Source organism: Spermophilus citellus, assembly GCF_964194105.1.
Source record: "Spermophilus citellus genome assembly, chromosome: 8".
Classification (NCBI taxonomy): domain Eukaryota; kingdom Metazoa; phylum Chordata; class Mammalia; order Rodentia; family Sciuridae; genus Spermophilus; species Spermophilus citellus.
The window spans coordinates 761,842-900,691 of NC_138189.1; the positions used below are offsets into that span (position 1 = coordinate 761,842).

Sequence of the window (138,850 nt, forward strand, 5' to 3'; positions counted from 1 at the left end):
CTTAGTGCCTGGCCATTGCTGAGGCTGGCTTTGAACTCATGATCCTCCTGTCTCAGCCCCAGCTCCCCGCCCCCTGAGCCACAGGGATTATAGATGTGCACCACCATGCGCAGCTCCGACCCTTTATTCTAAACCTGACTAAATATGCATTTTTTTGGTAAGACTATAGCTGACTTAGATCATGTCATCCATGCTGCCCACCTGTAACTTAGTTTATTTACATCATTTACATCTAATGTAATCATAAGTATTTTTTAGAGCTTAAGTGAATGTACTATTTTTGATTTTCTGCTTGCTTTCTCTGTTTTCTGTTTCCCTGGTCCCTATGGTAACCTAAACATTTTTTAGAATTTAATTTTGATTTATCATTTATTTATTTATTTTTTAATATTCATTTTTTAGTTTTTGGTAGACACAACATCTTTATTTTATTTTTATGTGGTGCTGAGGATCGAACCCAGCGCCCTGCGCATGCCAGGGGAGCGTGTTACTGCTTGAGCCACATCCCCAGCCCCGTTATCATTTATTTTTTAAAAGGTTCTTTTGTGGTGCTGGGGATTGAACCCAAGTTCTTGCCCCTGCTAGGTGCTCATCGTACAGCTGTTAAGTGTTACATCATAGAGTGAAACTCCTCACAGCACACACATCTGTGAGGGCATTTGTGTGCAGCTGGAGAGACACGTAGAAGCAGCACCTCCCGGGCTGCACCCACCAGCTCCTGTTCCTCTGAGATGTTCTTACACCTTGTTGTCTTAACCCTCAAACACGATTGAGAAAGATGAAGAGGAGAGTGTGCTGTATTATCCACATTTTACTATTTCTGTTCTATTTCCTTTGGGATTTTTTTCTCTCCCATCAGGAGTTTCTTGGTCCTTCTCTGAGGGCCTGCTGGTGAAGAATCTGGAAGGGAATCCTTGGTTTGCTGTCGCAGCATAGTGTCTCAACTTTCTTTCCGCTCTTGAAAGACACTGGACAGGGGGCTGTAGCTCCAGGTGCTTTCCTTCTGTCACCTGAGGACCTGCTGGGCTGCTCTGGGTCATGGTCTTCTGAGGGTCCAGCGTAACTTCCCTCCGACATACCTTTGGCTTTTGGTAGTTGGTGGCTGTGGTTGTTCCAGTCTGCTGAGGCTGCCATTCAAGACACCATGAACTTCACGGTCCCTCAAAGTCCTGGGGGTAGGAAGCTGAGACGGAGGTGCTGGTGTGCCCGGTGGGGTGAGGGCCCCTCCTGCCCACTGACCCACACGTGGGGAAAGTCTGCTGCTGGAGCTGTGTTGCTGCTGCCTTGGGGGCTCACCTCACCGTCTCACCCAAGCCCAGGCACCCAGAAAGGCTCCACCGGGGCTCCCTCCCGCAAGGGCCAGGGATTCAACAAAGGGACTTTGGGGTCAAAATTTCATTCCTGTCTCGTGTCTTTGGATTTTTTTGCCTTTCCCATTTGGCTTTGTTTGGTTCTTGAACATGTAAGTTGGAGTGGGCCACCAACCCCGGGGGGTCACCTGCCACTGGTTCCTCAGCGCTCCTTCATTTCCGGGGTTCCGCTTTGCTAAGGTTCACTGGCCCCTGAGGTCCTTTTTGCAATGGGTCTCTCCCTTGTTCCTTGGTGACCGTTGCCTTGTTGGGGTGTTGGGTTGGCTTTCCTGTTCCTTTGTCTTCCCCGTCCTCCATTCACTGAGTTCTTAGAATTTTTGCCACCATGTTTTCTCATTTACTCCTCTATACCTTCAGTCTCTTTGCTGAGATGTTCCTGTTTGTGAAGGCTTGTTGCAGCATTTTCCTGACATCTACTCTCAGCTCTACATCTTTTCTTTTTTTTTTTTTAGTTGTAGATGGACAGAATGCCTTTATTTTATTTGTTATTTATGTGTGGTGCTGAGGATTGAACCCAGTGCCTCATGCCTGTTAGGCAAGCGCTCCACCACTGAGCCCCAGCCCCAGCCCCACATCAGAGCATCTTGGTGTTGGGTCTTTTTACTGTCTGTCTTGTTCTGGTTCTTAGTGTGACATGGGTTGCTCAACTACATCCTGGATAGTTTAAGCATCCTGCTGTGGGTTTCTGGCCCTCAAAACTTTTGTGCCTCAGCTGGTGAGTCTAGAGAAGTGTGCTGCCCAGTCATGCCCAGGATGGAGCGGGCAGCTTCCTCTGAGTTGAACACAGAACTGACGGGCAGATGGTTCAGAAACTGCAGGTGAGTGGCATTTGGAGCCCTGCAGGATGGTCACAGCCTGTTGCTGGCCCCGAGGATGAAGGGGACTCTGTGGAGGTTGAAGCCATGATCTTGACTCATCTCAAGAAAAACCTGAGGAGCTCAATGTGTGCAGGTGCAAGCTGGTCCTGCTGAAGGGGTGCAGCAACGTTGGCCTCATAGGAAGCTAAGTCAGGTGGCTTTGTCTCCCAAGCACATGGGCTTGTGCTCAGCCTTGGTGTGGCTCTCCAGGAGCCCCCACCTACCCCCGCGACCGCAGGTGGCAGGGCCAGTGCTAGGGCAGGGAATTATTCCAGGGGACTGGCACCGTGCACTGAAGGGAAATCAGACACGTTCCCTCCCTGCGCACACCCCGACTTGGTGTTGGCAATGACCTCTGCCCTGTTCCCACCACCTGGTCCCTCTCCCTCCCCCTGCAGTGTCCAGGAGCAGCTCTACGGTCCTCAACATCCACAGAGACACTCCTTGGGGGACTGGAAGCCCAGCCAGTAGCTCCAGGGACTCTCCCTGGGAACGCTCCCTCCAGGCAATTGCAGGGACCTGGCCCAGGCTCTCCAGCCTTCAGCTCCTCATGGCCTCCTTGCTTGGTCAGTTGAGGGTGGCCTTTCCAGTGGCCTGGAGAACCCTGAGTGATGTGAACTCTAAGCAAGTTGTGCTGTCCATGTCACCGGTTAACATCCACCCTCCCCCACCCCTTAGCCTGGATCAACCTTCCAAGCCCAGTCTGTCCACCCCTGAAGCCCTCCCTGTGGTTGATGGTGATTGACCCCCACAGAGAGGGTGCTCTGACCACTCAAGGCTCATGACAACATTATTTGTTTATTTTTTTAGGGGAAGGGTATCGGGGATTGAACTCAGGGGCACTCAACCCCTAAGCCATATCCCCAGACCTTTATATTTTATATCTTACTTAGAGACAGGGTCTCACTGAGTTGCTTAGCACCTTGTTTTTGCTGAGACTGGCTTTGAACTTGTGGTCCTCCTGCCTCAGCCTCCTGAGCCTCTGGGATTATAGGCAGAAGCCTCTGCACCTAGCATGACAATGTCTTTAACAAATTTTCTTGCCAAAGAATAACCTAGACCCCTTCATGCATGGGGGTGGGTTTCCCCAAATGAAAGCAATGGCCTGAGATATGGCCTCACAATTAGGGTGTTTCCCCCCAACAAAGATCTCCCCAGTTGGAAACATTAAAGTGTTCACGCTGCATTCCCCAGGATTGGCCACAGGTCTAACAGTGACCAAGTGGTCAGCTCCCTCTAGTTACCCCAGGATCACACGATGGAATCTCTGGAATGTTCCATCTCCAGGTGTCCTGAGGACACAGACAGAGGGTCTCCAATGTCCACGAACATGGGATGACTTTGGACTTTTCAGACAGCCTTTCCTTGCCTTAGCAATCTGTTGGTTTTCAGCATATGAGGCTTTCACGTCCTCCCTTAGATTCCTTGCTAGATATTTAATTCCTTTAGATTCTATTATAAGGGAAATTGTTTTCTTGATTTCCTGATGGGTTTCTCAATGCTGGTATGGAGACACAGGACGTTTGTGTCTTGATCTGGACTCTTCACGAGCCCCAGGGGCTTCCCTGGGTTCCAGTGGACCCCACCAGCTGCCCATGGGGACAGTGTGGCTTCTTCCTTTCCCACTCGCTGTGCTGTTTCTTCTTGTCTGTGGCTGGGGAGGACTGGGTGTGTCAGCGCCTCTCGGGTCTCTGCTGCTGTCCCTCTGCCGTCCCTAGCTCTGAGAGGTGAGTGAGGCTGTCCCCTCCGGTGCTATTCCCAGGGACGGCCGTCAGCAGTGCTGCTTCCACCGTGTCTCAAAGGCCTTGCTGCAGTTTTCCTTTCCACCCATCCCCACTTTTCCCGGTGATTTCTTCTTTGACCCACTGGTGGTTTAAGGAAATTGCTTAATTCCACAATTTTGTGAAATTTTCATTTTCCTTTTTCCTTCTTTTATTGATTCCTAACTTTATCTTGTTTGTTAAGACCAGAGAAGATTCCTTGTAAAATATCTACCTTTTTTATTGCACCTTGAGCCCCAGGGCTCTCTACACTGAGCCGCACTCTGGGCCTCTTTGGTCTTCTGCCTGACACAGGGTCTTCTAAGTTGCCCAGGCTGGCCTTGAGCTTGCAGCCCTCCTGCCTCTGAGCTGCTGGGTCAGAGGTGTGCCCCTGTGCCTGGCTGGCGTCTGCCTGTCCTCTGCTGTCCTGCGCTGGGGCCTTGCATGTCCCTATTCTGTCCTGGAGGACATCCCCGGGCCCCTGACTGTGCTGCTGGTGGGTGTCTTCTGTGTCTGTCAGTCCTCTGTCTGACGCTCTGTCCTTTGAGAGTGGGGTATTGAATCTTCCGAGGGTCAGTCCTAGGTGCCTTGGTGTTCATCGTACCTTTCCCACAGGGAAGCTTCTCTCATATAGAGTGTCCCCTGCTCGGTGCGCACCTGCCTTCTCCTGTCCCCTCCGTCCCTCTCTGTCTTTGTGTCTGAACTGCCTCTCTGGTGGACAGCTTGCGGTGGGGACGTGTTCTTGCTCCTCCTGCTCCCCTCTGGCTTAGTTTACAGAGTGCAGACGGGGAGGGCCCCTCTCCCTCGCTGTGGCCCTCGCGGTGCCTCACGGCCATTCCATCCTCTGTATTGTTGCCTTCCCTCACGGTGTCCCCTCCTCCTTTCCCACTGTGCATCAGCACAGCCCCCCCTCAGCCTGTGGTTGCCGTGGGGATGCGCTACACCTCACATGCGATTGGAACTCACACCAGGTTAACTGCAGCAGCATGAGAACTGCTCCTACTTTCTGTAGTTCACTACAAATTGCATCATTTTACATTTTCCCCCATATCCAAGATTAATGGTTGCTCTTACACATCTCGTTTTAGACCCTGCAGACAATAAGAAAAGCAGACCAAGAATGGAGGAGCCTGAGCTTTTCTTACTACTCATGTATGTACCTTTGTTGAAATCTTTACTCCTTCACTGGCTGTGAGCCACTCTCCAGCACCCTCTAGTTTCCTCCTGAAAGACTCCCTTTGGCATAGTTCAAAGAGGTAGAGTTGGACTACTCCGATTTTCAGCTTTGAAATTTACGACAAAATTAGAAGAGTAATTAAAACAGCATGATACTGATATCAAGACAGGCATACAGACCAGGAGGAAAGAATAAAGGACTCAGAAATAAACCTTCATGGGCCAGGTGTGGTGGCCACACCTTCATCCCAGCTGTTCAGGAGGCTGAGGCAGGAGGATTGCAAGTTTGAGGCCAGTCTCAGCAACTTAGTGAGGCCCTGTCTCAAAAAATAAAATGTGCTGGGGATGTGGCCCAGTGGTAGAGTGCCCTGGGTTCAAAGCCCAGAACCACCAAAGAAGGAGGAGCAGCAGAAGGAGGAGGGGGATAAAGACCCTCGTGCATGGTCAGCAGATACTTGACAAGAGTGCCAAGGCCATTCAACAGAGAAAGGACAGTTTTCCACCAGTGCTGGGAGACTGGACGGCCTTGAAACAGAGAAAACGAGCCCCTATCTCCCACCACGCGTGACTCAGCATGAGCCACAGACCTGACTGACCAGCGAGACGGGGAGACGCAGGAAAAAAGGAGGAGGGGTCTTCATGCTGTTGGATTTGGCAACAAGTGCAGTATGGCCCCCAAGGCACAGGCAACCTCACAACAAAAATAGATCTTAATGTGATTTTCATCAAATCTAGAACTTTCTTCCAAGAAAGGGCACTATCAGGAAAGAGAAGCCGGGCACAGTGGCCCACGCCTGTGATCCCAGCGGCTCAGGAGGCAGGAGGACCGCAGTTCCAAGCCAGCCTCAGCAAAAGCAAGGTGATAAGCAATTGGTGAGATCCTGTCTGCAAATAAAATACAAAACAGGGCTGGGGGTGTGGCTCAGTGGTGGAGTGCCCCTGAGTTCAATCCCCAGACCTCCCCCCAAAACAAGAAAGTGAAAAGACAGGCTACAAAATAGGAAAAGAGGTTTGCAAATTATCTGAAAAAGGGTTAATATTCAGAATATATAAAGAGCTTCTCCAATCCACAGATTGGGCAGAGAACTCCGGTACACATTTCTTCACAGAAGACCTACAGGTGGCCAGCTTCTGCTGTGCTCCTCAGGGGCGGTTCCAGACACCAGGCCTCCTTCTTGATTCCTATTCTAAATTAAAGGGAAACTGTCACAATGCCTGGAGCCCTAGGTGTCCTGCAAATGTAGGAGGAGGGTGACCTCGAGTTCCTCCCAGCCAGAGCCTGCTTAGCTGGCATGGCCCTGGTTTCCAAATGGAACGGTGTGTCTGCAAAAGGAAAGGCAGCGGCATCGGTGTCATGAGCCTGAAGAGGCCCCGGGAGGAGTCAGGCCAGGGCTGCCACTGAACCCCTGCTGACGTCAGGTTATGGCCTCCAGGACACTAGCCAGTGGGCAGCAATGGAGTTTGGCCACTCCTGTTGCTGGCGGCCTCCCTCCTGGAGCCTTCACCAGCCAGATCTGGACTGTCTTTCCGCAGCCATGACTCTGGAAGGTTCCCATCAGGACTGACCATTAGCCACTCCCACAGACCTCTCATGACAACATGCCTGCCGCTGCTCCACAACTCAGACTCTCCCCTGTGCCCCGTGGACACTGCCACCCCACGAAGCCTGGGGGCTGCCTTTGGCCTGATGTGCTGGAGGCTGGCCCCAGAAGTCCTGCACACAAGTGGCACCATTTCTCGTGGACACCTGTGGAGGTGGCTACTACTTCTATGAGACCCTGAAGAGGCTGAAAAGGAAGAGCAGGTTGCTTCTCAGGAGGCTGTGCCCCTCCCCCGAGGAGGCTGTGCCCCAGGAGGTCCCAGGTGCCCCCTGAGTCCCTCAACGGAGGAGCCTGTGTGCAGGAGGATCCCAAGTGCGTGGGCTGCTCTAGCAGCTCACTGCTGCAACCTGAGGCTGCAGACTGGCCAGGGGTACAGGTGCCCCCTGTGCCCCTTCAGAAGTCCCCTGCTGGGGCTGGGGATGTGGCTCAAGCGGTAGCGCGCTTGCCTGGCATGCGTGCGGCCCGGGTTCGATCCTCAGCACCACATACCAACAAAGATGTTGTGTCTGCCAAGAACTAAAAAATAAATATTAAAATTCTCTCTCTCTCTCCCTCTCTCTCACTGTCTCTCACTCTCGCTTTAAAAAAAAAAAAAAGTCCCCTGCTGAAGACTGGTCTCGGGTGACCTTCTGGTGGGCTTGAGCTGTTCTTCTCATACACTTAAACAGAATGGAAGTGAGGTCACGGAAGATAAGTTCCTGTCCCACCAAAAGAAAAAGAGAAGAAAGAAGATGTGCAGACAGCAGCAGGAAAGAGGCCCTCGGCCTGGCCGTCTCTGTGTCCTCCATCAGCCCACCTTCTGCCTCCTAGGGTTCACCTCCTGGGGATCTTGTTGATGTGGAAGGGCACATGTGTAGCCTGGGTCTGCCTGTCCCCAGTACGCGTGCTCGAGGTTTGTGCATGATGTGACTTTCATTCATCACAGGGACAGACTGAGCTGGCCCGTCCCTCATTGGTGGGTGGTCACGTCTGCCCCTGTTGGCTGTCGTAAGTGGTGCTGCACGGCTCATGTAAAACCTGTCTGGACAGCTTTCAGCTCCCCGGCAAGTCCCTGCCGCAGGATGCACATGCACCACCGGCACAGCAGGAGTTTCCAACTCTGCTGCCCATCAGTCACACCCGTGTTTCCCGTGCCTTGGACAGTGGCCCCACTCATGCACAGAAAGGACACCTGGCTGTGCTGACTGGCCTGTGCTGACGTTGTCCCAGAGCACATCTTCATGGCCTGACTTCTTCAGAGAGACGTCTACTTAAGTCCTTTGTCCATTTCTTCCCTTTTCCTTGTGGGGGGACAGCACCCAGCGGTGCTCCACCACTGAGCTGCACCCCAGCCCTTTTTATCTTGAGACAGGGTCTTACTAAGTGGCGCAGGCTGGCCTTGACCTTGTGACCCTCCTGCCTCAGCCTCCCCGGGCTAGGATCACAGGTGTGGCCACTGCGCCTGGCTTGGCCGGGTCTGAGTGGGGCTGCGGGACTCCTTCTGTGTCCCTTTGCAGATGCTTGATTTGTAAGTGTCCCCCCATTCTTGCCTTTCACCCACTTGACCATGACCTCTGAGGCACAGGGTTTTTAATTTGGGTGAAGTCTGGTGTTTTCATTTTCATTTTGTTGCTTGTGCTTTTGGTGCTGAGGCCGACTTGCGCCTCGGTGCCTGAGGAGCGCCTTCGTGGCCGCCGTGTGGCGGGGCTTCAGGCTGCCCTCCTCTGCCTTCTCTACTCCTCTCGCGCGGCCACACTGCGCTTCTCCAGGTCCTGCCAGCGCCTCCCTCGCTCTCCCGTCCACCCCACGTGCTCCCGGCACCTCGGCAGGGCATGAATGGGGCGCTGCCTGCTGATGCCAGCTCTCGAGCTGGGGCTCCGCTGAAGCTCTGCCCCTGTGCGTGTGTCACCAGGATCCCAGCAGAGCCTGTGTGGGAGGCCCTGGCCCCTCGGCCCTGCTCTGCCTGTAGCATCACATGGCCCAACATACACAGAGCTGGCAGCCACCACAGGAGAGTGAACGGGGCCAACATGATGATCACAGAAGCAACAGCTGAAGCCGTCCCCAGTTTAATTGAAGGCCCCATGTGACCTGAGCAGGTCCCGTCCCACGGGCTCCTGGATGTCCTATTGCACACAAGGCCCCATTGCTCACAAGCAGAGAGCCCAGGGGCCCTGGAGAGTGTGGAGCACGTCCAGGTGAGGGTGAGGACTGAGAGGGCCATGCCACCTCAGAGGCCACGCCGCATGTGGACCAGGCAAGCTGCCAGCCTAGAAGCTGGGTGGCGGGGGCCCTGACAGGGCAGGCGAGAGACCCTCAGGAGGCCCTCCCACCTCTGCTGATTTCCTGGTCAGCAAACTCTGTGGCCAAAATGACAGTGGCCCCCGGGGGAGGAGAAGGCAGTGCCTGCTTTGCAGACCCTTCCCTCCCGGGTGAGGGGGAGGAGCCCTGGGATCTTGGGTCTCGGGTCTCCTGCCAGCCACAGCCTCTTCACACCTCACCCCCGTGTGCAAGCTGGAGCCCACCTCCTCTGCTGAGCTCCATTAAGGAAACCTCCGGGCTGCTGCTGCTGTCTGAGGCAGTCCTGTCCACTGTGCTCTTGGGAAGTCACGGGGAGAGCCGGCATCAGCTCCTGCACTGAACTGCACAAGCGCAGCCCCAGAAACAGCGTGGACTTCCCGTGTCCCCTGGATCCAGAGGGCGTCTGCAGCCTGTTCTGGCAACATGGAGGTGGCCTAGGTGGACCTAGGTGGAGGCCAGGCTGGCCTGTCCCCTTCGTGGAGCCCCACCAAGGGCACAGGGGCCCACGTCACAGGCCTAGATCTTCAGGTGGTCATTGAGCTGACAGGCCCCCGGGGTGTGTCCCAGCCTTCCACCTTGACGAACGCCTGTCCCAGGGGCTGCAAAGGCCAGGTGAGGTGGAGAATTCTGGAGCCCCTTGGCGTTGTGAGCAGAGCATGGCGGGCCAGAGAGCTCCCCCTCGCCCGGCCTGCATGGCTCCTTGCTGTTCAGGTGGACACTCCTGTCCAAGCAGCCCACGTGGGCCTCCTGTCTACAATGTGGAGCCCTGGCCGCTGGAGGACCCACACTCCACAGAGAAGGGGTCTGGAGGTGGTTTGGCCAACTCAACTCTTTCCGTAGTTTCTATAAAGGTCCTGAACTGTTGCTAGTGCCCTAGGAAAGGTTGAAATTCTCTGAACTTAAGTGAGTAAAATAAACAGCAAAAACCTGTCAGAGCCCAAAGGAGTTCAGCGTGAAGACATCACCACTGTTCAGGACGCAAGTCTTGAAATGTGGAAAATCCAGAATGAATACTCTTTCTTAGAAAGCAAAAGAGACACTCCACTGTGGGTGACAATGTGCTTCACTGTGACGGCAAGAGCACAAGGCGTCAGAACACCAACAGGTGAGAACCCTGGCCTTCACACACCTTGCCTTGCTGTCTCCTCTTCCATTGAAATCAGGCTTTAGAGAGGATGGCTATCTCCTCGGGGACATCCTGCCCATCCTGAGAACCAGGGGACATGCCACAGCATCACAGTTTGCTTTTTCTAACTGCATCAAAGAGCTGAGCATATGGAGAACCTTGGATCAACTAGAGGCATCAGAGTTTTCCTGGAGAGAAGGACCGTGGCTGCCTCTCTGTGGTAGAGGTCTGAGGAGGAATGTGTGCTGGGAGAAGCTGGCTGGACTTGGTACATGTGGACTGGAGTGCTGAGCATCCCCTCCACCCGGGGCAGGTCTGCAGGGAGTGTGGGGGTCATGTGCTAACACTGGGTGGGGGGGCCTGGGGGAAGCCCCCCACATGCGTGGCGTCGGCTGAGCACATGCCCTGGTCGTGAGTCTGGGACAGAACAGAGGGCAGACAGATGTCCTGAGTCACAGAAAACCAAGCGTGGAGAGCAACCAGTGATATGTGATGCAAGGCAGAAAGGAAACCCCAGCTCAGGAGGCCAGGCGATGAGGCCCTGAGGCCTGAGCATTTCACCAGCATTCAGAGTTAAGTTTGCTCAGGAGGGGAAGCTCCGATTCATCTTCCAGAATATCTACACTCATGGTCATGGTGAACTGAATTTCACTGACAGCACAACAGAGCTCAGACCCAGCTCAGCTGCAAATAAATCAATTCATCCCTCACTCAGTGTCCTTACCAAAGAAGAAGCCTGTCCTTTATTTGATAAAGATAAGTATCCATCACTTCTGTGTCAACAAGTCTTTATTCATGATGAGCAGCATAAAACAAAAAATTACAAGACACACACAAAAAGCAAGAAAATGGTCCATGGGAGAAGGAAAAAGGTGCTGACAGAAGTGATCTGGAGATGTTAGCCCGTGGCCCAAAGAGACCCAGCCAGGACTGGTGTGATAGAGAACGTGGCAGAAACGTGGGTGACATGCACAAGCAGGTGGGAAACTTAAGCAGCTGAGTGGGAACTTAAAAAAAATGCCAAATGGAAATTCTAAAAATGAAAATGTGATGTCAGGAATGGAGAATTAACTAGCTGAGCTTCACTCCAGAGGAGAGAGCTAGTAACCTTGACAGGAAACCAGAATCACCCAAACTGAGGCCCAATAAGGGAAAGGAGTTTTGAAAAAGAGATCTGGGACCCGTGGGATGTGGCCAAGTGGACTAGTGAGTGTGTGGCTTGACACAGAGAGGCCAGGGTCTGAAACTGTGTGTGCGGAGACGACGGTCTAGAACTTTCCAAACTTGATGAACAGGGAAGCTCCAGGAGCCCCGAGCGGGTAAGCACAAAGAAAACCTCCCCTTGGCACACCAGCCGCACTGCTGAGGGGCGAAGGTGGAAAAGTGAGGGACAAGGACACATTTCACCAGAAGACACAGCGGCCAGAGGTCCGCGAACTGCCCTGCAGGCAGAGTGAATGACAGGCCGAGCGGCTCTCCCATCCAGCCAAAGCGAAGGAGCAAGATGGGTGCTGCTGAGGGGCTCCTTCCAGCAGGCCAGCACCAATAGCGGGTGGAAGGGGGGGCCCTGAAGCTGGGAACGAGTAAGGTGAGGTGGGGGCCAGGAGAGAGGGAGACAGCCATCTGGACAGAGCCCTCTCTGAGACCATTGACTGCTGAAAGCAAAAATGGTGACATCATCTGGTTTCACAGAAGCCAAACAGAGCACACAGGAGCTCCCAGAGGGCGTGCTCAGTGTGCCTCCATTTGACCCCGCTCTGCTTTGAGAGGCAGCTGCTGTCAGCTGAACACAGCTGCGTGGATCACAGGTGTCTCCGGCCATCTCCTGAGCAACGCCTAGAGATCAGCAGAGGGTCTAGCTCCACAGTCACCAGAAGAGATGGGATGCAACAGCTAAGTCCTGCTTCTCCTGTCCTCGCGCCCCATTTGACTTCTCTTAGAAAGGCCTGCTGCTTCCCACTCTGAAGTTGTGCCCATCTTTGCAGAGGGACACTTCAGAGCCTTGATGTTTTGATGTCATTGTGGTGCATCTTAGAGTCTTCATTTCCAATGGCTGCTGCTGACCCAGGACCCATTTTTCCTCCCAAAGACACTGACCAGGTTGTCGCACGCAGCCCGACACCAGCTCCAGATCACAGCTGTTTTCGCTTGGATCTGGAGTGCCCCCGAAAGGCTTGCATGCGTCCAGAGATAGGCTCTTGGGAAGGGACTGGATCACAAGGGCGATGACCTTCAGAGTGGATTAATCCACGGATGCACCGTGATGTGGGGTGCTGGGGGGATGGAGACTGCAGAGGGTGGTGTGATATGGAGGAAGGGGCCACTGGGAGTGTGTGCTGGGAGGTATATCTTGTCCCCTGCCCCTTCCTCCCTTTCCATCTCTCTGTGCTTGGGGCCTGCCAGAGCTGAGCAGCTTTCCTCTGCCGTGACTCCCACCGGGATGTTTCTCCCTGGAGCCAGCCCACCCCACTGTGGACTGAACCTTCTGAGGCCGTGAGCACGAGAAAGCTCCCCTCTTCCAAACTGCTGTTTCAGGTATCTGTCCCTGAGGCAGGAAGCCGAGCACACAGAGCAGCGGCCAGGAGCCTCTTCCACCAGTTCCTCATGGCCTGCAAAGACTGAGGGCAAGGTCAGCCCAAGAGCTCTGTCCAAGGCTGGAGCCCACGTCCTAGGCTCCATGCAGGTGCTGCACAGCCAGTTTTGGGGGTGGGGTGTCGGGAGTTGGGGCCCTTCTTACTGCTCACCACGTTCCTGGAATCCCTGTGGTCTGGAGCCCCCTCCATCTGAGTGGGAAAAGAGAAAGGAGGGATGGTGGCCTGGCCGCAGGTCCTGCAGACAGGAGTCGGGTGAGTCCTGGCCTGCAGGACCCCCTCTGCTAGGCAGGAAGAGTGTACAGTGACCAGAGGCAGCTCCTGAAGGACCCAGCTCTGTCCCCCCAACACACTCGTCACTGAGACCTCACTAAGATGGTGGGGACTGGAATGGGACCCTGCTACACGGCGGAGAAGCCATCCTGTTCCTGCTCCGTGGCTCTGGCGAAGGCAGGAGGAACATGCACAGTTAGTTGGCAGGAAGAACCATGTTATTGAGTAAATAAGGCGAAAAATATGAGAAATTTTGCTACCAGACCCACCTTCTATTTTGGCCAAGCAATTAGGAACTGCCCTCCAGCTTTGCAGCACTGGCTTCTGGGGGCCCAGGCTACCCCAGGGAGCTCACTGACCACATCTGTTGTCCTGCAGCCTGTACTGCTCCCCAAAGGGAGGTGTGGACAGGCCTACTGACCCCAGTGTACTGCAGGCGCTCCACAGCCTCCTCTCCAGAAGGACGAGGCACTTGCTTAAGAAGTCCAGTTACCACGGGTCATACCTGAAGCAGCAGTGGTCACGGCTCTGTTAACAACTGGCAGGCCCACGTACTTTTCTAGTAGATCAAGTCGTCTGTTCTGTAGCTGTGACAAATGACCTTGCTGGCATCCCTGGTGATGGATGAAAGGACGTGCCAAATTAATAGAATTGGGATCACAAAGCAGGTGCTTTTATTGAAGAATAATTTTGTGATAACAATGTAATGTAGGAGCCTCCAGCATAAGATCGAATTATGTGCAGAGCAAACTGCAAACTCGGGCTTTCTGCAGCCTGTGTAGGGCTGGGCTGACCTGTTCATGAGTGACAGGCAGCCACAGCAGGGCCTCCCGGAGGCCACACAAGGAGGCCCCTCCAGCAGGAAGCAGTCCCCTAATGTCTGGGTGTAAGGTCTGGTTGTTTACATCCTACCGTGGGGAATTCTTACACAACAAAATTAAACCCTATTTTGACTTCTTGAAGACACACGACAGTGGGTTTGACTAACTTCTGTAGTACCCACAGTATAGAAGCTATTTTAGTGTAGAATGTCAGTATTTGTGCTCTTACGTAGGATGTTTGTTGGTTTGTTTGTTTTGGCTATCCACAGCCAAACAGGGATTCATTGCTCTTCCGAATATTTTAAAGCGAATCTATCTGAGTGCTGGTCATTCCTCCACCTGCAGATCTGCCCCCTCCCGTCCCAGTTCTGCTTGGGATCTGCCCTGTGGCCCACTCCCAGCAGATCAGTGGGAGGGCTGTGGAGTAGGTCTGTGCCTCACTGTGCTGGCCCACTGCCCCTTCCCACCCAGGCTGCTCACAACTTGGGCACACCCTGGCCTTGCCTCTGCAAACAGCTCTTCCTGCCGCAGAGTGGCCCTGGATTCCTGCCGCAGCCCTTCCCTGTGTGGGGAGGGTTTGCCCACCAGTGTCTGCAGGGGTGAGGCCCCCAAGCTGTGGCATGCAGCCAGCCTCTGAGGACCTCTCAGGACCACAGAGCAGTACCCAGGAGCCTGGTGGCCAGTCACACCTCCCACCTTCCCTTCACTGCACCCTCCGTCACTACCTGGGGAAGTGGCCAGAAGAGGAAGCGCTGTCACCCAGGACCCCTCACGCTCACCTTCAGTCTCCAAGCTCCTCCTGGGAGTCTCTGGGCCTGGGGAGGTGGAAGAGAGCGGAAGGAAGGAGCTGGGAGCCCAGGAGGGGCGACTGGCTCTGGCTCCGCCCAGCAATCCAGCACCTGAGTCTGGCTGAAAGGAAGGGTGGGCTGCAGGAAGACCTCACAGGCCCCGCCCGAGCGGAGCGGAGGGTCGGCTGGCGTCCTGGGCCTGACGCCCTCTCTGCCCACTGGCCCCCACTGGCCCTCCAGTCCAGCGCTGCAGGCAGGACCACAAGCGCAAGGAGGAAAGCCCCTCTCCCACTACCTGCACTGCTCTTCTTGGAAGTCACACTCCCGGGCCTGCTGTGACGGCTCAGTACCCAGTTGGTGGCTGGAAACACAACTCATGCCTTCCGCCAGAGTGGGGGGCTGAGGCCCAGGTGTCCCCAGGGTCTGATGCCTGTGCCATGGCCGCCTCAGGACTGAGGGCTCCAGGGCCATGACCACTCACTCTGGTCCCCCCATCCCCATCTCCCTGGGCCTCCTCCCTGCAGGTCCCAGGGCTGGGGGCCTCCAGGGCCGTGACCATTCACTCTGGCCCCACCTCTTCCCTGTGTCTCAGGTCCTTTTCTCTCAGAAGGACACCTGTCATCCAGGTTAGCTGCTGCCCGCAGTGTGGACACTTCACCTCAAGATTCACAACTTGATTACATATGCAGAGACCCTGGTAAGGTCTAACAAGATTGTGGTCACAGGCGGGCAGGGGACACCTTCTGCCCCTGTGGCGCACAGCAGGCAGGTGGCTTGATCTCGCTGTTGGTGATGTAGCTTGGAAGGCTCGTGCCTGTCCAGGCAGCTCTGCCAGGTGTATTTCCCCTGAGCTTTGACTACCTCTCCCCGTGGGACACACTGTCCCTTCGTGGCTGCCTGTGGCCACACCTGAGTTCACTGTCCTGGGTCTCCACACACTTACGGGCCTTTCTGTAGAAGGAATCTTAAAGAGCAGGTTCTCTGGTGCAAAATACGTAAATGTCTAACTCTTCACAGTTGCTGATACATAAGCCGGGAAGGCGGCCTGGGCCTGCGGTCCCAGCTGCTCCGGAGGCTGAGGTGGGGATCGCTTGACCTAGCAGTTCCAGGCCAGCCTGGGCAGTACAGGGACCCTGTCTCAAAAAAACAAACAAAAAACCCGAGGCAGGTGGTTTTCTTGCCTTCCTTCCTTCCTTCCTTTTTTTTTTTTTTTTTTTTTTGGTGAGAACAGGAGGAGACATTCAAGCTGGGTGTAATCCCAGTCAGTGGCTCAGGAGGCTGAGGCAGAGGGATCGCACTTTGAGGGCAGCCAGATCAGCTTTGGAGACTCTGTTACAAGACAAGACATAAAAGGGGCTGGGGTGTGGCTCAGTGGTAAAGCAGCCCTGCCTTCAACAGCCTGCACCCAGGTGGGTGCCCGGCACTGTCTGCTAGGAGGATTCCACTCCCAGCCATACCCCAGGACCCTAATCTCAGGACCCTGCACAAGAACCCTCTGCGGTGGGCCAACTCTGCCCGATGGCAGGCAGCCTGGCTGGTGCCACACAGGATGAATGAAGGACAGTGGGCAGCAGGGGGCACACCGGGGAGAGGAAGACTCCCACCTCACACAGGTGGATGCCATCTCCTGATGGGAACACTCAGGTGTCCTCGTCCCCCCGCCCCACTTCCCACCTCACAGCTCCCTGTGTTCTGCTGTGGTGCAAGGTACTGCATGGAACATTCCAGAAATAAGCAATGTATAAGTTTTAAGTGTGTGTGTGTGTGTGTGTGTGTGTGTGTGTGTGTGTGGTGCTGGGGATTGAACCCAGGGGTGCTCTCTCGTTTTTATTTTGAGACAGGGTCTCTCTAAGTTGCTGAGCCTGGCCTTGAACTTTCTTTCCTCTCGTCTCAGGAGTGTGTCATCAACCTGGCTTAAATATCTTCTGTGACGGTATGTTGTCACAGTTGTTCTTTTTATCATTAGTTGTTGCTAATCTCTCGCTGTGACTAATTTGCAGCCTGAGGCACCCCTGGGGGCCTGGGACCATATTCCCAAGGGTAAGGGGGATGACTGAACGCAAAGCTTAAGAGCAGACAAACCAACCTGTGCAGAGAAACAGCCACAGTGTCCCTGGGGAGAGACAGACTGGAAGGGTCACAGAAGACACCGAGGCAGGGTCCCAGACTGCCCCCTGGCTGATGTGGTATGGTGTGTCTACCAGAACCCATCATGGGAAGGTGTGTCTGCCACACCAGGTGATCGGCCCTTCCAGGCTGGTCTGCACTTACGTCACTCTGTGTGTTCTGAGATGGGCCACGGCACAATGGCACCCAGCTCACAGCATGGCTTTGAATATGGGAAGTAACAGACGGTGTGTCGCTCTGGGGGCTGAGAACTGGCTGAGGATGACTCTGGGACACAGGGGAGTGATGTGCCCCTGTTCCCTGGCTGCCCCCTGGCAGTTTCCACCAGTCAGGCCCTGGTCTGCTCCTGGGCTCTGCAGAAGGTATTCCATTTCTGCTGTTTCCTCCAGTTTTGGACACATTGCCACCGGGATGTCGCTACACTTGTCTCCTCTTGGGACATTCTGTTGTGACTTCGTGTGTTGGTGACTACCTGTGGCTGTAAGTGTCCTCCTAATTATCAGTTGGCTCCATGGCTGAGAGTCAGGAAAGCAGTAGATTAATTCTACCAACTTGACCCCGAATAGTAAGGGTCTCAGTGACCATGTGGAGACCTCAGGCCAGATGGCCGGGCTGTTGCCTTGCCATTGCATCTCCTCCCCACAGCTGGCCCTGGTACTGCTGCAGCCCTCCACCTCCAAGTGGCAACCCTCCTGCAGGCCACCTGTGTGCATGTGAGCACCAGGTTTCCTTAGCAGGTGCAGGGGCACACAAGACCAGCTGCACTTCGTCAGAGCTCTTCTTGGTCGGAGCCCTGTCTGGGCTGTACCTCTGCTGGAGATACTGTCCACTTGAGATAGGCCTTTCTGGACCCAAGACACTAACTTTGTCCTATAACCCAGCCTTTTAATTTCAGGGCTCATGCCACCTTCTAGAAGGAACTTCTTAAATTGCTGCAGTAGGAACAAGCTCAGACCCCAGCACCTACCCCTGGTGGAGCCCACTAGGACCCTGGAGGCTGCCCATCTCCTGGCAATCCTAGGCAGGGCCTCTGGGCCTCCTCCCTCTGGACAGCTGGGAAGCCGTTTCCTCGGAAACATTTATAAGCAGATGTTGTGAAAATACCAATTATGTGGTTTGGTTGGATTCAATCTCTATCTAATCGTAGAAACTAATTATAGGTTGCTACTACTAAATAATTTCAAGGAAAAAATCAAATCATGTTATTTTCTTGCCAATAAACCACTCAACTATGTGTAATCTTATCATTTGATGTGAAGTACAGGTTTTATTCAAGATTAAGTTTCACACACAATTGAGCCACCTCTTATGAGATAAGCAGGTCAACATACCACAGGGCAATTTCAGTCCAGCAAGTCCAGCTGGGTGGGTGAGAGGAAGTGGCCCCTCCTGCCATGCTTATCAGAGCCATCAGGGCAGACCCTGAGGACATCAGCCAGGACACCTGGTATAACCAGTAGGAAAGTGCCTGCGTTGTTCTCCAGTGTCTACTCAGGAACCATGTGGAACCAGCTTCTCAAGAAGGCACACGCACAGACTCCAGCTTACATGGAAATGACATCATTATCACTGTTATTGCTACTAGGGAACTGACTGCTGACCTCATACATGCCAGGCAAGCATTCTACCATTGAGCTACATTCCCAGCCCTTTTAAAATTTTTGTTTTGAGACAGTCTTGCTAAGTTACCCAGGCTGGCCTCGAACTTGTGATCCTCTTGCCTCCTAAGTCACTGTAATTGCAGGAGAGGGGCCACCCTGCCTGGCTGTTTGATGACCTTTTGATGTCTCAAGCCCAGAACCCCCTGAACAGAGCATGATAACACCCAAGAAACGAAGCGTGTGACCCGTGAAGAGGTGCAGTGCCCTCCACACCAGCAGCAGGGGTTCTTGCCATTCAATAAGCAAGCAGCCCCTGCTCTTGTCTGACAACTCCTCTGATGTCCTAGATCTGGAAGCAGATCTGGGCTTATAGTACCTGCCCTCCTGTGGTCGGCCTCATAATAAAGCTCCTTCCTTTTGTAAAACCAGGAGACGTGGTGCTGGCTTTTATGCGTGAGTCATTGCTGGGGTGCCTCTGAGTGCTGGATGCCTGTGAGACCAAAGCAGGGCCTGCTGGTGTGCCCCCAGAGCTGGCTGTGAGACCCCTGGTGGAGATCTGTACAGGAGTCAAGGGGAGGTCCCCCAGACAGGCTTCGTGGGAGACACTCAGTGGAGGAGAGGGGGCTTCTGGGGGCCTGTGTGCCCCCAAACCCCTCCCCTGGTATGGTGGGTTAGTTGAGCCACCCACCCACACTGGGCCATTCATACTTTGGATGGATCCTAAGGTTTCAGAAGTTAGAACTAAAGAGACAGAGACCCTGGCAGTGAAGGGTACTGGAGTATGATGAACAACATATTTGATCCTGGGCTGGGAGTGTGACTCAGGGGTAGAACATCTGCCTAGCAATAGCAAGGTCCTAGGTTCAACCTCTAGCACAAAAACAAAATACATACATATGTTTGTATATATTTTAAAATTTGTTCTTTATCTCTGGTTTTTGGCACTGAGCTCCTGAAACATGTGGAATCTCCAGAGGGTCAAGAGCAGCTTTGTTATTCATCATGAGTCCCTTTCCCATTGCATCTGAGTTTATGCCAATGAGGCCACTTGGGTGGGCCTTGGACAGTTGAGGATGGGTGGCCATGGAAAGACCCTGCAAATTGATGGGTGAGAACTCGTACCCTACCCACCCCACCTGCAGGGAGAAGAGCAGGAGCAGAAGTGGATATATATATATATATATATATATATATATATATATATATAAAATCTTTATTTTTGTTTATTTTTATTTATATGTGGTGCTGAGAATTGAACCCAGTGCCTCACACATGCTAGGCAAGTGCTCTACCATTGAGCCACACCCCTAGCCCCTAGACACTGTTTTTTTTTAAATTAATTATGTATTTGTTATCGATGGACCTTTATTTTTTATTTATATGTGGTGCTGAAGATCGAACCTAGTGCCTCACACATTCAAGGCAAGTGCTCTACCACTGAGCCCCAGCCCACATAGACATTCTTGAGGGACGAGATTCGAAGGCATCGAGGTGCACTGAGGCGCTGGGTGGGGGGCATCCTTTCTTGCATGGATGCTGGGGGCTGAGCTGGGCCCTGTGGGCTCAAACCTGGCATCTACCACTGGGAGGCTGGTGCCAAGCACTGTTCTTCCTGCCAGGGTCCTTGGCACTGTCAGAATGTGGGTACTCTCCCCAGCTCCCAGTCTGAGCTTCTAGAAATCACCATACCCAGAATGCAACACACCCAAAGTACTGCAAATCCTGGCAACAGCATGCACATCAGGGCAGTGGGACGCCTCCGAGGCCTCTGTGGGCAGTGCTGTTGCACAGGTGCTGCCCTCCCCAGGAACAAAGGGCACCAGGCTCTTGGCTCTTATCTGGGGAATGATCCCTGGGGCCACAATGAAGACAATCACTTATAACTGCTTAAGGCATGAACTTGGTTCTCTCAAAGAATGGAGGCCTGTGGCCACAGAGACACAGGTCCCTCAACGTCTTGGGGTGACTGCTCCTGTAGGGTCCTCCAGCCAGGGCCACCAGGTTCTAAGACACACACCTAGTCTATATCCACATACTTGTGTTCCCAGCATGCTCCTCTGTGCAAACTGGCCAAGCTCCCGGGGGGGGGGGGGGGAGTGTTGGGGCATGATCCATCATTAGAGTAAGAAACATGAAACACACAACTTCTTACTGTCAGGTAAGTGGCGGTGACTTAGGACAAAGCAGCCTGCGAGCCAAAGAAACATCAATCAGACGCTGGCAGAAATCCCTGTCAATCAGTGGCATCTCCTGACTAATGCCTGTCAAACAGCAGGACCCCCTGGCCAATCCCAGAGTTCAGCTAGCTCCCTGACCAACTCCAACGGGAAAAGGGATTCTAAAAAACACTTTTACAGTCCCAAGCCCTTCCCTTCCTGCCTAAGCCCCATAAAATTCCAGTCCAGTCAAGCTCCCACATGGTTTCTCCTCAGACCCTTCTCCTGTCCACTCTGATTGAGTTCCGCCTGGGAGTGATATCTCAAATAAAGCCTCGTTTGTCGGCCTTTTTAAAATCTGCCTCTTTTGGTCACTGCCCGCCTTGCCTGATCTCACACTTACCAAATCATAAACCTCCAAGTACAACAAAACTCCTCTAGACTGAATGATCCAACCAGATTGTGGGAGGTCCATAACTTCTCCAACACTCAAACCTTTCCCTTAGTGTCCCTGAATATTCCTACTACAGTGGTGCCAGGGCATGATTACTCTGCCATGGAAATGAAATTGTGTGTCCTTTTCTTTTGGTCAGTCTTGAATCCCTGGAATAATGGAAGCAAAAGTCTCTAAGGAGCAGTGGCCATCAAATACTGCCACGCTGCTGAGCATGTCCATGACCACAAGAGAGAACCAGACATAGCGGCAACATAAACCTGGAGGGTGCAGTTCCACCAGTGTGAAGTCTAAGAAAACTCAGAAGGGAGAGATCAGAATGCTGGCTCTCCTGAGGCACATGAACTCAGGAGGGGCAGGGAGCTTTGGGGACCATTCTAGGTCTTGACCAGCATGCCCGTAGGTAGAGGCGCATTCCTGGGCAAACATTCATTGAGTTGCACAGTCCAGATGTGTAAGCTTTACTTTAAGCCATGGCGGAGTGCCCAAAGCCCTCCTGTCCTGAAGTCGGGGCCATGAGCTGTGGACGAAGGCACTATCCTCGGCCTCCATCCCCAGGATAAAACGGAAAACAGCTCTAAAGGAAGGGCCTACTGGCCGGAGCTCCTGCACGTCTCCCGACACAGGCCTTCCTCCCCTGTCCGCGGCGCCTGGGTGCTTTCTTAATGTTGAAAACATTGCTTATCAATGTGTTTGTGAAACACAAGAGGCCGTTTAATATGGACGTCATTTCCTGAGATGAATCTTCATTTTTATTTTAAAAAGAGGGTGAGAAAGGCTGGAGAAACGCGAAAGGTTGAACGGGAAATGGTGGGACCAAGGTGCCACGAGAGGAAGGCCCCGTGGCTCCGGGCCCTCCTGCGGGGGGCTTTGGGCCTGCGAGTTGGTTTTGGATACTGGGCCTTTCTCCGAATCCGGGCTCCCGTGGCGGTTAATCCGTGAAAACCGGGACACAGGCAAGGAGTCCCCCAGGGCAGGGGAGGCCGCGGGGACCGCCAGCAGGTGTATCCGAGAGGTGACCGCGGGGGGGGTGACCACCAGGAGAGTGCAAGGGCCACGCGCGGCAACCACCGGGCCCCACACGCCTCTAGGGACGCGCCCAGCCAGGACACCTCTCTGTGCCGATCCGCCAGAGCCCAGGCGTCCGTGGCCCAGGCTCCGCGGGGAATTCAAGGAGGAAGCCACCCTTCAGACCTGTCGCCGATTGGCTGAGGCTGGAGAAGGCCGACGGTGATGGGTTCGCGCCTTTCGGCGCAGCCAGCAGCGGGGCGACGCGATTGGTGCAGACGTACTGCCCGCCCCGCCCCGCGCCCGTCACTACCCGGCGTGCCTTGCGCCCGCCTCCTCCGCTCGGCCGGCCCAAGATGGCGGTGCAGGAGTCGGCGGCCCAGCTGTCCATGACCCTGAAGGTGCAGGAGTACCCGACCCTCAAGGTGCGCGCTGCTGCGCCGTCCGGCTTGCCGCCGCGCCTCCCGCCGGGGTCTCGGGGGGTGCGGGGCCCGGGGGGCGCGGAGGGCCCGGGGGCGGGGGGCGGCGGGGCCGGGCTGGGCCGGGCTCTAGGATGAGCGAGGGCCGGGGGCCTGGCGCCTGGCGCCGGGCGTGGCCGGTGGGGCTGGGGGTGGCCCGGGGGCGGCCCGGGGGCGGCCCAGGGCCTAGGCTCCGGCGGGTCGGGCCCGCGTCGCTGGGCAGTCTGCGGCGGCAACCGGAAGCCCGGTGGGGCGTGGCGGCCGCCTCCGCGCTAGTGGGGCGGGGGCCGAGCCCAGCTGCCCTGGGTCTCCTCTCGGGCCTCGGCCGCCGGGGGCGTGACCTTGGGTGGGCGCGGCGCCGTGTCGCGCTCCGTGGAGCTCCTCGGACCCGGGCTTTGAGACGCTTGACGGACTGCGCCCGGAGGGATTCCCTTCAGGGACCAAGGTCGGACGTTCCTGCGAGAGCCGGCCGCGCTCTGGACCCTGCGTTCCTCTCCTGGGGGATGGTGGCTTCTCTCCGACTAGAGCAGCTGGTGACACCGTCCAGCTCACTGGTGATAGGTGGTGTGGCCCAGTGGCCCCGAGTCGGTTTAGCCGGGCATGGAGAGCATAGGCGCGGAGCTGGCCGGTGCCGTCGAATCCTGCGCCATGTGCTTAGGGGAGCCCTGGTGCTTCACACGTAAGCCCGGTAGCACCCGTGTCCCTGGCAGTCTGGAAGGCACCTGTTGGCGTTGTCGCTGCTGACGTCTGGCCGCCCTCTGTAGTTGTCCTCAGAGGAAAGCAGAGCTCATTAGCAGGTGAGCAGCCATGTTGCACAGCAGCTTTGTATTTCAGTGTTTGTTTGACCAAGGAAGTGAGGGCAACGTTGCTGGCCCCACCAATTCTTTGCCAGGACCCAGGTGGTGGGCATTTATACTCTTTTTTGGTGCCACCGATGGATTTCTATAGGTAAGAGATGAAGACCTCTCGGCTCAGTGATCTGTACTGTGGTGCCATCAGAGGGGTCCTTTAACCACTGACCTTTAGCCCCAGGCAGCTTCTGCCACCCTGTTGGCAGACCAGAACTGCCTTGCTTTTGGTTTGGCTGGTGAATGTGGGAACCACCAGGCAGGAAAGTTTGCAGAAACCCTTCCATTACTCATTGAATGCACTAGGAAGGGAAATGGATGGTTAGGAAAGGGTTCTTCAAGTCCTCTTTTCTGATGATTGCCTGAGTACTTTGCATTCCAAAGCTTTGTGTAGCTCTCTGAAAATGATCATGAGGGTAGTCTAGCAGACACAGAAAGATGGTGATATCATTGCAGGCAAGCTTGCAATATTTAAAGAAAACCTTATTTTATTTTTTAATAACGATACTAAAGCAGAATTTTTGCACATAAAGATGCTACTTCCCCTAGGAAATAGCAGTCTTGCTCTTCCAGGTCCTTTAGAGGCCATCCACACACTACTTCCTGTATTCTGTTGACTGCATGTCCCTGTTAATTTTTTTTCCCTTAGGAAGTTTTCAGGAATAATTCTTAGTGAATGATGAGAAGGGTTTAATTGGGAACTAGGGATCATTGATTTAGGAGTTTTTTTTTTTTAATTTTTTATACTTGTAGATGGACAGCATGCCTTTATTTATATTTTTATGCTGAGGATTGAACCCAGTGCCCCACACATGCTAGCCCAGGAGTGTTAGTTAATAAAGAATTCACAGAAGGCTGAGGGCTCCAGAGCTGCACTGTTGGCAGTTGTGGAAGGTCCACACGCAGGCACAGCCTAGAGTCAGAAGGCAGTGAGGGCTGGGTGCCAGCAGGCATGGAAATGAGTGTGCCTTTTCAGTCAAGGGTGCATTCTCTTGCAGGGTCATGGGAACTGGTGGGTACTGGACTGAATTTTCTGGGGAGAGTTTCTTGCTGAGTAAGTCTTTAGACATGCAGGTTTGGGAGCCTCAGGCGGATTCAAGTTGTGGACTCAAGATGTCTACCTCCTCAGCCTCAGGGCTGGTGGTGGGCTCCTGGGTACCTGGGTACTGTTTTTCTTCAGGTGTTGTTGCCAGCATGTCCTAGCCCTGGGCAGGTTCTGTGCTGCGCCTCCATGTCCACCACAGTGGGTGGACCAAGGCAGGCCTTCCCATAGCCCTGTGCAGCCCTGCCTGGCAGGGTGTTTAGTAGCAGCCTTAGTCTCTGCCTACTGGATGCCAGGAGGATCCCCTCAGTGCCTCCAGACATTGCCAGGTATCCCCTGGACAGAGTCACACCTGTGAGCACCTGTGCATCTTGCTTTAGGAACTTGTTCTGTGTTCTTAGGGTACGGGGTATGGGTTGTGAGATACACCCTGTGTTCTAGCTGTGACTAGGACCTTCTGCCCCCAGAGGCTGTCTGCTGTCAGGTTGTAAGTGATGGTCCTCCGGAGTAAGGAGGAACGGATGTACAGTTCATCTTGAACTAGACGCTCTGGCTTGAAAGGTTTTTGCTGGTTATAAAAGTAATTTTTTCCTTCAAATGTTTATGCTGTATATAAAAGTAATTTTTTTCTTCAAACTTTTATGCTGTATAGAGATCATTCCATTGATATTTCTTTTTTTCCCTTCAGGTAGTTGAAGTAAACTAGCATTATCTCTGCCTTCTCTGTTACCACCCAGATCAGGTAGGAGTCTGCAGGGCCCAGGGGCAGGGGCCTGGCACTTGTTGCTGGGAGACCTGGCTCTGGAATCTCACTCTGCCTCAAGTCTTGCATGGGCTCAGCTCTGTCCTTTCCTGGAGCCCAGTGAGGGGGTTCCCAGCTCAACTTGCTTGGTGGTGTCATCCTCTCCTCAGAGACATTAGGCTGAGAATCAGAGGTGTTGTTCCCAAACTATTCTCTGTGGTTTGATTTTTTTTACAAGAATATTTAAATTTCCTGCCTTTCCTTTGAGGAGAATCATGTTGATCAAGTACTGCCCTGCAGTGTCATAGCCTGGGTTGTATTTGACAGAGTGCCTCAGATTATAACTTCTGGTACAGTTTTTCAAACGTGTTCTTGGCTAGATTTGGGAGGGTCATGGGTTCTTAAGTGGGAGAAACACTGGTGACTACAGTGTTTGGCTTAGGAGCTGGACCCCGTGTTGGGTTTGGTTCCAGCTCTGTTGCCCTAGACCTTGCTTGGTGTGTGAAGTAGACCTGCTTCTTCCCAGGAGGGTTGTGTTATGCACAACACCCTTCTCTTACCCTTTACTGGGTGTGCGGTGTGTTAACCCCTTCCTTTTCCAGGCCTGGGCCCTGCCAGTCCTACAGAGAACCACCCACTCTTGCCTGAAGCAGCTTCATTCTGCCCTTCTGCCTCCTAAACCCACCGTGTGGGGGCACAGCTGAGGCCCCTTCCTCCTGGGAGCTGGGCCACCCTTTGTTTCCTCCCACCATCATTCTCTGTTGGACATGGGATGGAGCAGACACTGTTCTGTTGGTGCTTCTGTGTTTTCTTCTTCTGGGCTGGTGGACATTGTCCTCTTCTTATCTGTGCCTTTCTGGGGGGATAGGTCCTGCAAGGAGGAGGCAGGCTTGGATTCCCGCTAGCTGCTAGGTTGTATTTATTTATTTATTTTTTTAAGTACTATTATTTTAAGCAGAATTCAAGTTAGGAAAAGAAAGACTTTCTAATACCTAGTTTTTAGAATGAACAGACCACTTTAGGACTAAAACAAAGCTCATAGCAGCCAAGGGGCTCGAAAGCTGGGTGTAACGGCCCAGCCAGTGGCCTCAAAGCTGGGTGCGGCTCAGCTGCAGGCATTGATGCCCTTGTAAGGGCTCTTTGTTAACCTTTCTGGTTGGGCACTGTGAGGAGCTTGGAGTGTCGGGAGGAGACAGGCAGGGTCCCCCTCCCTTGCACTCTACCCTGCAGCATACAGAGGGCATTGAGCAGGTGAGCACAGATCACAGACGTTAGGTGCTGTGAAGACACTGCGGAGTCAGGGTGACTGATGGGCAAGGCTGTGCTGAAGTTTTGGCAGCCTTGCCCCAAAACGTACACAGTTGTTCAGGGTGATGTGATTCACTCCTGGGCTGTCGTGCAGAGGTCAGTGAATAGGAAGCAAGCCCCAGGAGGCGAAGTGGCACTGGAAGGGAGAAGAGTCACACAGTTGCATGCAGTGGGTAAAGGTGCCTATCTGCAGATCTGCAGCATGGGATGCCTAGGTGACTTAAGTGCTGTGAAGCTTAGTCTCTGCCCGCAAAGGCTGCTGACTGCTGGGGTGCAAGGTGTTGCAGGGCCAATAGTTTGAGAATCTGAAAAAAAACAAAAAACAAAAAGTTGTCCACTGTTTTGGTAACTAGGAACTATTCATTCATATGAATAAAGCGAAACACTCAGCAGCACTGAGGGCCTGGCTTTAGCTTCCTGACAGAAGCTCTGGTGCCACCCAGTACCTGCCTCCACCTCTGGTCCAGTTTCCTTTCTGTGCTTCCCTCTACCCTTGCCTTGTCTCTTTTAAACCTCCTTTCCCTTTGCACTCACCCAAGCCCCCTCCTGACAGCTGATGACCTCCTTCAGCTGCTGTGGGTCCTCCTGCCTGCTGCCCTTGTTTCCCAGGGTCAGTGTGCAAGTAGCCAGCTGCTTCTCCCTGTCTGCCCGCCCCTCATCTGTCTGTGCTCTCTAGTTCAGGTCTTGCCCCGCACTGATGTTGAGGATGCAGGGCGTGGGGGTTCCTCTGGGTGACCACCCCCAGCTAAACCCTGGCCCTCCCTCCACAAGACTGCATGTCCTTTAACCTTTTCTCTGACTTTTCACTCTTTCACGTCCCCAGATAACTCTGAGCGGTCCCACCTCCCGTAGCTAGCCCCAGAAGGGCATCTGTCTCTGTATGTCTGTAAAGTGGACGAGAGATGCCACGAGCAAGACAGAATGCCAGATCCAGGCCTGGGAACCCCAGACCTGGCTCTTACTGTTCCAGTCTTTCTGCCCCAACTGAGAACAGTGTGGTCCTGCCACTTGTTCTGTGGCTGGTAGGATCCCTTTGTTTTAAGGCAAGGACTCCACCACTGAACTTCACTCCCAGCCCCTGCCCTTTTTGTTTTGTTTTTTAATATTTTCATTGTAGATGGGCATAATACCTTTATTTTTTTTTATTTTTTTATTTTTTAGTTATCGGCGGACACAACATCTTTGTTTGTATGTGGTGCTGAGGATCGAACCCGGGCCGCACGCATGCCAGGCGAGCGCGCTACCACTTGAGCCACATCCCCAGCCCAATACCTTTATTTTTATTTATTTTTATGTGGTGCTAAGGAACCCTGTGCCTCACGCATGCTAAGCAAGTGCTCCACCACTGAGCCAGCCCCAGGCCCTGGGGGGGTGTTTTTGATTACTCTGCTTCTCTTTTTCGGTCTTTAGATCACCTTGATGTCTGGTCCACAGTGGCTGGTGGGCTGCAGCCTTCACATCTAGCAAGGAATTGTGAAGTAAAAGCTGTGCTGCCCACTTGGACCCACTACCTGCATGAAGCCTTCCCAGAAGTCCTGTTGAGCGTTTATATTTAAGCCCATTGGCCAGAGGATAGAGTGATCATTTCCAGCTTTAAAGAAACCTAGAAAAAAAAATCTATAGCACGTTTGTGGGCTTGTTGCTACTCTAAACAAAATTGGGATTTTGTGGTTCTATTTGATCTCTGTCCCTGTTTTGGTGTCTTTATAGCATTAATTATAATCTGACAGAATTGCCTACCCATTTTTTTTTTTTTTTTGGTCAGACCTCTCCTTTAAAATAAATGTCAGCAAGGGCAGGGGCTTTGTGCCTAGCATGGAGTCACAGTAAACAGCCATTTGCCAAATTAATTGTCCACCGTCTGGTTGGAAGATTCCTTAATACTTGCTTTTGTTGACTTGCTGCATTCCAGAGTACTATTTATGGCATGCAGGGTCATCTGGGTGTGGTCAACCCTTTGTGCTTTCTTTTCCACCCTCCTCTAGCTCCTGTGTCTTTTCCATGCAGCCTCAGCCCCTGCCTGCTGTTACCAACAGAATTCCAGCCCAGGGTCAGTACTCCATTCGGCATCTGTGCTGGCCCCAGCGCTGTGCCCATTGCTGAGGAAGCCCCGAATGCTCAGTGCCCGCCTCCATCCAAGGACCATTCTGTGGACCCCCCTTTTTCCTTCAGCCTGTAATACTTGACCTGCATCTGTGTGCTCTGTGCATGGCTTGGTTCGCCTGTGTATGCTGTCTCACTCCCATGGCTGGGGATGAGTGTGTGTGCCCTGCTCCAGGGCCAGACTTTGTTCACCACACCCACACATTGCAGTCTTCCAGTTAACCAAGACCCATATTCACCCTCTACTTGGGCCCTGCTTTTGGTCTGTGGTGTTGCCTCTCCTTTGCTTTTGACCCCTTGTCCACGACAGTTATGTGGCTGAGGTCACCAGTGACCCCAGGGTGCTACCCAAGCCCACAGTGGTGTTTGGGGTCTTGACCTTTAAAGTGTCATAGCCACTGACCACTCCTTCTCCTTGAAGGATATTCCTGTTTGGCTCCCAGGTGCCACTCTTGCCTGGATTCTGCAGGCTCACAATTACCCTTCAGCCTTGCTGAGTATTGGTGTGCCTTGGACTCAGTCCTTGGCATTGGTCCTTGCTGTCTTGTTGATCTCATGAGTTTTATTAACTGGAAGGGCCCTCTGTGTACAATGCTCACACTGCCCTGGTGCTCCTGCAGCCTAGAAGACCTAGCTCTTCATTTGGATCTCTAGAGTGCTTGGCAGAGTTAAAGCCAAACTTCATCTTAACTGCCTCCTCATAGACCGGCCCCATCTTTCTTCCTCTGTAAAGGGCAGCCCCTCAGCCAGAACCTTAGAGCTGGCCTTGACTCCCTTGTTCTCACAGCTGCACCCCACCACCTGCACACCTTCTTTGCTTGACTGGAGAACGTCTGCAGGTCCAGCTGCCTCCTGCTTTCTCTCTTGCTGCCATGTACCTGGACGCCTTCATCTCTGGGGAGGGGTTGAAGTGGTCTCCTGGCTAGTCTCCTGCTCTGCCCTTACCCACTAATCCCTTCCTCACCTTGTCATCAGATCACAGGCCATGTGGTTCTTCTGCCCTGGAGGCTTCCACCTGGCTTGGGTAAAGGTCAGGGTCATTGGAGTGGCCACTTCATTCCCTTCATGATGGCCCTTCCTCCACTGCTATTGGACACTTAGCCACAGTGGCCTTTGTGCTGCTGCTGGACTTGCTGGCCTGCTCTTCCCTCAGATGACCCTAGTGCTTTTTCTTCCGGGCTTCATGCCCCTGTTCAGTGAGCATCTCTGGTCATTGCTGATACTGGCAGCCCCACTCCGTCTCTCCCTGTCTCCTCCTCAGCCAGCGTTGCCTTCCAGTTTGCTGTTTTGCCTCTGTATTTCTGGGCACTGGGAATAGAAGCTGTGCTGGAGGACAGAGATAATTTTCAGTCAACAAATGAAGTGTTAAATGTTGTTTGGGCAGTTCTGCCAAAGCAGTAAGAATTGACTCAGAAGTCAGCACAACTGTTAGGAAAGGTCAGCAGGGTAACCGGGCACACGAGAGACACCCACAGCTTAGTCACGGCCAGGGCCCCATCATTGGCAGTTAGAGCATATGGTGGGGGAGATAACCTATTCACAGTACCTTCCAGTGGGAACAGATGTCCAGGGTAGAGGTTGGCCAGCAGCAATGTCACTGAGGGAGCCTTTAGAAAAGGCTGTACTGACAGGCTGGCATTAGTGGCAAGTACTGAGTTCTGTGTGGAAATGGTGAGGATGCTTGGTACTTGTGCTTGACTTGGTATTTCTTTCTTGTAATAAGGAGGACAAGAAGAGTGGGGCTCTGCTGACCCAGAACCAGGGATGGGACTGCTGAAAGGATGATCTCAGCATGACCTCCGCAGTGCTTCAGGCTGTATCAAATGTCTCACTTACAGAGCAAGAATAAGCCTTGCTTGTGGGAGGTGCCTGAGCTGTCGCTGGTGGGGCTTGTGGCTTGTTTTGTGTGGGCCACTGAACTGTGTGGGTACCTGTCCTACTGCTTGCCTGTATGCTGTGGCCATGCTGCATTGTGTGCATGCCCTGTGTGTGTTGCTGCCCATGCACTGCCCTTCCTACAGTGGACCAGTGGTGTAAAAGTGTTCTGCAAGTGACCAATGGGTCGAGGGTGGTATCATGACATGAGCCCACGGGAGCAGCGTGGTGGTGTGATAGTGCCCCTCCTACCTTGCTTCCTCAGCTACATCTCACCACAGCCTTTGGGAGGTTGACCAGAAGCATGTCATTTTTCAAGAAGCCCATTTAGAGCAGAGTTTGAGCCGTTTCTGTCCCTGATGATCCTCCCTCAAGGTGTCTGCTGTGCTTGGGGCCATCAGTTCGTGATAGAGCCACTGTGATTTGCAGTACTCTCTGTACCTCTCCAGACAGAGAGGGACATGTACTGCCATCCAGGGCAGAAGGTGTGATTAGCTTCTTTAGTTGTTGGAGATAAAAAGCCCTGTGCACTTGGGAGATGCTCCTGTATTAGTAGAAGGCAGCCAAATACTTTATGATGGCAAACTGAGATGCCTGTTTTTGTAAGCAACTGCTGTCAGAAGACCTACAGCAAATATTGAAGAAGATTTGAGGAAGTGTCCTAAAGCAGATGATGAAGCGTGGGAAGGTTGCCACAGGGTGGGATGCAAATACAGATGTTTCCTGAGTCTCAGCTCAGGGTGTTTGCCAGACTGGGTACAAGTATGAAAACAGGAAGGATTACTCTTGTGAATGCCTGACAAGGAAAGATATCCTAAAGGAAATGCAATTTAACATCAGCTCGGCAGGTTGACCTTAGAGGTGGTCATGCCACAGATTACCAAGGAAGAACTGGGTAGATCTGATTTTAAAAAAAGAAAGAAATTTAAATATTTGGCATAGCCAGGCAAGATAGGTCCAGAATTTAAAAGCAAATAACAGATTTTCCAAAAAATCTACCAAATACCAAACTGTAGAGAGCTGATTCTGGTTTATAAGAAAGATTCAAGACCTCCCCTTTCCGTGTGGTGCTAGACAAGGAATACAAACAAAAAATGTACAGGAGGAAAAGTGTTTTAAGTTGAACTACATAAAATCACTACATTCATAGTTTTTTAAATGGTGACTGAATACTTGTAACAAAGATATTCTTAAAGCTTCCTACAGAGAAAAGCCCAGGGCTAGATGGCTTTACTGGTAAATCCTGTTAAACGCATGAAGAAGAATGATACTTCCTGACTCATCTGTGAGGCCAGTATCACCAGAGAGCCTCAGACCAGCAGTCTTCATTTTGCTGCAGGTGTGTGAGCTTTTGTCCAGACTCAGTTCTCTTGCATCCATCTCCATGTCTACTCTTGCCAGGGCACAGTTTTGATTGTTGTAGCTTTATAAGAAGTTTGGAAATCAGGAAATGTGCGCCCTACAACTTTGCACATTTTCAGGATCGTTTTTCCTTATGAATAATTATGGATGCTCAAGTTCTCAGTAAGATATTGGCAAATGAACCCCAGCAATGTATGAAAGGAAGTGCAAATGACTGTGGGTCACTTGAAGCATTCAGTGACTCCTCCATGTGAATACCAAAGAAGGACAAAAAGCACAGATGCAGAAAAAGCCCTTAGGGGCTGGGGATATAGCTCAGTTGGTAGAGTGCTCTCTACCCTGGGTTCAATTCCCAGCACCAGAAAAAAAAAAAGAAAAGAAAAAGCCCTTGACAAAGTTCAACCTTTTTCATCATCAAACTAGGACTAGAAGGGAACTTCCTCAACCTGATAAATGACCTCTTTAAAAGCCACACTAATGTCGGACCTATTGCTGGAAGCCTTTCTCTGAAGTCAGCAACAAGACAGCAATGCCAGTTCTCCCCATTTAAATCTGACACTTCTGGAGGTCCTAACCAGGGTAGGTAGGCAAGAAAAATAAATAAAAGGCATTCAGAGTGGAACGAAGGTTTATTTGCGGATGCCATGGTCTTGTCCTGTCTAACTAACTGTTTACGGAACACAGAGGAAACACTTGCAAATCATTTATCTGGTAAGGGTCTAGTATCTACGATATTAGAAGAACTCGTATAGTTCAGTTACGAAAGGCAGATAATGTGACTTAAAAATGAAGGCTAAGTAGATGTTCTCCAGAGAAGATGTACAGATGGCCAGTAACCACAGGAGAAGATACTGAGCATCATTAGTCCTTCAGAAAATGCCAGATGAAGCTACAGAGAGGTTCCAGTTTATCCTCACTAGAATGGCTGCAGTGAAAAGGATGGCTAGTGACCAGTACTGAGCACGGAGGAATCCAGGTACTCTGTTCTGCTGGTGGGAACATGCAGTGGTGCGGCCACTTTGGCACGGGGCCTGGCTGTTTGACAGGAAGTCATATACAGAGTTACTGTCCATTGCCTGGGTATACCCCCAAGAGGAGGGAGAACATCCTCACAAAACCTTGTAAGAGAGCACTGATGTCCTCAAAATAGCTTAAGGAGCAGCAGCCAGATTGTCAGCTTAGGCTTGCAGGGAGCTCTGATCAGCCATGGAAGAGTTACAGAGCTGCCTCGTTGATGAGCGTCAGCCATGTTCTGTGAAGTGGAGGGAGCCAGACATACATGTCTCTGGAAACTCCCGAACACAGATCCACAGATGGGTCAGGTGAATGGCTGCTTGCCCAGCCATTCACTGGTCTAGGAAGGACTTCAGTGGCATGGGAGTTGTCTGTTGTTGAGAAGAATATCTTCTCAAAGGAGTTGGCCAAGAAGTTATACAACCTTGCTATCACACTGAAAGCTGTTGACCCTTTAAAAGGGTGAATTGTGTAGTTGTGAATTGTGTCCATGAGAACAGTGTCACATTGATGTTTTGCGTGGCTCAGCCCTTCTGAGGAGTGCACAGGCATGGTTCTGGTGGGCACCTGTGGCATGTGGCCCTGCACACAGAGTGGTCTTCAGGGAGATCCGTGGAACAGCAGGGTCAAGGATGAGGCATAGTTGTCACCTCCAGTAGGAGGATCTGAGGCCTGGGTTCCATGATTCCCACCAGGGCAGAAGCGTGAGCTTCCCTGTGGCAGCAGAGCTTGTGAACTGTTGCTGGTCCAAATGGCTGTGTGCTGAGTTAAATATACCCTGGTCTTTAAAGGAAAAAATAATGCAAAGTGTCTAACAGTTATTAATTGTGTGTTCAAGTGAAAATATTTGGAAATTAGATAATTTCTTGTGGTGGTGGTGGCGGGGATTAACACAGGTTCTCACACATGCTAGGCAAGTGATCTACCACTGAGTTACGTCCCCAGCTCAAATGAAAATCTTTGGGATGTATTGAGTTAAGTAAAAATATATTAAAACAGATTTCATATTTAGTTTTGTTTTTGTTTTTTGCAGTCCTGGAGATGGAACCCAGGGCCTCTTGCACATGCTAGGGAGGCCCCATACTTAGCCCTCGTGATTTCTTTTATTTCTTTTTTGAGACATGGTTTCCCCGGGTAGGCCTTGAACTTGCTATCCTGCTGCCTTAGCCTTCTGTCAGCTGGGATTACAGGTGTGCACAACTGTGCCTGGCTTATTTTACTTATTATTGTGGCTACTAGAAATTAGAAATTGTGTGTGCGACTCACATTGTAGCTTTACCAGGTGGTGCTGACTGTGCTCTGTTTACCTTGCACCTACCCCCATGCTAGGGCTTGAACCAGGACCTGGAGCGTGCCAGGCAGGCACCCTCCACCGCCCCCTTGGTGTTTGTGTTCTGAAGTTTCTCTTCCTGCTTGGTCTGTATTCATGATGAGAGTTAAGCTGTGGTAATCCTCACCATCTTACTTTGTTTTCTTATTTTCTATACACTTATCTCTTTTTATTTCTTCCCTTTGTTGGGTTGATAGGTTTTCTTTGTTCTGTTTAATCTCCTTTTGTGGTTCAGCCCATTCATAGCCAGGCCCCCCTTCATGACAAATCAAGAAAGTCTCCACGCATGGCCACATGCATCCTGGCCAGGGAGTGCCTTCGTGGAGAGCCTCTACTTTGGGCAGTTCTGCCCACGTGGAGGAGTCCACGCGTGCACCTTGTACCATTGTCTGCATGCTGCGCTTGGTGCTGTGTGCCCAGCAGTCCTTCACCCTTTCCCTTGCTGGTCCGGTTTCTTTGTAGCGGGCATCCCTGCTGATGAACATCCAGACCACACAGGTCTCTATGTGGCTGTGTTTGTTTCTCTAGGAGTGGGACTGCTGCATCATCTGGTAGGTGGTCTGCCTACCAGAAACTGCTGGTACCAGGCCAGGTGTTCCTCAGTGTCACTAGCCTATTCAAAATGTTCTTCTGATAACCAGGGTTCTCCAGAGAAATAGGACTAACAGGATATATGTGTGTTTGTGTGTATAAGATGACGTAAAACCAGGAATTGGCTTATGTGATTGTGGAGGCTGGGAAACCCCAAGATCTGCAGTCAGCAGGCTGGAGACCAGTAGAGGCTGGGGTAGTTGTTTTCTAGTGAAAAGCCTGAGAAGCAGGAGAGCGGGCAGTGAAGTTCTAGTCCAGCAGCAGGCAGGCTTGAGACCCAAGAACCAGTGTTTCCCTCCAAGTCCAAAGCTAGAAAAAGCCGAGGTCCCACCTGGGCGCCCATCGACCCCCCTGCTGTGGTGTCCTTCACGCTGTCCTGATGGTGGTGGTGCTGTTGGCCATCCTGTGAGCTGCCAGCCCTTCGTCTTTTGTGGACATTTCTGTTGTGCTCTTCAGCTGTCAGGAGAACGGGTTGTCGTGCTGGTGTTGAGCTGTGGGAGTCCCGCAGCCTCCGAAGGGTGTCTCCCCTGCATCCTTTTAGGCTGGGCCTTGTTTTCATCTCCTTAGACTGTTTTCAGAGTTGTTTTTCTTTTTTTTTTTTTTTTAATATTTTTTTTTAGTCATAGGTTGATGCTGAGAGCCACAGCCCAGTCGGAATGACGCTTGGCATTTTTGCCAGAAGAGAGTGGTTGAGAGGTGACTCCAGTGAGCCATTGAGATGATGATGGTTATGTGAAGCTGTGTATTCAATTGTATATTAGACCCTTCCCCCGTTGGATGGGGAAGTTCTGGAGGACGGATAGATATCTGGTTGGAGGTGTTCCTGGAAGGGTGCTGAGGGTGGTGTTAGCGGGAGTTCGGGCAATAAAGGAGTTCCTGTTTTGAACCTACAAGTGCCTCGTGGCGGCGGCTCGGTTATTTTGTGCCCAGCCAGACTGCGGCAGGTGGACACAATGCTTTTATTTTTATTTATTTATTTTTATGTAGTGCTGAGGATTGAACCCAGTGCCTCACCTGCACTAGGCGAGCGCTCTACCACTGAGCCACAACCCCAGCCCGATTGATTTTCTTTCCCAATGTTTTTTGTTAACTTCTAGGAACCTTTGCCCATCTCAAGGTCTTAATATCCTTGTCTGTTCTCTAGGAAGTTTTACAGTGTCAGCATGTATGCTTGGGTCCCTGATTCATTTCAGGTTAAGTTTGCAGATGACATGAGGTGCTGGTTGAATTCACCATTCCCATGTGGATTTCCAATCCTGGCAGTCAAAGTTCTCCCCGCTCGGCCCCTTGGTGAGACATACATGGATGTGTGTGGGTCCACTTTTGGGTTCTCCATTCTCCCTTGATCTCTACGTCCACTCCGAGACCAGTGCCGTACTTGCTGGATCATGTCGTTTTATAGTCTCAAAATCAAGTACCGGGGCTGGGGATGTGGCTCAAGCGGTAGCGCGCTCGCCTGGCATGCGTGCGGCCTGGGTTCGATCCTCAGCACCACATACAAACAAAGATGTTGTGTCCACCGAGAACTAAATAAATAAATAAATAAATATTGGGAAAAAAAATCAAGTACCATTGAAGTCATTAGGACTTTTTCTTATTGTGGTAAAAGCACACAAGGTAGAACTTAACCATCTTGGCCCTTTCCAGGGTATAGTAGTGTGACTCTGTGTCCCTCCTGTGCAGCAGGTCTCTGGAACTTGTCATCTTGTGAAACTGAAATAGTTGCTGAAGGTGACTCCCTCCCCCCCACCCCGAGCCCTTGGCACCCACTGTTTTGCTGTGGGGCTTAAGAGTGATTGCTTTAGATAGCTCACGTAGGTTGAATCCTGCACTGGGGTGACGTTCTCAAGGTTCATCATATTGGGCCACAGAGAGGCTGGGGGACAGTCTGTTGCGTGCATGTGCCCAAGTGCTCTTCATCGCTGGCCTGCTCCTGGGTGCTGGGCTGCTTCTAGTCTAGGCTGCTGGAATGCCACTGCTGCTCATGTGGCATCATGCCTCTCTTGGACATCCTGCTCTGGGTTCATCTGAGTGTGCCCCGGAAGTGGGCGTGGGCATCACAGCTCAGCTCTGCAGTGCATGCTGTTGCAGTCGCGCACCTTGCATGTTCCCCACAGCTCTGCCAGGAGTTACAGTTTCTCCACGTGCTCGCTGACACATTCTTGGTGTTTTTCTGAACCATCTGAACAGGCAGGTGAGGACGCCTTGTTATGGTTTTGATGTGCAGGTCCCTGGTGACTGTCGTGTGCAGCATCTCTCCATGTGCTTGTTTGTTATCTTCAGAGAAGGTCTCCTCATGGTTTCCACTGGATGGCCTTTCATTTCCGAGTTCTAGGTATTGTACGGTGCGGTGACCTGCAAGTGCTGGCTCCTGGCCTTCAGGCTGCCTCTTGCTCTGTAGGTTGCTTCCTGCTCTACAGAAGGTATAAGTTTGGTGTGACCTCATTTGCCCATTTTGTTGTTAGGAGTGTGTTTTTAATGTTCTGTCTCATTTACCCTGGTTCTTCCTTAGGGTCGATTGAATTTGTGGCCATTTTACCCATCTTCACTTAGTTGAACTATATCTTGCTTTGGTCTCTTTTGTCTCACATTCTTTTCTTGTATCTTTTGTTGCCCTTCTCCTAGACTTGCCATTTTGCTTGAGAGCTGACTCTGAGCTTTTTTCCTCCCAGAAAGAACTTGTGCTTGCTATCCTTCTAGTCCTTGTGTATCTGAGAGTGTCTTCCTTTGCCCTCGTTCTTGAATTAAAATTGGGCTTAGGTTATTCTTGAGCATCCGAGCTCTATTGTTCACTATCAGATGCCCTTTGGGCAGGAGCCTGTGAAGGAGCTGTTGGCACTAACAGCCAGGACACCCTAGGACAGCTTGGGGAGAGTTGGCACAACGTGGAAGGTGTCCATCCCTCTTTCCTGGGATTAAGTTGAGGAGGGAAGGCTATGCTCAGGACTGCCCTGGTTCCATGGAGGGGTGGATGTAGGGAGGACACTCGCATGGGAAGCTTGTTCCCTGGCTTGGTAGGTGCACACGTGATGTGATGCGAGTTCTGAGAGCCTCAGTGTGAGTGGGCAGGGGTTCAGCATTCGTCCTGCATCCCCGATCTCAGTTGGATACCTCTCAGTTGGATACCATAGGCTCCAGGCACCCAGCCAGGGGCGTGAGGGGAGAGGCATGGCCTTTTTGCCAGGTTGGGGCCAGCGAGAAAGGTGGAAGTGGGCAGCTCAGGTGGGGGCCTTACTGAAGAGCCTGAGAGATATGGTTGGGCATGGCCCTGAGAGCGAAGGGCAGGGAGGTTGAGTCATTCCCTGGGAGGAGTGGCTGCAGGAAGTCCAAGCTGGGTCATTTTGAGGTCAGGGTCAGGATTAGAGGCTGGGCTGCCCAGAGTGATTAGGGCTTAGTTTGGGGCCCAAGACAGCAAGAAGTCAACTGTGAGCATTTAGGACCTGTCATGGCAGTTGGCAGGTCATGAATGTCTGTGCTGGGTGTCTGCCTGAGTGGCACAGTGGGCCACTGGCCATGCGGGCTATGTACTGTTCTCTGAAGGTGTACCAGATCCTGAATTGGTTTCTTTCATTAAAAAAAAACTGAAAATACAAACAAAACAAAACAAAACAAAACAAAAAAAAAACAGGTAACTTGGACTGTGACCTTGCAGTATCACTTGCTGGGACTTGATACTGGTGAGTGTCAGGGCATTGCCTGTCTCCTTTTTGGATAAAAGTTAAAAATGAACATGCCACACTTGCAGAACTTGCTTTGCCGTTGGCTCTGTGGATTGAGCTTCTCTCTCAAAATGTGGGGCTGCTCAGATGTGTTAGTGTCAGATGTGTTAGTGTCAGATGTGTTAGTGTCAGATGTGTTAGTGTCAGCTGTGCTCCGATCCAGGGGGTCGGGGAGGGTGCAAGTCGAGCCAGTCCTGTGGAAACCCACTGCTGGGTTTTGTTCCTCTCCCAGTGGGTGTGTCAGGGTGACTCTCCGGCCTCACAGTTGAGACCTGCATACGTCACCTGGCGCGTGCTTGGATCAAGCAGTGGGTGCAATTTTTAGTTACTTTTTTGGTTTATTTTTATTGAAATATATTTTAATGACTGAATCTGATTATAAAAACCTTGGGGGTTTTGTTTATTGCGTATGTTGGGATTGACTTCAGTTCATTTTTTAGTCATTCATTGCTACTGTGCTTGGTGAAGGCGTGAGTCCAGGTAAATGGGGAGCAGCCCGCGGTCTTCCCCATAGATGTCTTGCAAGGATGGTTTGGGTGCTGGGGGAGGTGGGAGGGAACGTGCTGGGGGAGCCCTTTAGTGCTCCATGTCCCTGCCTGGTCTGAACCTTGTCTGCCAGTGGGGAGCACCAAGGCCAGTGGAGTTTGCTGGGTCTTGCTTGGAGCTCTCCTCTTCAGAGCAGTGAGTGGGCTTCTTTCCTGTACTTGGACGAATTCCCAGAGCCTGTCAGGACGTTTGAGCCCGAGTTCTGTCCCACCAACCCCAAGTGCAGCTTTTTCCTCTCATGGGCTCTTATCTTTTCCAGAGGGATCCTGCCGTTTTGCCTTGACCTTATTTCAGACTTTTTATTTTGTAGCAGTGTAGGCTTACACAGAGGAATTGCGGAGAAAACATGGAGAGACCATTGCAGAGTGTGTCTCCTGATGACCACGTCCTGTGTTGCCCTGGTGCCTTGTGCGTCTGACAGGAGCCTCTGTCCGTGGCCCAGGTGTGGCTTGATGCTTTGCCCAATCTGTGTATGGTATAGGCATGGTGGAGGGGCAGCAGGCAGCTGGGGCTGTCCAGAGGGTGACTGTGGGGAACTGCAGGTGCTGTAGAATCTGTGTTAAGGGTGACTCTGTCTCGTAATCTAATTGCAGAGAGTTCCTTGTGTTGCCATACTAGGTGGTGGTATGGTTGAGTACTAAGATATGTGCTCTGCCCCCCAGGATTCTGCCTCCTGGCAGGACATACCCACATAGAATGGCACATTGGAGAGTTCTACTAGAGAAAAGGGGCCAGGTGCTGGGTTGGTGGGGGCAGAGAGTGCCCAGGGGGCCTTGCTTTTATGCTTTGTTGCTTTCATTCATTGTCAGATACTTGCTAAGAGCCTGCTGTATGCCAGGTACCAGGCTAAATTGCTGTCTGGTGGGACTTCATCATTCACTGGATATAGACTGGAAAGAAAAGCACCCCCCCACCTTTTTTTGGTAAAGAGGTACTGAATCCTCAGGAGAGGCATCCTTGAAGGCAGGTAGTATGGGGTCCTGAGGGTCTTGCAGAATACCCTGTACAGCTACACTTTCCCTGGGCTGGCCACGCATGAAGAGCAGGGCCTGCAGGGATGGTGCTCTCATGTCCTGCTGCTGCCCTGCTGTGCTGAGAGAGCCCTGCAGCCCTCACCCTTTGACCAGGCTGGCCTCTATCCTTTTCGGTATAGTGAGCATGCTGCAGTTTGGTAGCTTCTCCCCCCCTCTTTCCCAGCTTTTGAGACTAATGTGACCAGCAAGCATGAATTCCAGTGTGGTCCAGGAAGTGATTTCAGCTAACATCACTGGGCCTCCCTGAATGGCTGACAGGGCTCATCTGTTGGTGCTTGTGCCAATAAGACATTAGGCATGACCTCTCGAGAATGTATACCCCCAGCATACTGTTGCTCACAGTGGTCCCTGATGGCCCCAGGGGATGTCTGGGTAGAGGGCATCTGGTAGCGGGAGGCTGAGTAGGGAGTGGTAGTCAGGGCACCAGCACCACAGTAATGGCCTTACCCCCATCCTATGTCCCCACTTTGAGGAAGAAAAGCAGGTCTGGGCAAGTCAGAGGTCTGTCTTCTCCCTGTCTCTGCCATCATCCTGCTGTCCCTGATCGAGGAAGCCAGCCTCTAAGCCAGGGTCATGTCTCCCTCCCTGCACCCCCGCCTTCCTCAGTGGCTTCATTGCAGGGCTTGGTGCCTGCCCGGCACGAGGGCTGGCAGAGCCCCTGACAGTCTTTCCTTCCTCGTGGAATGTGCTTGTGATGGCAGAGTTGGACAGACGGTACACTGAGGTCAGATGGGGCCCTAGCGACAGCATCTACCCTGGGACCCCATTTGGGGCGGAGAAAGGGCATGGTGGCTGGCACCTGATGTTGCTCATGGTGGCAGAGCTGGGAGATGGGAGGGACGACAGGCAGTAGAGTCTTTGTGACTTAAGATTGTTTCCTAAATTTTCTATAAGTAATAGGGTTTTTTATAGCCCGGATGGTGTAAACGTTCCCTTATGGAAATTATTAAATGTGCGTTCGTAATCTCACACGTGTGGACAGCTTCGTGAGCTGTGTGGACCACTCTTTCTGTACCTCCTTGCCTGTGCCGATGGGCCTCCACAGTGGCCGTTCTGCCCGCCAAGCCCTCTCACTGACTGAGAGGAGAGCTCTATCGCTGTTCTCTTTTTGGGTAGTTTCCTTAGCTGTTTGTTTTTCTATGTGAACTTTGGGACTGTTTTGTTAATATATACTAAAAAACTCTTTGGGTATGGTGGCCCATGCCTGTTATACCAGCAACTCGGAGGCTGAGGAAGATGGCAAGTTCGAGGCCAGCCTCAGCAACTTAGCAAGATCTTATCTCAAAATACAAAATATAGAGGGCTGGGATGTAGCTCAGTGGTAAACACTCCTGGGTTCCATCACTGGTACTGCCAGAAAAGGGTTTTTGTGGAACACTGGGCTGCATATTATAGATTCTGGGCAGTGCCTCTTTGTGTTAGACCCCATCCAGGCCCTTTGATGTCCTCCCTCAGAGGGCTTCCACTTTGCCGGGCCTGGTCAAGTTCTGTGTCTCTGAGCTTGCTGGAAAGGAGGCCTGCGTGCTGGGGTATCCCACACCTAGCTAAGATTGGGGCCAGGGATTCTCACTGTCTTTTTTTGTCCAGGTGCCCTATGAAACACTGAATAAACGCTTCCGGGCTGCTCAGAAAAACATCGACCGGGAGACAAGTCACGTCACCATGGTGGTGGCTGAGCTGGAGAAGACCTTAAGTAGCTGCCCAGCGGTGGACTCTGTGGTCAGCCTCCTGGATGGAGTGGTGGAGAAGCTCAGTGTGCTCAAGAGGAAGGTCAGTGTTATTGCCCTCCCAGTGTGACCTCAGATGTGCTGCCCCCTGTGGGGGCTGGGTGTGCTGGCCAGCATCCTGTGGGCAGAGGGGTGAGCTGTGGGAGGAGTGCAGGACACCTGGGCTGAGCAGAGGACTGGGTTGTCTTGGTTGTGGGAGTGTCTCAAGCCCAGGGGTGGGAAGCCAGGCTCGTGGCAGATTGATTGGTTACTTGTAGACTGACCTCAGAACTGCATGTGGGATTTCTTACTGCTGGGACTAGTAGGCCAGGATGTTTGGACTATCCTGCCCACTGAAAAAAAAAACACAGAAAGTGAGGTAAGAGTTTCTAGGACATCTTCCTAAAAATGTCAGAGGGTTCCTTAGGCATAGCAACATCACCAGTTCAAATTGGAGGTGAGGGGGTCAGAGGTGAAGAGACAGGGAACTGCTGCAGCCCTAGCCAGTGGCCCTGGGCTAGGAACACAGGCCTGCTGGAGCTGAGCTGGGCCCAAGGCTCTGTACATCCAGATGAGGCTGCTGCAGGAGTGGACTCATGATAACAGGACATGGCAGCCCAGGTTCAGAACCGGGGGCTGCGGGCGTGGAGCCTTCAATGCAGCATGAGTGGTCCCAGCCACAGAGCCTTCAGGCTCAGGCCTAGGAAAGCAGGCTCTCTTGGGAGAAGGCTGTCGTTCTGACAGCAGGTCGTCCTTAGAATTAATTTTCCAAGTACAGTGTACAACACAAAGGCAGCCAGGAGCAGAGGAGCATCATCGATCAGGGACCAGCAGAAACAACAGCAGTGATCTGCACAGGCTTCAGGTGTGGGGCTATCAGATAGAGGGGAAGGGAGCCCGAATCTGCAGGGATCTGAAAGCATGAGGAGTCATTTGGAGTCTGAAAGAATGGAGTAGATGTCAAGAAAGTAAAAATAGAATAACCAGCTGAGGATGAAGCTCGGTGATCAGCTTTTGCATAGTATGCACAAGGCCCTGGGTTCCATCCCAATAAAGAAAGACGGGTGGGGCGTGTGTGTGTGTGTGTGTGTGTGTGTGTGTGTGTGTGTGTGTACACGTACGATGTATGATGAATGTATATATACACATGTGAATGATGACCAAAATGAAAACTGCAGTGTGTTGACAGTCCCATAGCTGTGAGACAGCTAAAAGAGACTGCTTGGAGATGGTGTAGTGCAGATAGGGAAGAGGAGAGGCATGGAATAGAGGGCAGGTTCCTGGCGGTGGCCAGAGCCAGGGCAGGGAGCGTGGTGAGGGCCAAGAGCTGGGGCGCTGAAGCACCCATCCAGAGTCCTCAACTGCATGCAAAGGAGTAGGCCTGACAGGTAACCCCGTGGTGAAACCAGAGCTTGAGAAGAATCCCAGCTGATGCCAGGGAAGGACTGCACCCAGGGCGCAGCAGGCTGGCAGTCTGCTCTCTGCAGCATCAGGGAGCCAGAAAGCCCTGTGCCTGCTGAAGGGAGTAACTGGGAGGCCTGGAACCGCGCCATCCAGCGCCCAGCTCCTGGTTGTACTGGGTGCTGGACGGCACACGTGGCGGGGGCAGCCCTGTTGGACAGTGCAGGTCAAAAGCATTTCCATCCGATATTAATTTTGAACAAAGCTGACTTTAAGAAATAGTATAAAAGTTTTGAAAAGTAACTTGATAATGACAGTTTAATCAGGAAGGCATAATAAATCTCAAAAGGTACAGATCTGCAGCATAGTTTCAGAACATACATATATTCAAAAACAACACAGCTGGAAGAAGTGGTAGACTGTGACCCGTCTCTGTCAGCGAGTCCTAGAGGAAGCACAGACTTGCCTCAGGGACAGAGGTTCTGGTTCCTTTGTTTCTGCCTAGGATCCAATAATGTCCCCAGCTTGGCTTCTGCTTTCCCGCTTGTCTTTTTGGAGCCCTGGGGCATGGTGCCTGCATCCCCATGGGCAGGCCCCATCGCCTCCCGCCCTGAGCGTGTCTCTGTGTGTGCTCAGGCGGTGGAGTCCATCCAGGCTGAGGATGAGAGCGCCAAGCTGTGCAAGCGCAGGATCGAGCATCTCAAGGAGCACAGCAGTGACCAGCCTGCTGCGGCCAGCATGTGGAAGAGGAAGCGCATGGACCGCATGATGGTGGAGCACCTCCTACGCTGCGGCTATTATAGCACGGCCGTGAAGCTGGCACGCCAGAGCGGCATCGAGGTGGGCTGGGCTGCGTGCTGCATCTGCTCACGGGAACACATCTGGCTGGGGAAGCCAGGGTTTGAGAACAGTGACCCTGTGCTTCTTGTTGTCCTGGGTAGTTGACCACATTCAAATGGGGAAACATGGAAAGGGACTTGGCCCACCTGGTACTTCACTTCCCCACCTTCCCGTCAAGGCCCGTTCCTGTTGCCACATTGTGAGCGCTTTGGGCTTACCTTGAGTGGAGCATGTTTCCCAGGAGTGTGGCTTCACTGGTTCCCATGTTGAGGTGCAGGACAAGTCGCTCCTGCCTGTGGAGCACTTTCACACCAAGGGCTTTTGGTAGAAGGATGCATCATGGTGCTGGAGGCCTCCCTGACACTGGGCAGAGGCAGAACCCTGCTACCTCTGCTACCCTCAACTGGTCTTCACAGGTCCATAGGTGCAGGGGGCCCCCCCTGCTGTCAAGCATCCATCCATGTTGTGGGGTCTATGGCTCTCAGACATGACATAGCATGTGCTCTACCTGCACTAAATTCCAGCATCCAGAAGCTGTGGAGGCAGGACCCCTGTGCAGGACAGAGCACAGTGAGCCTTCGTGGGCCTAGACCCAGGCCTGGCCTCCCCAGTCCTCTGCCAACCCAGTGACCTCTCCTGGCACCAGCCACACTCTGCCCTCATCTCAGGCCTCTGGGGGCCTTCCTTTCTCTGCCCTTCCATCAGACCTACTGATCCTTTCCTGTGGTACCACTTGGCTCCCACCTGTACCTGTGTGATACCCACCAGAGCATGACAGCCATAGCCTTGGCAGCACCACCCATGGCATGAGACTGGCCACTCCCAGCCCAAGAATGGCCTCGGTGCCGTGCCCATCCTGTGCATCTATCTGCTCAGCAGTGCTCTCTTTACCCTGTCTTCATTGGACTGCCCTCTGAGAACAGTGCACTGGATCCTGCTTCTCATGCTCTGCTGCCCACTGCTCCAGCTCTCCCCACTCTTCCTGAACTCTGAGATTGCTGTGGCCCTGTTCAGGCCTCTTGGATGGCAGCTCCCTAGAACACCCTCCCTGGCTACTTAGGGAGAATGGTGCCATGCTTTGTGCCCTCTCCTAGCTTCTTTGTTGAACTTTCCTGCCTGTATTTGTGTATCTGTCTCGTGGCAGAAGGGAGGGCAATGTGTGGGCACATGCTGTTAAGTGAGTGGAATGCACGAGGGAGCCCCTGTCCAGTTCTGTGTGGGCTTGGCTTTGCTGTTCTTGGCTGCCCTGTAGGGTGTGGCATTGCCATTGATGCACAGATTGATATGTGCATTAGTGAGCTGCATGAAGTCCCCAGCCAGTAACCAAGGCTGGGCTCTTGGTGCCCTGCAGCCTCATGGTCCAGCCTCAGGCAGCTGTGGGACCTTAGGAGCAGACTTCGTTTCTGTTGCCAGCTCCCCGAGGCTCCAGTGTGTGTGCCTGATGGCTCCTGCCCTGCCTGGGTCATCCCCCTTCCTGCCTCTCTTTTTTTCTTTCCACTGGATGCAGTGGATGGGCACCTCTTGTTTACGCTCCATTCTTGACAGAGGGGCCACCACGTCCCTGCCCTGGTGCCCAATGGTCCCTTGTGCCTGTCCACCCTCCCTTGCTGGCTGGCACATCTCCATGTGGGCGGCCACTCAGTGCTCCCAGATGTTGGCTTTTGTGGCTATGTTTACCTTGGAGTGGCTGGTGCAGTGCAAGCTGCAGGCGCCTCCTTTCCCCAAGGGTGCTCTGACGGGGGAGAAGCGTGACCTGAAAGGAGGGTGCAGAATCGACACAAGGCAGGGCACTCGGGGAGCATCAAGGAGGGGACAGCTGACAATTCTAAGAAGGTTGTTGGGGTTGGCTTCCCTGGGATGAGGCATGGGATGAGACCAAAAGGGACATGGTGGTGAGGAGCCATCTTGTGCTAGGGGACAGGGTGAGGGCAGAACCACACACCAAGGCCCAGATTCCATGTCTAGAAAGGCTGGGCAGGACCTGGCCTGGCCTTACTGTCCAGCTGCTGAGTTTGGATCCATGTTCAGGGCCACATGCCAGGTTCCAGCCCCGCCCTGTCAGGCCTGTGTTCTGCCCACCAGAAGCAGCCCTGGGTTCTGTCTGTATGAGGGCAGAAAGGGCCTCTGGCCTCACTGTTCCTAACATGTCAGCCAGCCACACAGCCCCCTTCCTTGCTCCTCCTTCACTCCCAAGCCTGGTGATCAGGAGGTAGGGTTGTGGGAGCTCATTGGGACCCATATGGCTCCCCCTTAGACTGTGTGAAGTTGGGAATGCTGTCCATGAGGCTTCTGAGGAATGTCTGGGTGTCCCAGGAGTTGCTAAGGACCGTGGGATAGGACTTTCGTAGTGGAGACACCTGACTCCACCGTCAGCCTGATTGTGCCTGGTGAGGCCAGAGGAGGGCAAGCACTGGTCAGCAATCTTGAAAGAACTGGCCCCGAGCACCCAGCCAGCACTTGGCACACAGGGCATCATGATGCTGAGCCTATGTACTGGCTTAGTGTTTCTCTTGCTGGTTTTCTTATAAGTAATTGGTTTTAACTTCCACCTTACGCTTCTGAGTATGCATTAGTCACTGTTGATCTTGAAATCAGAAAAGTGCTAGTCTGACTTCCACTGTCTGACTTTGACTGCTTCTGCGTAAAAGCCTGTATCTCCCGCTGCCTTTTCCACACGGGCTCTTCATGCTCTGCACAGCCACGCCTTCTGGAAGGAGCTGCCAGCAGCTTTGGGCTCCTTCTTCTACTTCGTTGTGACCATGTGCACAGGAGAGCTGCCCTGGGGTGTGATCCCAGTGGGATACTGGCCACAGGATATGAGCCACTGTGTGGCTTATCCAGGGCCCTAAAGGGATACTCTGCTGGGCATGCTGTTCCTGGTCAACAAGCTGATTATTATTCATGATTTTGCGTAAGTCCTTTCTAGGTATATGAGAAATTCAGCTTTTGAAATTCCCATGCTCTTCATATAGCTTCCCTTTTTTGTGATGTGCACATATCTCCTCATCTCAGTCACTTGATCTTGCTGGTCTTACTTGGTCCCTTCACTGCTGGGGGTCCCTGGCCCTGTGAGAGTCCTCCAGAGTTCAGCACATGTGGCTGTTACTTGGCTCTTCCCAAAGGGCACAGGCTTTGTGAAGGAGGGTCGGGAAGCTCTTCATCACCCCTGTTGTACCTTCTACACAATACCAAATTCCCAAAACAAAGCAGGCAGTGAGAGTGGGTGGCTGGGGCTTCAGTCTTCCTGTGAAGGGCTGGGATGGGGTGGAGCTGCGGCTCTTGCCTGTACACCCACCAGGGTCAGGCAAACACCTCAGCATTGTGCAGCTGACCGTCCTGGGCTTCTGCTTGCTGTAGCTGTTGCTGGTGTGTACCTGTGGCCAGGACTGGCTCATCTCATATTTCTGTCTGGGGCTGCAGAGAAACCCCCACATCCTTGGCCCATTCTGGCAGGTGTGACCTCTGCCTCCCATGCTTGACTCTGTTGCTCTTTCCTGCTGGGGTCTGGGTTTCAGTTCTGCTCAACACAGTAGGGAGTGCTGTTTCCATCTCCTTGACGAGGAGATTCTGGCTATAGAAGGTAGAGTTCTCCATTTGGGACTACACATTGTACTGTGGGGCCATGGGACCACGTAACCTAATGCAGCAGACCATGGGGAGGTGCCCTGTGCTGGGGGGTTCATGACAGGGCTGGTCCTGTGTGGGGGCTGTGGGCGCATACCCTGTGCTGGGGAGCCATGGGAGGGATCCCCTGTGCTGGAGTCTTTGGGGTGTGTACCTTGTGCTGGGGACTGCCCTGGGGCAGGAAAGATGGTTGCTTGTCCATGTGTACCTTGGTTGTTGGGTTTCCTGCTGGCCCCTGTCCATAATGACAGGCAGGGGCCTGGTCCTCTAATCAGCAGGCATCTGCTGCTTGTGAGCTTCCCAGTCCTCAGGAGCCTTTCCTGCTCCCTGATGTTGCTCCCTGGGTGTCTACAGGTGTGGTCTGGGGCTATGCTTTGGTAGGAGGCTGGGTTGGGAGGGCCAGGGCTGGATGTCCCTGCTTATGGGTCACAGGTGCAAAAGGGCCCCTGAGCCAGTGTGTTCTGACTCAAGTTGCCCCTTCCCCCAAGGACCTGGTGAACATCGAGATGTTCCTGACGGCCAAAGAAGTAGAGGAGTCCCTGGAGAGGCGGGAAACGGCCACGTGCCTGGCCTGGTGCCATGACAACAAGTCCCGGCTCCGGAAGATGAAGGTGTGCGGGGCTCCCTGGGGCCGCCTGGGTGGGGGTGTGGTGAGGGAAGCTGCACCACCTGCCTTTAACCACACGCCTACACCTGTCAGTTCTGGTTTGTAAGGTGGGTTATTGGTGTGGGTTTTGGGGTTTGGTGGTTTTGGGCGCAACCCTGAGGAGTGGCCTCCTGTGTTGGGGTTGGGACATCGTCCTGACATGAGGTTCAGGAGGAGTGGGATGTGGAACTCCGTTGCATATGCAGCATGTTAGTGGCCGCCTTGCTTGGGCGTCTGGGCAGGCCCGTGAGCTCCTGGTGCTCATAGATGCAGAGAGCAAGTTCCCTGGCAGGCTGCAGAGCTCGGGCTGTGATCATATACTGAATACACACTTGGTAGATATAGACTACAGAGGCTGCAAAGCGTAAACTGCAGAATTTGAACCCAGCTCACTAAAAGATGCTGTTGTCGTAGGGCTTGCAGAAATGTTTTTAACTTTTATTAACAGCCCCCACCTCTGGCAGAAAAACTGTTTGTTTTCTGTTTTCTAAACTGAGTGCTTCTTTAACCCCACCTGGTTGAGCTTGTCGGGGTGCATGTAGTCACCAGCCGAGAGTGACACTGTCTGCCACTCAGGGCCGCCAAAGTGAGCACGAGGCGAAGACGGGACGAAAGAGTAGAGCCACCAATGGCTCCCCTAAAGAGAGTGAGGATCTTGGTATGGAAACCCTAAAAGGAAAGCCAGACTTGGTATGTAACACTGTGCACCCTATTCAGCTCCACCCCACTCCCCAGACAGCTCTGCTCAGGGCCCTGCCTACCTGAAAGTTGCTGGTTACTTCTGCAAGCCCTGGCACCTGCCAGTCGGCACTGAGAGCATGGCTCTGAGGCTTGTGTGGTCTCCATCCAGCTGTGGGTGGATGTTGCTGTAGGCAGGGTCTGAGAAGTGAGGGGCGCTGCAGGTAGGCTGTCTGGGCAAGAGAGCATGATTCAGTGTCTAGGAGTCTAAGAGGGAACACTGGCCTAGCGCTGACCAGGAGTATGTGGGCAGGCACTGCTGCCCCACTGTGAATGCCTGCTAAACAGAGGATGCCCTCCACTTGCACAGGGAGGGGAGGCAAGCAAGGGAGGAACCTCGTCAGAGGCAGGAGAGTCTAGGTGGGTATGAACCTGGAGACCCAGTTCCACCGAGTTGGAAAGTAACTTTAAATGAGAGGGTGCCAAGTTCGCATCTGTTGAACTAACTTGGACATCCAGACTGCAAGGGACACTGAGGAGCAGAGCATGCTCTGCAGGGCACCCCAGGTCAAGAGAGGCACATGGAAAGGCTGCACGGAGGCCCTAGGCCTGGTGTAGTGTGCACACGGGGCAGTGTTCACACCCGTGTGGCTCCATGGGCTCGTATTGTGCGTGCAGGTCTGGAGACCTTTTTGCTACTGCACGTTTGCACTACCCTGCTAGTAGACTATTTGAAAGTGATCGGGTAGATCAAAGAGCGGTTCTAAATAGGAAAGACAAATTTAAAAGTGTACCTTTTGCAAAGCAGTTACCTGGAGTTTTACCCAAAAAACTGCTTTTGTAAGAGGTCTACAAAGTGACTTATTTTTTTTAGTCAGAGCCTGCTGATGGCCACCTACTGCAGAATCAGTGGTCATTGAGTAGCCCAGGGAGGCAGGAAGGACCCAGGGAAGGTGGAGCCTCTGTAGGGACCCAGAGTCTAACATTGCAAAAGAGCAGAACGCCCACGGCGCCCTGTGGTGAGCTGCCTTTGTCTAGTGGGTCTGTACCGAACCTGCCACTCTCTGCAGAGCTTGCTCCCTTTTGGGAATCAGGGCAGCTTCTGCCTCCAGCCTGGCTGCTCCTCAGTCTGGGTGCAGGGGGAGGAGAGAGGGATGGGGGCAGCCGACCATCTTTGTCCCGCGTCACCTTCTATTCAGAGCTGGTGCAGCTGCTCCTGTATGGTCATGGTGTGTCGCAGTGGCGTCCTGGCAGGGGTCGAACATGCTCTGCAGGTTCAGGCTGGCCCTTGGGACACAGGTGCAGGCTGAGGAGGCCTAGTGGGGAAGTTCATGACATAGAGGAACTCTGGGCCCCAGGTCCAGATGCTTGCCACGTGGAGCTTCTGTCCATGCCATCACGTACTTTGGATGCTGTGGGATCAACGTCCCCTGTGGGTGAGGAGCCCCAGGCACACACACTGACAGTCTCAGGTTCAAGCTACTACTGTTTGTGTAGAAAGATCCACCTATTCCCGAGTTTGCAGAATTTACTTATGCCTGCTGGCCCTACCCCCAGGCACAAGATTTCCAGCTGAAATAGGATTGATATGGCTGGTTTCAAAGCAGCTTTGAGTTTCCATGGTGGCTGTCCCCACTGTGGACTTTGTACCATCCCCCAGTCACTGTGGTGCCTCTAGGCAGACACTTTCGGACCTCACCCCCAACCTCCTTCCCCAACCCTTCCCACCTCTGGGCACAGCACCAACCCAGACCTCTCTCATGGCCTCAGCAAATCCTGGGGCTTCTGCCCTTTGCAGGAACCACCCTTCCACCATCTCCACCTGACCCTGGCTGATGTGGGCGGTAAGGTCATAGCAGGAGCCTCGGCTTCTGCAGGTATGGCACCTCCTGTTCCAGGCGGGACCTTTGCGCTGGCTCACACTTCTTGCTTGGTACACTTTCCTGCATCTGGCCCTGCACCTGTGCATCTTTGCTCAGGTGTTCCTTGGCAGCCCCTACGAGGTTATACCTTGTAGCCCATCCAGCACCCACTTGTTCTCTCATTGTCTCCTCCTGCCTAGTGTCAGAGCCTCTTGACATTGGCTTGTCTGAATTTTTCCAGAATAGCCTTTGGCACAGACTGGAAGTGCACTGAGTCTCAGGCTTGGGGGCAATACGAGAAGATACTGCATGGGGGGAAGAAGGCTTGGGGGTACTCGAGTGCACAAGGTCATTGAGGACACATGGGAATCAGAAAACTCCTCTGCCCTTTGTGGAATGGACAGGTTCCGTGTGGGGCTGCAAGCCTTTCCCCCACACCCAGTGAGCTGGTAATGACTCCTGGCTGCTGCCCACCTTCGTGACAGCTTTTCATGTGAGTCCATTGGGCAACTTGGTCCACATTCACTGCTCCTGCCCACCCGGCACCCCCATGCCAGGCTCCTGGGTGCCTCTTGGTGCCATGGACCCCCCAGGGGAAACATGGCTCCACTCCCACTGAGGCTATATTGGGTGGCCCAGGCTCATGGGCTTGCAGTGCTGTGTGGACCCTGCTGGGAAGTGTCTGTCACAGGGTGAATGAAGCAGCCTCTTTGGCTGCAGCCCTGCCTCTCGGGCCAGTTGGAGGGCCTGCTGGGGACGGGATGCCTGAGCACTGTCCCCAGATGCCTGGCGCTGCGCTGGCACCGGCACCGGCACCGGCACTCCGCTGTCTTAACTTAGTGTCTCTTCTTTGCCCTCAGAGCTGCCTGGAGTTCAGCCTCAGGATCCAGGAGTTCATCGAGCTCGTTCGGCAGAACAAGCGCCTAGATGCTGTAAGGTAGGACTTCAGGCTGCTCCCAGCTTCTCATGTGAGGGCTGCCATGTCCCCTTGCCCCATCCTCAGTCTGGGTGCTAGAGGAGGATGCATGGTGACAGTGGGTCTTGTAGTGTGGTGGCCTGTCGTGTCATGACCATCTACGTGAACCTGTGGTCAGGGCTCTGGGCTCCTATCTTCCCACTTGGAAAGTGCCACCAGCTGCTGGCAGCAGGAATGCCCTGTCAGGATTGGGCCTCCATCAGTTGAAAGTTCATTAGTCTGGGTTGTTCCATACATGGCCATCTGCGAGATGACTGGCAGCAAGAAGAGCACCTTAGGGCTTTCTGTGGGCACAGCTGGGCTTCTTTGTCCCATCTTTGGCTCAAAGACTAAGGGAACCTTGGCTGACTACCTACACAGCCTCACCTGGCAGTCAGGGATGAGGATGGTGTTTTTGCTTATCCTTGGTCAGACGCGAGTGCCCACAGAGAGGTGGCTGAGTGCCAGTTCCCCTTCCTTGCCCCAGACCCGCTCGTCTTCTGTCAGCAGCCTCATGATGTCCTCCTGGCGTCTGACCTGGGTGCTGTTGGCTAGTGTGTGCTGTGCTGGGGGCAAAGGCAGTGGCTGGTCCTTAGTCACCAGGCTTTTCTCACTCTAGCTTTGCTGAGGCTCCTGCCCACTTAAGCCTGGATCTCTGAGCCGGGACGGCAGCACATGGGTGGAGCAGCTGAGCTAGGGCCTGCAGCAAGAGGAGCTGCCGCTGAGCCTGTGCTAAGGAGCACCTGACACACATCTGACTAGCAGGAGAGTTGCCAGGTGTAGGTATAGCAGGAAACCCCTGCCTGTGATAGCTGAGGATTGGTGGTGGCCGGTGTCCACCTTGAGTCCTATGGGTGGGTGGCAGTGAGCCATCCCCAGGGCCTCATTGGGCAAGAACAGAACAGGTGTCGTAGGTCCCATAGAGGGCAGGCTGCCTTGAATCCACATGCCAGTCTCGCTGGCTCCCAGTGTCCATGCCGGGTAGCTGGTGGTAGGACGGGAGAGCCTGGTCTTTATTCCTATTCTGTCCACCGCCAGGCCCACTGAAGGGGAGCCCAGCCACAGCGGTGGGCCTGGGAGTGGTGCTGTATCCCCTCTGCATCCATAGCCCTTGTGCAGTTGGGCCCGCTGGCCTGCTGCTCTGAGGTACTCATATGGTCTGGGGGCAGTGATGGGGCCAGCTGTGGGGGCAGTCCACACGCTCACCCATCCTGCCCCTTTTGGCCCTCATGACCATAGGATGGCATCTGCCCAGCCTGGCCTGCTTCCCTCTTAGGGCCTCAGCCACCACATCAGCCCTGGAGTCAGAACCAGGCTCTCTGTGCTCTCATCACGTACCACTGAGGGTCCTTGAAGAGCATGGCCTGGACTGGGCACCCCTCAGGATCAGGCAGGTGGCAGTGGGGTGGGAGAAGCTCTTAAAGCCTCATGACTTCTGGGGGCAGGGCCCTATCTGCAACAGGCAGGTGGATCCCACTCCTAGGCAGTGCAGGTGCATAGGCAGCGGATGTGGCCCTGGAGTGTAGGTCCTGCTGCAGGGGAATGGGCATCGGCTGTCCTGAGCTCCTGCTCTGTGCCTGGCTGAGGGCAAGCACCTGATGGGTGACCACCAGGCAGCTATGGCCTGAGAGTGTCCTCCATGGACACCTGGGATGTCAGCTGTGTGAGCAGGTAAAGAAAGCTCTCTTTAGGAGTGATACTGCAGGAGCCTTTGTGGGTAGGAGGGCAGGCAAGTGTGCCAGGTAGGGCTGAGAGGGAAGAGAAGGGAGCCTCAGGGCTGGCTTTTCAGAAGGTCTGGCCAGGGTGGTTGGAGGTGGCAGACAGGTACCAACAGGACCTGGGCAGGGTGAGGGTAGATGGGTTTGGCTGAACTTGGAGGGACAGGGTATGAAGCTGAGACTGGATGCATAGGAATGTGAAGCCGGGGCATGTCTTGCTGAGGATCCGAACTGGGCCCTAGTACTGGGCAAGGTGAAGAACTGCGTTCTTCATGCCGTCCTGCAAGCCTAGCCCTGGATGAGGGTGTGGCGAGCAGGGGAAGGTCGGGGTCCTGTCATCTGGCCTATTGCCTGTGAATCTGGGGGCGCCTGCTGGACCAGGCCATGGACCTCTCTGGCTGCTGCCTTGGGCATTGCTAAATGTGGAAGCATGAGCTTCTGGTGGCTAACTTCTAACATTCTTAATTTTTTGTTTTTGTTGAGACAGGGCCTCGCTATGGTGCCTAGGCTGTCCTTGAACTCCTGGGCTCAAGCGATCCTCCAGTCTCAGCCTCCCGAGTAACTGAGAAAACAGGCATGTGCCACTGTACCAAGCAACGTTTTTTATTTTTGGTAAATGAGTAAGCCACATGCATGACCCAGGTGTCTGAGTAACTTGATGAAGGTGGGACTGTGCTGTGTCCACTAAGCCCCCAGGCCTTAAACCTGGCCAGGCCAAGTCAGGTGTTAGTCTTCTGGCTATGTTTGTGTATATGCATCTTTAAAGAGAAATGTGGTGTTGTGTCTTAAGCGGTCTACACTGTGTCTCACACTGGTGGGTTCATTAAGGAGAGTTGGCTCTGTGGTCCTGGAGGTAGGTGTCAGACCTGCCTGTGCACAGCTCTGGGGCCTGGCTGCCTACCAGCCCTCAGTTGTCCTGGAGGGGTGCTGGTCTCGCCACTCTTACCACAGGGTGGACAGCCATGTGGATTCCCATGGGTGTGTCCTGAGCCTGGATTCCTCTGCTCCTCTTGGCTACACTCTCCACACCTAGTGTCCTCTTCTGCCCCTTGGTGCTTCAGCCTCATGGCCACCTTGCTATTCCTCTGGGACTACTTGGCCACCTCCTGTGCCATCTCCAGTCTCCATGTAGAGCCACTCCCCTCTGCAGCTGTCCTGAGTAGGATCTCCCTACCTCCTACCCCCTTCTCAGCCTCCACCCCTTCACACCTTGTTTCTGACAGTACAGGGCTTGGGGACTTGGGGGCATGGGTTGTACTCTCACTGGTCCCTGGGACCACGGGGCTGGTTCCAGGGGAAGAGGACCTGTGAGTGCCGAGGATTCAGTGGTAGACCAAGGGCATGTGTGAGTGTGGGTCCCCTGGACAGCTATAGGGACAGTGAGCACCAGCGGCCTCCACCCTGTGGGAGTTCTTGGGAAGGTTTGTGCACACATGGGCAGAGGGCCTTTGGGGTGAGCAGCTACCCTTGGGTAGCTCAGAGGGGAGTGGCTGGTCCTCCAGCTGTATAACCCTTGAAGGTTAGGCCAGGAGCCCACTGTGTATGTCACTCATGAAGGACCATGGCTGTGTTTGCTTGCACACTTGGGTGGAGAGGCTGGGCTGTGTAGAGCAGGGAGAGTTATGCCAGGAGGCAAGATAGCCTCCCAGCCCTGGGGTGGGCATCCAACGCAGTTAGAGTTGTTTTGGAGGGCTTGGGGCAGCGCTTTTCCAACCCTGGTGAGCCCAGCTTCTGCTTTGCCTGTCCCCCAACAGGCCCTGCCCACCAGAACCTCCAGGGCCAAGGACCGACTCCCTGTGTGCCTTGACCCTGGCATGAGCACTGTGAGTGTGGGCCCTTAAGGATGAAAGTGCACACTGAAATATGCCAAAACATTGTTTTTTAGACATGCAAGAAAGCACTTCAGTCAGGCTGAAGGGAGCCAGCTGGATGAGGTCCGCCAGGTCATGGGCATGCTGGCCTTCCCGCCAGACACACACATCTCCCCTTACAAGGTAATGTCCATTCTCCTATTCTCTGGGTTCCTGTGGGCCTCCGGGGTCAGGGCATCCACATAGGGTGGGTTAGCTGCTGTTCCAGCTCTTGAGGGCCTGTCTGCCAGGTGGTCTGCTGTTGCCCCTCCTGATACAGGATTTGAATGGGAGGTTTTAGGAGCACTTCAGCCTGGCAGATTTGGCCCTGGACCCCCCACCCCCACCCCTTCCCTGCCACTTCTCTTCCATCTCTTCCTGCAGTCCCATGGATGATGCCAGCTTGAGTGGTGTCCTGTGCTTCCTCTGTGGTGTCATGGCCTCTGGGTCTCCAGGTCATGGTGGGCCTGGTGTGGTCTCCCTATCACACCTCCTGGTCCTTCTCCTCTGCCCCAGGTTTGCTGGCAGACCTGCTCACCAGCCCTCTGACAAAGGCTCCTGCTCCCTGTCCTCGTGGTTTCAGTGGGGCCTGGGAGCGGGGGATGTGGTCATGTGCCGACTCCCGCCCCACCCAGGGAGCCTGCTGCTTTCTGGCCTGCTCAGCTGCATGTTGTAGGAATCAGTGGGACACCTTGCTGGCATTAAGTTTCAGTTTCCAGAAAATGACATCAAGTATAGCTCCTTGCTTGTGGATTTTGCAAAATTTGTAAACCTCGATTTGGTCTCTGTTGTAGCCAGTATGTTTGTCCTGCAGGCCCCAGACAGGTGGCATTGCTGTGCCCGAGTGGACCAGCGTAGCTCCTTCTGGGAGGCTGCTGACCTCTTTGTGTCCACGAGGTGGTGAGGTGCTAGGTACTTTCTATGAGATGCCATCTGGTGCTGAGCCCAGAGAGCTCACGTTTCAAGTCCGCATCTTGGGTTTCTCTCACATGGAGAAGTGGGAGAGGGCTGACCCTCTGTGGGTCAGTGTCTGACTTGGCATATGGTTTGCCTATCTCTTCTCCCTTAGGTGGTCTTGCTGTCCGGGCACAGGGGAAGCAGGTCCTGCTGTCCCACCACCTTGAAAACAGGGTTGAACCCCTCCCCTTTAGTGCATACCTGTTAGTGCCCGTCAGAGGAATTTTGCAACATGAGAGAGCAAGACCAGGATCACATGGGAAACCCTTGGCTGGGACAAACTGGCAGTTTAGGGTGCCGTGAACTTCATGGGAGAGCTGAGAACGCTGTGTGTTGGATGCTGTGAGGAAAGGAGCAAAGGGCAGATCAGTCGCTAGACAGGGAGCAAGGCCTCACCTCAGGCAGCAAGCTGCAGGCCTCATCCCGGGGGTCATGCAGTACCTGAAAGAAGGAAGCCTTGCTTAGAAAAGGGCACTGGCCATGAGGCCAGAGGCACAGGTCCTGGGAAGAAGGGCCAGGAGCCATCGTTTCCCAACAAGAACCTTATGGGCTGTTGTTAGAGTTTACGGGGTCCTGCAGTTGGGTGTTAAGCCAGGATCACAGGCACATTAGGTGCTAGTCTCTGCTTAGGAGGGCCATGACTCCTGGCCCCCCCACTGTCCACTGTGGTTAGCTGTCCCTGCTGGGTCTCTTGGGAGGGTCCCAACACTTCCACCTCGTCTCTTCCAGGACCTTCTGGATCCTGCCCGGTGGCGGATGCTGATCCAGCAGTTCCGATATGACAACTACCGTCTGCACCAGCTGGGAAACAACTCAGTGTTCACCCTAACCCTGCAAGCTGGCCTGTCGGCCATTAAGACACCGTATCCTCCCTGTGCTCCTGCTTAGCTGGCTCCTATCCCTGGTTGCATTCTAGCAGGCTGCGCTGTCCCAGAGCTGTGTGTCATGCTCTTGACACTCCTGGGTGGTAGTCGAGAGGGACTCTCTGTACTCAGCCTTGGCCCTGCTAGCACACCTGATGTGGCTCCCAGTCCTCAGAAGAGTCGGTCTGGGCCTGGCCATCCCGGCCCAGGGTCTGGCTTCACTTCTCAGGTTAGCTCAGAGTGGCTGTCCCTGAGGCAGGAAGGCAGCCTCCCCTCTCCAGAGGGCAGAGGCTCTCTGAGCTTCCTCACCTGGATTTGGCAGATCCTGTGCTCCTACCCTTCACGTGACTGGCCCCATCCTGCATGATTGACCCTGTCTAGCATGTGACACTATTCCTAAATGTGACCGATCTGTCCCTTGCATGACTGACCTGTCCATTGTGTAACTGGTTCTGTTCCTCCTGTGACTCTATCCCTCCTGTGACTGACTGACTGGTACCACTGCTGGTGCCTGGCTGAGCTGTGCTGAGACAGAACCCAGGCCTCACCCTGACTGCCTCTGCTGAGCACGGAGAACAGGAGTGTGTTTGCTCATTGTCTTCTCTGAGGTTCCCTGAGAAGGTCACTGTCCTAGGGCTCTTGCCTCTCCTGCCTGTGAGGCGGGGGCTGGACGAGGGCTGGGGACGATGGAGCCAGTGTGGTCTTGCTGCAGGAGAGGCCTGGGGGAGGCGCACTGGTTTCCAATCTCAGGCCAGGCCTCTCCTCTACGTGGCTGCTTTGCCCTCATTTGTTCCCTGTGTGGTGACTGACTGGCCAGGCAAGTGCCCTGAGCTCAGAGCAGTGAGGGCCAGGGGTACCTTCTCACTGCTTGAGCCAGTGTCACCCAGCCCTTCCTTAACACCGTGCACAGGCAGTGCTACAAGGAGGATGGCAGCTCGAAGAGCCCCGACTGCCCCGTGTGCAGCCGGTCCCTCAACAAGCTGGCGCAGCCCCTGCCCATGGCACACTGCGCCAACTCACGCCTGGTCTGCAAAATCTCTGGCGATGTCATGAACGAGAACAACCCACCTATGATGCTGCCCAATGGCTACGTCTACGGCTACAATGTGAGCTGTGGGGCAGGGCGTTGGGCTAGGCTGGGCTGGGCTGGGCTGTGCTGGGCTGGGCTGTGCTGTGCTGTGCTGTGCTGTGCAGGCTGCCTATTGAGCTGCTGGAATTCCCTGGCAGTGTCAGTATGTCTCAGGAGATGATGCTGCAGGCTGAGCTGCATGCTCTGATGGTGTGCTGTGTGGGTTTTTAGTGGAAACCTAATTTATAGTGCATCTTCTTAATTTGTTCCTGATCTTATTTTTCAGTCTCTGCTTTCTATCCGTCAAGATGATAAAGTTGTTTGCCCAAGAACCAAAGAAGTCTTCCACTTCTCACAAGCCGAGAAAGTATACATCATGTAGGCCCTGTGTCGCCAGGTGCACGCTTCGGCTGGGGCTGTGTGGGCAGGGCATGCCCTCCCCATCCCTGGCCCTAGCCTGCCACCGCATTTCTGTTTCTTGCGACCAAAGATCAGTGAGCAACGATAAATACTCTTAGGAAGTGAGGAAGTGAGATTTAATGAGTTCGTACTTGAAAACAGCGTTTGATGGGTAGGATTTTGTAACGTAAGTCGACTATTTGATGCTTCTGCAAAGTACTTGCACCTCTCAAAGGAAACTCTACAGCCTGACCTCAACCCCGAAGAGCTTTAGGACAGCTCACAGGTAGGAATCCTCTCCCGAGTTTCTCAGCTTCCTCTTTTTGCTGAAGAGTCCTGGGGAGCGTAAGGAACAGGCTGGTCCTTCAACACATGTTAGCCATGGCCTGGGTGAGGTGCTGGCATGTGGGCGGCCTGCGGTGACTTGCCATGTGGTGCACGAGGGCCCTTCCTGATGTCACTGGAGCTGCCACCAGAGCACCCTGCAGGCCCTGGGGCCACGTCCTGTGTGCGAGCTTGGGCTCAGCCCCGGTCCTCCGTGCACCGCCTTACTTCCTGCTTCGAGAATGTATTCACGTGGAAATCCACTGGATCGAGTTTCTGCAGAGGCCTTGCTGGATAGTTCTGTAGCCCTGGAGTCTGCATGCTATTCGTTACAGGAGCGGATAGTTCAGCTGAAGCAAGTACTGATGGGTTTTCAGAACACACGAACCATTGTAGTCCACACAGAAACCTGTGGTAGAGGTTTGTATCTAGTGCTTATTTTTGCATGTTGATGTTGATTAGCTAATAAGCTGTAAATGTAAAGCGTGTTAATAAAATGGCTTTCTATTTCTCACTCTGAGAAGTTTCTGAGCCCAGGGGAGTGCTCTGCCCTCCCTGGCTCACTCATTGGGGCTGGGGTTGTGGCTGCTGTCACTGCAGCAAAGGGGGCTCAGCACATCAAGACAGGGGTTTCAAGAAGAGCACAACCATCTTCCCGCCTTGCAGAACCCACCACTAATGAAGGAGGGCTGCCCTGAAGTTGGAGGCCTCAGCTTGGAATCCTGAGGTCACATCTCACTCTTGGCCTGATCATTGCCCTCCTGGGCCAGGGGTGCAGGCTGGTTGGACAGCCAGCTGGGGTTCTGAGAGCAGCTCCTGTCGCCTGTGGCCCTAGTTCCCAGAGTCTTTGGGGCTGCTGTTGGTTGTGGCCAGAGTCTGAGGTTTTGAGCTGTGGTCAGCTGCCCTAACCCTCACAGCTGCTCTGCAGTGCCCCTGCCCTGCTCTGCGGCCAGCCTTGCTTGGCACTTGATCTCTGATGGCTGCCTCAGCCCCTGTACTCCTGTCCTGCCATGCGTCCTCACATACGCCTCCTCCTGTGCCCGCTCCAGTTCGGGCCTTTGTGGAAGTTGATGCCTGCGGTGCCCATTGCTGACCTCTACTCTCTATGGCCACCCAGGGCTCAGCTTTGGGGTCTCCCTGTGACCTGTGCAGGCCAGGTGGTGCCAATCAGCACACTACACCGTGTTGTAGCCCCTGCCTGCTCCACCCACAAGTCCGGCCAGCAAGTGGCAGCAGAACTTCACGTGATGTTCTCTGTGCCCCGCACTCCTGAACACTGTGTGCTCTCCAGAGCAGGGCCTTCCAGGCCTCGCCTCCTGCTCACCACTGGTCCACCACCTGTCTGCTCCTGCCTCTTTCTTACTGATGGACAGCACGGCAGAGAGCACACATCCCACATATAGCCCCTGGACCAATCCAGCTTCCCACTGGTGCTGTGTCCTTTCCCAGTCGACACTTTGGTGACCATTGCCAATCAGTAGCTCAGCTGTTTCTTGAGCACCGTGAGAATAGAACTACACAGCGTGGGCCCATGAGCTCAGCCTCATGCCTGGGTGGGTCGTCCACGTATAGCAAGTCTTCATCTGCCGCTAAGTTGTGGGCCATTGTAGGAGCGAGCACAGTGGCCCATCCTTTCTTCACATTGGTAGTATCTCAGCTGTGAGTGCGCATCCACATCACTTGCTGGATGCACGTTGGACAAAGCTGGAGGGGTCAGGCTGGAAACCCTCCTGCAGTGGTACGGGAGCTCTGCCTGCTCCGTGCCCTCCAGTGCTGGGTGCTGGGAGCCTTTTGTGGTTAGACTGCTGGTTGTGTAGTCTAACTGTGCTGTTTTTAAATAATTTTCTTTGGTTGTAGATGGACACAATATCTTTATTTTTACTTACTTTTTTAACCTGGTGATGAGGATCAAACCCAGGGCCTCATGCATGTGAGGCAAGTGCGCTCTACCACTGAGCTACAACACCAGCCCCTAAATATATAATTTTTTAATAATTATTCTTTAGTTGTAGTTGGACACAATATCCTTAATTAATGAATTTATTTTTATGTGGTGCTGAGGATCAAACCCTTACCTGTGCTTGGCGCGTGCGCTACCGCTGAGCCCCAGCCCCAACCCTAACTCTGCTGTTTTTAAAAATTGGGTTTAAGATGACAGATTAAAGCATACCAGACCTTCAGTGAGAAGAGCTATTTTCCTCTTGTTGCCTCAACGAATGTGTTTCAGTCGTCCTTCTTGATGTGCTGGAGCAGCAGAAGTAATCCACGTTCGCACAGACCACACAGGTCCGTTGTCTTCTTGGTGGACTCAGCTGCAGTGGGCTGGTGGCCATGCCTGTGATCCCAGCCACTCAGGAGGTTGTAGGCCAGCCTGGACAACACAGCAAGATCCTTCTGCCAAAATGGAAGGGCTGGGGTGAGTTCTGGCCTTACTCCTGGGTTTAGTCCCCAGTGCTACAAGAAATAAAACTGCTATGAACATTTGTGTTTGAGTCTTTGTAGACATGGTTCTTGTCCTTTGAAAGTAATTCTCTGGAAGAATTGCCAAGTTCCAGGGTTGTTGTGCCTGACTCTACTCCTGCCAAAGACTTCTCCAGGTGGTGTGCTGCGCCGCCACCTCTGCAGGCCTTGGGGTCCAGTGGCTCATGTCTTTGCCAGCATTTGGTGGTGATGGTGTTTTCGGGCAGAAGTCCTGGTACTTCACTGAGGTTTCCGTTTGCTTTCCTCTGGTGACAGTGCTGAGCCCATGTGTCTGTTTAGGTCTTTGGCCACTTTCATTGCATTGTCTACTGATTGGTAGGAATCCTTGACAGTGTCAGTGGAGGGTCTGAATTTAGTCAAGTTCAATTGATCAGTTCTTTGTTTTCATGGTTAGTTCTTTTTCTGTGTTCTAAGAATGACCTGCCTATCCCAGAGTCAAAATAGTATTCTCGTATGTAGATTCATTTTCACTTTTTCTGTTAGCTCTTGGTATGGTGTGAGGAAGAGCTTGTGGACCATTTCCTGTGTTTATTCTGTGGCCCCGATGTTATTTGTTAAAAATGACTTTTCTCTCCCCCTTCAGTAAAGGTGACTGCCTGGGTGCTCTGGCTGAGCTGGCTTTAAGGTCTGTCCTTGCCAGCGCTACCTCCAGCACACACTGCCCAGTCTCATGCCTGTCATTTCACTCGCAGGAAACCTAAGTCCTGTTTTTTTTTTTTTTTTGTACTTTTTCAAAATTGTAGCTATTCTAGGACCTTTACATTTCCACTTAAGTTTTAGAATTGTCTTCTTTTGTGCTGGGGAATGAACATAATCAGTTTTTCAGTGGGACGTGGAGGTAGAGCACTTGCTTAGCAATGTGCAAGCCCTCAGTTTGATCACCAGAACCATAAAAATGAGAGTCAACTTATATCTACTGAAATTTCTTCAGTGCAAGCTAGGATTTTAACTGAGATTGTATTCAATCTATCACTTCATTTGGGGACTCTCTATCAGCTTGCTCAGGCTGCATAACACATACCATGGCCTAGGTGGCTTAAACAGCACAGGTCCTTCTGAGCACTGAGGCGGCCTAGCTGGCTGGTGCTGGTGCTGCCTCTTCCTGCTGGCAGAGGGCCCCCTCCCCACTGTGTCCTCACTTGGACCCTCCTCAATGCATGCAACTCGGGGGTCTCTCTCATGATGACACCAGCCCTGCTGGATTAGGGTCCTACCCTGATGGCCTTCGTTGCCTCTCTCTCTCTCTCTCTCTCTTTTAGCTATAAATGGACACAATATCTTTATTTTGTTTACTTTTTTAAAATGTGGTGCTGAGGATGGAACCCAGTGCCTCAGATGTGTGAAGCAAGTGCTCTGCCACTGAACCACAACCCCAGCCTGCCTTCATTGCCCCTTTAAAGGCCTGTCTCCAAACACAGTCACTTTGGGGGTCAGAGCTTCAACATGGGAATTTGGGAGGGACACAGATGAATCCATAAGAGACACTGAGTCCTCCAACCCATAAATATGCTGCATCTCTTCATGAAGTTTAGATTTTTACTCTTACCTAAATTTAACATATTTGATTGATTTAACTTCAGGGGTTTTTGTTTGTTTGTTTGTTTTTGGTACTGGGGATTGAACTGAGGGGCACTTGACCACTGAGCCACATCCTCAGCCCTATTTTGTATTTAGAGACTGAGTCTCACTGAGTTCCTTACCACCTTACCATTGCTGAAGCTGGCTATGAACTTGTGATCCTCCTGCCTCAGCCTCCTGAGCTGCTGGGTCTTTCTTAATTCTTAATTTTAAAAATAATTCTTAATTTTTAAAATCTACCTCTCGGGGCTGGAGTTGTGGCTCAGTGGTAGAGCACTTGCCTAGCATGTGTGAGGCACTGGGTTCAATTCTCAGCACCACATATAAATAAATGACTAAAGGCCCACCAATAAAATCTACCTCATTTATTCAGTGGAAATATGTAGACACGATCAGTATTTGTTAATCGATCTTGTGATTACTGTGACCCTACTCACTCACGAGTTCTGGTAGCTTTCAGATAAAGTTTTGAGGTTTTCCATGTGTGCAGTTATGTCACCTCCAAACAGTCCTGTTTCTCCCCTTCAAACCTCTCTACTTCACTTTTCTTACCAGTTCCTGGAGCCTCCAGAGTGATATTGAGGATGAGGTGTAAGAACAGTGTCTAGTGCCCTGTTAGGCAGAAAGCACTGCATCTTGCACACTGAAATAGAGCATTTACAGACATCCTTCATCTGGTTGAGAAGTTCCACGCCAGTTTTCTAGAAGTTATTATAAGGAACATTGAATTTTGTTTTTAAAAATTCTTTTGTAGAATGAAATTACCATGATTTTTCTCCTTTATTCTGCTTACCAGACATTGACTGACTTTGAATTACTGAATTTTGCATGACTGAAATAAATTTCATTCAGTCATGTTGCATTGTTTTTATATATTGCTGGATTTGATTTGCTCTAGGCTTTGCTAGGGATTTTTACAACTATATTCATGAGGGCTATTGGTCTGTGGTCATTCTTTCTTGGAATTATTATTTTTGTGGTACTTGGGATTGAACCCAGGAGTGCTCTACCACTGTGCCACATCCCCAGCCCTTTCATTTATTTTTTGACACAAGGTCTTGCTAAGTTGCTTAGGCCTCAAACTTGAGATCCTTCTGCCTCAGCCTCCCAAGTTGCTGGGATCACAGAAGTGTGCCCCTGTGCCCGCTTCTGGGAATGTTTTTGTCTGGTTTTAGTACAAAAGCATTCAAAACTCATGAGTTGGAGCGTGTTAACCTCCTTTCATGAAAGATTCTGTGTAACTAAGAGAAAACTTCTGGAATTGATGTTGGTAACTCATCATGCTTTGTTGTCTGCAGGACCTGCAGTGATGTCCCCTCTCCTCTCTCTCATTCTTTTTGTTTTTTGGGTGCCAGGGAGTGAACCCACTGGGGCTTAACCACTGAGCCACATCTCCAACGCTTTTTTGAGACAGGGCCTTGCTAAGTTGCTGAGGCTGGCTCTGAACTCATGATCCTCCTGCCTCAGCCTCCCAAGTTGCTGGGATTATCCCTGTGGCTGGCACCATGGTGCCCAGCTTCTCCTGTCATTCTCATAGGTGATTTATTTCTTCTTTTTCTCTGTCTAGCTGAAGGCTTATCTGTCCATCATTTCAAACATCTCCTGTTACAGTATAGATCTGGACTGACCCCATCTCACGTATTCAGAAAGTGGTTGGATCATGAAGGTTCTGATCACATAAAAGGACTAGTCTACCGATGCCGAAGGGACCATTGCAGATAGGACAGCTGGAGCAGGTCACTGGTGTGTGCCCTGGGAGGGCTTATCTTCTTTGCCCACCCTCCCTGCCTCTGGTTGCCCTAAGCTGAGCAGCTTTCACCAGGACATTCTGCCTCTCCTCAGGCCCAGAGTAGGGAGTGGCTGAGGACTCTGAAACCAGGAGATGGTGTCAGTCTTTCCTCCTTAAGTTGTTCCTGTCGGACATTTTAATCACAGTGACAAAAGCTGACTAATAAACCTCCTTTGGTTTGAGTGACACCCCTCCCGTTTGCCTATTTTCTGTTCAATTGATCTCTACTTTATTAATCTCTACTGCAACTTATTCTGATTAATTGCTCTTTCTAGTTTCTTAAAGGGAATATTAATGACGCAGTAGGTCAGGTCTCAGTGCCTGTGTCTGGAGTTCGCCTGCACAGTTGGGACTGTAGTCTGCTGAAAGGACTCACCCCTTCCCAGAATGCCCCCAGGGAGAGACCAGTGCAGTCAGCAGACTCATCTTTCACTTGTGCTGCTGCACAGAGCATCTGTGGTAGCCCTTTTAGCCTCTCCATGTTTCTTGTAGATACAATATAGTTTGGTCTTGCTCTTTTTAAACTAACTGGACCATCTCCACTTTCTATTTAAAATTTTTTTGGTACTGAGAATTGAACCCAGGGGTGCTTTAGCCACTGAGCCACATCCCATACCTTTTTATTTATGTTTTGAGACTAAGGCTTGCTAAGTCACTGGTGTTTTCAATTCTAAGTTGCCTCAACTGTCTTGAGTTGCTGGGATTCCAGGTGTGCACCACTGTACCTGGCCTTTTCGGGGGGGGGGGGGATATATATATATGTATGTGTGTGTGTGCGCCTGTGTGTATGCGTATTTTTAAAAATTTTTTAGATATACATGACAGTATTTTTTAAAATTTCTTTTTATAGTTGTAGATGGACAGCATGCCCTTATTTTATTTGTATGTGGTGCTGAGGATTGAACCCAGTGCCTCACACGTGGAAGGCAAGCACTCTGCCACTGAGCCCCAGTCCCAGCCCTGATCTCTCCTTTGTAACTAGGGCGTTCAGATCACTGACATGGTGACTGTTGTAGATTCAGATTGGCTGTATTACAACTTGTTTCCTGTTTTTCTTACCTATTTCTTTTTCATCAGCTTCATTTTTGATTACTTTTAAAAGTCTTTGCATACTCATTAGCAGTCCCACATCTGTATGTGTGCTGGACACGGGACCCAGGGGCTCACACATGCTGCCCTACCACCAAGCTGTATCCCCAGCCCTGTGGCTTTCTTTACAGTTGCTCTAGGGGCTCAGGGTATGGTCACACCACTTAACAACAAGGGGTGTTCCGCACTGTCAGGTGGTTTTGTTGTGTGAATGTCTGAGCATACATTTTTTGCTATCACTTAGGTTTTGAAGGTCAGCTTGCTGCACATACAAGTCTGAGCTGACCATACTTTTACTTCTTTAAAGAAGTTTCCATTTTTTTCCAGCTTGCATTTTTTTTTTAAATATTTATTTTTTAGTTCTCCACGGACACAACATCTTTGTTGGTATGTGGTGCTGAGGATTGAACCCGGGCCGCACGCATGCCAGGCGAGCGCGCTACCGCTTGAGCCACATCCCCAGCCCCCAAGCTTGCATTTTTTAAATAACAAATCTCTGAAAATTCCAGTTGGTTCTTTCCCCCCTTCGGAGACAAGGTCAGGCCCAGACTGACCCGGACACCTGGGCCCAAGCTATCCTCCTGCTTCAATCCCTGGACAGCTGGGACATCGTGTGCACCACATCTGGCTTCCACTGGTTCTTTTAAAACATCTTCTAGTTCTCACCGAGATTCACCTTAGCCTTCTCATTTCACTCTCCATTCAAGAGATCTGAATGCCTGACTACGTCATCATGAAGCTAGAAAGACCCCAGTTCTCAGGAGCAGCCCCGAGGGCAGAAAGGGGGTGCGCAGGTGAGATCAGGAACCTGGGGCCAGCTAAGAAGACGGGGCTGCAGTGGGGGCCAGAGGCCACAGAAGGGTGCCGGCTGGGAGGGGCTGTGGGCCGTGCAGTGGGCTCTCCGCGCCGCCGGGGCAGGGCAGGTGGGCGGCAAGCCCGGCGCGCTCTGCCCGCCGAGGACGGGCGCGCTCTGCCCGCCGAGGACGAGTGCCCTCCAGAGCTGCGAGGGCCGAGGGCGGGCTGGCAGCTGGCCCTGGACGTGCTTGAAACCTGGAGTGCTCTGAAGAGGGGGCTGCGGGGCTCCCAGGCCTGGAGTGGAAAAGGCCCTGCGGCGTGGACTACCGGCCCTGAGCAGCAGCGCCGGGCGCCGGCAGGTGTGCTCCGGGCGCTGGGAGGAGGGAGCCATCCCGGCTTCCCGCCCGGGGCGGCGGACAGAGCTTTCAAGGAATTTTGGCAGAGGGAAGCAAAGCATCTGCCGGCTGGTGGGCCACCTTTAGGCTGGGCAAAGTCACGCCGCAGAGGGGAACGGGGCGCCTCACCGGCCGCCCCGCCCCTACCCCGCGCGCCGCGTCGTGACACCCAACGCCTCCGCCCCGGCTCCCCTCCCGCCCGCGGCACCACGGCCCACACAAGCCCGAGGCTCCCACCTGGGCCGCCCTCGCTGACCCTTCAGGGGCGGGGCCGCGAGCCTCCTGGCGGACGTGCCGTGCTGTCCAGGCTCAAACCTCTCTCTGGGTCTGAGTTTCCTAGCGAGTTGTCGACCCAGACGTCCTGCCCCTTTTACACCGCGGCGCCTTTAAGGACTTGCTGCGCCCTCCTGCTTCTTTTTTCTCGCGCGTCGACCTCCCAGGGCAGCCCCGCCTCGCAGGGAGCGCGCCCGCGTCACTGCGCGAGGTCGGCCTCACCCTAGCGCCTGCGCTGTCGAGACGAGGGTTGCCTCGCTCCGGGCCTTGAGAGGGTGGGCGGGGTCTCCTCCGGAAGGGGCGGGGAGATGTGGTGCCTCGCGCTGTAGGTGTGGTGGTTGCAGAACTGACCTTTGCTCCCACGCCGCGGAATCAGGGAGCCAATGGCTTCAAAGCTCCGGGACGCGTGGTGGCCGGAGGGGGCGGGGCCTCTGCCGGAAGGGGCGGGCGATGCGGTAGGTTCCGTGTCAGCCGCGCAGCTGGGCGGGGTCGCACCCAGCCGGCCCGAGTTCCCGAGGACGCGCGTTTCTGCGCTCGCTTCGCTGCCTGGCAGCAGGGCCCTCCACTCCCCGCGCGTCGGTGTAAGACGGTGGCTTTCGTTACCTTCCGCACCTGCCTGTCCGCACCGTGGCTTGGTTGTCCCGATCTAGCCTCGGCTTTGACAATTCCAGATCGTCACGGGGACGCTTGACTCGCCCTAACGGTGCTTGGAGCTGCCCTGTTTCCTAGGGCGTCTTTCTGTGGAGGCCAGAGCCTTGGACACAGCCTCAGGCCCTCCCGCGGTGCGCAGTATCTAGGCGAACCCGGTAGCATTTATCAGTAAGACCAAGAGGGTAAAGTAAGGCAGTTCATCTCTGCGTTCCGTATTTTAGACATGGATCAAAAACTGTTAAAGTTGGTAGAAGAGCTCACAACTTCAGGAGAACCCCAACTGAATCCTGAGAAAATGAAGGAACTGAAGAAAATTTGCAAGTATGTCTTTAGGTTTAGCATTTCGTGATATTTATCCCAGTAAGCCCATGACTCTAGGGAGATTGTGGGGTTTTCTTGGACCTCAGCACTTTGCCCACCTCCATATCTCAGCCATCCCCTCCTGCCTCCGCCTGGAAAGATCCACCAAGGACCAGGCCAGCAACATTCCCCAGGCCCTGCAAAGTCATCTCTGACAGGCAGCATTGTGGGTGGAGGTGCAGGTCAGCAGAGCACAGAGAGGTCTGTGCTTGGTACTTCTGATTCTTTCTATATGTGCATGTTACAAAGCATATAACTGAGGCATTCTTGAGTGCATCTATGTGATCTGTGGGCAGATGTACCTCTTTTATTACTGTTGAAACATGGGAAGGGAGAACGTTCACAGTTGGGTAAATCTGCACTGTGTGTGTGTGTGTGTGTGTTGTGGTGCTAGGAATGGAACTCAGGGCCTTGTGCATGCTAAGCAGGGACTCTATCCCTGAATCACACCCAGCCACTCTGTCTTTAGAATGCATCCATCATCCATCCCCAGAATCAGGCAGGAAGCAAAACTTCTTCCTGTCATTTGCTGGGAACATGAACCTGTGTTCAAAGAACAAAATTGATGTTGTGTACCTTTCAGTAAGAAACTCCAACTCAGACACAGTTTTGCTGCAGGTCCTTGAAAACTCCTAAATCTCGGGGGTTCACACAGGGCAGAGCTGGGGAGAGGCGACACCTAGAGGGCTCCATGGGCCTTCCCCTCACTTCCTGCAGAAGAGGCTGGGTTTGTGCACTCAGCTAGTCTGTGGTGCTCCTGAGTGGTGAGGAAGCGTCTGTGAAGGGATGATGAAAAATACTGAGGCTGAGGTCCCTGCTGACACCACGCAGCTCTAAGAGCAGCTGTGGACACGGACATTGCGACAGGGCTGCATTTTAATAAAACTTTATAAATGGCACTGATACTTGGCACTCATAACTTTCCCACATCAAGAATCATTCCTTCATGTGTCTTGATCACTTATTTGTTTTGCCATGCTGGGGCTCAAACCCAGGGCCTTGTGCAGGCCAGGCAAGTACACCACTGAGCAGTTCTTTAAACCATTTAAAAATGTAGAAAACAGTTTGGGCTTGTGGGCCACACAAAAAGAGGCACAGTTGAGGGGCCTCATTCATGCCAAGACATTGGTCTGCTTACCCAGCTCTAGGAGAAGGGGAAGAGGAAGCCTGGACAGCAGCTGTGGCCCCCACTATATGTAAATAGTGCGTCCTGTGTGAGTGTAAACTGACCCTTCAAGTACCAGGTGCTGAGCTCAGGCTGGCTTGTGCCCCCAGGTCTTCAGAGGAGCAGCTCAGCTGTGCCTACCGCCTGCTGAAAACACAGCTGACCCAGGACCATGCTGAGGTCCGCCTGTCCGCCTTCCAGATCGTGGATGAGCTCTTCACCAGGTCTCACCAGTTCAGGGTGCTGCTTGTTTCTGACTTCCAGGAGTTCCTGGAGCTCACACTGGGCACCAACCATGAGCAGCCCTTGCCGCCCCCCAGAGAGGCAGCCCAGAGGCTGAGGCAGGCAGCCCTGCGAGCTGTGGAAGGGTGGAATGAGAGGTTTGGTGAGGCCTATAAGAAGCTAGCCTTGGGCTACCACTTCTTAAAACACACCAAAAAGGTAGGTGGGCCTTGCACAGTGCTGCCGGTTCTCTGGGGCAGAGCAGGTAGGCCTCAGGAGGGAAGACCTCTCACTGTGGAGCCAAGTACAGAGTGCTCCCAGGCTATGTTGTTGGGCAGCTTGGCCTAGGTACCTGGGTTGCTGGACCTGCTTGGGGCCTGGGAGGGGAGGAACATCTTTGAGGAAGACAAGCTGTACCCACGTGTGCATCAAGCTGAGCCTGCAGCCTGTGTCACCTTTGATTGTTCAGCCCTGTTCTGTGACAGGCACTGTCTTCTGGGAGTATCCCTACCTGTGTTCTTAAGAGTCCCCACCTGGATCCTGCCATTGGCTCTAATGGGTTCTGGGCATGATGAAATCCATCAGGACTTGCTGCTGTGATCCCAACCCAACTCTGTCACTGCCCAGACCTTGCTTTGCCCCTGCCCTCTGTGGACAGGTGGCCCTGCCTGTGGGCCAGGGAACCAGTTCTCCCTCTGATCCACTGGTGTGCCACCTCCTGGGGTGCACATTCAGGTGGTGCTTGGGCTCTGGGGTCCAGACAGCAGCCCGTTTGCTTCCTGTACTCCCACTTGTACTGCACTTGTGGCTGGAAGTCTTTTTTAATTTTATTTTTGAGGTAGGGTTTTGTTTTTCCCAGGCTGTCCTCGAACTCCTGAGCCCAGGTATTCCTCCTGGCTCAGCCTCCCAAGTAACTGGGACAACAGGCCTGCATCATGGCACCTGGCCAGGGCTGGGAGTTCACACCTCTTTTATCTGAAGTGGTAGACTCGGCAAGTTTCTCAAGATGAAGCATCGTAGTTCAGCGTATATCCTGTTGTTAAGATGATGGCGTCTCCCCTTGCTGAGGCCTGCTGCATGCTCATGTGGTGGCCGTTTGCTCTCTGGTGAGTGTTTGTTGTGGACAGTCCTGATCTTCACTGTTTCCCAGGTGGACTTTCAGGATGTAAATGGGAGGACTCTGGCAGAAAGGCAGCAAGAAGAGCAGAAGCAGAGGCACTTGGATAGAATCTACAGAGAAAGAGCCAAGCAGGCCGAAAGGGAAATGGAAGGCAAGTTCCAGGCTGAGGGTGCCTCGCACATACCAAGGGCCGCCTATGCCTATGCATCCTCCCAGGACCCTGGTCACAGGAGACCCAGGCAGGCCAGGCTAGGGTTCAGGTTGGGCAGTCCCTGCACAGGCACTTGCACCCCTGTGCCCCCTGGTGGTTAGTTCTGTCTGTGGCCCTTTGGGGAGGCTCCCTGGGCACAGGCTGAGTGGAGAGCTTCCAGACAGTGGTCTGTGCTTGGGTCTGCTGAAGGTCCCCTTGCTGTTTTGTCTCCCAGCCACTATTCACCTCCCTCTCCCCTACCTATTTCTTTTTTTTAGTAATGGGGATTGAACCCAGGTGTGCTCTGCCACTGAAGTTCATCCCTGGCCCTTTTTATTGTAATTTAAAATTTTTTAAATTTTGAGTTGCTTAGGTCCTTGGTAATTTTACTGAGGCTGGCCACAAACCTGCAATCCTCTTGCCTCAGCATCCCGAGTTTCTAGTATTACATGTGTACCCCTGCACCCAGCTCTCCATTTGCTCTTAACCCAGCTTCCACCCCCCCAAATCCCTACGATGTACGTCCTGGCAGCCAGCCTTTTCTTGAGGGAGAGAACAGGGTGTGGGGAATCAGAAGATCTAGGGGATAGTCGTCCACCTGCAGGGTGCCCAAGACCCGCCAGGGCAGCTGCTCTGTGTCTTATACAGCAGGGCTGATGCTCTTCTGTGCCCAGATCCCCCAGGGCCTGTTGTAGGCAGGCAGGTGTGCCCAGATGGTAGAGAGGCCACCAGGAGGGAGAGCTGGCCCAGCCCTGCAGGGTGTGGCTTGATGTTGGCAGATGTGGCTGCTGGGGGAGGCTCAGCCCTCTCTGGGATGCACTGCTCTGGCTGAAGGCTCCCTGCTCTGCAGTTGGTCCCTGGCATGTTTGCCTGTGCTCCTGCGGCTGCCAAGAGTTGACCTTGCAGTCCTGCCAGCTGGGCAGTTTAGTAAGTGGGTGAAAGCTGCTGTGATACGTTTACCTTGGGTGTTGGCTTTTCTTGGGAAGAGAGGCCCAAGGGTGCAGGTGGCACATGTGACCCTTAGCTGCCTGGTGCTAACAGTGACCAGGACCTCGACACAGTGTGTGGTGGGGATACTCCACGCTCAGTGTGACGAGGCCAGATGTGTCTCCATGTCTCGGCAGAGATGTCTGCAGAAGTTGGGTGCTGTCTGACGGAAGTGGAGAACTGCTTCAGGCTGCTGGTGCCCTTGGACTTTGACCCGTGCCCAGAAGCCAGCTTCCTTGATGAGGGTCCCCCTGGTTCCTTGAGCTCAGACTGGGAAGTCCCTCACTGGTCTAGCACTCCTGATGCCCCAGATGAGCCATGCTGCAGCAAGGACCTGCCTGCCTCTGCATACCACCCGGGGGCCACTGATGCTGGGGAGGGGCCGCCCCAGGCAGCCACAGGGGACCCCTTGGAGGACGAGGAGCAGCCGTGCTGCAGCAAGGACCTGCCTGCCTCTGCGCAACACTCAGGGGCCGCTGGTGCTGGGGAGGGGTTGCCCCAGGCAACTGTGGAGGATGCGCCCCAGGACGAGTGCAGCGGGGAGCAGTTTGTGCGCAGCCATGGGCTGGGCTCACACAAGTACTCACTGGACGTGGAACTGCCCTTGGGTAAGGGGCCACCAGGTCTGCTGGTGCCTCCCTGCCCAGGCTCTGCTGGCTAGTGGGCCACTGCTGTGCCAGCCCCCAGCCTAGGTGACCCACAGCCATGCTAAGTCTGGCCTACAGTGGGTACATGCAGCCCTTTCCTTCCCATTTAGCCTCTGCCCTGGGCTGTGCCCACTTTACCAGGCCTCTGTGGCCACAGGCCGGTCACAGAAAGCATATGGACTTGTTTGCCATCTGTAGCCCATTCCAGCAAGGCTCTGGGCAGGGTGGGTGCAGGAAGGACGTGTGTAGGGCCAGAATCACATAGCAGTGAGCTCTGTCGACACTCGGCTGGCCTGGGTGGGCTTCCAGCATTTCCCTGTGGGCTGTAGCCTCTTGGCCTCAGGGTCCCTTGTGACCCCCATTCACCTCATTCCAGACGGTCTGAAGGTGCAAGAGAATGATGACAACCTTGCTGTCCTCCATGCTGCCCGCGATGCAATCAAGCTCATCCAGAACAAGTTCCTGCCAGCTGTGTGCTCCTGGGTCCAGGTGAGGCTGGACACCTGGCCTTCAAAGCTGTCCCTGTCAGGCCAGTGCCCGGGCAGAGTGAAGATGTAGTTGGCGGGAGCCGTAGGCTGGAAGGAGGACATGTGGAAAGTGCAGGTGTGGGTCTTGTCCTTGGGGTGACCTAGGGGGTCAGCCAGGTGTCCTTGACCATTTGTTCCCAAGGCTACAGACCAGGCCATGTTGCCTCCTGGCAGGGCCTGTGTTCTCTGTGACTTCTTCCTTGTTCTGCAGAGGTTTACCCGAGCAGGGACCCATGGTGGACACTTACGGCGTGCCATCGACTTGAAGGCAAAACTTGAACTTGCGCTGAGAAAGTATGAGGAGCTTCACGTGCAGCCTGAGTGGGGACCAAGGAGCAAGGTGTGTGCTTGGTGGGCCGGCAGGTCCAGGTCCGGGGCGGAGGAGCGAGGTGTGTGTGCGTGGTGAGCTGGCAGGTCTGGGGCGGGGCTGAGCTGCCTGTGCAAGCAGGAGCTGCTTCAGGCTCCTCTCTCTCTCTGCTGGCCTGGCAGTGGGAGCCCAGCTGGCGTCTCCTGGTGCCAGAGCCCAGCCATGCCCCACATGTGGAATGCCCCACAGCCCAGCAGGGCCTGCCCCATAGTGGACACGTGAGCTCATTCACTGTATAGTGGCAACATGGCTCCTGCTACTGGGTGTTGTCCACTTACCCTGCACTGTAGCCAGGGAGCCCTGCAAGTCAGGCTGTGCCCCTCCTGCTTAGGGAAGGATGGGGCTTTTGTGGAGTCTCCAGCAGAGTGGGTTCTGTGTACTGATGGGCACCATGGTGAGCTGGGACAGGGTGCCCACTTTGGGGATGGAGACTCAAAGACCAGCCGTCTGCTAGACTGTGTAGCACCTTAGCCTGGGAGGGACCATGGCATTGATGAGAGAGAAATGGGCCCTCTGTGGTTGGAGAGGCAACAGGGGTTCCTGGGCTTCCCTGAGCAACCGCATGCCACCAGAGCAGGGCAGGGTCTCTAGATGGGGCTGAGAGGTGGGAGCCACAGGCAGGCTGAGGGAGGACTGGACGCTGAGCCTGGGCCTCCAGGCAGTGGGCTAGGGTGTAGCCAGGCATCCACCCTGGAGCACAAGGTCCTTGGCACTGGATGCCTTGGAGCTGGCTGGAGGAGGCAGGTGAGCTTGTAGCGGCCTGAGAGCGAGTGAGGGTGGTATTCCTGCCTAGAGATGCTCGGGGGCTGTGGCCGGGAGAGGATGCTGCACTGGGGCTTGTTGTGCCTTGTGAAAGAGAACTGTCGCATGCAGATGCCATCTTCCTGCCTTTGGTTGGTCTCTCACCTTCTCTCAGAGAAGCTGAGAAAAGAGACACCAGATGCACCGCTCCTGGGATCCCTGGGGAACCCAGAACCAGACCCAGCTGAGTGGAGAGGGTGCCAGCCCTGGCCCAGGGAAGGTAGACTTCTTTTTTTAAATAATAACTGTATTTTTTATTTATTTTGTGTATGCAGTGATGAGGATTGAACTCAGTACCTCACACATGCTAGGCAAGTGCTCTGCCACTGAGCCCCAGTCCCAGCCCAGAACCTCCCCCTTTTCAAAGGTAGCTTTGAGGTGGAAAGAACTCTGTTTCTTTCCAAGAAAAAGATGAAGTTGCAGGCCACGCAGAGCCCAGACCAGGAGTGGGCATACATGTTGCATGCAGCCACCAGGTCAGGGCTCTAAGCTGAGCTCAGTCAGCTCATGCTGTGGCTGGCATCCCTGGTGCCCTGCCCTGTGTGGTATGACCATACTGAGCCCTGGCAGCAGACCTGGGGTGGCAATGCAGTGCCAGAAGTTCTGGAACCCGAGAGGAGGAACCCCTACCTGAGCAGCCGCTGGGAGATCCCTGGCTGTGGAGGCCATTTGTGGCCCTCAGGCCCACCAGAGGGCGACCTTGCTTCTCTCCTGCAAACCCCACGAGTCTGCGCTGTGCAGCTTGGGGACAGGAGTCTTTGTGGGCGCTCGTTCTGCCTCACTAGAATCCACTGTGTGTGGCATGCTGCTTGTTTAAGGAGTCAGCTTTGTCAGTGTTGACCAAAATATATTTATGGTGGAAAATAATTGTGTGGTGGGAGGAAGGTGCCCGTCACCTACTCAGTCAGAGGAGCTTACTCTAGACCGCAGGGCACTAGCACTCCGAGCAGCCAGCCTGGGTGCAGAGTGAAGGCCAGGTGGGCCCCCAGCACTGTGCTGAGTGTGGAGGCTGCCTTGTGTGGTGTGCACTCCTGCTGTCCAGGGCTCAGCCCATGGCCATTTTGCTGCTGATGGCCTTGGTTGTGGCAAGGATGTCCTTGGACATTTGGTGTCCTGGGGATGTCCACAGGCTTCCCGCACTGCTGGGGTCCATTCTCATCAGGCCTAGGTATGATCAGCCTGCGTGGTCTTCTGGGGCTAGTGGCAGTGCTGAAGGTGGCAGGACCTGAGCCCAGAAAGGTCACAGCAGCCAGCTGCTCTCCTTGGCCTGAGGCTCTGTCAGCAGGGCCCCTGGAGAGCTGCCGCCCCTGCTCTCATCTTGGAGCTCCACGGTGCCTCCTGCAGGTGCGGCCGACTAGGGGAGGGTCCCCGGCAGTCTTTCTCAGGGCTGCTGGCTGCTCAGCCTGCACTGTGGTGAGGGGTCAGGGCTCTGAGCTAAGCTTAGCCAGCTCTTGCTGCCGCTGGTGTCCCTGGCACACCAGAGGGTCAGGCTGTCCTGCGTAGCCTGTGTCCTGGCCCCACCACACCTGCTGACTTTGCCATGTGCTTGAGGAAACTTGAATCCCAGCCACGCCTGGCCGTGTGCCTCCTCCCTCTGTAGGCCCAGGAGGTCTGGTTTCCTTGACCTCTGCTTGCCCTGGACTCCTGCCAGCTGCCCTGTCCCTTCCACATGCTGGTGCTCAGGTCTGCTGTGTCCCACGGTGGGTGAATGGGACTGGGCCCACTGGTGTAGCTACCTCTCTATTCTGGCTGTGGCTCACAGGGCTCATCCTGAAGCTCTCGTGGGCTGTGGACACTGGAGTCCCAAATCCAGCCCTTCGGAGCTGTCCACCTGGCCCTCTGTGGTGCACAGCCTCAGGCCACTGCATGGCCCCTGCCTTCCACAGTGCACTCTGGCCATCGGCCCTGCTTTGACTCCACTCAGTGTGTCCTTTGATACTGTCAGAGTAGATGACTCGTCCCCACTTCTGCCCAGGGCCTGCAGGACCTGCTGCTGGAGGGCAGGGCCACACAGGGTGTTGTGCATGGGCAGTGAGGGGCTGCGGGTGTCCTTTGGCCACGTGGTCTGGTCAGTAGACTCCTGCCCAGGCTGCTCTTCAGGAGAACGGGGCTCCTGTGAGTGTGCAGGGCCTATGCGGCCCTGCAAGGTTGATGGTGTCCCAGCTTCAGTGGGAAGACAGATGTCACTCTGCTGTGCTGTCAGCTGAAGGGACACTTTGTGGACCCTCTCCACACACTGATCCTAATAAAGGCACTCTGAAATCCTCAGAGGTTTCTCGCGCAGCGGCAGAGGAGCCGCCCGCAGATGGAGTGATTGGAGGGCTCCTGCTGCAGCCCCTTAGGCTCAGGTGAGCCGCTTCCCAGAATAGACGCGGCAGCCAGTGCAGACAGGCCTATCTGCCCATCTCCCTCCTGCTGGCGGCCCTCCCTGCAGAGCTGCAGCACCCGCAAAGGCTTGGGCAGGGGTGGAGCAGCTAATGAACATCAGTGTTAATTAGAGCTGTTTTAATTAGAAATTATGAATGAGGTGTTCTTCACAAATTTTCAAATAAAATTCACGAAGGGTTTAAATTGTTTCCCTTACGTTTCCCCACTTAGCACGGGATTGGCATCGTTAACTCCGCGTGTAGAACAGGCTAGGTGGGGAGCACTCATTCAATAATGCTGATTCAGACATCTGAGAACTTCTGACAAACGTGAGAGACTGAGACAGACATGACACCCACTTAGAGCCAAGTGGCCACCGCCAGGCCCTGGGCCCTCCGGGCGCCGAGGGGGAGGGGGAGGGGGAGGGCAGCCTGCCTGCAACCCGCTGTAGTCTGTTTCACAGGTCCTCTTTCTGCCTGTAGCCTGTTTTCTACATAGTATTGTTTTCCTTTTGACACAGAGGCTCTGTCCTCAGAAAAATACTTAAGCCAGTTTAAATATGTTTAAGTGTTTGTTTTATAGAGTGTCTCCATGTCAGCTCCGTGTGGGAGCAGACTGGGGATAAATCTTGGCTGGATCAATATGGAGGGTCATTGGGTAGATTTAGTTTCCACCCTGCTCTGTTACAGGCGGGCTGTAATAATCCAGCTGCCTCGTTCGTTAAACTGATAAAAATCCTTTGAAAACTTGTAAATTGCCTGCTTTTAATTATGTAGCTTGAATCAACGGTTATTTTCTTATTGTGTAATTAACAAAATACTAATTTCCCACCAACGAGTGAGTCAGAGAACAGTGATTCCGAGGCGCTGTCGCCTGGCCCTGTGGGCCGTGCTTTGCCTTTTTCCTGTGGTCAGGCTGCAGGCAGGTGGGCTTGGCCTTGCCCTCAGCGCCCTGCCTCCAGCCCCAGCTGCCAGCCTCTCCCCCTGGCTGTGGGGTCGGGAGCTTCCTGTGCTGCTGCCCAAGCCCTCGTAGCATCTGGTTCCCTAGGTGAGGAGGACAGAATTAGAAAGCCCAGGGAATGAAATGTTGGCCCATCAGACACGCACAGGGACGGTCAATCAGCTTCGCCTCCAGGAAGCGGCCGCCATCTGTAGCCTTCCTGGGTGACTGGGCTCCTTCCATCATGCTGAAGGCCACGCTGCCTCCCAGGGTGCCGGGGGAGGGGCGGGTGCGCTGGTGCTTTGAAAGGACAGGCTGGGCCTGGCTGCCCTCCCAGCCCTACAGCATGGAGCCCCCTCCTGGCCCCATGGCAGGCCACCTCAGCCAGGCACCTTCCCCAGTCAGCCGGTGCCCTTCCAGCCTGCCCACGCGTGGTCCCCTTGGTTCCAGAAGACACTTCCTGGGGTGGATTGCTTTGTTACCCCCATTTCATAGATGGGGAACCTCTGTGGGCCTGGCCTCCTTGCCAAGACCAAGACCTTGCCTGGATGACATCTCCCTGTCCATGCCTGTGCCTCTGAGCACTGTCTCTTGCTCCCCTGCTGGAGGGGCTGTCTGCTGGCCACATCTCTGCCTGGGGAGGTTGGGCTGCAGCAGGTGGCCTTTCACATGCCTGTGTGGGACTGTGTGAGTCACAGGCCCCAGAGTGGGTGAGTCTGGGTCTTCCTCATCCTCTGCCAGAGTAGCTTTCTCCACAGAGCTCCTGGGGGCCAGAGCTACTAGATATGGAGATGTTGGTTGCTCCATGAGGCGATTGTCCTCCACTGGGTCCGATGTGAGTTTCTGTAAGGTCCAGATGACCCGTGATGACCCTCCTGCTCTGTGCCCCTCACACCGCCCCTGTGCAGGAAAACCTGTGGTGCAGACCCCCAGGAAAACAAGCTGTCCTGGCCCAAGTCCAGCCACCCATGGGAGGGAGTCTGTGTGGACCACCAGCCCTCATTGGCTTACAGAAGTGTGTGCCTCTGGCTGGCTGCTTGTCTTCACCCAGCGGAGATTTCGGCCCTACCCTTACTCTAGAAACACTCTATGCACCCATGATCCAGGGGCTCTGCCTCACACCTGCCCCCAGCTGGATGAGGCTCTTGGCCCCTGGGCCCTGGGTGCTCCTTGTGCATGCTGGCAGTCTCCAGGGCAGGTTGACTCCTGATTTGGTCAGTCGAGGAGGGGAAGTGCCTGCCACTGTGTTGTGCTGTGGGTGTGAGGTCCCTGAGTGTCAGCCTCGGAGGTGCTTGTGTCAGAAGGTGGTGGTCGGCTCAGGAGAGAGTGCTCCTGGTGCCCTGCCTACGTCCAAGCAGGTTGACTTGGCCTTGGTGCCATTGCACATGAGGGGCCTGCTCCCAGGGTGTCCATTTGGTCAGTGGTGCGACCGCCCTCTGTCCTCTGACAGTGCGTCCCTGGCAGTCGGAGATGCACATGAGATATTGGCCTGGCCGGCAATTTGCACGGCCTTCCAGGGAGGGCATTAGCATATAAATAGCAGATGCAGTGCCGACCATCACAGCTGAGCACGTTTAATTTTTAGTTTATAAGATAGAATGGGTTTTTAAATGCATAGCCATCAAGCCCTGAGAGACAAATGCAGTTTGGAACTCACTTGTCTGACGAGGCCTTACATCATTTTTTTTTTAAAAGGGAAATAGACACACATAAAACTGAACAAAAGTGATTTCTTGGGTGAAAAGTAATTGAGATTGCGCACCAAGTTAATTAGATGGTACAAAATTTATTTAATGGTCCCAGCTGTATCTCCAGGCCGTGGGGCTTGGTGGGCGACCCGCTTTCTGGGCACCAAGCTGTTCTTCCCATTCCTTCGCAAATAATTAGCAACCTCACTGCCCCTACTTCTGTAAACTGATTGCGCTGTATATTTTAGTCGTTTTATTGCTTGTTTAATTATGATGGTGGAGACTCATTTTTCTAAATCCTTTTAACTGTGGGTGAGAATCAATTTGTATAAAACCAACAGTGTCCCCCTCCGTGGCCTCCCCATGGCCACAGCCTTGGGTAGAAGCTTCTGCCAAGTAGGTGGATTGGGCTGTCCCTGGGGCTGGCTTGGGATAAGGCTTCCAATTGGCTGCAGGCTCAGGCTGCCGGTCTGGCCCCTCCCAGGCACCGAGGGCTTCACCGTCAGGCTCCCTTCCTTCTCCCCGGGTGCTCTGCATGGTGTTTTCTGGCAGTTGGAGAATCTCAGCTCCCAGGTGGGTGGAAGCCAGCTGCCCTGGAGCAGGTCATAGGTCTGATCTCTCCCTGTAGCTCTCGGTGGGTGTGAACTCCTTCCGTGCACCTCCAATGTCCAGCCACCCCTGTACAGCCCCGCGGTGGGGTGCTGTGGTGCCGCGGGCCCCCCTTGTGCTGTTTCTGTCTGGCCTAATCTGTGACCTTGAGGCAGGTCACCACTGCTGTGGCTGAGCTCACTGGATTATTTAGTCTCTTAGAATCCAAGTGCTCAAAGGGAGTCTTCCACAGGCCTTAGACTCCCTGGGCCACGCCGCTTTCTGAGGTCTCAGAGGGGGCTGTTGCTTGTCTCCATGGTGTTCTTGTCTCTGAGCAGGTCACTCAAGTACCCTGGCAGCTGGCAGCTGAAAGCTGTCTCTGCCTCTTTGGACGCAGGTGTGTTGCTGCCTGTCCAGGGCAATGGAGCACATAGATGAGCAGCAGCTCTTGCTCACAGAGGTGAAGCCAAACTTGAAAATGGATGCTTTTGTGCCAACTTTTGTATCAGCAGTGAAGTCTCTGACTTCTAGTTGCTGTAGCTCGCGTGTTACTGCCTCTGAGTAGTTGAAAAGTAAAGTGCAGGTGTGGATGACGTGGTTGCTGTGGCCCAGGAAGAAGCCCAGGGTCTCTCCAGAGGCAGAGGCCTCCTAGGGCACGGCCTGCAGCTGCAGAGGGAGAGCAGAAAGCCGGGGCCTGATCAGTGCTTGTTTGAGGACACAGAGGAACCTAGGACTTCAAACTTAATCACAGAAATAAATGATTTTAGTTGGGGAGAAAGAAGGTATAATTCCTAATAGTTAGCTGAGCAGTTGAATATTTTTTAGAAAATGAAAATTTGATAAAAGTCCTCAGTGAAATTCAAGGGTGTGAGCAGTAAGCATAATATTTTATGAAAATGACCCCCATATTTAAACCCTGGCACTGTGTGTGCTGCATTGTAGCACCCCGTCCACATCTACCTTTTAGAAAATTAAAACACATAAATTCTGTTTAGTGTTTGATACGCACTGCACCGGCCGGAACGTAAGCCCTAAAACCTTGGGCTGCTCTCCACCTTTCATAAATTCCTGGGTAGATTCTATACAAAAATAATTTTCAGGTCCGTGGCTCATTGTTATTCAAACGTGATTGATCGTCGTCATTTGCTCAGCTCGGGAGTTAAGTGCCCCTGTCATTTCCAAAGAGCATAATTGGGACGTTTCACAGGTCAGCGGTGGAGACAGGCTTCCCTTTTGATCAGTGTTAGACTGATAACAAAAATTACAGTTTCCAATGATTAATGTCTCCCATGCTCCCCAGATGCACAGCCGTGGGCTGTGCCTAAACACAGAGCATTTGCATCTGATTATAGCTCTCCCGGGCAGGTCTCCTCGTGGGGTTGTTGAGTCCAGCCGCAATAGTCCCGTGCTGTAGTGCTGGCACCCAGCCCCGGGGGCCACGTGTGTCCTGGGGCTGTGTGTGGGCCTTGGGGCCACGTGTGTCCTGGGGCTGTGTGTGGGCCCCAGGGCCACGTGTATCCTGGGGCCGTGTGTGTGTGTGTGTGTGTGTGTGTGTGTGTGTGTGTGTGTGTGTCCTGGGGCCGTGTGTGGGCCTTAGGGCCACATGTGCTGAGGTTGTGTATGTGTCCTGGGGCTACGTGTGTGCTGGGGCTGTGTGTGTATCCTGGGGCCACGTGTGTCCTGGGGCTGTGTGTGGGCCCTAGGGCCACATGTACTGAGGTTGTGTGTGTGTCCTGGGGCCACGTGTGTGCTGGGGCTGTGTGTGTATCCTGGGGCCACCTGTGGGAGCTGCTGGTGAGTGGCTGAGCTGGGTCAGGTGGGCACCTCAGATCCCTGGTTCCGTCAGAAGCTGTAAATTGCTGATACTTAGCTTCCAGGGAGCCTGTGGGCTCCTGCCCTGGGGGTCCACAGCCGCCCCTCTCTGATCACCTCCCTCAGGCGTCAGGCCAGAGGCAGGTGCCTGTGTGGAATGCCTGTTGGGACGGAGTGTAAAAACAAGCATGTGTGAGGACCACTGGGTGTTCCTGAGGACCCCGGCTGCCATCACAAAGGGACCTCCCTTTCTGGACGCTTCCTTCAGCCCTGTGCCTAGGTCATGGTGTGGTCCTCACACCCTGGGGGCACAGCCCTCAGCTGCCCAGGACGGTGAGCCTGGCTCCCTGGTGTGTAGGGATCTGCCGGGAGGGGCACGTCCCTGCAGTTGCTGGTTGCTGTCCTGGCATCCTGTCCTGGGTGTGAGGGCTCCTGGGGATGGAGGCTGTGGCTTAGGGGCTGGTTCTGCTGTGCTGCAGGTGCTCGCGGAGGTGGGTGTCTGCCTCTGTGCTGTCTGCTCTGGTGAGCTGATGGGCACGGAGCATTGTTATCGGCAGGACCTCGCAGCAGCCCCAGGGCAGGCCAGGACTCCTGCTTTGGGGATGTCAAGGACTCCATGGGCCTCTGGTGCCACCTGCTGAGGTGCCCAGAGCCCACCTTCCTGTGGGGAAAGCAGGCCTCCTGCTCCCCAAGTTGTGGGTGGCGGCACTGTGCTCCTGGGACTCAGGCCAGCTGCCACATCAGGCAGGGGAGGTAGCCTCGTCGGGAGCTCCTGCATGGTGTGTTGTCCAGATGACTGCCTAGCGGGTGGACGGCTGCTACCTGTACTGCAGGGAGAGACATTTGCCATCCACCTGCGTGTGATTGCTCTGTGCAAGGATGGGGCAGCATGTGCCAAAGCATGGAGTGGCAAGGCCAGAGGCAGTGGTACAGACGTGCTGAGATTTTAGGGACAAGAATCACCCGAGCCAGTGCGGTGGCACACGCCTGTGATCATGAGTTCAAAGCCAGTCTAAGACGCTAAGCAGCTCAGTGAGACTCTATCTCTAAATAAAATGGGAAACAGGGCTGGAATGTGACTCAGTGGTGGAGTGCCCTGAGGTCAATCCCTGGTCCCCTGCCACCAAAAAAAAAGAATCAGCCCTGAGATGACCTTGGGTGGACTGTAGTCACTCGATGCTGACGCCCGGCTGCTGTGGAGGGGCTGGGGCAGTGGGCGGCAGGTCTGGGTATCCTTATTTGTTTTTGGTGGTGTTTCCACAGACTGAAGCCCCAGGGGACGAGGAGGATGAGGACGACGAGGACTTTGTGGAGGTGCCAGAGAAGGAGGGGTATGAGCCCCATATCCCTGCCCATCTGCGGGCTGAGTATGGTAGGTTGCAGCTCAGGGGGCAGTGGGAGGCGCCTGGGGAGGAGCCCCTGCTCTGGGAGCTGCGGCCCAGTGACCTCACAGGAGGTGGGGCTATGGGGCCCCGCCTGTCCTGCTGGCTACGCCACAGATCCCTGAGCCTGAGCCATTCATTGCTTCATTTAAGGGTGGGCTCTCCGGCTCCCCTGCAACTTGTCCTGAGGCAGGCTCCCATCCCAGGAAGTCCTGCTGCAGGCCCCTCTGCCCAGCCCTGGGCCAGGGTTCTCACCCCACAGTGGGCCTGCTAGCTCGAGAGGAGGCATGTCCTGGCCCCGCCCTGCAGCTCCTGGGTGCTCCTGCCCAGCAGCGGCCTCAGGAGAGTGTTCCAAGAGTGAGGTGGGCACCTCCCTGAGCAGACGGATGCCCTCTTGTGCAGGCTCCCTGGATCCAAGGTGTCGGGGGGACTGGTTCCAGCAGCTCAGGAGCCATGTCTGGTGGTGGCAAGGAGTCAGGGGGAGGCCTGGGCCCCTCAGGCTTGGGGGTAGCCATACCACATGCTCAGGCTTTTATCCCTTAGGGACGATTCCTGGGGATGTCACAGTAACCTGCGTACCTCTTGGACACTAAAGGTGGACAAGGCATCTGGGCCAGGACTGTAATGTCCACAGCAAGGCCACATTCCTGGTGAGGAGAGTGGGCACAGCTGCAGTTGGCCTTTCCACCTAGGAGCCCCTGAAAGTCACACTCTGCAGCCCGGGCTCCTGACCTCCAGGGCAGGGGCAGCCTCGAGTCCGGTGGGTTCCAGGGCCCCAGGGCACACACAGGTGTCACGTGTTCACGTCCAGAGCAAGGAACTGAAAACCGGACCCCTAGCTTTTATGGTGAAATTGACAAGTTGGTTTGAACTGAAGTCTGTGAGATGAAACGTAGATTTGTTGAAAGAATTTAGATGATTAGGCAACTCGCGTGTGAAGACATGACCCATTAGGGGTGTCATGCCAAATTAGCACAACCACATGCTAATGCCCTCCACTCAAACAGCTGTGTGCCCACACGTCCACTTCTGAGCTGGGCAGGGCCAGGCGGGCTGGGCACCTGGGGTTCAGTCGTGTGAGTGTGGTAGGGAAGCTCCCGCCCTGACCACACTGGGCGCCTGGCCTGGCCTAGCCTGGCCTGCTTTGCGGAGGACCTGCCTCTGCCTGGTGCTATCCTGCCCTGTGCCCTGGCCCGCCTTCCTCCATGGGCCAGACCCCACCCCAAGCCTGGGCTCCAGCTGTGCCTCCTCGAGGCTCCTTAGCCACTGAGCCCCCTCTGACCTCCCACCTGCCCCCAGCCGCCCCCCACACCTGCCATTCTTTTCGAATACCAGTGTCCACCTGAAGTGGCCTTTGCCATCTCCTGATTACTGCCTTTCCTCCATGGCCAGAGCCTCTCTCGGGTGGCCACAGCTGAGTCCCACACTGACATGGGTACTGGGAGGTGCCTGTAGCCTGCTGCTGGGTGCTGTGGCCACCCTCCCCAGCCCACCCTACCTTGCCCTCTGCTGGACCAGGCCCTAGATAGCAGAGAGGCACTGGTTCAAGTGTGGCTACTCTGAGGCTGTTGGGTCTGGGACGGAGGGCCACAGGGACAGGTGAGGCAGAGACAGCCTGTTGGCTTCTTCCTTTCTCTGGTCCTGGGCCAAGGACCCCAAGGTCTCTAAGCAGCCACAGCACCTGCCTAGGCTCTTGCCTGCCCAGATATCCTCCTACCTGCCACGTGGCCTTGTCCCCCTCCCTGAGCCAGGGCTGGTCCTGGAGTCTGCCAGGGAAACCGGCAGCTGGCAGTGACTCTTGGCTTGGGTCACGCCAGACTTTTCAGGGTCTGGGCCTCTGTGTCCCTGTTCGTGCTTCTGAGTCCTTAGGGTTAGTTTGCAGCCTCTAACTGGCAGGACCCGCCTCTCACGCAAGCCTTTGTCCTGCAGTGGCTCGCAGCGCAGGGCTCGGAGTAGGACGCAGCAGAGGCCATTGTCCTCCAGCCCAGAGTGACGAGGTTTCCTCTGGCCTGTGGCTTGCGAGTGGCCAGTAAAGTGGCCCGACCACAAAGGCAGACTGTCATGGAGTGCTCCCTCGACGGGCTTTTAACTGTCCCTCCAGGCAGGGGGCACATGGGGGCAGGGCCTTGCTGACCACGAGTAGAGAGTGATGGGCACCAGCAAAGTCCTCGGCCCTCCTGTGTGGAGGTGGCCTGTGTCCCCCTTGTCTGCTGGCCAGTGGAGTCCATCCAGTGAAGGGGTTGAGCTGTGAACAGCCAGGGGCCTCTGCCAGGCTCCTTGGGGCACCTGCCCAGTGCCCCTGCGAGGAGGTCCAGCTGCACGGAGGTGTCTCAGGGGCCCAAGGCTCTTGTGCCTGCCTGACCTCCAGCACAGAGGAGCAGGGCATGGCACCCTGCTGGGGTGTGTTGGTCCAGAAGAGGACGCAGCCTCAGCAGGGCCTTGGTTCCTGAGCTGTGGGGAGATCCGTCACACAGAAGTGGTGACCCACTGCCTGTGCCTGGGCTCCTGGCTCTGTCCTGCCAGCCTGCTTGGTGACTACCCCTGGTCCAGGCTGTGTGGGCAGGCCTGTTGGGGGGGTTTGGCAAGACCCTGGCATCTCCTTGGTGCAGGTTCACCCCTTCCTTTGGGCCTTAACAGACGGGCCTAGGGGTCTGGGCCAGTGCTGCTCGCCCCAGAAGCGTCAGGTGGAGGCCGATGGGAGAGGGACGCTGTGCAGCGGGGTGCTCTGACTCTGGTTCAGGGTCTTGCTGTCTGCCCGGCCCTGGGCTGCACTGCGGAATCAGGAGGGGCCAGCAGGGCCCCTTCAAGCCTGGGGCTCAGCTTCAGCTGGTCAGGTTGCCAGTCAGGCCTGGAGCCAGGGCAGGGCTGTGGGGACCCCGTTGGCCTCCCGTGGGGAGGATGGCAAATGGCCCCGGAGCTCTGGAGACGCAGGGCAGGCAGGAGGTGTGCCTGGGCGAGCCCAGTTCATGATACTAGTTTATATTCTGTCGCTGTTTTTTCAATTAAAGGTGGGTGAATCTGAAGTAGTTAGATTTAGTCTAAACCCACACAGCCGAGGAGACCGGGGCTCTTTTTCTTTCTCGTTTCTTTCTCTGAATTTTCACTGAGGGGCTTTTATCTTTCCCTTAATCCTACCATTTCTGTCAGGACATAATCTCTTTCTCAAATTTACATTTTAATTACAAGGCCAGTGGAGCTAGGTGGAATCAATAATGTCAGCGCTGGGCAGCCCAACTTTGTGCGGAGCCCAGCCTCTCCATTTCCTGCTATCGATTGATCTCTCTGCACTGTCTGCTTTAGTGCTTCAGGCAAATAGGTGCCACTTGGCCAATTTAAACAAAAACAGGGATTTGGACATTTTTATGATTCTTTTAAAAGCAACCGTGGGAGTAAACTTGAGCCCAGATACTGTACTGAGTCAGCCGAGCAGAGCTGGGGCGCGAGGTGGGTTGGTCGAGGACTCTGCCCTCATCTGCTGAGAACTGTGTGCTGGGCTGAAGAGCCCTCTGTGTTTTGGGTCTGCTCTGGAGGTGTGTCAGCAAGATTGATTCCCCAGGACAGTGCAGGCGGGGCCCGAGCCCCGAGTGTTTACCCTGCTCTACACGCTTACCCATCTTCTTAATGGTCTAAAACAACAAATCAATGAAAAATATATTTCATTCTTGTAACTCTTAGGAATTCTCCTATTGATCTCTGGGCTGCGATTGTATCTGTCCAAGTGTCACATTGTTCTCTTCTCAGTCCGGCTGCCTCGCAGTGTGCGGTGTTGGCCAGCCGGGCAGTGTGGTCCCTGGGGAGGCCGTGCTTCGGGTCTTGGGGCTTTGGGATGCCTGGGAGTGGGACCTGGGCATTGTGATGGCACTGGAGCCTTTGGGCTGAGATCTGTGGTGGCCACAAGTGACCGGCAGCCCCCAGGGACCCTGAGCAGCTCCTCCGTGTTCTCTGTGGGCATCCAGGAGATGGGAGTGTGCCGGGTCCTACAGCAGGGCTGGCACGTGTTTCCCCAAGGGGCCAGAGAGCGAGTGTCCGTCCCAGCTCCCGAGCACGCCAAACAGCACAGGGCGGGAGGGCACAGCTGTGTGCCAGGGGACTTTATCTACAGAGGAAGGCTGCAGGCGGCTGTGGCCCTTGTCTGCTTACCACCATGATGTCCTGAAGAGCAGCTGGCCACATCTGTGTCCTGTCGGGCTGCCCTCTGCTCAGGGGCCTCGGGCAGTGGTGCTGGCCTCCACCTTGGCGTCGACTCATTCGCACACAACATCCATGTTTCCTACACGTCGACACGTCCCTTCTATTTTTGTTTAATATTTATTTCTTACTCATAGGTGGACACATGTCCTTGTTATTTTATGTGGTGCTGAGGATGGAACCCAGTGCCTCACATACGCTAGGCAGGCGCTGCCACTGAGCCCAGCCCCCACCCGACGTGTCCCTTCTCTTGAGGTCCTTTGAACTTAAAATCAGTTTCCCTGGTGTTGAGCCATCTTGGCTGTCCCTTGGTCCTTCCTGCACAGAGACTCTGATCCTGCCTTTATGCGCTCCCCGTCGCTGGTCTCGGGAGGGACTTGGGCCCGGGGGTGGCCACAGCTCTGTCCGGAGGTGATCTGTCGGCTGGGCTGCAGCCCTGGGCTGGCAGCCGCAGCACCTGGACGTGCTGCCCGGGCTGCTCCGCGCACCACACGTCCCCTCAAAGTCGCTGCTGCTGTTGGTTTACTTCTTTTCCCACCTTTGTTAAAATGTTTTTTTCTGTTGCTTCTAAACCCTTTTTTATCTATTTTTTCTGATGATTGTTTCTAATTTCAAAAAGTATTTTTAAAAAGTGTGTGTTGTCCCCTGCTGTGTGCTCCCTGCAGTACCGGGGTGGAACTCGCCTTGCACACTCAGCTCACACTGCCTCTGAGCTGGCCGCCCCCCATCCACCCTTGGTTTTTATAGCCTCTTGATTTCTGTTCTGTGCCCCCGCCCAGGACTAGTGGTGAGCACCCTCCTGCCCGGCCTCCCTGTCTGGTGGGTGTGGACGGAGGGCAACAGACTCCAGAGCCCTCCCTGGGCCCTTCCTGCCCTGAGGCTCCCGTCGAGGAGGCCCTGGTCCTCACTGCAGGCTGAGGCCACAGCCCAGCGGGTGGAGAGTCAGGCTGGAGGCCCTCAGCCGAGGGAGCAGCCCTCCCTGGCCCTGCGTGCCGTGCTGTCGACATGCTGCTGCAGTAGGACTGTCCTTCTTCAGATGTGTGGCTTTTTCTCCGATGTCCTTAAACTCCCTGTAGAATTCCCAGCCACAGTCTCCCTCCATCTCCAGGAAACGAGGCTCACCATTTCCCGACTCTTCTCCACAGCGCTTCCTTTTCTCTCCTCGGTTCTGGAAATGAGGACCTTGTACCTGCACAGGTGCCCTTGGCTCTCACTGCAGGAGTGTGTGTCCTCCGGGGGGGCAGAGTCCCTGCTGCCCTTCTGTCCTGCAGCAGCCTTACTCCAGTCGGCTCGCTCTAGTGCTGGGCTTCCCCTGTCCACTGGCTCCTGCTGGGGGAGGTGGCATTCAGAGGCCCCCACTGCCCTGCCCGTGTACCCTTGTGAGCACCTCAGTTGGCGGGTGCACGGGGGAGGGCAGGCCATGCCTCTGGGGTCCTAACCCCTACCTGCCCTGTGCCCCACCTGGGAGAGAGGCGAGCAAAGGTCAGGGTGGGTCAGACCCAAGTCCTTGCCTTGGTACAGGCAAGAGGGGTGGGCAGGGCCTTGAGGGATAGTGACCCCAGGGATGGCGGGGTTTGGTGGTGTTGAAGGATCTGACCTGTTCCACCCCAGGGATGTAAGAATGGACATGGCTGCAGAAGCCAGTGCGCCACTGTGCCCGTGGCCTTGCCAACCTGGTGCCAGGGGCTGTGCTCCAGGGTGGCATTCTACTCATTGGGAGCTTGCATCTGACTGGCAGCCACGGGGCGGGTATCTCCAGGCCCTGTCCAAGAGGGGGAAGTGACAGGAACCACTTCTCAGGGCCTTGGAGGATCATGGGCTCTCATGTGTAGGGTGCGTCCCAGTTGCTTGGGCACCGAGAGGTGGCAGGTGCTCACAGGATCTGCCCAGGTCATGGAGTGGAAGTCAGCAGTGGACCTGTGTCTGTTTCAGGGCTGGAGCCCAAAGCCCCTCTGCAGGCTCTGGAGAAAGATGCAGCTGCACAGGGCTCACAGGCGAGGAAGAGGACAAGAAGGGACGAGGAGGCATCGGACCCCACCTCTGCTGCTGCCCAGCTGTGGCGGCCCCACGATTGCCTGCCTCCTGTCCTCCCCTCCTCTGTCAGGTGATCCCAGATGTCCCACTTTGTTGGGCCACTGCCTGGCACCGTCACTGACTACCCAGAGCACCAGTGGGGTGCAAGGCCTTCTTTGGCTCCCTTGAGGGCACCTGGGTTGTGCAGCCCTGAGTAGCGGGCACCTGCTGACCTCTGTGTGGGGCAGGGCTGCTCAGCGAGCTGGCACAGTGGGGCAGGACCCATAGACGTCCTCTAGACACAGCTCATCCCCAGAGGCCCTGAAGCTGGACCACTGCTCAGGTCTTGAGAGACAGATGTCAGGTTTCCCAGCCAGAGGAGGGCCAGCGAGCAGAGCAGTGCTCGGCTAGGACAAGGCTGCTCACAGGACTGATGTGGCCGAGGCCCTGGCTCCCTGGTCTTACCTTGGGTCTGGGCTGCGCCCTCTCCAGGAGTGACAGCACATTCTGCTCTGCTCTCAGGGCTCCACTGGGACCAGAGGAGGCCCAGAAACTGGCGGAAGAGCGGGCCCGGGCGCCCGTTGTACCCTTTGGAGTGGACCTGTGCTACTGGGGCCAGGAGCAGCCAGTGACCGGGAAGATCCTTAGGTGAGTCCAGGGTGCCTGTGGCTCCAGAACACATGGTCCTCCCTGAGCCTGGCTGCTGCTCCACTGGGAGCCGCCCAGGGAGGCTGGGCCTTGTTATAGAGAGGGACTAGCCAGAGAGCACTCACAGGGGCTCTGGGATGCAGGCCTTTAGAGAGCCCAGCTTCACCTCTTGATCCAGCGCAGTCCCGGTTCTCATGGGGTGCTGAGCAGGTCCCATCACTGCCCGGCCAGCCAGAGGCACCCTGCCTACCCCAGTGGGACCTGGGCTGGCAGGCGGGCCAGGGCTGACTGGGCAGGGAGGCTCACTGGGAAAACAGGTGGAGTTTTACCGGGCTTGGCTAGGGTGGCTTGAGGGCAGTGGAGGCCAGCTCTCGGGAGGCAGAGGGCTGGTGATGCCGCTGTGACCCCAGGGCTCATACCATGGCCATGTGGCCTGTTCCTGTGAGGATGGATGGCCTCGCACTGGGGGCCTGCAGAAGGGGCTGCCCTGGGTTGGCAGAAATGGCTTAGCTACTGACCAGCAGAGAATTGTTTATGGGGTCTTCTGTCCTGGGGCCCAGAGCCAACTTCCAGGCCCCTCAGCTTCTGCAGCAGCCTGAGGGTATTTGGGGAATGCTGAGCCCATGGCTTAGAACTGTGGTCCAAGGGCATGTGGATGCTGCCTCCATCCTGCCTGCCCTGCTCCGCTGCAGGGTGGGGGCGGGCAGGCCAGGCGGAAAGAGCAGCAGGGCAGGGAGGTCTGTAGGAGGCACTCTGGGAGCTGTCCCTCCACATATTGTCACCAGGTAGCTAAAGGTCAGAGCCTAGCCTCAGAAGCCCCACACCTGGAGGCAGCACTGCCCTCCTCCCGCCTGCCTGACCCGGCTCCCCCAGGGCCCCTTGCAGTTAGGCTCCAGGACAGTCAGGCCTGAGCGTCTTGTTGGGAGGACCCAGTGGGTCCTAGCTGGCCCCAAACCCCACTGGCGAGGCCAGCATCTCACCTGCGTTCCGTGGGGGCGGGGCCCTTGCCTTGGACCACGCTGCAGACCCCCAGATGGTATTGGCCAGGGCAGGCCTTCTAGGGCTAGTCTCCCCAGTGGGTACCCTGCTCAATGCCCGTGCTCCTGCCTGCAGGCTGGTGGGCAGGGCGGGACAGTCCTGCCTCTGTTGTCCTGGGGCCCTGAGGGCAGAGCACAGAGCAGGAGGGCAGGTGTGACCATCCTCCAAGGTCCTCTGCAGATGAGCGTCAGGAGACTTGGTACACCAGCAGGTCTGAGTCTCAGCACCGTTTCTGGAAGCCCCGGGAGGTAGAAGAGGAGGTGGACAGTGCAGATGTGCCTGCCGAGCTCCAGAGCCGCCGCATCACTTTTGCAGGGAAGTTTGAGCCTGTGCAGCACCGGTGCCGGGCCCTGAGGCCCGATGGCCGGCTCTGTGCGCGCCAGGACCGGCTGAAGGTGAGGCTGTGGCCTGAGTGTTCTGTGGGTGTGAGGCTAGGCCAGGACAGGGCTGTGGGCACTTGGGAGCCTGCAGAAGGGGCTGCCCTGGGTTGGCAGAAATGGTTTAGCCACTGACCAGCAAGAATTGTTTGGGGGGTCTTCTGCCCTGGGGCCCAGAGCCAACTTCCAGGCCCCTCAGCTTCTGCAGCAGTGCAGTCTGTGTGGACTCAGAGCCCTGGGAAGGGAGAGATACACCCTGGCCCACAGCTGCCCACTTTCACCCCAGGCTGGAGGGAGCAGGAAGAAACAGGTCACCACTAACAACTGGCTGGAGGCCCCAGGCTCCTGCAGCTACAGCCGCAGATCTGGGAGGACCAGGGCCCCTGCTGTGCACCTCCCAGGACTCACATCTGAAGGTCACGCGACTGCAGGGCAGTGTGTCCCCACCAGAGGCACTTGTGCCCAGGGAGCTGAAGCCCTACCTCCTGGCCACCAGTCTTTTTGTGCTTGCTTTGCAGTGTCCTTTCCATGGGAGGATAATTCCCAGAGATGACGAGGGGCGGCCCCTGGACCCAGAGGACAGGGCCCGGGAGCAGCAGCAGCCACCACACAAGCAGTCACGCCCAGGTAGGTGTGGGGGCGGGGTGCCAGGGCACAGCCTGGGGCACCACAGGGTCAACCTGGGCGGCTCTTCACAGTCCTAAAGCCACAGCCTCTGCTGTAGTAACAGGCAGGTTGGGGACCAGCACCTGCAAGGCCACTGTAGGGATATGGACACACCCTCCATAAGCCACCAAGCTGGCAGTTGCAGGGTCAGGTCCTGCATCCTGCATCTGTCCTCAGTGGAGGGTGGAGGCGGGAGAGGGAGCAGGCCTTGTCCCCTCCAGAGATACCTGTCCCTCCTGCTCTCAGGGCACTTGCTGCAGCCTGGCCGCAGGAGTTGCTGGGTGCCCAGGTCCCCAGGGCCCCTGAGCAGCAGGGCAGCGGTGAGCATCCACAGATGGCTGTGCTTCCTGGAGCCTCGGCAGGCTGCCCTGCCTTTCCACGGCTGGGGTCCCCCACCCTGGCAGCTCTGACCTGCTGGCTGTCTCCATGGCATTCAAGCCTGGGCTGTAGCCCCAGGCCCTCCCTCAGAGGGGGATGAGTCTGCAGGCCCACTCAGCAGCTTCTTGCCCTTGGGTCTTAAGACACAAATGCTGGGTTTCAGCCTGACACCGGCCGGTGCCTGAGCCCTGGGCAGTGGGGGGGCCCTGACCTGTTCATCTTCAGGGCAAGGCCTTCCCTGGTGGTCACACTCAGGAGCAAATTAAGTGCCTATTTCTGTGTCGAGCCTGAAGAGTCTGATTTCCAGCCCTCGGTGGCTTGTTAACAAACAGGTATCAGGCCGCGGCTGCCCCGGTGCTGGCCAGTCAGATGTGAAATAGCGTCTCTTTACTAACTGCAGTATCGATCCCGCCTCCCGCACACACGGGGCAATTTTCTTTTCCCTGGTGCTAACCTCAGTGACAATGCGCGTGGCGCTGCAGGGCCCGTCAGCGCCCAGGAAGGCCGCGCGGCCGAGGCGTCTATTGATTTTCTTCAAAGGCTTTTAAATTGCTCCTTCATTTTCCTGAGGTGCTCATTCCGTCTCCACTGGATGCTGGCATTTTTTCCTTGTGTTTAAACAATTGCTCCATTCACCGGGTTCCTAAACTGTGACGCCTTCTTATTACTGGGAGATAAACTGTTTAGACAGTTTTCCTTAATCTTGGATTAATCGTCCCTGGATCTGAATTGTGCAGCCCCGAGTTCCTTCACTTCAAAAAAATCCTCCTGGGGAGGCCACACTATCTGTCTGGGCCCAGCCTCTCCCTCCATGGCCGTGCCCACCACAGCCTGGCCTCGCTGACTCCCTGTGTCCGGGCACTGCTCCCTAGCCCTGTGGGCATGTGGTGCCGGGGTGAGCACCCTGCTGCAGGCCAGGTCCACCTGTAGGGCTAGGCATGCTGGGATGGCCTTGCCGCCACTGCCCTGGTCTGGGATAGCGTTTCCACACCAGGCGGCCCAGGGTCTGGTCATCCATCTCCACAGCCTGCAGAGGCAGGCCAGCAGGAACTGGTGGGGAGCTGCCAGGATCCCCGCCCGGCCCCCAGGCCAGAGTGGGCCTGCACACGGCTCACTTCCAGCAGCCCTCTGAGCAGGGCTCTCTGCTCATGCACTGGGTGTGGCCTGACCCTGGGGAGGCTGCCCAGCAGGGCTGGGTGGCACACGGTACCCAGTCCTCTCAGGAAGGGCACCCTGTTGGGCTGAATTCCTACCTGTTTCTGAGACCCACAGCCAGGCTGTCTGTGGACGAGTGAAACACAAGCTCTCCACTGCCTGTCGTCCTGGGCCTTCCCTCACCTTGGTCCTGTCCAGCCTGTTAACAGCACCACAGTGGCTCAGTGGCCACTGTCCAGTTTGCAGTCCAGTAATCACCCTCCAGAGGCACTGAAACCCTCACTTCCAGCCTTGTTTGACAGCCTGCCTCGAAGCTCATGGGTGTACCATGAGGGCCCTCGGAGGCCTGACCTAGCTCCCCCCTGCCTGTCTGGGCCACAGGGGTCCTTGGGGGCTCAGGCACCTCTGAGGGTTGTGGAGTCCTCTGCAGTCTGTGGGGCCATGCCGGATGCAGAGGGAGTAAGCTCTACCCGGTCCTCATCCCGGCCCTCACCTGGCTCCACTGTGGGAAGCCTGAGCTGGAGCCTGGCCCCACCCCTTCCGGACAGGGCCCTGGGCTCCTGCCTGGCCCCAGCCGGAAGCTTCTCCCCGAGCCCCTCCACCCCAGGAGGGCTTCTGAAACCCTTGGGTCCTATCTAGACTGGCAGGACCCGGAGCTCATGAGGGACGTGGAGGCAGCCACAGGGGCAGACCTGGGCTCATCGAGGTACAGCCAGAAGGGCACAGGGAAGCGGAAGAAGCACCCCAACCTCACGGACCTGCGAGAGCGAGCCGACACCAGCCGGGCCCGCCTCAGGAAGAAGGTCTTCGCCAAGTAAGAGCTGCTCGCCACGCCTCCGGGACCCCTGGTCTGCGCATTGGAGGGGGGCCTCTGGGGCTGCCTGGACCTTCTCCCTAGCAGCCTCCAGCTCCGGCCAGGGGCAGGGCCATCCCAGGGGTGGTTAGGGGCCCAGCTGTAGCTGGGCGCCCTGAGCATTCTCCCAGGGAGGCTGCCATCCTTGCTTCCCGGTGGCTTTGGGCAAGGGCCAGCTGCTTCAGAGTGGACCCTTCAGGCCCTACCTGGCTGACCCCAGAGGGCCAGGCCCTGGCCTTGCCGTGCCCCAGTCAGTGCCTGCACTCTCTAGGGCCTCAGGGAGGACAGCCACTGCAAAGGCTGGCAGATGGATCAGCCTCCTACCGCCTGATTCCAGGCCCAGGTGCGCGGGGTCTGGCCTTCCCGCTGCTCAGCAGAGTGCGGCCACTTGGACCTGCTTCTTTTCTCTTTGCATCAGCCTACTCTGCTCAAAGAGGACCTGGAGTGTTGCTATAAGGCCCACGAAGCCATTGCCTCCCCCTGAGGTTGATGCCAGGCCCTGAGGGGCCTGCCTGGCCATGCCCACTGCCCCCGTAAGCCTCTTGCCTAGGAGCACCTGGAGTGCTCGGCTCACCTGGCAGGGAAGGCTGTTGGTGTTGCCAACATCTGGCCTGTGGGGTCAGCAGAAACAGGGCTCCCTTGGCAGTGGGGGCCTGAGGGGCTGCCAGAGGCACCTGGGTGGGACTGCTTTGGGGTATAAGGCTGGTGTCCAGTGGGTCAGTCAGGTGTGAAGGGCTCTTGGATGCCTCTGCCTGGGAGCAGTGGAGGCCTAGGGATCCGTTCCGGCCTCCTTCCTGCTTCCTCCTGGGGACAGTGAGATCTGTGGTGGATGCAGGGCCTCAGAGCCCACTACTCACACAGCTGCGTGGCCTCGAGTCTGCCACAGAAGGAACCTCAAATGACCTCCACAGCCCTGCCTTGAAGGGAGAGCCAGTGGCAGTGCCTGGCAGAGTTCAGGGCTCCAGGCCCAAGATGTGTCCCCGCTTTATGGCTTCAGGCCCTGCTGGTGCCGGTCCTCAGGCACCACGGCCCCTGAGCTGGTCTGTGGGGCAGCCTGTGTCTCGCCTGGCATCGGGCAGCAAGCCTGTGGCCACTCAGGCCTCTTGCCTTCCTCTGTGTGTCTATCACGAATTCCCCAGCTGCACACGCCCCCAGAGCTGCTCTCCATGAGGTTAGGGCGGGCTATGCCCTCACTCCTGGGCGCAGCTAGTCCTGGCAAGATCAGGGATCCTGATGCTGCCTTCTTGGCCCCCAGGTGAGGCCTTCTTCCCCAGGGCAGGGCCCCTGCTTGGACAAATGCACAGCCATCCAGAAGCGTGCCCAATCCCCGAGAGCCCCAGCTGGAGCCTCCCTGACCACGTGTGGCCTTGCTCTCCCCACAGGGCAGCTGTGCGAAGAGTGGTCACTGCCATGAACCAGGTGGACCGGAAGAAGCATGAGAAGTTTGCAAACCAGTTTAACTATGCGCTGAATTAGAGGCTGTGCCGTGGCCCCTGATCGTCAGCTCTTCTTCCTCTGCCAGCACGGGGAGGGAGTGTGGGTGTCCATCTGGGAAGGAGCCTTTCTTGTGTGTGGTCAACATCAGGAAATGGTGTGCCAAGATGCCCTGCAGTGGTGGCCTTCACCTGCCTGGGGGCCACCACCACCTGGTTGCTACGTGTCCCCTGTGGGGCATCCTGTGAGTTCTTTTGAGCCTGTGCACTGGGCAGTGTGGTCAGAGCCCATGGACGGGCCCACGATCGGCACCTCCTGCCTTCCACCCACGCTGCACCCCCCCGGAGGCTGCCTCTGAGCAGAGCAGCTCTGGGAGGCCCACACTCTGTCACTGTGCCCGCAATGGGAACTCAACCCTGGTGGAGGCCAAGTCCAGGCCTCGGTGGCCCTAGTTCCCCCGCAGGGCTGCTGAGGAGGCCCCTGCCCCCTGTGGAGTGTGGCTTCAGGGGCAGTGCGGGCTCACGCAGCTGCACTCCAGAGCTCTCTGCTGCCCTACAGGAGCCGCTGGCCCCTTCCTGCCCGGGTCTGCCTCTGCCTTCTGGACATTTCAGATATGGAGTTGTTCACAGGTGGCCTTCGTCACGCTACTGCCCCTTGGCGGATGTTGTCAGACCTCCGTCTGTGGCACCTCAGTCTTCCTTCCTTTGCATCACCTGGAGCCGAGAGGTTCCTCGGGTGTTCCTCTTTTGACCTTTGGGGCATTCCCACGTTTTAGCCTTTGGGAATAGCACTGCTGTGAGCGTGTGTGGACAAAGGTGGACAGAGGTTGTCCACCCGAGGGATACACCAGGGGGCATAGTGACTCCATGCCCCACCTTTCAGTGAACTGCCAGGCCCCCTTCCACGGGGAGGGTCTCCATCCTGCACCCCGCCAGCAGCCCGTGAGTCCCGCTGGCCTGCTTCCTTACCAAGCTCAGGGTCACCTGAATTTTTAGTTTCTCGCAATCTTTGTGGACGTGAAGGGTTTGCTCGTGTTCAGATTTGCATCTCCGTAATAACCAACGTTGAGCATCTTCTGTTCTTATTGGCCATCTGTATGCCTTTTTTGGAGAAATGTCTACCCAGATCTTTCCCGTCTTTAATGGGGTATGTGTCCTGTGTTGTGAGAGTTTTGCAGAGAGTCTGGACACCAGGCCCTTGATACTTGCTGATACCTCTTGCCTCCTGCCTTCTCAGCTTCCCGGTAGGGCCTTTTAAGAGTCATTATTTGTTGAAGTCCAGCATGTGTGTCTTTTTCTTTTGTTGCTTGTGCTCTTGGTGTCGTGTCTGTGATGTCATTGCTCATTTCAGGTCACAAAGATCTGCTCTTCAGCTTTATTTCCTAAGACTTTCCTATTTTTAGTTTTTAGTCCGGTCTTGGGTCCATTTTAGGCTGAGTTGTGTAAGGTGTGAGGTGGCCCAGCCTCCTCCTCCTGCACCGTTTGTTGAGAAGCCTGTCCCCTGGGCCTGCCTGGCACCCTGCTGGCCCCCAGTCTGCAATCCTCTCTCCGGCCGGCAGCCCTTTGCTGCTGCAGTGCTGCTGTAGATTCTGTATTTGGTGAACATGAGTCCTTCAGCTTTGTTCTGTTCAGTGTTTTTGGCTATTTTGGGGTCCTTTGCATAGAATGAATTTTAGGATTAGTTTGTGAGTTTTTGGGAAAAAAAAAAACCCTTACAATTTTGATAGAGATTGTATTCAGTCTATAGATCATTTTGGGAAATAGTCCCATCTTGTTTTCAGAGTCATGAATTTTTGATACCTTTCCATCTAATTGTCTTTAGTGTGTTTTACAGAGTTTTTATGAGTGTTCATACAAAATTGAAGCTGGCTGCAGTGGTGCATACCTGTAACCCCAGTAACTGGGGAGGCTGAGGCAGGAGGATTTCAAGGCCAGCTTCAGCAGTTTAGTGATGTTGGGGAGCAGACAGATGTGAGTGGTGGGAACAGGAGGTTAAGAGGATGACTGTATAACACGGGCCCACTGTGCCGACCCCCACATGCTTTCTTTTCCAAGAAGCAATTTACCTGCAACCTTGCCTGGCCGAAGTGGACAGGATGTGGCACATTTCTCAGGAAATTACTTGTTACCTGCAGGAGAAATGCAGGCTCAGAATAATGTTGATGATGGGGCTGGGGCTGAAGCTTAGTGGCAGAGCGCACGCCCCTTAGTACCACGTAGAACACCTGAATAAAATAAAAGCATTCTATTCATCTACGACCACAGAAAACACAACAATAACGTTGATGACGAGGGCGCGGTGGTCATGCTGGTCATCCCAGCAGCTCGGGAGGCTGAGGCAGGAGGATCGTGAATTCAAAGCCAGCCTCGGCAACTTAGTGAAGCCCCAAGCAATGTAGTGAGACCCTGCCTCTAAACATAAAAAGGGCTGGGGGTGTGGCTCAGTGGCTCAGTGCCCCTGGGTTCAATCCCTGATGTATTAAAAATGAAATTAAGAATTTATGGTTAAAAAATTCAATTAGAAATAGTGAGCATGGGCCAAGGTGACCTAGAGTTATAGCAGTGGGTCTTGAAAGATGATGTCATCTGTCAGTCAAGGTGGACTTGGGTGGGACTCTCTGGAAACTTCTCTGGATCCCAAGTAAAACTGGAGCCTTGAGAGTGTCCCTGTCCCTTTTCCTGACCCTTCAGTAGGCTCACTCCTGTTGACTCTGAGCAGCAGGTCTGGACCTTTCTACCGATCGTGGGACTGGGGCCTGCCCTCCTCCTGCTCTCAGGAGCCCTGCCCTGGAACAGCGAGACCCTGCAACTCAGTGGGACCCTGTCTCAAAAAGTGAAGGGGCTGGGGTGGTGGCTCAGCGGTAGGACGCTTGCCTGGCACGGGCGGGACCCGGGTTCCATCCTCAGCACCCGTAGAAATGAAGGCATGGTGTTGTGTCCTTCTACACCAAAAAATAAATATTAAAAATAAGTAAGTAAAAAATAAAAAGGGGTGGGGATGCAGCTCAGAGATTAAGCACCCTGGGTTCAATCCACAGTGCCAAAAAAAAATAATAAATCATTCCTAAGTGTTCTTTTTGATACTATTATAAATTTGTTTGCTCTCTGAGTTCCAATTTTTCAATTATTTGTTTGTTGCTAATGTATAAAATACAACCGATTTTTGCATGTTGATCTGTATCCTGCCACCTTGCTAAGCTAGTCTGTTGGTTCTAAGTGTGTGTGTGTGTGTGTGTGTGTGTGTGTTTTCCAAACACTTTTTTGTGCACAGTCGTGTCATCTGCAAACGGAGATCTTTTCCTTCTTCCTTTGCAGGCTGGGTGCTTCCTGTGCCTGTGTCTTGCCTCATTGCTGGGCTGGCACCTCCTGCCTGGTGAGGACCAGACCTGACAGAGCAGAGGCCCCTGACTTGCTCCTGATCTCAGGGGCGGCTCTCAGCCTTTCCCTGCTGAGTGTGACGCCAGCTATGTTCTGTAGCATCACATTTCCAGAGCGAAGTCCCCTTACTCCTAATTGTCCCTTTGTCATGGAGGATCGTGTTTTATCAAATGCTTTTTGTTTCACTGCCAAACGCTTTTTCTCCATTCTCAAGATGGTGAGATGGCCTTTCCCCGTTCTCCTGATCAGGCTGGGGCCTCCTGGGTGCCTCGCGGGTGACACTCTGGCACTCCTGCCATGGGGTGGGTCCTCTCGTTGTGCTGCTGGGTCTGTCGGCTGGTGTGGTGCATCTGGATTCTTAGGGGACGTTGGTTTGTCTTGTTTCTTGTGACGTCCTTGGTATCAGGGCCTTGTTGGCCTCCCAGAACATGGTGGGAAGTGCCTCTCTCCTGTACTTTGGAAGTTGCGGGGACCGGTCATCATCACTCCAGCCCTGGTTGGGGTTCACCAGCAACACCGTGGCCCTGGGCTTTGTGAGACTCCTTAGCTGGTGGTGACCTGAGTCCGTGGAGCAGCTCACTCTGCCCAGGAGCCGTCCTGCGCCTGGTGACCTGTGCTGGGCGGGACTGCTGCTGCTCACGTCTCCCTGCACCCAGTGCTTGGATTCTCTCCCCTGCTCTCGCCCCTTCCTCCCTCCTTCTCCCTTGGTCAGTCTGGCTAAAGGTTCATGACTTTGTTGTTCATTCAAAGAAATGACCACTGGTTCTGTTGATCGTTGACTTTTCCGTGCTTTATTCCACTGATCTCTACTTCGACCGGCACCATCTCCTCTGGGTGCTTTGGCTCTAGTTCACTGGGTGTGTTTCCTGAGACAGCAGAGTCGCTTCCTGGCTGCAGCCCTCAGTTTCAGTGTCGACCTGGGCTCTCATGCGAGTGCTCCTGGATGCTGTGTTCCTGCACTCCTGTTCCTTTTCGCAGTCCTGGTGGCGGAACCCAGCCTCACACAGCGAGGCAAGCGCTCTCCCACTGTGCTGTGCCCCAGCCCTTTCTAAAATCTAATTTTAAAAAAGATGAAAAGACTTTAAAGCACCCTGAATTCATTTCCTAGTACCCAAAAATAAATAAACCTAGAACCTGGGTCCTCTTGTTTTTTCTGCTTCAGAGGGTGAGAGGGTAACCTGGTAAGCAGGTAACTGGGTAGCCAGGTAACCGGGTAACCACTGCTTCTGCCTTCAGAGCCCACAGGTGGGGTCTCGGTCTCTGCTCCCAAGTTGCTGTGTCAGCCGTGCTCAGCCCCTCGGACCTCCCTTTCCTGCCAGCCTTGCCTCCTCCCACGGTCCTCTCCCGAGGCTGCCGAGTGCTGCAGCTCACATCTCCATCCCACAGGGGCCAGCCCCGGGCCCAGCACGGCCAGCAGCGGGGTCCAGCCATGCACCGGCTCTGGCACTCACTGCGTCCTGTGGACTGCAGGCCCTCGGCTGGGCCTGGCGCCCTGCAGGTGCCTCTGCCGTGCCCCCTCTGCCGTGCCCCCCTGCCGTGCCCCCCTGCCCTGCCCCTCCTACTGTGCCCCCCCTGCCATGCCCTCTCTGCCGTGCGGGTTCTTCTCCTGGAGGGCAGGTGTGCCAGCTGCGAGGCTGCTCCATGTCTGTCTCCCCGTCACTTCTGGGAACTCATGTAGGGCCCTGACGACAGTCATTTCCCCAGCCCCAGGGCGCTCCTCCCTGGGGTCACCTTGAGAGGTGGCCCCTAGAGCTTCCTTGGGTGCACAGCTGCTCTTCTTGTGCTTGAGACTCTTCTTGGCTCCCGGCTTGGGACAGTGGCCACAGGTCCAGGGAATCCACATGCTTCTTGGATGTGCGGGCCGCTCTTGCCCACCAGGTGTGCAGGTGGGCCCTGGTGTCTGTCTGCAGGCGTCCCCTGCGCCTCTCCTCTCTGGCGCCTGCCGTCCTCACTCTGTGGCTCCCGCAGGGGACAGACTCTACCTCTTGCCCACAGGCTGCAGGTGGGCTGCTCGCAGCCCATCTGCCCAGAGCCTCGCTCAGCCTCAGCCTCTGTGAGCTCCCCTCCTCGAGGTTCTCTGTCCCTCCAGTGCCCAGTCTTGGGCCTGGCACCCCATAGTGCGGCCCTTCCCAAGCTGCTGACAGCACTGGGCGCCAGGACTTCCCCAGGGGGACTGCTGTCCCCTGTTTCTGGGTGGCCCTGTGCTGCTGAAACGTGTGTGAAGGGGGGCAGCCACTCCAGCCTCCTGCTGCCTGTTTGGCTGACTTCAGCGTCCTCCCTGCTCGCTCTGTGAAGTGTGGATGCTGTGGGATCCGCCCTGAGGCCTCCGCACCCTCCCTCAGCCTCCTACCTGCAGCACCACAGTGACAGCAGGACAAGTGCAAAGCCACATGAGTGTCCACAGTGACACCCACACCTCAGCAGAGTCAGCCGTCCAGCGCCACTGTGGACACCCCCTCCTCAGCTGTGCCTTTAGGCTCTGGACAGCACAGCTGCTGCTTCCAGGGCCCTGTCTCAGCTGCTGGAGTCGGGCGGTCAGGCAGCCTCTGAGTGGGCTTGTCCAGGCAGCAGCAGGCCGGCCAGTGTGCACTCCCCAGGGGGGCTTTGAGGAGCTCCAGACCCCACCCCCTCCCAGGGCTGCTGGTCCGCACTGCGGGAGGCCGCTCCCCTGAAGGCTGCTGCAAGCTGGTCAGGGAACTGTGCGAGTTCAGTCGCACAAAGCTCCTCTACCAAGACCCGTCCGTGGTCCGTGGCAGGCGCGTGGTGTGCCTTGTACCTCGCAGTGCTGAGCGCTCTTTCTTGAACAAGCCTTCTTTGGATTATTGCAAGCCTTTTTTTAAATTTCCAGCTTTGATTTGGGTGGTTATTCTAATGGTTCTGGATTGTAGGAGCTCTTACTCTGCTTTCCAGAAGGGCTTCCCCAAGGACACAGTTGTGAGGACAGGTACACTGCCCTCCACAGGACAGCCTGAGGCTGTGTCCAGCCTCTTTCTGTCCTGCGGGTCCTGTGTATGTCCTGGTGTGCAGGCATGCATGCATTGGATGTGGGGCTCCAAAGTCAAGGGGTAGGAGAGTGTCATTTTGACTGCGAGGTGACTGGGGCAGACCTGGTGTCTGCCTGCTCTCCCTCAGTAATGCTGACTGCTGGCTTCCCAAACCATCACCTCTCCTGTGCATCAGCCTCGTAGTTTTAATCGACATTTCCCTTGGTGTGAGCAGCGGGGCCGTGTCCACGTGTTCCAGGATTGGTTGTGAGCGTGTGTCTAGGTCTCTACCTGGTGCTGCTTTGGCTTGCGGAGCCCACCCAGTGGTACAAGGCTCCCTCCAGCAGGACGCGGGCTCTGGACCTGGGCCTCAGTGCCCTGGGCTCTGCTGAGGCTGCCCCCGCTGTGGGGGACTCCCAGCCCCTGTGGCTCTGGACTGAGAATGCCCTTCCCACCCTGAAGTCACTCTCCCATTTTTCTCCTAGTACTCTGGGGGTTTGTTTTCACATTCAAATCGCTGATCTATAAAATGCGAGCCAGGAGATCAGCCCCTTACTTCAAACAGCTTTCCAGTTCCCCGAGCTGCAGGTGGATGACCTCGCGCTGCCGGCGGGTTTGGGGTGCTGCTCACAGCGTGCCGTGGGCCAGTGGGCCATCTCTGGCCTCTGTGTCGGCCGGTGGCTGTCACCATGCCAGTGTGTGGGACGTGTTTGGTGGAGACCCTGGAACCCATGTCTCGAGGTGGAGTAGGAAATGAGGCATCAGAAGACTTCATTCAGAAGTCACCGCCCACCCGAGCAGCTGTGTGGGCGGAGTGAGGAGGGGAGGGTGGGGTGGCTGGGCCCGGGATGTGCCTGGACAGCATGCCCTCTGCGCCCAGGCCCTGTACAGGGGCCAGCCTCCAGGACACTGCAGGACCTGTCAGTCCTTATGCCCTCCTGGAGGGGCCAAGGGACGTAGGTCCCAGGGCGGGGAGTCTCCTCTTCCCGCCGGCCAGACTGGCAGGTCCTCTTGGGCAGTGCCAGGGCAACCTTGAGGGACGCACGCCCACGCTCTTCTCCTCATACTGGGGATCGGCTAGGGCTCTCCCACTGAGAGAGCATCCCTGGGCTGGTCTTCCTGCCTCTCCCCGCTCCTTTTTAAAAATCTTTGAATTTTGAGGCAGCTTTTGCTAAGTTGCGGAGCCTGGCCTTGAACTTGCCACCCTCCTGCCTCAGCTTCATCACAGGTGTGCACCACCGTGCCTGGCTGGCACTGCCCACTCCCGGTGATGAGGGAAGGGAAGGGGGTAGCCAGGGCCAGGGGGTCCCTGCAGAGCTCTGGGGTAGCAGGGTCAGGTGGGGCTCTTGGGGATGAGGCAGCAGGGGAGGCTGAACTGTGCCTCCTGCGGAGGTGGCGGGGCAGGTTTCAGGCCACACCAGTCATGGGACTCAGTGCTGGGGAGGCCACGGGGTGCTGCTCTGGGCTGAGAAAAGGGCAGCAGAGGGTGGGTGTAAGGGGTGGCCGCAGGGAGGATGGGAGGGTGTGGGTCATGGCCTCAGTGCTAGGGTGGACGGCCATAAAGGAAATGGGATGTTAGGGTCAGGGTTAACTGCACGGAACTGAAAACTAAGTAATTAGCTTGTAAACCCAAAGGGTTAGACGTGTTCTGTCAATCAAGAGTCCAAAGGTAGATCCCTAAGCTGAGGGAGAGGAGGTCTCGGAGTACCCTCAGGACTTATCTCATTCTTGTTGCTGGCTCAGCATCCAAGCATGAGGCCTCCATCCTCAAGGCTACCTCACATCCCAAGGTAGCTGCTGGGGCTCCAGCTATCACAGGATCTACAGAAGGAATGAGGGGGTACATCTGCCTGCTGAGACATTTCCTATGAGTTAGTTGTCTGGGACTTCTCTTGCCCAACACACTCTGCTCATGTCACCTTGGCCAGAACCTACTCACATGCAGGGTCCAGCTGCTGCCTGCCCAGGAAGTGGGAATTAGTCCTTTTCCCAGGAGATGGGTAACCAACTGTGGTTGTCCCTTGTTTGCCAGGAAGAGAACAGGTGAGCATGCAGGAGAGCTGCCTCCAAAGGTGGGTCCCATGCAGGATTGTCTGGGAGGAGTTGGGGGGGATACCCAAGCTTGTCACTTGTGGGTGACAGGGTCCTGAAGTGGCCCCTCCCCTCACAGGTCAGCTCTGCATCCCTGGGCTGGTCTTCCTGCCAACAGCTCCTCCGCTGCAGCACGCTCTCACACAGCCTGCACAAGGGGCTGCATCCTGGGAACAGCTGGCTGGAACAGGCCTGCTGGGGGCCAGGAGGCACACAGACACCAGGGAAGACATGGAGGGGGCGCCACCAAGTGGCCAGGGATGTCCCCAGGCAAAGGACAGGCAGTTGGTGCCAGGGACAGCTGGGGGTAGGGCTGGGTCCTGGATGTTTCTGGGGTGGGGGAGGAAAGAGGGTGGGAGGGGCTTGGCTCTGCTTCTTCCTAAGGCAGCTGGCCCTGAGGGACACCAGGAGCAGGGGATGGACCAGGCGGGTTGCTGGGGCCTAGGGAGTGGCACTCTGGAGCTGCAGGGAAGGGCTGGGACCCGGGAGGAAGAGAGGCACTGGCGGCCTGTGGGGTCAGGCTGTGGGTTTGGGCTGGGGCCAGAGCAGCCCAGGAAACTCTACCCGCCTCCCTGGGCCCCGCTCACTCAGGGCAGCCATGACCAAGCGCTGGCCAGTAAGGTGGGAGTGCCTTGAAAGGAAGGGGTGTCCTCTGTCCGTGGTGCCTGTGGCTGGGTGGGATGCGGTGGCTGGACTCCCACTCCAGGGGGGCTGTGGGCTGAGGACCTAGTCCAGTTGGTGCCACAGAGCCCTGGAGGGAGTGGGGTATGGTAGCTGCGAAGGTGTGGCTGGGCCCAGGCCTGTCCCTGTTAGCCCCTCACGCACAAGGAGGCCAGCGTCCTCCTCCGCTCCACTCAGCCCCTCGCAGGGCTGTGGGCCAGGCAGGAGGGTGGGAAGCAGTGAGCGCTCTCCTGTCCAGGCTGAGTGGACCCTGGGCAGGACAGGGTGGAGGCCTCCCCCCTGCCCCAGGTGAGCTGTGCCTATCCGGGTCCCTACCTGCAGGGCGGGGCCTTGCTCACTGACCGGAGGCCCTGTGCAGAGGGTACAAGTCCAGGGCAAAGGTGTCAAGGTGTCATGGGCAGCTGGCCCTGAGTCCCAGGAAGGACCTCCTGCAGGGCCATGGCCGCCTCTGCCTCCAGCAGGGATCCTGGGGCTAAACCAGTCATGCACCCGAGGACCAACTGAGAACTGGGCAGAGCAAGGTGGTGGCCAACGTGAGGGCTCCGAGGGAAGTAGCCAGAGGAACCTGCATCCCCAACCTCCCCAGTTCCATGGGGACCTGGGGACCTGGTGGCACAGATGGAGAAGCTGAGGCTGGAGGGGCCTGGCATGGCATCTCCAGGAGGGAGCGGGGGTACCCAGCAAACCCCTAACCTCCTGGGCCTCAGCCCCTCAGGTGTGTGTGCAGGTGGCCACAGCACGGTTGCTGTAGGGCTTCAGGGAGGCATTGGTGGGCAGACACAGGTCTGGCCAGGACTGGGGCTTCAGGAACAGTGGGTGTACATCAGAGCAAGCCTGGGAGGCAGCCCCCACTCCTGCAGCCCCCAGGTGACTGCAGGAGGCTGGCGGGGCAGGAGCTGCTGGTGCACGGTGAGCACATGGCTGCCAAGGCTTCCTGGCTCCGAGCCAACACCCTCCACCCCCTCCCACAGCCTAGGGCTTCCGGAGAGCCCAGAGGGGTGGCCACCATGCTTGGGGCTGAACCTTGACAGATTAACTGTATGTGCTGTTGGACCCGCATGACCAGCAGGGACAGTGGGGAAGAGGCCAGGGAGGGCACAGCCAGGGCTTCCATTTTCATTTCATCTGGGTCTGATGCTGCTCCACCTCCAGGAATGTTTGCACCAGTCCACCTGCAAGCAGGTGCGGGGAGGGCAGGAAGGGCCAGCAACGCAGGTGGAGCTGCACCACAGCTCGGGTCAGAGGGCGGGCCCATCCAGACGCCTATCTGCCTGCCCCAGCCTCTCATCCTTCTGCGTGCTGCAAGTCCTGGGGTGTCCCAGCAGGTTCCAGCTGAACTCAGCAGGGCTGGCACAGGGGGGTGGGCGGCAAAAAGGGAGTGAACCAGCTTCCTTCCAGGTGGGGGCTGCTGGGCGTGGAGAAGTGGCCGCTGTGCCCGGCCTGCAGTTCTGATTTGAGTCGAGGCCAAGAGCCTTCTGGAACTCCCTGCGAGGCCCCTCCCCCCACGTCTCACCCCAGGGGCCTCCGCTGTGAGGCCAGCAGCCTTCCCGTTACATTTGGACAAATGCAGACCATCTGTAGGCTGGGCTCACTGGTCAGCACAACGCATGTACTGAGGCCATCCTCAGCTCTGAAGCCAGCAACAGCCTGGTCTTGCCGGAGCCTCCCTGGCTGATGAGCCTCAGGGCAGGATGACCAGGAAGCCTACACAGGCCTGCAGTGCCCGGGCAGCCAGCCCCAGAACACAGGGGCTGGGAGGAGGACCGAGGCTGGGGCCCCCAGGGGGGGCTCTGCCCCCACCCGCCCAGGCTCGTGCTGTCCTTGCCTGTCATTTGCCTACTGGTGACCCCAGAATGGAGTAGGAGCACTCCTCTCTTTCCTGTAGTGTGGCAGTCGCTGCCTCTCTCCCCCAACTGCAGCCTTGTCCCCAATGACAATGACAGGTGCTGATTAGCCCAGCTTGGAGTGCCCTCTGAGAGGCCTTTAGCTCATCACCAACCTAGGGAGCCCTGCACACCTGGAGAAGGAACTCTGGCCCCACCCCTACTAAGCTCCCAGAAGAGTCCCTGCCAGGTCGCTCTTCTGTGGTGTCACGACACATCTTGGCAGGATCTGCTGCCGCTGGCTCCCAGGTTGCTGGCTCCCAGGTTCCAGGAGCCCGCAGGGGGACCTGCAGAATTGATGGACAAGAGTGGCGCTGGCGGCAACACCTCCTCTAGACCAGCTCCCGTCACCTTGGGCCAGTAGCTCAACCTCCCAAACCCTTGTCCTTCTCTGGGGAGTGGACAGGAGCACCCTGGCTCCTGGTCACCGCATAAGAACACCTGATGGGGCCTTGCTCGGGCCAGGGTGGTGGGGCTGAGCGGGGAGAGGGGAGGAGGAGGACTACAGGTGGTGAGAGGAGCCTGAGGCGGAGCCCTGTGCTGGAGGCTGCTGGGACCGGGCAAGGAAGGTACCATTCTCACTGGGAGAGGACGCTGGAAGGGGACTCATTTGGAGCACCAGGCCAGCCCCTGCACCTCAGCTCCAAGCAAAAGGGGTGCTCAGGGGCTCGAAGCCCTGACTGCGGGATACTAGGCTCCCAAACCCCACAGGGTGCTTCAGTCCCCACGCAAAGGGGGCTCTCAGGGCGGCCTGGGGCCAGGGATCCGGAGGACCTGACACGGGGCAGCGTGGGAGCCTGTGAGTCGTGTGCACGGCCTCCTGGGTTTATTGAGCAAAGTTCATCAAAGTGCTTCTGCGGCGAGAGCCGCCTGCCTGGCCCCACCCGCGGTCACTTATAAATTTAAAACTCTTCTGTAGGAACTGGCTATGTACAGAGCCAAACGACTGAAACCTTAGAAAAGAGCCCAGGGTCCTGCGGCCGTCGGCCTGGGGCGTGAGGCCGCCTGAGCCGAGCCCCCCAAGTCCCAGCGTCCTGGCGCCTCAGCTCAGAGGTGCGGCGCGTAGAAGGCGGGCGCGCCGTAGGTCTGCGAGCCCAGCACGAAGGGCGAGAGCACCGCCGGGCTCGACAGGAAGGGCAGCTGCGCGGCGCACACCAGCCCGCCGGGGCCGTGCGCGGGGTACCCGGCGGGGCCGTGCATGGCGAGCGGTGTGCCCATAGGCGGCGAGGGGCTGAGCGGGCTGAGGCCGCCAGGAAGCCCCGCGCCCGGTCCAGCGCCGGGTCCTGGGCCCCCGCCGCCGCCGGTCGGCGCGCTAGTGTCGGCGCCCGGGTTTTGCTTCTTCCACTTGGTTCGCCGGTTCTGGAACCAGATCTTCACCTGCGTCTCGGTGAGGCTGAGGGACAGCGCCAGGTTGAGGCGCTCGCACACGGACAGGTAGCGCGTCGCCTTGAACTTGTTCTCCAGCGCCACAAGCTGCTCGTAGGTGAAGGCGGTGCGCGCGCGCCGGGGTTTCCCCGACTTGGAGTCGGAGCCCGTGCGCTTCCGCTTGGGCTTGGTCGCCGCCGCCGCGCCCTGCGGAGTGGTCCCCGTGACCCCCGCCGCCGCCGCGGCTCCCGGCGGGCCCGAGGCTCCCGGCGAGTTTCCGCGGGGCCCGGGGGCTGCGGCCTCGTCGACTGCGCTGGGGGGCACCTGCGCCTCGACCGCTCCTGGGCAGCCCGACCCGCGGGCCCCGAGGCCGCCGCCTCCCCGCGCCTCCTCGGCGGCGCGCGCCGCCTCCGCCTCCGGCTCCTCATCGTCCTCGTCGTCAGGCGCCTCGTCCCCGCTGTCCGCGCTCGGGCTGCGGCCGCCGCCGCCGCCGCCGCCGCCGCTGCTGTAGCCGTTGGCCTCCGCCTCGTCCGCTTTGTAGGGGTCGCCGGCACCTGCGGGCGGGCGGGACAGAAGACAGAGGGTCAGGCCGCGCCCCGTCCTCCCGCTCCCTCCCTGCGGGAACTTCTCTTCCTCTTCGGCATCTCATCTTCCTCCTTCGCCTTCTCCTTTTTCCATAGTTCTTTCGTTTCCCTCCCTGCGTCCCAACCATCCTTCTCGCCCGTTTGCATCTCCTCTCTGCCCCTTCCTCATATCCTGAGGTCTGAGGTGGGAAGGGTCCCTCTCACGCAGAGCGGCGCTTGGACGCCTGCGGCTCGACTCGCAGCCGGTGCCTTGGTCCCTGGGGCGCGGTGTGCGGCTGGGCGGTGGGCTGCGGAGTGTACAGCGAGGGAGCGCTCGGATCGATCCAGGGGCAGATACAAACTTAATTAAACTCATTTTGTGTAATGTACAAACTAGTTAAAGGCCATTTAATTTATTTCGGCGTATATTACCCTCCAATTACAGCCGGCTTCGGGCCAGCCAATTACTGGCCATTTAGTATCCTGCGGACCAGAGGCCTGGGTGGGGTCGGGAGGCCAAGAGCAGGGGGCTCCTGAGGGCCAAAATGAGTTGCCCTGGACAGCTCCCTCGCTGGGCCTGCGGGACGGAGCACCTCAGCCCTCTCAGCCTGCTCCCTGCCTGTGGAGGCCCTTCGCCCAGCTCCCAGCATCACTGGTGTGTCCGTTTGATCTGATCAGGAGGGGCAGGCAGAAGCCTGGCAAGCAGCAGCCCAGCATCCTTCAAGCAGAGGCCACGGATGTGGCTGCATTTTGTGTCTCTGAAATTTGGAAGAAGGTCTCTCTCCTGCAATGCTTTGAAGGCAGTCTATGCCTCTCACCCCACAGGTGGTTTGAACACCAGAGGAGCCCTATAGGTAGTCTCCACTGGTACTTCCCAGCCGGGTTCCAAGGCCCTGATCCAGGTCAGATTGGCACCGAGATCCTGAGGCCAAAATGATGAATTTACTCCTGGCAGATTCCTCCAGTGCAACTGGCCCAGGTTACATGAAGGCCAGCAGATGTCCTGGTTCCCAACCAGAAAGCCTGGGTAGGGGCAGGAGCTGTTTCCCAAGCCATCCCAGACCCTGCCAGTCAGGTTTGTCCCTGCTCCCCTTCCCAGCGAGCCTGCTCCCTCCCGGCAGAGCTAGAGCCTGGGCCCTGGAGTGATGGGTTCTGTTTCCAGAACAGCCCCCCTGGGAGAGCCTTCGGGGTCACCCTCCAGACACCGGGATTTGCACTCCCTCCACCTCCACCTAGTGCCGAAGCAGCAGGCGGTCCTCTTGCGGAGCCTGAAGCCCCAGCCCTCTCCTCCCTGTGAGGCACAGGGGCCGGGAAGTTGGAGCGAGGAAGGGCGGGAGAAGGGACACAAAAAGCAATCAGGAGCGGGTCGAATGCAATTCACGATCAATAGCGGCCCCTAATAAGTGTAATAGGTTTTAATCGAGTAATTATCCGAATTTTGACCCTATAATTTAGATGTTCGGGGGGAGTTTGCAAGGTGCTTGAAAGAGATATGCATGCGCCGTAATGGGATATCGACCGGACCGGGGGCGCGGGCCGCCCCATTACCGGCCGCTTTCCGCCGCTAAGCACATTTCCCCTTAACTGTAATCGAAGGGATTTAATTGTTTTTCCAGAGATAACCAGCGTTTTGTCACAATTAGTCTGATTTGTCCAGAGAGAGAGAGAGAGAGAGAGAGAGAGAGAGAGAGGACGAGGGAGGACGAGGGAGGCCGGCAGGCCTCGGCGGCCACGGTGGGGGCGGGGAGGTCACAGGCCGGCTGCTATGCGCCTCTCCTCCGCCTCCACCACCAACCACCCTCCAAGGCCAGAGACGCGCACAAGTGAGCCCTGAAGAGGCCTCGAAGCCCCGCAGGCCTTGAGCCTGGCCTCGCGGAGCCTTCCCTTAGGCGCAGGGCAGCGTGGGCCCTGGAGTCCGGGTCGGACGGAGGCCGCGGATGGGCCGGAAGCGGACCCCGCGCTCTATGAACTTTCCACCCAGCCCGGGCCGTTTTTAGCCAGGCCTAGTTCATCTTGGGGTCCCAGGAGCGTAAACACACAGCAGCGGCAGGTCCCCCTGCCCCCGCGATCGGGCGCCGGCCCTTCCTACTCACTGGGCGGCTCAGCTCCGGTGGCAGCTCCGACTCCCCCGGCGGCAGCCAGGGCTTGGCGCTCCAGCTCCTCCGTGCGCGGAGGGCGTCCGGAGGCGGCGGGGGCCGGGGCGCACGGGGCCGAGGCGCATGGGGCGCACGCCGCGGGTGCTACGGAGCCCAGCAGCAGGCAGCGGCGTCTCCTGCTGTTGAACTTGTTGGGGTCCAGGATGTCCAGCACCGAGAAGGAGGTGGGGCGTGGGGGCGCGGCGGGCCGGGCTGCTCCAGCAGCCTCGGGCCCCGCGGGCACAGTGTCACTGGCCGCGAGCGGAGGGGCACCGGCCCGGGCAAAAGCTGGCAGCTCGGCGCGCCCGTCCATAGCGTCCCGGGAAGCTGCGGCGGGAACGGGCGGTGCGGGCCCCGGGCCGGGCCCGGGCGGCGGCGGCGGCGGCGGCGGCAGCGGCAGCGCGGGGACGTCCCCAGGAGCGGCCGTGCCGCTGGCACTCATGCCGGCCTCCCGCCGCTCCGGCGGCTCGGGCCTCGCCGCCTACTGGGCTCCCATCTCTTGCGGCCTGGGAGCCGCCTCTGGCCCGTGCGGGCGGCCACAGCTCCGCTGCTCTCGGCGCCGCGCCCCGCTCCGCCGGTACTGCCTGGCGCTGCCTCTGCCGCCTCAGGCGCCCGCCGCGCCCGGCCGGCGCATTTATGGCGGCCCCGCCGGAGGCGCCCACGCGTCCACACGCCGCACACACGTGCGCCCGCAGGCGGCCGCGGGGCTCCGCCGCCCTCGTTAGCGCGCACGCCTAATTGGCTGCGAACGGTCCCGGGCGGAGGAGGCGGGCCCCGCGCGGGACACACGGATCGAGCCTCCGGGCGGGACGGACAGACGCGCTGCCCAGAGCCGGAGCGCAGTTCGCCGGCAGCTGTCGCGGTCAGCAGCGTGTCGCTGCGCCTCCGCTGGTCTGGAAACGGCACGCCTGTTTCCTCCGCGAAGGGGGAGGAGACAGCACCAGCTTTTAAATAATTGCGGGATCAATCGGCAGCTGAGGGGTCGCGGAGGCCCCGGGGCACGCGGGTGGGCGAGCAGGAGTTGGCCGGGACATTCCGCACAGGATGCGGCACCGGGAAGGGCCTTTCCTCCGGCCCGGCTCACAGGGCTTTGGGCTGGGGCCCCTGGGGCGGGTCAGGCGCGGATTCTGAGTTTCTGTAGGGTCTTCGGCCCCTTCCCGCAGGCTCCACGAATCTTTGTCGCGCCGCGGGTTGCTCGCGCTCGCTTCTCGCGCTCTAGCTCAAGGTCTCTGCCCCTGGGTCTCCTCCCGCGCGGGCGCCCGCCCCCTTTCGCTGTCAAATTAGGGCAGGCCGAGTCCCCGCGAGGGGCGGGGCTGGCAGCCCCGGGGTTGCTCGTCATAAGTGGAATCGAAAACCAAGAAGGCTGGACACTTCTCTTGCCCTCCGCCCCCAAAAGGGGTACCGAAAAATCATGCCAACGACAGACGGCCTACACAACAACCAATACCCCTCAAGTAAGGGAAAATGTGTGTTTCTTCCAGAAATAAGACGGCAAACGCCCCTTTCCCATGTCTGAAGGAGTGAGGAAAGGCCGATTGCGGCTCGAGTATTTGTGCACATTTCGTCCACAACGGCGACGTTTGCAGCACTGGCCCTGCGGCCCTGAGCTTTGAGCCCTGCGTTCCCGGTCCAAGCGCGGGATGGCGGGTACTTCCCGGCGTGTCTCTATCCTCCTGAGCCCGCCAGCAAGCCGACCCGCCTCTGTGGACCCAGATGGGAGCCGACGGTGGCGCGCGCCTGTGTGCAGGGTGTGAACGCGCGGTCGAGTGCTCCGGCGACTGTGCGCGCCTCCTCCCGCTGCGGTCCCCGGAGCCTGTTCTGCGCACAAGGACGGGTCCTTTGCAATTACCGCGGGCAATGATCCTTCGGAAGCAGAAATTAAAAGTTGGGAGAAATAATGGGGGACCGATCGGCTGTAATTTGGGCCATAGTCGGACTTGCTGAGCCTCAGAGAGGCTGGGGCTGGGGGAGGCCCAGGTCTTCCCTCTCCTTTCTCCCTTCCCCGCCCCCTCCGCCCTCCCCGCTGCTGGACCATCCCGAGATTCTAATCAGACCCACAACACTGTGTCCTTCCTTGCCAGGACTTGATTATTCTTTATCTTTAAATTATAAATCACCTCTAGGGAAGGAGGTGGGTAATCTCTCATCGCAGGGAGGTAATTATCTTCTTCCCGCCCCCACCTTGGTCTTCCTCTCTCCCCCTCCCCAGCTGTTTGAATATAGATGTGCACGCCCCACATTCATTCTCTCTCTCTCTCTCTCTCTCTCTCTCTCTCTCTCTCTCTCTCTCTCTCTCCTCTCTCCCTCTCCCTCTCCCTCCCTCCCCCCTTCTCTCACACACACTCATTGACAAGCATGCAGCACACGGGAACGAATTCATTCATGAGAACCCAGATCCACACAGTGGGGCACTGGCTCACAAGTCCCTGGCATCCCTCCCTCTCCCTCCAGCCACCACCAGCTCCTGGCAGGATCACCTCTCTGATTCTTTTAACTCTTTGGGTGAGGAGAGCACCCAGGACCTCTGTCAAGTCCCAACTTCTCCTCTGCTCCCCAGGGAGGCAAGGCTTCTTAGTGGAGGAGAGAGCATTCCCTGGGGAGGGCAGGGCAGGGCAGAAGTACCAAGTACTTCTGAGCTGACTTACAGTGTTCAAGACTCAGAATGACAGAGCATCACACCCCTGCAAACACACACCACACAAAGTGCCTGTCACTAGCACAGGTCACTAGGTGAGGATCAAAATTGGCCAAACATCTAACAGCAGCCACGGTTGCACACCATATTGGGTGTGTGTGTGGCTGGCCAGGGTCTGATCTCACCTCCACACACACTAGACACCTGCAAGTCAGGAATTGAGAGGACGCATCCTGTCCTCTTTCATTCCAGAGAACATTCATGGAAAATGATGCTGTATGTGATGCAGATGTGCTGTAGTATGTGATGACTACCATTAAAACAGCAGATCTACTACAAGGTATTGATGGGATCTATAGTGAGTGAAATGAAATAAGTTATGGCATGACGTACAGCAGCACCAAACACACTCAAGCACCCTCAGAGGCTCCCTTTGTTGGGTGCGGGGTGCTGAGGGTTGAGTACTACTTAGACAAAAATCCACTGTGTCTGTCCTCAATCTCTTCCACCCTCCTTCCCACCCCTCTCTTCTTTGTCCCTCAGTGTTCTGACAGGAGCCACGGCAGGGTAATGGCTCAGAGGAGAAGGGCAGGACCTAGATGGCACCGCCCCTGTGTTTTCTCTTGCCAGGGGCCTGCTGCATGTGGACAAGGCTCAGAGAGGGGATGGTGGTAGTCACTCCCACCAGCCCCATCTCTGAGGAACAACCCAAGCCTCAGAGATGCCTGGTACCCCCTCCTCTCCCAGATCTGCAGAAATGACCGTTCTCAGCCTGGAACTTTGGGGCTGTAGAGAAGTTCTTTCACTCCAAATCGTGACTGATTGGCAATTGGACCCTCACTTGTGCAATCTGCCATCTAGGGTCACCTCCAAGCCACCAGCTTCACTTGTGGCACCCCAGCTGGGTCAGGGAGGTGAAATCTGTGTCTGGAATGGAGATGCCTCTGCTGCTGGTGGAACACCGCTGACCTCAGCTGTGCTCCTTCACTGCTGAGCCCACACTCAGGGCAGGTTGGTCAGGATGGAGGACTGAGATGGGCTCTGAGGCAGGGACACACATGAGGTAAGGGTAGAAATGTAGGGGGAGGAACTGTTGGCAAGAGGTCCTAGAAGTGAACCTGGGAAAGGGGTGGGTGAGGTTGAAATCTCCCACATCCTTTCCCCAGCATCAGAGCTTTCTGAAGTTTGGGGGACATGAGCAGGAGGGAGAGTGCCCACCTCTGCCACCAGCTCATCCTGGTCTAATGACGCCTCCTAGGTATTTGTTTATGTCAGTTGTGGGGTTGGATTCCACATGACCTCCAAAATCCCTCTACTTGCCCCTGATGGGCCAAATGGGTCACTCTGCGCATGGGGTCGGGGTGCTGGACTTTCCCCCTCTCTTCTGTCTCTCAGGGTGCTTTGTGAAGGGCTGGAAGGGTAGCACTTCACCTTGAGTTTGCCTTATGCAAATTGCACACCACCCCAAACCACCCAGCATTTCATCAGCCTCCATGTGAGATATTCCGAGCAGGGACTATCATCCCCCAAATAAATGTTCTGATTTCTTGAGTGCAAACCAGATCTCCCTGTGGTCTCCCTGTGTGGAGGACCGAGGAAGGAGAGACAGGCAAGGGGAGCGAGGCTCCCATGCGCCTTCCTCTCACCCCTGGATCCCCTCGGCAGCTGCGGGCAGCAGTACACCCTGTTGCAGTCTAGAGTCTGGAAAAGGCAAGGGACGGTCTGCCTAACTTTGCCATTTATCTTCTCTAAGAAATACTCTCAGCCCTCGAAAAAGGGAACGGCACACTGAGAACACCAGAGAACGGAGGGAGTGCGGCTGCTGACCTCCGGGGGGATGGAGGCGGCTCCGGGCGCCGGCAGCTGTGCGCAGTCTGCGCGGAGGACTATCGGCAGCACCGCGGACAGCGCTCCCCCGCCGGGGCTCACAGGGCTACGGCCTGCGCCACGTTCAGCACCAGACAGCGCCAGTTCGGCCACGCGTCCCGGTTCCCACGCCACCGCCCTCGTTCTCTGGGCGGCAGTCTTCTCCATTCCCCAAACTCTGTGACACCCCAACAAGAAAGAGGGCGCAGCCCTGTGTGCGCGCACTGCGGCGTGTGGAGTTCTGGCACCGCGTGCATCACACGCCCAGTCAGACGCCTCCATCCTCGACCCTCCGTTTGGCGGAGCCAGAGCAGCTGGAGGGTCCCTGCAGCTTCTGGAGGTCGTGCCTCGCCCGAGTGTGCGTCCTTCTTTTGGCAAACAGCGTGCATTCAGAGATGTAAAACACGTAGCCGCGCAGCAGCGCAGGGCCTGGCTCCTGGCAAGCCAGAGATGCAAAGGTGCGGTTTAGACCCTTTTAAACTTAGAACAAGAATCAAGGAGCTGAACCGCTGGGCGCAGCTCCCAGGTTGTGCTGAGTGGGCGAACATGCCTGGCCTCTCGGCAGGGCTGCAGAGGGGCCTGGAGGGCGCTCTTGGCACTGTCGGTTGGACTGGGAGGGCACCCTGGCTCAGAAGGGTTTACTGACCACAGGGCAGGGCAGAGGTGAGCATTACCACCTCCAGAGGAGTAAACTGAGGCCAGAGAGTGTGCTGGTGTTCTCAGGGCCACTGATCAGGCAGGTGCAGGGGTTTTGATGGGAGTGCTGGTCAGACAGAGAATTAGTGTGCTGAGTCACAGGTGGTTGGCTTCCAAGTGCCAAGGGAAGGCTGTCCAGGCTTGGGTCCTTGCCTCACAGGCTGGGTCCCCAAGATGCCCTCACTGTTCCTTGCCCTCTCTGGCCTCTGTCTGCCACCAGCCCACTTGGAGGAGTAGCAGGGGTGTCTGAGCCTTCCCTATGCCACTTGCCTCACTTTCTTCCCAGGCTTCTGCCAGGACCAGGGCTCCAAGCCCAGGCACCTCCCTCAGTGGTGAGTCTTGTGGGCACCCATGGCTTTGCCCAGAAAACTGCCAAGCCATGCTATCCAGAGGACGTGGTCAGAAGGCCCTCTGAGTGGAGGGCCTGGGGATGCCTTGGCACTGTGTGTCAATCTCCTTGACAAGTGGCATGATCTCACCTCTCACTGTCCATCACAGCCTGCCCTCTCCATTATACTTTCTATTGTTTTCAGATGTAAACGCAGTCACTGTCACCACCTTCCAGGAATGGCCTCAGGCTGCAGGCCTCTGCAGCCTGGCAGTGGGTCCTCAGAGCTCTTCTTCCACTGTCCCACCTTAACACACTCTGTGACATTTGTCTGTCCCTTGTGGCTCAGGTCCCATGCTGTGGCTCTTGGACTCTTTGTGTCTCACTTGGCCCTGTGTCCTTCATGCTGCACTGACAAGGAAAGGTGGGGTGAGTAGGGCAAGGGTCCCAGCCCCAGCACCCCACATCCACCCCCTAGTGCTCTCTGTCCCCACAGGCTGGGGAAAGGCCCTCGCTGCCAGAATGTGCTGCTCCCATATAGTGGTCACAAGCAGTGCCCTGAACATCCTGGTGTGGGCTACTCGTGCCCACCCCAACTGCTGTGAGAGCCAGGGGGAAATGTACCCAGAGACACTCTGAGCTCCCCCAAATCCGGCTATGTGGGACTCTACTGAAGGCACCTGGCTTCCTTCTACCTTCCTCTCTTGTACCACCTCCTGGATTTCTCCAACCTCCATAATAGCAGGCTTCCAGATCCCTGCCCAGGCTCTGCTCCAGCCTCGGTGGCTTCCTGGGAGGAGGGTGGAGCAGAGCCCGGGGTGTCCCCTGTATAGGGATGGGACGTCAGCCCTGCAGTGCTGTGGGTCTGGGTGCAGAGCACACTCTGGTGAAAGTGTAAGTGTATGCTCATAGTGCTTCTTGACCCTCACTCCGGGGCCCCATTCAACTGGGACAGCTTTCATTGGGTCAGAACTGTGACCAATTGGATCGTTTTCCCCACAGGGTGTTTGCCTGCTAAAGCCAGGCTTGGCCATGTGAACTGCATGGGTCTGAGCTCAGTTGCTAGGAGCCCATCACAGTCCACCTCAAAGCTGAGTCTGATGACCCCAGCTGAAGCCAGCTGGTTGTTGCCCATTGCTGCCCACCAGCAGGAGATGAACAGCTATCTTGAACCACTGGGCTCTGTACCGTAGTAGAAACCAGAGGATGAGGGGTGCATCGGCCACTGGAGGCCCTAGAGCTGGGAACACATGGCCTCTGTGGGCACCCATCTCTTCTAGTGCCCATCTCACATGGCTCTCTGCCACCATATGTCCATTAACTGACCTGTTCATCTCTGCCCTGTCTGGGTCATGGTCCTCCTTTCTGAGCAATCCCTATGTCACACTGCTCTGTTAATGTCATGTGACCCTCCATGACCCCAGGCCCCATGGGCTTTCTTCCATTTATCATTGCTTCAGTTCCTCCCCATGCCTCAGCTCAGAGAGGATGGACCTGTGTTGGCCTTGGGAGGGAGGGGTAAACCAGACTGGCCAGCCTGCCTGCCAGGAGCTGGTGGAATGTTGGCCACCAGCATCCTCTGATGCCCACCTGAGGTCTCAGAACTTGGAGGGGCCCTCCTCTCTCCCCTCCCCAAGGAGCTAGGGCCTGGATTAGGTGGAGAGCTTGGGAGGCCCGTTGGCCAGTAGGTGCAGGGAGGAAGGTGGGTGGGGGTGAGGCTGAAAGCCTGACATTGGGGGAGGGGGCTGAGGCCATGTACACAGAGGTGCTCAATAAATGAGTTCAGCAAGTCCTCTCTGCCCTGCACACATATGCCACAATCATGCCAACTTTGACCTGCTCCAGGTAGCCTCCAGAGGCCACTGTATGGGGGGTGGCAGGACTGCAAAATGAGCTTAATTGAGGCTAATGCCTCTCACGCAGCCACTTGATTATTAAATTATTATCATGCGCATGAATCATAATTAGAAGTTGGAGTAACGCTCTGGGGGAGCGTCTGGGGCCATTCTGGCACGTTGCCAGCGCGCAGCTGCGGTGTGTGTGTGTGTATGTATGTGTGTGTGTGTGTGTGGTGGGCGCGCCTGCATTTTTGGGGACCGCCCCGCCTCTGCCAGCGGGACACCTCCTCTGTGCCCCCGAAGGCCTTCCGCGTGGACAGCCTCTGCGGCCGCCTGGGCAGCTGTCCTGGCGGGCGGGGCGTCGGCGGAGACGCCGGCTGCTGGGTCGGACGGGCTGGGGCCCCCTGCCGACGCGGTTCGCAGCTGCAGCCCACGCCGCGCTCAGACCCACGTCTCCGCCTATTCTTTGGGAGGCTCGCTCAGGGCCCATTCCCAGCTGCTGGCTCGAAAGGCCCCAGGGGCCCCCGGGGAAGCGATGAGTGAGGACGCGTCCGTGTCCCCGTGTCCTCGGTGTCCGCGTGCGGCGCGCCGGTCATTGTAAGAGTCTAGGTGTCCGCGGGTCTGTGCCGGACCCGATCTCTGGCCCGGCCGGGGGCGCTGCGCGGCGACTGCGCGGATGGGTGCAGCCCGCAGCCTGAGCCCGGGCATCCGGGAGCATCCTCTGCGCTGCTGTGCCGCTGTGCCCAGCGCGGCCACCGGTCTCTGCCGCCCGCCCGTCGGCACCCTCGCCTGCACCTCGCCCGCGAGCGCGTGGGCGGGCTCCGGGGCGTGCGGTCCGGGACAGGGACCCTGTCGGTGAGCTCTCGGGCTCGCGAGGGGAACCCCGGGAAAGAGGGTGCACGGGGAGGCAGGGTCCCCAGGCGGGAGGCGAGTCGGCCGCCCTGCCCTCTCTCGCTCTGCCTCGCCCCCACTCCACTTCTCTATTTATTTTCCTCTCTGTTGCTGAAACATATTGAAGGGGAGAAAAAGGAAACATTAAGATCCATGGTGAGCTGCGCGGCGGTTTAACGATTTCAAATGAGACCCGGCCCGGGTTAGGACCTGACAATTCCGCGTCAGGATGGCAGATGACGGCTAAAATTACCCGGAATCAATATTCTCACCGGGTGTGCCGCGCTGATAAGCTCTGCCAAGACAATGTTGACTATTAAAGTCGACAGCTTGAGATATTACACTATTAGTTATGCTATTTTTAATAATCTATAATATTTGGGCGATAATTAATTAATTATACGGGTCAGATAATATCTAGGGCTGGAATGAGGTCTGGAGGACCCATTACCGTGGTAATGAGAAAGGAGAATCTAATCTGGGGCAGGTGCGCAAGGGCCTGGTGCTGGGGCCTGGGATGCTGCTGGCCACTGGGAGGCCTTGCCCCTGCAGCCTGCACCTTGGCTCTGGCGTAGCCTGGCCCCTCAGACCCCAGCTCAGCAGGGCAGACGTGGGGCACCTTGGGGTGGGTGCCTGCTCCTGTGTGTCTGGGACACTCATGGGACTGGGCAGCCGGTGGGTCCTGCTGCCAGGTAGCTGCAGGCAGGCTCTGTCCATGAAGGGTGCAGTCACCCACCCCATCCCTGCCCCTCTCTCAGACTCACCAGGCTCCTGCCAGGAGATCCTCCTCTGCTGGGGGAATGACCAGGCTCTTTCCTGCCCCAGAAGGTTGCTGTCAGTTTCTGTTCACAGCCTCCTTCTCCTTTCTCTGCTCCAACATTACCTCTAGAGCCATCCTGACGGCTCTACCTCAACCCCAGCTCCGCCCCAGGGCCCCAGTGGAGGGCTCACGGGGTCTTCAGTGAATGCAATTGTCTCTTGCTTAGAATCAGAATGTAGTGGTCCCTGGAGTGAGGCCTGCCCACAGGGATGGCCCTGCCCTCAGGACAGCAGGCAGCAGGCAGCAGCCATGGCAAGTGCTGCTCTTCTGGTCCTTGGTCCTACTCTGGTGGCTGTCTCTGGGATGCCTAGCAGGGAGAGGACAGGAGGTGGGGTCAGGCTGTGGCTATGATGAAGCCTGCCTTGTCCAGTGGCCCTGTCCAGAGGTACCCATCTTCTGGGAGCCAGGACCCTGACTCTGGGAGCCTCTGATCTGGGCCTTTCCACAACTTCCCTGGCCAGGCAGCCTCCTGGATTTGCCCAGTCCAGCTCCTGCCTCCAGCCTGCCTGGCTGCTGCAGCCCTGGTGGTCAGGCCCGGGGATGCTGAGATCCCAAACAGTGTTGGTGATAAATACTCCTACCCAGGGAATTGTTTTGTTGTTCTAAGTTCTAAATAGTGGCTGTGGCTACCGGAGATGTTTCATGCCTGATACATACACGCATATACGTGTAACATGCAAGTAAACCTCAAATTGCCACACTCTAAGTACCCATCCTTTGATGAGCATGTATCCCACATGGAAGTTAATGCTGGAATCCTGGTTCTGCTGTGGCTTTGGACCCAGACACATAATCGCACATTCCTGTCTTTGGGTGCTTCCCGAGGGCCCCTGGCTCAGCTCTGGTCTCTGCCCACGGCATACCCCACAGTCCTTTGTGTAAACAGAGGTTAAAATTCCACAGATGGCACCACCAGCATCCAGACAGAGACGCAGAGTTTGGAGACTGCGCGGGCTATGGGTCCACACCATTCCCAGCCTCTTTTTTCCCATGAAAAACACAATAATGCCAGGGCCGTTGGGGCCCAGCATCAGGTCTGGAGGACAGAGAAGGTACAGTGGGGAAGTTGGTGAAAGACTGCCATTTTACTTCACCAGGGCTGGTCTCTGGGTCTGGCAGGTGGGCAGCAGGGACAACAGGTTGACCTGGGGTCCCTGGATAAGGTGCACCGTGAACTCTGCACTACATTTTCAGCTTGATGTGAATCTACAAGGATTCCAGAATAAAGCACTTACTATATAAAGTACATTAATGTAGTTTAGAAGCATCCAGCCAGGTGCAGTGGCGCACACCTATAATCCCAGTAGCTCCGGAGGATTGTGAGTTCAAAGCCAGCAAAAGCAAGGTGCTAAGCAACTCAGTGAGACCCTGTCTCTAAATAAAATACAAAATAGGGCTGGGGGTGTGGCTCAGTGGTTGAGTGCCCTCGAGTTCAATCTCTGGTACCATTAAAAATAAAAATCCAGCCTTTTATTCTGTTTTGCTTATAATATTTAGGTTTTTTTTACTGATGATATAAAAATTCAATAAACTTAAAATTTCATCACTGAAATTATTTTGTTGGTTGTTACAGATAATGTTCAACAATGATGTGTCCCTGGGTCACAGACTCAAGGTAGGCAGATGCAGTACTTCCCACAGTCACACCTCCCCGGGGCAGATGCCCCTCTCCCATGCCTCCTGTCACCATGCGGAGTGTTAGAGTCTGCAAACAAGTCAGGATGACGCCTGGCATTTTGCCAGAGGGAGTGGTTTGTGAAGTAACGCCAGGAGCCATTAAGTGTGGAGATTTCTTATTGGTTGACTGCTGTGTCGAGTTTATGTTAATTAAGGTAAGCAGTGTGGAATGTATAAATACCACTCCTGTCCTACAATAAACGGCTCCCACTCCTGCTGCATCAGTCTACACAAGTTGCTCGTCACCCCCCCCCCCCCCCCCCCCCGCTATTTTGCTGCAGCCGGACTGCGGCAGCGGAGGATGCATGGGAGTGGGGGGGTCTGCATCCACCCAGGATCCCGTGGCCAGGCAGCGGAGGCAGGAGCTCATTGTCCCAGGTGAGATGAGGACGTCTCTTGTGCTCCCTGCCGACCTGGCCACCCTGCCATCATGATGGTCGTGGCTGACCCTCATTTTTTCTGGTGGAAAAGAGCAAAGGAGAAACACCTCCCTTGGCCTGTGGCATGGTGCTGGCCCCCACTTGCCATTTCCCTCCGACCTCATCTTCTGCTTGTTGAGACGTGGGTGCTGAGTCTGCAGCCTGGCTGCAGCCTTCCCACCCCTGTAGCACCCCACGTGTTTCCCCTGTCAGGGGGACTCCGACACTGAGTCGGACGGTCATGTGCACACGTGGTCCGGGTTAATGATCTCTCAATCAGCCTCGCTAGCCTGACTCCAGGTGCCTTGAATGCTGTTGCATAGACTCTCATTTGGATGTCGATCCCTCTTTAAGAGAAAAGGGAAGCGAGTTGGTGGAACAGGAGGGCGCTTTCGGAGGCTGCCGTGGACAGCATTTCTGCAGGTGGCAGCCAGGATGGACAATTCCCTTAGCGGACATTGGCCCTGCATCCTCAAGGAGCTACCTTTGTCCTCTGTGTTTGTGCCAGCTGTTCTGCTGGCATTATGGATGCACTATTTCAACCACACACAGATCCCGTGACCCGCCACACAGCAGTGGTTCTCTACCCTCCTGCCAACGTGGGTTCAGCGATCACAGCCACACCTTTGTTTCTGCACCATTTTAAAGCATGTCTCCGGACATTAAGTTGCTTCACCTGTAAATATTTCAGACAAGAAAAAGTAATAAAACATTACAGGTTGAAAAAGAATCAAACTCTGCCCCGCGTAGAGAGAAGAGGATGGGCTTCGTGAAACACCCTGAGAGACCCGCAAGGAGGGCACCAGGGATTGTTGGCTGGCACTCCGGGAAGAGTCAGGGGCCCGTGTCTGAACAGCAGCAGCCCACACGCAGAAACCAGCATAGAGAAGGGTGGACAGTGGCCCCCATTCTATCAGAAGCTTCCTGCCTCTGTTGGCAGGACCTGAGGCCTCCTGCTCCTGCTGCTGCTGGGAGGGTCCGGCACCATGTTCTGAGGTTGAGACACCTGTCTTCTTGGGTCTGCCCACCTGTCCTGCTGGATTCTGTGTGCTAGCGTTTGTGTGTGTCTGTGGGAAGTACTGCTCTGGGGCTTCTTTCTGGTTCTGGGGTTGTCTGGTTTTGGTTTCACCATGAGGCCTGCCTCAGAGTGAGTTGGAAGCCCTTGTCTCCTCTTCTGCTTTCTCAACAAAGAGATTGTGTAGACTTTGAATTGTCTTTGTCTTTAAATATTTGCTAGACTTTGCAGTGAAACTGCCAGGGTCTGGAGCCCTGTCTGGCGGAAGGTCATTAGCCAGGGACTCATCCGTATTAGTAGATGTGGACTGTCTGGGTTGCTGGTTCCAAGGAGCCTCTCAGCAGTCTGTGGGTGTCACGTGGTCTGGTCTGGCGAGTTGCAGGGTTTGTGTGCAGAGGGCCCCCGGGTCCTCCTGCTGGGGTTGGAGGGCTCTGAAGTGGGGGCCCTCTTACTCTCGCGCTGGTGCTCTGGGTCTTCCTGGTTCCTTTGCCAGCCTGGCGGAAGATCCATCGTCTTGCTGACCCAGAGCCAGCTTCCGGCCGGCTGACTGCCCTGCCCCTGCCCCTGCTTTCAGCTCTGCAGGTCTGCGGTCTGATTCCTCTTCCAGTGACCTGGGGTCTCCGCTCGTGTCTCTCTGCGTGCTCAGGTGGAGGTCTAGATCCCTGGGAGCTTTGAGCAGAAGCCTCACTGCGCCACAGACCTTGATATTTCCACTTCGTTCAGATGCTTTCTGATTTCTCCGGAGACTACTTCTTGGACCAATGGGTTATTTAGAGGCGTGTTGCTTAATTTCTAAGCATCTGTGTTTCTACAGCAGTTCGGGGCTGACTCCTAGTTTGGTTCCACTGCTGTTGGAAAGCCAGCTCGATGTAGTTCTGGTGCGGTTGGGCCTGTTGGGTTTGCTTCTTAAGCTCCCTGGAGGCTGCCATGGCTCCCCAGCAGAACTGGGCTGTGGCTCCTGCTTCCTGTCCTGTCCATGTTGCTCCACGTGTCCAGAGTCTGCTGCAGATGGAGACAGTGGGGGCTCTGTCTCCGTCTCCCCAGTGCTTTCTCCCTGTCAGTGAGGTGCAGGGAGTCTTGGTCTCCCAGCTCTGGATTCTGCTGGGCCTGACGATACGACAGCCGTCCAGCTGCCTTTGTGAGGGTTCCACCTGTCCAACGTGTCCTCCCACCCTCCTCCCTCCTCCTTCCTCCCTCCTCCTTCCCCTTCACCTTCTTCTTCTTGGTACAGGGTTTGAACTCAGGGCTCTCTACCTCTGAACCACGTCCCTTCCTATTGTTCATTTTGAGACAGGGTCCTCTAAGTTACCAGGCTGGCAGGACGGCCCTCCAGGCCTGTTAGAGCAGGTCTGCCGGCGACTCTTCTCTTTACTGTCCTATGAGGGGGTCTTTGTTTTGCCCAGTTCCTGGAGGGCATTTCTGTTGGGCTTGGGATTGCGTCCTGGCCCATGTGTCCATGGCACTGGAGGTGACGGCCCCAGCTCCGGAGCTCAGGGGCAAGTTCAGGCCACAGCAGTCACGGTGTCTTCAAACGCCTTTTCCTCTGTTCTCTCACTGAACCTCTTGCTCAGCACCATGTGGGACGCCAGGGCTTTGTTCACCTCTGAAAGCCCCTTTCTTCCTCTCTGTCATTCAGAGTGGAGTTCCCAGTCTGTCTGATATTTCACTGCTCCCTCGTCATCCTCATTCTCCTTTAGAACCCATCCAGTGGATTTAAAATTCTGGTTATTGAATTTTTCTGTTCTCCAATTTCTTTTCTTTTTTTCTTTTAAGAATAGCTTCTCTTTTTCGGCCAAGTCTTCCAATCTTTCAGGCCTGGATTTCTTTAGGAGTGTTTCCCATTACTTCCTGGAACATGGTGGTAGCAGTTGCTTTACAACCTGCACGATGATTCCTAGAACTGGGTCGTCTTGGGTTGAATATGTTGATCATCTTTTCCCTTGAGAATCTGCCAGGCTTTCCTGGTCCTTTGCATGTTGACTGACTGGGGATTGCGTTCTGGTCATTTTGCACACTGAGTCACAGCTGTGTCCTGTCCACAGTTCAACTCTGAAGCCTCTGGTGTGCTGACTGCCTCAGGGCTGGCCCTTACAGCTGGCCCCGTCCACCTGTCCTCTGGGGTCCTTCCCTCCAGCAGCCTCTCCCTCAGAGATGCTCAGGTTGGCTTGTGGGGTCAGGTGGAGCAATTGATAATTGTTGTCCAGATCAATGATTTTATAAGCAGTTGCACAGTGATCATTTTTAATTGATTATTTCCTTACTACCCTATCAGAGATTGTATAAGGGAGACTTTTCCTCTGTAGTAATGTCATCACTCTGAATCATGGCTCATTCAGGAAAGATCCAGCCAGGTGCTGTGGCACAGGACTGGAATCCCAGTGGCTCAGGAGGCTGAGGCAGGAGGATCACACATTTGAAGCAAACCTTAGCAACTGAGTGAGGCCCTAAGCAACTTGGCAACTCCCTGTCTCAATTTAAAAAATAAAAAACAGGGCTAGGGATGTGGCTAACAGGTTAAGTGCTGCTGGTTTCAATCCCTGGTGCCAAAAATAAATACATACCTTCATACATACATAACAACATACTACTTACATATATTCTTACATACCTACATACCTACCTGCATACCTACATACCTACCTACCTACATACCTACATATCTACCTGCATACCTACATACCTACCTACCTACATACCTATATACCTACCTGCATACCTACATACTTACCTACATACCTACCTACATACCTACCTACCTACATACCTACCTACATACCTACCTACCTACATACCTACCTACATACCTACCTACCTACATACCTACCTACATACCTACATACCTACCTACATACCTACCTACATACCTACATACCTACATACCTACCTACATACCTACATACCTACCTACATACATACCTACATACCTACATACCTACCTACATACCTACATACCTACCTACATACCTACATACCTATAAACCTACCTACATACCTACCTACATACCTACCTACATACCTACCTACATATCTACCTACCTACATACCTACATACCTACCTATCTACATACCTACATACCTACCTACCTACCTACATACCTACCTACATATCTACTTACCTACATACCTACATACCTACCTACCTACATATCTATAAACCTACCTACCTATATACCTACATACCTACCTACCTACATACCTACATACCTATAAACCTACCTACATACATACCTACATACCTACATACCTATAAACCTACCTACATACCTACCTACATACCTACCTACATACCTACCTACATACCTACCTACATATCTACCTACCTACATACCTACATACCTACCTATCTACATACCTACATACCTACCTACCTACCTACATACCTACCTACATATCTACTTACCTACATACCTACATACCTACCTACCTACATATCTATAAACCTACCTACCTATATACCTACATACCTACCTACCTACATACCTACATACCTATAAACCTACCTACATACATACCTACATACCTACATACCTGCCTACATACCTACCTACCTACCTACCTATAAACCTACCTACATACCTACCTACCTACCTACCTACCTACATATCTACCTACCTACATACCTACATACCTACCTGCATACCTATATACATACCTACCTACATACATACCTATAAACCTACCTACATACATACCTATATGCATACCTACATACCTATATACTTAAATACCTACCTACCTTCATACATCCTACATACGTACTTACTTACCTAATATCTACCTTCATACATACTACATATCTACTTACTTACCTAACTACCTACCTACATACCTACCTACATAGCTACCTACATACATACCTACTTAGCTATATACCTAAATACCTACCTACGTTCATACATACTACATACCTACTTACTTACTTAACTACCTACAAACATACATAACTACATACCTACATACATACATTCTTACTACCTACATACCTACCTCCCTACATACCTACCTATCTACATACCTACATACATACCTATATACTTACATACCTATCTACCTACCTACCTATAAACCTACCTACATACATACCTACATACCTACATACCTGCCTACACTCCTACCCACTCACCTACATACATACCTACCTAAATATATACCTATATACCTACTTAAATACCTACATACATACATAGTTACATACATACATAACTACATACCTACACACCTACCTATATACCTACATACCTACCTACATACCTATAAACCTATCTACATACATACCTACACACCTACCTACATACCTACCTACATATCTACACACCTACCTACACACCTACATACATACCTACCTAAATGCATATCTATATACCTACCTATATAATTACATACAGGCATACCTATCTACATACCTACCTACCTAACTACCTATGTACCCACATACCTACCTACCTACTTACATACCTACCTACAAACCTATATACCTACCTACTTATATACCTACCTACATACCTACCTACACACATACCTACCTATCTAATACCTACTTACATACCACCTACCTACTTACATACCTACCTACTTACATACCTACATACCTACCTCCCTACATACCTACACACCTACCTACCTACCTACACACATACCTACCTATCTACCTTCATACATGCATACCTACCTACACACATACCTACCTATCTACCTTCATACATGCATACCTACCTACACACATGCCTACCTACCTACCTACCTACCTAACTACCTACATATGTACCATGGTGTTTCCAATGTAATTCTAAGATGTCACAATTTTTTTAAAGATGGCATTATTGAGGTATCATTCACCTTCTGCAGATTCAGCCACTTGGAGCGCAAGCCAGTGGGTTCCAGCCTACACCAGACACCACAGCCACCACCAGAACTTTTCCCTCAACCCAGAAAGGAGCTGGTGCCCAGGCCACTCCATGCCCCAGCGCTGGGCGGGCCCTAAGTCACTTTCTGTCCCGTGGTTCCCCTGTTGTGGTCTGTGCATGAAAGCAGAACTGTGCAGTGTGTGGTGTCAGCTTCTTTGGCAGAGCGTGGCCCTCCATGCCACATGGTGGTCAGCGCTGGGTCCTCGTGTTGCTTGGTGCTTGTCCAGGGTGAGGGTGGGCTGTGCCTTGTGTTTCCAGTACCTGTTGATGGACTTTGGTCTGCGACCTTGGGCCGTGTGAACGCCTGCTCTGAGCCCCTTTGTGCAAGCTCCCATGTGCACAGACGCTCTTTACTCGGACACATACCCGTGAGTGGAACTGCTGGCCGTGTGCCCTTGCGTGTCATTCCAGGCTGTTCATCACAGTGGCCGTGTCAACTCCATCCCCTCACCCACACGTCAGGGCTCAAGTTTGCCACATCCTTGCAGGGTTTGCTGGAATCTGCTTTTAATCTAAGCAGCCCAGCAGTGAGCAATAGTGCCTCATGTGGTCTTGATCGACAGGACGTTGAGAACCTCTTCAGGGGTTTATTGGCCATTTGGATATGTTTCTTGGCGAGGTGTCCATTCACGTCATGTCTCTGTACTTTTGTGGGCTGGGGATCAAACCGGGGCCTTGGGCATGCTGGCAAGTGCTTGACCACTGAGCAGCCCCTGGGCCTGGAACCCTCCATTTTAAAAGGAGACCACCTGGACTTCTGGTGGTTGAGTGGTCGGAGACCGTCCTCTACCGCAGACAGACTCCTTGGCCTCTTCTCACTTCCCTGGTGTGCCCTCGGGTGAAATCCGTCCACTTGTTTCCTCTGCTCTGATTGCAGTCCTGAGCCCATGGATACTCCCCCCTGTTTTCTTCTAAGAACTGTGTGGACTGGGAACTGACGGGCGTTTGATCCGTTCAAGTCGATTTCTGCACGTGGCGAGACAGTCAAGCTCCAGTTCTCCCAGCGCTGTGCTCTTCCAGCGCCCGGGATGGCCCTGTCAAGGACAAGTCAGCCACACACTTGCTCTAGACCTGCCGTCCCCAAGGCCTCTGCTGCAGCTTGGCTGTCTGTCGTGCTGCCGGGAGGTGACGGAACCTTCCAGAGGTGGCCCAGGAGGTTAGAAAGAGAGGTCACTGGGGTCCTGCCTTGCACCAGCCCCTTCCTCTCACTCCTTGGCTGACGCCTGCCCAGCTCCTCCACGCTCATCCTGCTGCACTGAGTGCCACAGGCCCAAACACCAGGGCCAAGTGCCCGGGGACTGTACCCAACAGCCGCAACCAACCTTTCCTCTTTTTGAATTGATGGTCTCAGGTGTCTTGTCGCAGTGGCAGAGCTGTGTGGCCCACTGTCTCCATGATTATAGCTTTTAGTGAGTCCTGAGCCCGGGAAGGTGAGTTCTATGGTTTTCTTCTTCTGGATTGTTTGTGCTGGTTGCCCACTGTGCTGGTTGCCCACTGTGCTGGTTGCCCACTGTGCTGGTTGCCCACTGTGCTGGGCATCAACCCAGGGAGCACTGTCCTGTTGCTGGGAGGGCGGACTCTGGCTGCAGGAACACAGGGCTCTCCCTACAGGGTCTTGTAGTTGCAGAGAGCGAGTCTTGCCTGTCCTGGGTGGAATTTACTCCCGCAGTGTTTTGTCCCCTTGATGCTATTGTAAATGGAATTGTTTCTTTAATTTCATTTTCAGGTGGTTTATTAGGTTACAGGGTTTCAGACTTCATTTTTTGACTTGCAATTTCATCTTTTTTCTCTTATGCTGAAATTTTTGTTCCTAATGGTATTAACATGATCACTTACCTGCTTCATCCTACAACAGACCATAATAACTTCAGAATGATAAGGCAATGGGATCACCAAGTGCAGCTCAAGCTTTCTTCCTGCGGACGTCCGTTTGCCCTTAGAACATGTCCGTTTGGCAGACACAAAACCCTCATGTATTAGATCACTTGAAGTAATTCTTTTTCTCCATGTGGTTCATTCATTATTTCCAGTTTGTTGAAAAATTTTCTGGATTTATTTCCTCTTCTTTTATCTAAGAGGTAGGGCCCCTTCCCCTGCAGCAAGGCCTTCCGGCTGACCGAGGGGGTCAGGGCTGGAGCAGGGGCCTGTGGCCCAGTGTTGCAGGAAAGGCCGTGTTGATCGGGCCTGTGTGTGCTGATGGGAGGGCTGGGAGGGCCAGCCAGGGTGGTGGGCAGCGGCTGGAGGCACTCTAGCAAGGGTGGCTTCTTTCTGGAGGGGGGGACCACGGGGCCAGGAGCAACTCTGGCTTGACCCTGTCAAGGTCTTGTAGAACCAGGTAGGCGTGTTGAGGGCGCAGCTGACTTTAGGGGTCTGGAGCTGGGCCGAGGGTCTTGGCTGGATGTGTGAAGGGGTGGTCATCAGCAGAGATGCCACATGGGACCAAATGGTGAGCCCAAAGTTGGCCAGTGGGTGTGGAACATCAAAGGGTCAGTCAGTGGTCACCCTCACTACAGCCCCAGTCTTCCCAGCCAGCAGCTCAAGGGCTCAACTGCCAGATGAGTCTCCCTGCCTCCCCGACACCAAGAGGCCAGCAGGGCAGCATCCTCGGGCCACCCTTGCCAGGCCAGAGTGTGAAGGCTACTGGGCTGTGGAGCAGCCCTGCCCTGGGGAGCTAGTGGCCACCTGCATGTGGTGAGGCTGTGGCCCAGGAACCCAGGCAGCTCCTCGCCTGGTGTGGCATCTGCATCCAGCGGCCTCGAGTAAGCGGGTCATCCTGCATGGCTGGTGGGCCCAGAGGGCAAAGCAGCTGCCCAGGAGAAGAGTCCTACCTCCTCTGCCCACCCCCAGGACCCCAGACTTGCCCAGACGGACTGTGTAGCCTGTGAGCTCTTCTGCAAAATGCACCCTTAGTGCGCAGATAGGTCCTGCTGGAACTGAACAGGACAGGTGACGCGCCTGGGGCCTGGGCTTGTCCCCTTGGTGCAGGGACCCGTCACTCTGAGACCCTCAGGTGTGAGGACCCAGCTCCACCTGGGGCCCCGGCATGGCTGGCAGTGGGAATATTGCTGGTGCCCAGAGGACCCCTCTTGCTCCCTCCCTGCCCCATCCTGAGGGCCTTCCTCACTGGGCAATTGCCGAGAGCCTGCCAGCCTCTGCTTCCTGGGGGAGCAGGGCTCACCTCTCCAGGACCTTCTAAGGATAGAGAAAGGGTGACCACGGGGCCCTGTGCACCTCAAAGGCGAGCACAGCCATGTTGATTTTGCAGTTAAAGGACAGTGAATGGACTGCAGAGGCAGAGGCTCTGATTGATGGACTCAGCAGACTGGTGGATTTCCTGCAGCAAGAGGAAGGCCCAGCAAAGAATGAGCGGTCACAGGGGCAAGTCCCTGGCTCCTGACCACCAGGGGACAGGAAGGGCTGAGGATCCACACACTCAAGGGGCGCACATGCTCAGAACAGACACTCAGACCCCTGGGGCAGTGCACCCCACACAGACCCTGTCGGGCCACTTGGCACCTCTGTCCCCTGGGGAGAAGGTGTGTGAGCAGAGCAGACATCTGAAAGGACCAGCAGCGCTGGCCATGGGGTCCAGACACCAGGGGCTGCCAGTGCTGGGAGGCCTCTGTGTCCACATGGAATAGCTCAGAGCTGGCTTCTGGAGGGTGGGGCCTGGGCAGCAAGCCCCTCTCCACTCCTGCTCTGCAGCCTCCTCCTAGACACTGCCCAGCCCAGCCCGACTCGGACCTCTTCTCTTGTCCCTGGTCCCTTCCCTCTACCCTGCAGCTTCCAAAGAGGGCTTCCTGAGCTCTGGGCACCTCTGCACAGGACACCCCAGGCCTTCGGCTGACCCAGAACTCCACTCAGGGCCATCCTGAGTCCCCGCAGCACCCACCCCTGGAAACAAGGCCCAGAGGCCTGCACAACGTCCTCCTCACCCCACACCCTGGCTCAGTCACCTCCCTCCCTCACCCACACCCTCCCCCTCACCCACACCCTCCCCCTCACCCACACCCTCCCTCAGTCACCTCCCTCCCTCCCTCACCCCACACCCTCCCTCCCTCACCTCCCTCCCTTACCTCCCTCACCCCACACCCTCCCCCTCTCCCACACCCTCCCTCCCTCACCTCCTTCCCTTACCTCCCTCACCCCCTGCTCTCCCTTAGTCACCTCCCTCCCTTCTTCCCTCACCCACACCCTCTCCCTCACCCACACCCTCCTTCCTTCACCTCCCTCCCTTACCTCCCTCACCCCACACCCTCCCTCACCTCCCTCCCTTACCTCCCTTACCCCACACCCTCCCTCCCTCACCTCCCTCCCTCACTTCCTCCCTCCCTTACCTCCCTCACCCCACACCCTCCCTCCCCCACACCCTCCCCCTCACCCACACATCCCTCACCTTCCTCCCCCCACACCCTCCCTCCCCCCACACTCTCCCCCTCACCCACACCCTCCAACCCTCATCTCCCTCACCCCACACCCTCCCCCTCACCCACACCCTCCATCCCTCACCTTCCTCCCCCCATACCCTCCCTCCCCCCACACCCTCCCCCTCACCCACACCCTCCAACCCTCATCTCCCTCACCCCACACCCTCCAACCCTCATCTCCCTCACCCCACACCCTCCCCCTCACCCACACCCTCCATCCCTCACCTTCCTCCCCCCATACCCTCCCTCCCCCCACACCCTCCCCCTCACCCACACCCTCCAACCCTCAACTCCCTCACCCCACACTCTCCCTCCCTCACCTCCTTCACCTCACACATCCTCCCTCCCTCACCTCCCTCACCCCACACTCTCCCTCCCTCACCTTTCCCACCCCACACCCTCCCTCCCCCACCTCCCTCCCCCACACCCTCCCCCTCACCCACACCCTCCAACCCTCATCTCCCTCACCCCACACCCTCCCTCCCTCCCTCACCCACACCCTCCCTCCCTCACCTCCCTCCTTCACCTCCTTCACCTCACCTGACCACCTTGGTCCCTGGCACTGAGACCTCTCTCACTGCCTGCTTGGGCCTCCCTGGGTCTCTGGACCCCAGCTAGGGCACCCTCGTCTCTTCCTCAGGCTGTCACCTCCCCAACACCCTGACTCCTGGATCCACCCTGGCCACAGCCTGTACTGAGGTTGGAGGGGAGGGTGGTGTGGGTGTAGCTGGCTCTTGACTCAGGTCTGCGCCAGCCTGGGGTCTTTCCCCAGCTCTCCCCACACCCCTCTGGGTGAGGGCTGGCCTGTGGAGCTGGCCTGCCCAGGGCAAGCTGGGCTCCCCCATGGTGGTGCCAGCGCATCAGCACCAGAAGCAGCCTGTGGAGGGAGCTGTTTGGGACCTTGGGTTCTTTAACTCAGGCTGAGAGCCCCCTGCACCTTCCTCTGCCTGGCCCTGGGGTCTGGTCAGAGGGTTCCACGCCATGTGGACGCTGCGGAGAGCCCTGGCACTCCCTAGTGGCTGTGCTGCCAACCCCTGGCAGAGAAACCTGGACAGGAGGCGTGGGCCTGCTGCCCCTCAGGGCCTGCTGCTGGACATGAGCACACTGTCCTGGGGGCTGGGGCTGGGGGTGCACAGGGACCTGAGGCATAGGAGCTGGTCAAGGGCCTCCACAGACACCCAGGGCCCCTGGGGCCAGAACTGCTCACTTTCCGCAGGCCCAAGCCCAGGCACTGGGGTGAGCTTCGTCTCCCTAGCTCAGTGGACAGGCATCACCCAGAGGGGCTGGTGTAGACAGACTGTCCTGCACCTGCTGCAGCAGAGTTGGCAGACAGGCAGTGACTTCCTCGTAAATTATTTCCACGCAACTGGGGTCAGCAGGGGGACCCCAACCAATGGCACTTTATTACAGTAGCCAGAAATAACATAGGACCCTGGAGAAAGGGCCAGAGTTTCACAGGGCGGTGAATCCCTACTGGCTTTACGCATCTGTCACATTACCAGGAAAGTGCCACACCCTGCAGGCAGAGCTCTCTGGCCTCTGTCCCTAAATCTCCAGGTTTGTCCCCGATCTTTCTGTCAAGTCTTGTCAGGTTGGGGTCTCCCTTCTGGCCACAGACTGTACTGAGGTTGGAGAGGAAGAGTGATGTGGGTGTCTCCAGCTCTGGGTACCTCCCAGTTCTGGGTGTCTCCCACCTCTGGGTGTCTCACAGCTCTGGGTGTCTCACAGATCTGGGTGTCTGCTAGCTCTGGGTGTCTCACAGATCTGGGTGTCTGCTAGCTCTGGGTGTCTCACAGCTCTGGGTGTCAGCTAGCACTGGGTGTCTCACAGCTCTGATGTCGGCTAGCACTGGGTGTCGGCTAGCCCTGGGTGTCTCCCAGTCCTGGGTGTCTCACAGCTCTGGGTGTCTCCTAGCTCTGGCTGTCTCCTAGCTCTGGCTGTCTCCTAGCTCTGGGTATCTGCTAGTTGTGGGGTGTCTCCTAGCTCTTGGTGTCTCCCAGCTCTGGGTGTCTCCTAGTTCTGGCTGTCTCCTAGCTCTGGCTATCTCCTAGCTCTGGCTGTCTCCCAGCTCTGGGTGTCTCCCAGCTCTGGATGTCTCACAGCTCTGGATGTCTCACAGCTCTGGATGTCTCACAGCTCTGGGTGTATCACAGCTCTGGGTGTCTCATGGCTCTTGGTTCTTCTTGTTCTGGGTGTCTCCTAGCTCTGGCTGTCTCCTAGCTCTGGCTGTCTCCTAGCTCTGGGTATCTGCTAGTTGTGGGGTGTCTCCTAGCTCTTGGTGTCTCCCAGCTCTGGGTGTCTCCTAGCTCTGGGTGTCTCCTAGTTCTGGGTGTCTCCTAGTTCTGCATATCTCCTAGCTCTGGCTGTCTCCTAGCTCTGGCTGTCTCCCAGCTCTGGGTGTCTCACAGCTCTGGATGTCTCACAGCTCTGGGTGTATCACAGCTCTGGGTGTCTCATGGCTCTTGGTTCTTCTTGTTCTGGGTGTCTCCTAGCTCTGGCTGTCTCCTAGCTCTGGCTGTCTCCTAGCTCTGGGTATCTGCTAGTTGTGGGGTGTCTCCTAGCTCTTGGTGTCTCCCAGCTCTGGGTGTCTCCTAGCTCTGGGTGTCTCCTAGTTCTGGGTGTCTCCTAGTTCTGCATATCTCCTAGCTCTGGCTGTCTCCTAGCTCTGGCTGTCTCCCAGCTCTGGGTGTCTCACAGCTCTGGATGTCTCACAGCTCTGGGTGTATCACAGCTCTGGGTGTCTCATGGCTCTTGGTTCTTCTTGTTCTGGGTGTCTCCTAGCTCTGGCTGTCTCCTAGCTCTGGCTGTCTCCTAGCTCTGGGTATCTGCTAGTTGTGGGGTGTCTCCTAGCTCTTGGTGTCTCCCAGCTCTGGGTGTCTCCTAGCTCTGGGTGTCTCCTAGTTCTGGGTGTCTCCTAGTTCTGCATATCTCCTAGCTCTGGCTGTCTCCTAGCTCTGGCTGTCTCCTAGCTCTGGCTGTCTCCCAGCTCTGGGTGTCTCCCAGCTCTGGATGTCTCACAGCTCTGGGTGTCTCCCAGCTCTGGGTGTCTCATGGCTCTTGGTTCTTCTTGTTCTGGGTGTCTCCCAGCTCTGGCTGTCTCCTAGCTCTGGCTGTCTCCCAGCTCTGGGTGTCTCCCAGCTCTGGATGTCTCACAGCTCTGGGTGTCTCCCAGCTCTGGGTGTCTCATGGCTCTTGGTTCTTCTTGTTCTGGGTGTCTCCCAGCTCTGGCTGTCTCCTAGCTCTGGGTGTCTCCCAGCTCTGGGTGTCTCCCAGCTCTGGATGTCTCACAGCTCTGGGTGTATCACAGCTCTGGGTGTCTCATGGCTCTTGGTTCTTCTTGTTCTGGGTGTCTCCCAGCTCTGGCTGTCTCCCGGCTCTGGCTGTCTCCTCACTCTGGCTGTCTGTCACTTCTGAGGTGTCCAGTAGTCCTGGACAGGTTTGCAGGTGTTGGTTTTAAGGGGAGGCCCAGGCCTGTTTTTGAAGCTCATGAGCCCTTCAGCTACATGACCTCGGGTTGGAGAAGTGGCAGGTTTGAGAGCACAGACCTGGTTTCTGGAGTGGCAGGTCCCCTCTGGAGTGTGCGGGGAAAGGCCCCCGCCCTATTGGAGGCTGGTTGCCCCATGGCCAGCAACCCCTATTCCTCACCCTCCACTAGCACAGTCCCCAGGGCATAGTCCTGGCTCTGGACAGGAACACCCCCACCTGGGAACTCTGGGAAACCAGAGACTCACCTTTGTCCTGCACTGGCAGGGGTAGAACTCTTCAGGACAGGATAGGGGACAGGAATAAGGATGTGGACATTGCCATCCCCTGAACTAGAGTGGAAATGCTGGGGCAGTTCAGGCACAGGGTGGGACCCCCGAGGACTAGGTCAGGGGCAGCTGCACCCTGTGCCCCTGAATGGGGTGGTGGCCTGGGCCTCAGCACCTGACTTGGCTGGGACTTGTCTCTTGGCACTGTCCAAGCCTGGGGAGGGGCTCCAAACCAAGGTCACTTCCCCAGAGTGGCCTCCTGGTATGGGGCAAGGCCTGTAGGAGTGAGGGGCATCACAGACCTGGTTCTGGGGTGTGACCATTGGGCCAGCTGGAGAGAAGGACTGGCCAATGTGCTGCTGGGCCTCCTGCAGAAGGGCCTCCCCTCACTTAGGAGAGAATAAGAGAGCAGGGTGCAGGGCCCTCCAGGGCCAGCCCCATGACCTTGGGTCAGCAGCTCTGGTCTGAGCTGCAGTTGTAACTGGGCACCTAGAATTCTACCTCCCTCTGGCCCAGCCTCCTCTTGTGCTCCACGCTTGAGGGGTCAGCAGGGTGGGCTCAGGACAGCCAGGAGGAGGGATCTCAGGGAGAGTGCTAACCAAGTGGCCAAGGGACCCCCATCGTCTCTGTGAAAAGCAGGGCCGCTCTGGGACCCACGTCCCTGGTCTCTGTGGAGACCCCCAGGTGCTGGCATGCAGAAGTCCCCAAGGTCCCCTCCCGTGGCCTGCATAGGACTGGCACTTGCCCTGGCTGCCCCTGGTGGCTCTGCTGACACCTCTGGATACCCTCTGTGGAGGCCAGCCCTGTGTCACCCGTGTGGGCCCCCTCTCCTTGGTTCCCCCTCAGCTTCTCCGGGGCTGTGCTGTTCGGGTTGCAGGTGGCCCTGGGGACACGCAGCCCCGAGATGCTGACTGCTGGTTTGGCTCGGGGAACAGCTGCTCCGGCTTCTCGTGGACCCCAGGGCTGACCTGCACATGGGCAAGGTCCTGGCTTGGAGCCTGGCTGGTGTGGGCTGAAAGCCCCCTGGGCCTGCCCTCCCCTGGGGTCTGGGACTCTCAGTGTGCCCTCTCAGCACTCCTCACCCAGAAGGAGCACTGGCCTTAATGTCCAGCCCCCTTGGTCTTGTTTCACAGCGTCTTCACCCTGAGCACCTCCACAGGGCTCTGGACAGGAAGGAGAGGCTCTGGGCAATTCCCGATGGAGAAGTTGGCAGAGCTGTGGGCCTCCCTCCCTGTGCTTGGACACGGCACTGTCAGCTCAGTGGCCCTTGCTGGTCTGGCTTCTGGCCAGCACCTAGGTGCTGGGCTTCAGAACCTCTGGTCCTGAAGGAGGGGGCCCTGCCAGTTGCCAGCCGTGGGGCCTCAGGCACCCCTCAATGCCTGTGCTCATCAGTGGTGGGTTTCGTGACCCCCTGCAACCCTCCCGTGAGACAGCTGGGAACACGGAGTGCTCAGTGATGGGCCCTGTGCCCTCCTCTTGCCAATGGTTGGCGCTCGAGTCACACTGTTGAGTGAGTGAATGTGAGACCATCAGCAAAGACAGAGGTTGCTAGGCTGCTCCTGCTGCTCCGGCTTTGAAAGTCCAAGGGTGACTACTTGTGTCCAGCCCTGCCCTGCCCACTGTTGGTTCTGGTTCGTCCTGGCTGCAGGGTCCTCAGGTTGCCCCACAGCTTGAAACCATGTCTGCCATGCCCGTTACAGCAGGTGTTAGACACCTGAGCCTGAGGCCCTCCCGTAAGGATGACGTGTGTCCTTGTTTACACCCAGGCACAGGTGTAAGGGCCGTCAGCCGCCCACAGGCTGAGCTGCTTGGTTGCAAGTGCCTGCCTCGACCCCTTCTTACCGTTGGCACAGGTGGGTCCCAAGGCCTGCAGGTGAACTATGCAGAGTAGATTGAACCTGCCTGAGATTCCTCACTGGGGAGCCCTCTTCTCCTCTGCGGTCCCTCTCCTCCATTCCTCACCCCTCCTGTGTGACCCCAAGGAACCCAGCACACCCACGACACACCCCAAGCCCCTGTTACCTGGAGGAGTCTAGAGCCCAAGAAGGTTGAAGTGTGGTGTGCACCCCTCTGCAGCTGTGGCACTAGACGGGATAGCAAGGGATGCTTCTTGCCACACTCCTGCAGAGAATAACTGATGGGCATCCAAGCCAAGAGTGGGTCCCAATGGAGAGAAACGTGGACCATGTTTCTGTGGCTTTCACACACCTTCATGGCTTCAGCTGCTGGAAGTTGCTCTTTGTTTCTTGCTCATGTACACATCATCACCATCACCACCATCATCACCTTCACCGTCACCATCACCATCACCATCAGCACCTCTACCACCACCATCATCTTCATCACCACCATCACCACCACCACCACCACCATCATTACCTGCTGCTTCATTGCAAGTGCCTGCCACAATCCCTTCCTCTTACCATTTGACACAGTTGGTCACCACTACCACCCCACCTTCACCACCACCACCATCACCACCACCACTACCACCCCACCTTCACCACCACCATCACCACCACCACCACTACCACCCCACCTTCACCACCACCATCACCACCACCACCACTACCACCCCACCTTCACCACCACCATCACCACCACCACCACTACCACCCCACCTTCACCACCACCATCACCACCACCACCACTACCACCCCACCTTCACCACCACCATCACCACCACC

The 138,850-nt window shown here is 55.6% G+C and overlaps 3 protein-coding genes and 2 long non-coding RNA genes across 14 annotated transcripts; 3 read left to right on the top strand and 2 right to left on the bottom strand.

Moving 5' to 3' along the window:
* The first annotated feature begins 21,985 nt into the window (after positions 1-21,985).
* MAEA (macrophage erythroblast attacher, E3 ubiquitin ligase) lies at positions 21,986-59,090 on the top strand. 6 transcript variants are annotated; one of them, XM_081304191.1, is made up of 11 exons: positions 22,324-22,414; positions 39,238-39,369; positions 41,549-41,731; positions 43,705-43,908; positions 48,021-48,143; positions 48,755-48,868; positions 51,579-51,655; positions 55,277-55,385; positions 56,928-57,061; positions 57,972-58,167; positions 58,417-59,090. In XM_081304191.1, exons 3-11 carry the CDS (start codon positions 41,624-41,626, stop codon positions 58,510-58,512), a joined length of 1,161 nt encoding a protein of 386 aa, XP_081160317.1. In that variant the 5' UTR covers positions 22,324-22,414; positions 39,238-39,369; positions 41,549-41,623; the 3' UTR covers positions 58,513-59,090. The 6 variants fall into 6 exon arrangements, with proteins under 6 accessions (XP_081160319.1, XP_081160315.1, XP_081160316.1 ...); XM_081304189.1 differs by lacking the exon at positions 39,238-39,369 and having other exon boundaries at positions 22,286-22,414; XM_081304192.1 differs by lacking the exons at positions 22,324-22,414; positions 39,238-39,369 and adding an exon at positions 22,513-23,244.
* Positions 59,091-59,125: 35 nt separating this feature from the next.
* Positions 59,126-67,424, bottom strand: LOC308654582. Its single transcript, XR_014023297.1, has 3 exons — positions 67,218-67,424; positions 61,029-61,247; positions 59,126-59,262 (listed from the first exon to the last, which is right to left on the bottom strand). It is a non-coding gene; the product is annotated as an uncharacterized lncRNA (long non-coding RNA).
* LOC308654583 lies at positions 59,133-64,953 on the top strand. The gene is made up of 3 exons (XR_014023298.1): positions 59,133-59,273; positions 61,081-61,269; positions 64,480-64,953. It is a non-coding gene; the product is annotated as an uncharacterized lncRNA (long non-coding RNA).
* A 290-nt stretch (positions 67,425-67,714) lies between the features above and the next one.
* On the top strand, positions 67,715-100,331 carry UVSSA (UV stimulated scaffold protein A). Of its 5 annotated transcripts, XR_014023295.1 has the most exons (14): positions 68,126-68,225; positions 69,540-69,870; positions 70,802-70,922; positions 72,086-72,556; positions 72,972-73,084; positions 73,334-73,462; positions 82,948-83,056; positions 89,187-89,358; positions 89,790-89,915; positions 91,162-91,348; positions 91,849-91,957; positions 94,169-94,343; positions 95,765-99,900; positions 100,043-100,331. XR_014023295.1 is itself a non-coding variant. In XM_081304187.1 (13 exons), the coding sequence occupies exons 1-13, from the start codon at positions 68,128-68,130 to the stop codon at positions 95,856-95,858; spliced, it is 2,235 nt and encodes a 744-aa protein (XP_081160313.1). In that variant the 5' UTR covers positions 67,715-68,127; the 3' UTR covers positions 95,859-100,331. The 5 variants fall into 5 exon arrangements, 3 of the variants coding, with proteins under 3 accessions (XP_081160313.1, XP_081160312.1, XP_081160314.1); XM_081304187.1 differs by having other exon boundaries at positions 67,715-68,225; positions 95,765-100,331; XM_081304186.1 differs by having other exon boundaries at positions 91,165-91,348; positions 95,765-100,331.
* A 7,548-nt stretch (positions 100,332-107,879) lies between these two features.
* NKX1-1 (NK1 homeobox 1) lies at positions 107,880-111,381 on the bottom strand (the record flags this gene model as incomplete). Its single annotated transcript, XM_081304314.1, has 2 exons — positions 110,854-111,381; positions 107,880-108,751 (listed from the first exon to the last, which is right to left on the bottom strand). The coding sequence occupies exons 1-2, from the start codon at positions 111,335-111,337 to the stop codon at positions 107,880-107,882; spliced, it is 1,356 nt and encodes a 451-aa protein (XP_081160440.1). The 5' UTR covers positions 111,338-111,381.
* Positions 111,382-138,850: the final 27,469 nt, after the last annotated feature.

Excerpts from the sequence above, each read along its gene's own strand:
- MAEA (XM_081304189.1), top strand. The coding sequence starts at position 22,346 with ATGGCGGTGCAGGAGTCGGCGGCCCAGCTGTCCATGACCCTGAAGGTG. Across the intron at positions 57,062-57,971 it reads CTGTCGGCCATTAAGACACC|GCAGTGCTACAAGGAGGATG; the intron begins GTATCCTCCCTG and ends CACCGTGCACAG. Across the intron at positions 58,168-58,416 it reads GCTACGTCTACGGCTACAAT|TCTCTGCTTTCTATCCGTCA; the intron begins GTGAGCTGTGGG and ends CTTATTTTTCAG.
- UVSSA (XM_081304187.1), top strand. The coding sequence starts at position 68,128 with ATGGATCAAAAACTGTTAAAGTTGGTAGAAGAGCTCACAACTTCAGGA. Across the intron at positions 68,226-69,539 it reads GAACTGAAGAAAATTTGCAA|GTCTTCAGAGGAGCAGCTCA; the intron begins GTATGTCTTTAG and ends TTGTGCCCCCAG. Across the intron at positions 83,057-89,186 it reads CCATCTGCGGGCTGAGTATG|GGCTGGAGCCCAAAGCCCCT; the intron begins GTAGGTTGCAGC and ends TGTCTGTTTCAG.